Genomic DNA, 138,898 nt, shown 5'->3' with positions numbered 1-138,898 from the left:
ATTCATTAAATGCCTGACTGCAGGGGACACAAGGATACAAAGAGAGGGTCCTGGACCAGAGGATACCGAAGGGTAAACTCACACTTACAGCGAGATAATGGAGGTGTGGCAGAGTACCGGGAAGGCTTACCTAAACAGGTCATATTTCTTCTTAATTATTTTCTTAAGTAAATCTCTACATCCAACACGGGCCTCAAACTCAGGGCGCTGAGATCAAGGGTCACACTCTTCACCAACTGAGCCTGCCTGGCGTCCCGAGGAGGGTTATTTTTAAAGAAGGCTAATCTTAACTTTGATACTTATTCTTTATTATTTTATCTCTCTCTCTCTCTCTCGTTTTTAAGATTTTACTTATTTATTTGAGAGAGAGAGAGCGTGAGCAGAGGGGAGGGGTAGAAGGAGAGAGAGAGAAGCAGTCTTCCCCGTTGAGCAGGGAGCCTGACACAGGGCTCAATCCCAGGACCCTGAGACCCTGAGCTGACCCGAAGGCAGACGCCCAACCGACTAAGCCACCCAGGCGCCCCTCTGTGTCTCTTTTTCTCTCTGAAGTCTCTCAGTCATAAAGTTGGAAAGGGTTGTCTTAGCCCATTTGGGCTGCCAGAGCAAAAAAAAAAAAATCATAATCCAGGTAGCTTCAAACAATAAACATGTACTTTTCACAGTTCTGGAGGCTGGGAAGTCCCAGGTCACATGCTGGCAGAGTTGGTAGCTTTTCCACTATTATCTCACGTGTTAGAAAGGGTGAAGGAGCTCTCTGGTGTCTCTTAAAAGGGCCCTAATCTCATCAGTGAAGGCTCAGCCTCCTGTTCTAATCATGCTGGGGTCCCACATCCTAATACCATCATACAGCCCGAGTAGGTTTCAGCATAAGAATGGGGGGGTACAAATATTCAGCCCAGAGCAGGGTGGGTCCTTCTCTCTCATCTCCTATGAGGTTAGCACATTACTGGAGGCATAACTGGACACTTCGTAAAGACGTCCTCGAATCATGTTTATTCATTAAGATGGCTGAAGGTCAAACTTGAAAAAAATTTAATAGCAAGTGATGGTTGAGCATTGTCAAAGGCAAATACCACGTGATCCTCCTTTAGTGCAATATGGTTGGTTTCCCCTCTCCCCTGCCCTCAACCATCCAGTTCATAAAACTCCCAGATGCCCCCATGCACAAATCCTGGGGGAGAGGGAAAAGCCTTGGGTCCAGGAGTCAGGACAGATGCGCCTGGCTCTGTTTCTGCTACGGACTTGCTGTGTGACTTGGGGCAAGTCGCTTGCCCTCTCTGGATCTGTTTCCAGATCTGTGCACATTGAAAATGTTGGACCCAAATGGCCCCTTTGCTCCTTTCCAGTTCTATGTCCTATTCCATTTTCCTAAACTGAGGTAAGTTTTCTCTGGCAGTTTTAGGGGAATTCTGAGGCTGTGCCTGGGAGGAGAGGACATGTCCTCAGGGTGGGAAGGACCCTGGCCTGAGGAGCTGAGCCCCTAGAGTCATGCTGCCAGCCAGCACTACGAGAGGAGATCAGTGACATACATTCAATATGATTCACTGAGGGCTTTCTACACAGTCTTCCCATTTCCCTGAGACCTCCCACTCAAATGGGTCGCTGTTCTCAGTCTCTGGGGCAAAAACTGAGGTTTGCCTGAGGCCATAGAGCCTGTGGATCGGGGCCTGGGTTCAAATCCAGATCTTTGGAGCCTGACTCGTCCATTTACTAAATTCATCTTTCTGGGCCTCAGTTTACGCATCTGGAAAATGGAGATAATAATAGTTTCCACTTCAGAGGGCATGTATAAAGACTCGATGAGTTAATATACGTAAAGCATTTCAAAGATAGAGCATGGGTGATCCCAGATCTCACACCCCTTCCACCAGGCATCCAGTCTCTGGTGGGAGGCTATTCTTCCCCTACCCTCTGAGCCCGAGCTCAGTCCTACCTCCTCACTCACCCCTCTGATCACCCCCTGTGCACTAGGCACTACGTTTGGTATCTTCACATACGTGTTGCAAGACTTCTCTCCATTATAAGGGGATCATAACCATGGACCACAATCACTGGAAAACGTTATTTCCTTTAATGCTTTAAAATTTCATTTAACTGGGGCGCCTGGGTGGCTCAGTGGGTTAAAGCTTCTGCCTTCGGCTCTGGTCATGATCCCAGGGTCCTGGGATCAAGCCCCGCATCGGGCTCTCTGCTCAGCAGGGAGCCTGCTTCACCTTCTCTCTCTCTGCCTGCCTCTCTTCCTACTTGTGATCTCTGTCTGTCAAATAAATAAATAAAATCTTTTAAAATTTTTCATTTAACTTAGCTTTTTATTTTTATATTTACTCTATTTTAATTTAAATACTAATAAGGTTTAATCCAACGGCTGAATAGTAAGTTCACTTTCATGAGCACATTTTCATTTCATTTCAATCGATATTTCCAATTTAATTTTAATCAATGCACCTAAATTAATACACTTTAATTTAATTTGAGAGTATGATTTGATGTAATTGTAATTAACAGGTTTTCATTTATTAATAGGTTTTTGCTTAATTAATAAGTGTTAATGTAACTTTAGTATGTTTTAATCATTATTCATATATGTTAGTGTAATTAACGCATTTTGGTTTCATTTAGTACATTTTATTTAAAATTTTAAAATTTTGTAGAAAATTGAAATCCTTACTGATTATGCTGACGTCCTCCTCCATCCATCTCCCATCCCAGCCCCCTCCTCAGAAGGAACCACCATCTTTTCTGCGTCCTCTGCCAGCCTTGTACACCTTCGCAAGCACCTAGTGGTGACAGGTGCTGCTGGCTGCCCACCCAGGGCCATCCCCGCCTTGTCTTTGCTTACAAAACCTCAGTTTTGTTTGGGGGCAGTAATCCCAGGACATTGATCCTGATTGGCCCAAGCCAATCAGCTCTGTCCCATTCCTCTTGCTTTCCCAGCCTCCATGCCCCTGTATTTGGATATATGACCCTTCTTCCACCAGCCACCCCTACCCTCTCACTCCCCCACCACCTCCCTGCTCTGTCCAAGACCGCTTGGAGGATTTCCAAAAAACGCAAATCAGTTACCTACGGCCACTGTAATGCTGCGTGAAAAACCACCACCCAACCTCAGTGGAATGTAACATTAAGCATCGATTGCTCATGCCTCTGGAGTCTGCTGGGAATAAGCTAGGTGGTTCTGCTGATCACCGCGGGGCTCGTGCGCATGTCTGGTGGCCAGTGGATGCTGAGCAGTGGACGCCGGATCAGGCGCCTCGAGCAACTTGACTCTGCTCCACGTGCCTCTCCTTCTCATCTTCTAGCAAGCTAGCCTGGGCATGTTCTCTTGGTGATGGCAGACATTCGACAGCGCAATCTCACAGGCCCAGTTCAAACTTCTGTTGGTGTCACATCTGCTAATATCCCATTGGCCAGGGCAAGTTCCATGGCGAAGGGCAGAGTGGGAGGGCACTACAAAGTCCACAGCAAGCCCACAGGGAAAGGAGGAGAATAGGACAGTTGTTGCAATCTGCCCCAGCAAATCTTCCCGGCTAAAAACATTGAGTCTCTTAAGAAGACAACCGTTTGCTCTTGCTCTTTGTCCTTGGGACAATGGAGTGAATATGTGACGTGGAGAGCTACAGCAGCCACCCTGTGACCATGAGGCAACAACGAGGAGGATCAAAACCGCTGGTACTCTGAGGACCGCACACAGCAGAAGGATATACAAATCTGTGAGGATGTGCCCGAGCTGTGGAACCAGGTCACCTACATCCAGTAACTGGTAGTTGAATATTCTTTCTTCTTACAGATGAACTCATCCTAATGGAAATAGTTTGATTCCCGAGCTCTGAGCATGCCCCTTATCAAGAAACACCTACCTCTACCCCCGCCTCTACCTCAACACTTGACATTCATATTTTCCAAATATAACCACAACACCATCTACCATCCTACACTCTTACAATCTCTGACAATGTGACTTTTGCTTGCTTCCTATTAACAGTCAGGTTTGTATGTTCCTTCCCTTTGGATCTGGGAAGGTTTAGTACTATAGAAGAGTGATGTGTTATCCGTTGAATTACATCCCCTCCCAAATTTCTCCACTGAAGTCTCAGTCCCCAGCACCTCAGAACAAAACTTTACTTAGAAATAGAGTTAGGGTGTGGTTATACTGGAGGAGGGGGGTCCTCGAATCCAACATGACTGGTGTCCTCATGAAGAGGAAATATTTGGACACAGGCATGCACAAAGGGAGGCTACTATGTGAAGGTGAAGGCAGAGGTCAAGGTGATGGAGAAGCAGGGGGCACCAGGGATGTCAGCAAACCCCCAGAAGCTGGGAGACAGACAGGGACAGATCATCCCTTCCTCTTCAGGGTTACCCTACCAACACCTTGGTCTACCCTGTCAACATCTTGATCTTGGACTTCAAGCCTCCGGAATTTATAAGTAAGACAATAAGCACATTTTTGTGGCTTAAGCCACACTCTTTGTGGTCCTTCCTTACACCAGCCCTAGAAAACTAATACATGGATCCATGGGACTTTTGGGGAATGGTCATAAAAAGGCAATTAATATTTGTTTAGCTCTCTTGGGATGTGGCCTTTGGAGCCCTGAGCTGCCATGTATGAGGTTCCAGTGTCCTGGGGCCGCCACGTTGGGAAGAAGCCAGACCACATGAAGAGGAAGTGTTGGTGTTCTGAGCCAACAGCCTCGGCGGGTCCTGGTCAATGCCAGCATCAAACACCAGACAGCAGTGATTAAGCCTTGGAGACAACTCCAGCCCACCTACCATCTGACTGGAACTGCATGAGAGGCCCCGAGCCTGAATCCAGCCAACCCCCCCACTCCAAGACTTGTGAACAAAATAAATGATTGTCATTATTTAAGCCACTGGTTTGGGCAGTTTTGTAATTCAGTAATAAATAATCAGAACATTGGCTAACTCCTAGACTTCCTTTAAATGTCACTCAAACATCCCTGGCTAAGAAAACCTTTCTTGACCCTCCAGTCTTGACCAGATTCTCAAGGCACACCCTCTCCCTCTCATGGGCGCTCAGTTTCTCCTTTGTAGCACTTGTCACCATCGTGATCAGCTGCGTGATTATTTGTTTAATGTCTGTCTCCTCTGGGGGCTGTGTGGGCAGAGTCTGACAGACCCAGTTATTTACAACTCCAGGACCTAGCTCATTGGGTCCAAACATGTCCAAAACTGAGCTCATGGCTGTCCCCCCACTCTGCCATCTGTTCCCCACCTCCCGCTAGCACTCCCCTCTCTGTGGCTGGCACTACTCCTCATTCACCCAATTGCTTGGCTTGAAAATTCTGGAATCAGCATTGACTCATTCTCATTCTCTGTCCTCAGCAAATCCTCTACCTTCGAAACCAGCTCTCCCCTAGAAGTTAGAAGCAGAACTTCCATGGGACCTGCAGTTCCACTCCTGGGTGTATGCCCAAGAGAATGAGGACAGGTGTTCAAACAAACACTTGAACGTGAATGTTCATAGCATTGCTCTTTCTAGTCAAAAAGGCAGAACCAACCCGTTGTTTTGAAGGCTCATCCATGTCGTAGCGCGTATCAAGCCTTCGTTCCTTCCTATTACCAAGTAATACCCCACTGTATGGTTCCACTGTGTTTGTTATCCACTTATCAGCTGATGGCCATTGGGTTGTTTCCACCATTTGGCTTGGTTGAAAAACGCTGCCATAAACATCTGTGTACAGATATCTCTATGGACATTACTAAGGGTTCTTAAATAGGCAAGAGTGACAACATCAGGCCATGTTCTTAGATGAGAGGAGATGATGGATCTCGAAAGAACTTTCAGTGGCGGGAGCCATAGCTACTCAACTTTGAAATTCCAGGTCCCAGCACCGCGGTGACTGGGGGTACTCGGTATATGATGGCGGAGGGCACTGAAGTCCAGAGAGGGGTGTACAAGCCTGTAAATGACTTCAGAACCATAGAATATTCGCATATCAGAACTCCTTCTGGGAGCTGAGCATCTCGCAGGCTGCCCCTCCCCCCCGGTGGAGGGGGTGGGGGGGCTCTGAGCTAATCTGACGTCACCATAGGTGTCGAGACTGGTGAACAAGGAAAGGATGTTTGTGTTGTTGCTGTGGGTTCAAATTGTACTTTGGACCTATTCACACAGGCACGGGGCTGGAGAGGAAGGAGCCTGGGTTAGAAGACCGGAAAATGGGCTCCAAACCTTTCTTTGTTCTTGTATGACATAGACTTAACTCGGTAGCCTGGGATGTCGCCCACTGTACAGGGCAAAGGGGGATTTAGCCCTTGTTCCTGGCTGCTAGAAGGTAAAACCTTTAAGCCCTTGGTCTGTCTGGCCTCAACCAGAGATTTTGTTTACCCACGGTCTTAGCTCACCTGGAGGTAGCTTGACCTCTGGCGGAGCTGGAGACTGAGGTCAGGCATCCAGGAATGCTGCACGCTGAGGCTCAGGGGAGCTTTCCTGGTTGGCAACAGCTCATGCCTGTTGTCCCACATCGTGCTTGGGAGAAGTAAGCGCTGTCTGCTCCATTGCGAGGGACAGCTGGGAACTCGTGCCTGGTGTCGCTTGGACCCGTGCTCCTTTTACTTTTTGCCTCTCCCTTCTACTGTCCCATAGTAACCATGGGTACAACAGGCTTGCTGGGTTCTGCCATCCTTCCAACCAATCGTTAAGCCTGAGGGTAGCCTTGGGGACCCCTGGAGTTCAGTCCAGTCCTTAACATGCTGTGTCATCCCTTCCCATTCACGCCTGCCCATCCCACCACCTCCCCATCCCCAAGCCCTGTGAGAAAGCTCAGAGTGATCTTTCCCCCCCCTCGGAGGACACTTGGCAAGGTCTGGAGGCAATATGCTCGTCACACTGTGGGGAGAAGGTGCTCCTGGCCTCTAGCAGGGAAAGGCCAGAGATGCGGCCAAACATTCTACCATACACAGGACAGCCCCCAAAATGAAGAAGGACCTGACCCCCCTCCCCCCAAATGACAGCAGCACTGAGGTTAAACGCTCTGCTCAGGGAACTCCCCATGGCCTACGGAACACAGTCTGCCACTCCTCCACCTGTCGCTTTCCATGCAAAGTCTCCCCTTCCATGAAACAAGGTGAGTCATGGTACTCTTTATTATTATTATTATGACTATTATTACTCTTTATTATTATTATTATTATTAATTGTTATCGTTATTGTTATTATTATACCTTCAGTCTGGGAGCATCAGTTTGCTGCTACCAGATGTAAGTCTGGCCAGTCTTTGAATTTCCCAGCCTCATTTTCCCTTTCTTACCCTTTGTCCGGGGAGATTCTCCCTTTCCTCCAAACACACATCCTCCGCGGACATGTTTCAGCCAAGTGTCTGGTACATGAGAAGCAACTGATAGTTACTGGGCCCACTGATTCCACAATCCACTGGTCCTTTAAGATGCAGATTAGGTCTGGGACTTTTTTCTGCATTGGCTTCAGTCCTCATAACATTGCCTTTCCTCCTACAGCCCGTGGAAGCTCAGCAACTCTGTTAGCAGTTAAGCAAATGCCGCTGGTGTTGTTCTTTGAACGTTCCAAGCTGCGCGATGTCACATCGGTTTACGACGGGCGGGTGTGCCCAGCCCTGCACGGTCCCAGAGATACAAAGACGAATAAGAGTGTCTTCACTGTTCAACTAGATTTTATGGTCAAGTATGAAGGTACTAAGGATCCTCGATTTATTCTCTCAGTTGACAAATACTAAATGCCTGTGGTGGTAAAAAGGCTGGGTTTATTCCTGCGTCTGCCTCTTTCTAGCTGTGAAAACTCGAGCAAATTACTTAACCTCTCTGAGCCCATTTCCTCATCTGGAAAATAGGGATGATACTAATATTCCCACGTTGTGAGGGTTGAGTTAACACAAGCAGAGCTTGATAAATGCTTTCTATTTATATTATTCATTATAATTCGGGGGACCAATGGTCAAGCAAATTCCAGTTTGCTTGGAATTGAGGAGCTTCGGGAGGACATGGAGTTTTCAGGACTAAAATCAGGAAAGTTCTGGGCACCTGGGGTTGAGTTGGTCATCCTGATAAAATCCTGTATTTTTAATCATAGTATTTACTATTATAGATGCTAGTATCTAAAGTAGCTTATATTTATTTATTATTATAGATGATAATGTCTGCTGGGTGATGCCAGACCACATTTTCAAAGAGCATATAGTCTGGGAGGAGATGCAAAAGAATGACAAAAATAACACAAAATATTTAGTAACACATAAAAAGCTAGAAAGGTTACTCAAATAAAAATACCTACGCTAGGAGGTGCCCCAAAGAGTGTTTCGCTGGAGCAGAGAGTCGAAAGGTATTTGTTGAATGACTTGCAAGGTGGTCGAGCACAAATGGAGGGCTCCGTATTTGTCGGGTCAAAGAAGCTGTTCTAGTCCCCTTGCCCCCCCCGCTTTTTTTTTTTAAAGCCAGCGGAATGGTGTTCTATTCCCATGGACTTGAATTTCCATGGCTAAATATTAAGAAGCATGGATGTTCGCTTGCTTGTTTTTTTCTTCCCCCTCTTGGCATTAGAGTTGTTCAAGTCCTCATTTCAATGAGAAACATCTTGCCAGTATCCCCAGGTACTGTGTTTCAGGGTAGGGGAAAGCCAGTCATTTCGATCCTGCAACAGTCCTCCCGCTGATTCATTCGCTCCCCAAAGGTGAATGTGCACTGCGTTCAGAGCGCGGCCACCCTTCCCTTGAAAGTGTCTAACGGAGCACGCCCCAGTGTTAGTAGATTCTTGGTACGAAAATAGTGATTCTCCAAGTGTGGCCTCCCACCCAGTAGCAGCCACATCACTGGAGAACTCATTAGAAATTCACATTCTCCAGTCCCACATCAGACCTCCTGAGTCAGTCCTCCAGGCTCACTTCTGAGAAACACTGCGCCGGACAGAGGAAGCCAAAGGAAGTCGTCTGTGAAAGAGATGTAGGGGTGCTTTTTTACTCTCTAAAGCTTAAAAATACTGAGAGGTTCAGTTTTTATTTAATGACTTTTTAAAAAAAGATTTTATTTGTTGATTTATTTGACAGAGACAGAGACAGGGAGAGAGGGAACACAAAAGCGGGGGGAGTGGGAAAGGGAGAAGCAGGCTCCCGGTGGAACAGGGAGCCCGATGTGGGGCTTGATCCCAAGATCCCAGGATCATGACCTGAGGCGAAGGCAGAGGCTTAACCTACTCAGTCACCCAGGTGCCCCAGTGTGTTCACCTATTTTAATGTTGAACCTATTTCTGATGAACGAGTTAAGTCATGGTGTTATAGGGTTAAGCACTTCACTCCTCGTATGGCAGGATCTTATTCCATTACCTGGATCTACCATGTTTAGCTTATCCATTCATTGGTCGTTGGACATTTGGTTGTTTCCACCTTTTGGCTATCCTGATGAGTGCCCACAGGGGCTTTTTAAGGCATCTTTATCTGAGAGGGTCATCTTGACGGGAAATGCCCTTCCACACACAAACCATAAACATAAGTCTCCACTAGAAAATGGGGACAAAAGGCCATCCGCCCAGATGCCAGCCTCTCCCCCAGAGAGAAGACAGCCATTCTGAGACTGGCTCTAAAGACCTTCCTCCCTTTAAAAAAAAAAAAAAAGATTTTATTTATTTGATAGAGACACAGTGAGAGAGGGAACACAAGCAGAATGAGTGGAAGAGGGGGCAGCAGGCTCCCCGCCGAGCAGGGAGCCTGATGCAGGGCTGGATCCCAAGACCCTGAGATCATGACCTGAGCTGAAGGCAGAGGCCACTGAGCCACCCAGGCACCTCACTTTAACTGTTTGTTAAAAAAATGAAACATCTGTCCTAAATTGAAAGCAGGTGTTTAATTCCTGTCTTTGCAAATGGATCCACATCTTTCTGTCTCAGGGCCTTTGCACTTGCTCTTCCCCCAAATATTTTTATAGATTCCCTTCCTCATTTCCTTCAAGTCTTTGCTCAGTGTAACTTCACAAGAGAGACCTTCACAGACCTGTATCAAATAGTATCCTCTGACAATCTCCATCCTCTTTCCTTATTTCTTATTTCCACACTGCATTCTAAATGTATTTGCCTGTTCCCCATTAGAGGTATGCTGTTTAGTACCAGAGCCACTAGCTACCTGTGGCTAACCTTGAAATGAGACGGGTCTGGATTGAAATGTCCAGGGTTTCGGGGGAAAAAAAAAAAAAGCAATTTACTAAAAATTTTGTATTGGTTACATACTGAAATAACCTTTTGGGTTAAATTGTATTATTAAAGTTAATTTCACGTTTTTGTATTGTTTCATTAGGACAGCGCTACTCCAGAACATAAGCTAGAGCAGGGATGTCGGTCTGACTCAGACGCAGCTCTAGTTCGGCAAGAAGCTCAATAAATATTTGCTGAACAAAGGAATCCAAAAGTAGAATGCCGGTCTTTTTCTTCTCCTCTCTGTTCTGTCTACCCCAGGGATCCATTTTCGAAATCAACTAAACTTTACTGAGGTATCATTTATGCAAACGTCACCCGTTTTAAGTGTACAATCCAAGGATTTCTAGTACATCCACCCCGTTGCACAACCATCACCGTAACTCACTTTTAGAATCTTCCCATCACCCCAATTCGATCCCCTCTTGCTCAGGTACGGCGGATCCCCAGTCCCAAAACCCAGGCAACCGCAAAGCTACTTTGTGTCCTAGGATGTTCAGCGTTCACTTTCTAGGGTATGAATTCCCGTCTCCGCTGTGCCAGGGTTCAAACTCCTGGACCCGTCAGCGCCCTCCGGACACTGCTCACCCCGTTTCCACCCCACCCTCAACACGGCCCAGCACCGAGCCGGACCCCCAGACGGTCGGGAGCCGGCACGTCGAAGCGGGGCAGCCCCGCATCGTCCCAAACCCACTGAAGGGCCGGTCTCCGTGGCTCCAGCTCGCGCCGCGGCTGCCTCGGGAACACGCGGGGCTGCCTCGCTGGGCTCCACGGCCCGGCCAGGGCGGCCCCCGCCTCGGAGCCCCCACCGACGCCCACCGCAGCTCGGAGCAGCCGCAGGGAGCCCGAGTGCCCCGCCGCTGCGTTCTAAAGCCTCCCTCCAGGAACAATGGCCAGGGCCGCCGGCCTCCCGGCCTCCGTGTGGGTGCGGGTGTTGGGGGGCCGGCCCCTCCCCCCGCCGCCCCTTCCCGGGCTCCGCCTTGACACTCTCCCGCCTTCAACGGCCCTCCTCGCAAAATGGCGACCAACCGCCTCCTTTCCCGCCCGCCGCTGGTCACCTGACCGCACCAAAGCCCCGCCCCTCGCGTGGCCCCGCCCCTCGGCGGAGGCCCAATAGCTGCGGAGACTTTGCCTCTGGGCGGCACGCGCCGGGAGCCCGGGCGGCGCGAGGGGCTCGTGAGGCCGCCCTGGGCGTCGTGAGACGACCCGCAGCCATGCACGCGCGCCCGCGCCACGGGTGAGCCGGCCGCTCCGGGGGCCGGCCGGGGTGCGCGTGCGCGCCCGGCCGGCGGGCAGCGCGAGGGAGGCAGGGGGCCGCTGGGAGGCCCGCCGGGCGCGAGGCTCGAGGCCGGCTCGCGAGCCCCCGGGGGCGGGTAAAACCCGGTTGCTGCTGCCCTTGCCCCTTCCCTTTCCTCCCTACCCCCCCTTCCCGCCCCTCCTCACTTTTCAACCCCTCCCCCCCTTTTAAAATCTAATTCGTTTATATATATGTTTTTTAGGGGGTCCATCTCCTTTTCGAGGAGCGCAGCAGGCGCCGCGGGCGCCCCTCACCCCGCGTCACGCACGCACCTTCTGCACCCCAACAGCTCCGGGCCCCGCTGCACCCCCGCAGCCCCTTCCCCCTTGGAGAAGACTCTCCTCCGGGGTCTCTGGTCCGCTGCATTCCCTTTCTTTCCTCCCCCGCCCCGCAGGCCCCAACTGCCCCCTCACAGCTCCCCAGCTCGCGCCTCGGGGCCCTACCGACCTCCGCACTTTCTGCACCGAGGCCTTGCATTCACCCTAGCTTCCAGGCCTTCTGCTAAAAATCCCCTTTCTTCTGAATAGGGGACCGAGATTTGTTTATTTTTAGGATCTTCCAGCAAAAACAAAAATCTCTCTTCTTTGATTATACCCCTCGCCCTCCTTTTAGGAACTTCCTCTAGCAAAAAAAAAAAAAAAAATAGAGAGAGAGAGAGAGAGAGAGATACATGTATTTTTCATTTCCAGATTCTTCCTCCATTAAGGATCACTTTTCAACAAAAATTGTTTCGTCCCACCAAGAGTCCCCCTTTTTGTAGTCTCTTTCCGCTGGTAACAGACCAACTCGTTTCTTCCAATATCTCATGTGATATTTTTTTTTTCCAACCCTTTTCAGCAAAAATCCTTTTTCATAACCAGTTCTACCCCAATTAGGCTTTTCCCAGCAAAACCCTCCAGGTCCCTTACCAAGGAAGGACAATAAGGAAAGGAAGAAAAAAATAGATTTCCCTTAACAACAAAACCCCTGTTCCGTCTAGATTGCCCCAATATAGTATTGCTTTCTTCCTTCTTCCAAATATTGCCCATCTTTCCCAATTTCACACCTGTGTGCTTGCTTCTTTGGGGACCCAGTTTCTGAATGCCTCTTCCTTTCCACCACCTGCTTTCAGGGCAAAAGAAGTTGGATGAGTATCCTGAATTTACTACCCAGAATTCCAGGAGGAAATAGCCAATGGTCTGCCGATCACCTGAATCCCCTCTCCGAGGCGCCTAACCTGGGCCCTCCCGTTCCTGGAGATTCACTTGTTTGCTCTTCTCCTGGTGAGTTTTCTTCCTTTGTCCTTGTCCAAAGATTGTCAGATGGATTCCTTTCTTTCTCAGAAGGGTTTCTAATCGATCCAAGAGTCTCTGTAGGGATGGTGAAACAATTACAAGTTGCTGCTTTGGGAAGTCAGATAAGGAAAAGGTTATTTGTAGTGCATGCTGACTTCTCTGGAGGAATGTAGACATTTATTAAACTGATGTATGTTTCATTGTTGATTGCAAAAATGCTTCCCCCCACCCCCCTGCCATGGCTCAGGGTAGCAAGTTAGATACCTCCGGGGACAGGCAGGTGAAGGCCTGCAGTGTGGTAAGCCAAAGACTGGGTGCCCCATCTAAGTGATACCTACTAGTTGGTGGAAATGCCAGGACACTGTTGCCAGAACTTAATTTTGGTTTGTTTTTTTGTTTTTTGTTTTTTTGATTTTTTGGTGTTTGGGGTTTTTTTTGAGACAAGACCAGAACATTTTCTTTATTTGAAGCCTTCAAGGGTGATCATGAATTTCAAAGACATTCAAAGACAGTGTGAAGCCCTTACAAAACATGCCGGCTGGCCAGCAGTATGGAATATTTGCTTCAGGGTTTCTTTCTGTGTTAGCCACGTGTGCACATGAAGGACTTTTCCTTTTTAGAGCTGCAGTTCTCAAACCTTTTGGTCTTAGGAGCCTCTTATACTTAAAAATCATTAAAGACTCCAGGGGCGCCTGGGTGGCTCAGTGGGTTAAAGCCTCTGCCTTCGGCTCAGGTCATGATCCCAGGGTCCTGGGATGGAGCCCCGCATCGGGCTCTCTGATCAGCAGGGAGCCTGCTTGCCTTCCTCTCTCTGCCTGCCTCTCTGCCTACTTGTGATCTTTATCTGTCAAATGAATAAATAAAATCTTTAAAAGAAAAAATCATTGAAGACTCCAGAGAGGTTGTGCATACAAACTATATATGCTGATATTTGGTGTATTGGAAGTTTAGTAAGTTTTAAAAATATTTATTCATTTAAAAATAACGCTAATAAACTCATTGTATATTAACAAAGTTGATTATTTTAAAAATTTTGGGGGGGAGACTATATTTCAGAACAAAAAATTTGGTGAGAGCAGTGGCATTGTTTTATGCTTTTAGAATCATCTGGAATCTCATATCTGCTTCTGCATTCACCCTTTTGAGGTATTCCCTGTAGCCTCTGGGAAGTTTCACTGAGAATGAAAAAGGCAGATAATGTCTGAATATTATTATGAAATAGTTGTGACCTTGAATTCTCGTTGGAAGGCTCTTGAGGACCCCAGGGCTCCCCACCCCCACTTACCTCCCTTTTAAAACTGCTGTTCTGGGATGCCTGGGTGGCTCAGTTGGTTAAGTGGCTGCCTTCGGCTCAGGTCATGATCCCAGCGTCCTGGGATCGAGTCCTACATCGGGCTCCTTGCTCGGCAGGGAGCCTGCTTCTCCCTCTGCCTCTGCCTACCACTCTGTCTGCCTGTGCTCCCTCTCTCTCTCTCTCTAACAAATAAATAAATTTTAAAAAACTTAAAAAAAATAAAAACTGCTGCTCTACATGTTAATGCTTTTTTGCATTTTATGCTAGGATCAGCTTTTGGAATGAGAAGCTCTGAGGTCTCTTTTCCTCCCTTAGTTAATTCTCTGTAAAAAATTTTCCTGGAAAGCATAGTCCCTGCCTTCTGATTCTTCCATATCTTCTTTCTCTCTCCTGATGTAAGGTGTAAATCTGCTCTTTTATTTTTTTTTCTAAGATTTTATTTATTTATTTGACAGAGATCACAACTAGGCAGAGAGACAGGCAGAGAGAGAGGAGGAAGCAGGCTTCCTGCTGAGCAGAGAGCCCGATGCGGGGCTTGATCCCAGGACTCTGGGATCATGACCTGAGCTGGAGGCAGAGGCCTTAACCCACTGAGCCACCCAGGCACCCCTAAATCTGCTCTTTTAATGAGCGATCAGAGGAGAAGAGTTAACCCTCTTGTTAGAATATTTTGTTTCCATGGCCAGGGGTAGGGAGTGTCCTTTGGTTGTTCAGCTTAAGAAACTAGCTACAGAATGTAGGGCAGAAGTCCCAGGCTCGGGGACAGAATCCTCGCGTACAGAGTGGTTACCTGGCAGAGCTTTGACGTCAGATTCCCCTGGGTAGTCAAAAACCTTGGTTTTGAAAACAAAACAAAACAAAAAACAAAAACAAAACCCAAGACCTTGATTTTGGGCAAGTTACTTTATTTCTCTGGACTTTATTTCCCTCATCTGTAAAATAGGGTTAAAAAGAGGATGTGCCCGAAAGGGGCGTTGTGGGGATCCGATGATCCATAAGGGATTCAAGGAGGTCCTGGCACATGGCAAAGCCTGGAGAAGTGTCTGCTGCTATTGCTGGAATTTATAGTGATGGTGATGATAGGGGCCATGCAGGAAGAAAGTGAGGACTGTGGCAACATCTGTTAGAAGGAGGCAGTTTTCCCTCACTTCTCTCCTACTGAGAACTCTCAGGAAATGCAAAATCTAACAATTTTCAAGAGAAGCCAGAAATTAATATATTTAGTTGAAATCTCCCCGTTAAGAAAAATGTCGGTGACAAAGCCAATTGCAAAGAAGAAAACACCACATAGGCTGAACAGAACAGGCCTATAGTGACGATAATGTTTGGGGTGGGAAAACAGGGAAAGAATTTGCACACCCGGGATAAAAGCTGCAAGTCGCTCTTATTTCCCAGCTTCGGGCGTGATCACTCTCTTCGTGGTAACACTGATGCAGAGAGGGAAAGGAGAAAATGGTGCTTGGGGGAAAAAAAAAAAAAAGGAAGGAAGAAAGGAAGAAAAGCAGGCAGAATAGCAGGTTGGGGCTTTTCAAAAAGGAACGGGATCTTGTCGCTCATCTGCGAAAGGAAAGCAGAAAGCTTTCTTTAACCAGAGTTAGTTCCCTGCCGGGCAAGATGCTGTTGAAGGGTTTCATTCGGTAAAGCTACTCAGAGAGAGGTTGGTCCTAAGGAAATCAGGGTCCTAAGGAAGGAGCTCTCCAGGGGCCTGGCAGGGCATAGAAATGAGTGAGGTGGGAGAGGGTGAGAGATTAGGTGTTGGTGGGGACCCTGGCGCACTGGACAGTGTCTGCTCTGTCCAGAGCAGCTGCCCTTCTCAGCTCCAGCTGTGGGTCCCTTGCAATGGCAAAACTTCTCTTGAAAGTTGTTATTGCAGGGCGCCTGGGTGGCTCAGTGGGTTAGGGCCTCTGCCTTCGGCTCAGGTCATGATCCCAGGGTCCTGGGATCGAGCCCCGCATCGGGCTCTCTGTTCAGCGGGGAGCCTGCTTCCCTTTCTCTCTCTCTGCCTACTTGTGATCTCTGTCTGTCAAGTAAATAAATAAAATCTTTTAAAAAAAATTAAAAAAAAAAAAAGAAAGTTGTTATTGCAGTGGACAGAGCCTCAGGTTTTTGGTTTTGGTTTGGTTTGGTTTGGTTTTTTTGCATTCACACTTATTTATTTATTTATAGTAAGCTCTATGCCCAACATGGGGCTTAAAACGCGCAGCCAGGAGATCAAGAGTCACAGTCCCCAAACTGAGCCAGCCAGGCGCCCCTTTTCCAAGATTTTGAAATAGAAGTCGGAAAGCATGCCTCCAATAAGAAATCTGCAGAGCAGCGAGTGTCCAGTGAGGTAGCTGCCAGGCACTTGCAGCTGTGTACACTGACATCTAATGACACTTCAATAAAATACATAATTTAGCTGCTCGGTTGCAGCTCCTGCATTTCTAGGCACCCATCAGCGGCTTGTGGCTGGCGGCTGTCATCACACAGCGCCGATGTCGACGGCTTCCATCAGCACACAGAATTCTTTCGGACAGCGAGGCTCTCTGTCCAAAAGAAGTCTGACAGATTTTTCGACTTGACAACAAATGGAAAAATATTCAGATTAATTGTGGGCGAAATAAAACCCCTTCATACAGGCGGTAAGTGTTTAGATTGTTCCCTCCTTTCCATCCAAACGATGCCTCAGTAAATGTTCTTTACTGGAGTGTGTACCTGTTGCTGCAGGCTAGACCGTATGGCAGACTAATTTCCCAAGAGGCTGTAGCTTTTCACAGGAGAATCCCTGTCTCCTCCCGCTCCCACCAGTCATAGAATGACAGGCCTTTTTTAAAAGAAAAACATTAAAATTGCTTCGTATCCCTAGCGCTGGCTCAAGTTGTTTTTTTAAACTATTAAACAAGGCATAAATGATGATAAAACAAGGCATATGTTCCTAAAGCTTACAGTTCTTGTGGCACCATAAAGCCAGAATCAATTTGCAAATTAAATGTAAAACAAAACAACCAAACCAATGTAATTCAAATTACAAACATCAGTTTAGTGGGAGGGGTGCTATTTTGCTAAAACCGAACAGCTTTCTTGAAAGAAACATCTTGTGGAAGGCTGCACTGGGCCGCTGTGGGTTTAGCAGACCCTGTGATGCCTCAGGTCTCCTGTCCTTTTCCTCAGTTCAAACTGCAGCAAGACCTCCATTTGTACCCTGATGTCTGTTGGCTTTTAGGTGACCCCGAAGGCCTTGTTATGAGCTAAATCCACCTCTGCCCCCTTCTCATTAGCCTGTGGCAATTAAAAGCATCCCTTTTGGCATTCATGCAATTGTAAACATACCCCGGGTGTGGAAATCACATGGTAGTACTGGGTTATAAGGTAGTAAACCAGTAATTCTCATAGACTGATTTTCTTCTCTTAGGTTGTTCTCTGAATGAAAGCACTAAATTATAAGATTCTTGGAAAGAATTGGGAATGTCTGCAAGGTTCTAGGGGACCACAGACCCTGCCCCACAGGGATTAGCAGGGAGCCCTGTATCTAGAAGGTGCTAAAACTTGTTGAATTGAATTTATCTGTTGACAGAACAAGAACAAGTTCAATATTGGCTGAGCGGGGGGGGGGGGGGGGGGTTGCTTTACAACCTGGAAAAGGATGTAAATATCAAAACATGGCCTTTGGACTTTGGGCATGCCTGCCCCAAGTGGTAATGAAACCAGTTTGTTCTGTGGACTATGGGAGTATGTTGGAAAGCACATGACTTGGCCTGTGGGGAATTCTGCCCCTATCCAGAACCTTTTGTGCTTTCTAGATTAATTGGTGTAGTGCAGTGTCAATTTATTTATGGTGAATTAGTATTGTGTAGTGGGTAGGAACACAAGCTATAAAGTCAGAATATCTGGGTTTAAGGTCCGGCTCAACACCTCGTTAGACATGTGACTTTGGACAAATTACTCAGCGTCTCAGAGTCCGTCAGGTCCTTTCCTTCTTTGTAAAATGGAAGTGATACAGCTCCAACCTCCAGGTTGTAGAGAGAAGAGAGTGAACTCATGCATGGAAATCTCTGAGAAGGAGAAAAATGCCTCATATTTTATTTTATTAAACATGGCTTCATGTTTATTTTAAACAACGTTTTCTCTTTTCTTTTATTAGCTTGTTTTTATTACTGGAATCTGAAAAAAAGAGATGGCTTCTTTCCTCTTTGCAGTGCTGAAGAAATTCGTTTTGCCTCAGAATATAAATTTCTATGGCCCACACTCCCTTCTCTGCAATTTAGAAATCAGAAAAATTCTGACAATGCCACAGGGTCACAGACCTATTGGGTGGGCAAACCTGAACTCACAGGTTACCTTTTATAGTATTTATTCCGTTCACTCGGAGTCATCACAGGTGTTGATGCAGAAATAGTGATTTGGTTACCAGGCACTACCCCAGGCCCACTGAAGGTTACTTAACATACAGTGTTTTTCATTGATTTACCCATATTCTGAATTCTAGAACTCACTTGGGTCTCAGAGTTGTACTCTTGTGGGCCTGTGTTCCCCTTTTGAACTCCCCCAGTAGGCTCCACACCCAGACGTGCAGGTTGCTGCCTGACATGAAATGCAGATGTTCTGGGCACAGCTGTTCGACTCCATTTCAGCCTGGAAAGTTTAAAAACAGTAGAAACCAATAGCCTAGGAATCTAGACTCGAACTCCTTACTCTAGGATCCACCAGATTTGTTACCAGTGAGTCATCAAGGATTTACTAAATGTTTAGGCAAGGATGGAATTATTCATAATAGCCCAAAATGGAAACAGCCCAAATACACATCAACAGATGAATGGATGAAGAAAATGTGCTATATGCAGACGATGGAAAATCGTCTGTCCATAAAGTCATGAAGTAATGGTGCATGCTGCAGTGTGATTTACCTTCAGAATGCTATTCTTCCCGAAAGCAGCCAGATGTAAAAGGCCGATACTGTTTGATTCCATCATTTGTCTGAAACAGTTGGCCCTCTCATTGAGCCATACTTTGTTTGCCCACCTTGTAATTATTTTTGTTGAGAAAGTGGACGTTTTTAACATTGTAATGTGGTGACTCTTGGAATCAGATTCTCCTCCCCCTACCCCAAGGTTTGTTCCTGGCCACCGCTTATGAGTTATAACGTTTGGCTAGTGACTTTTGTAGACGCACGTTGTAGACTGTATTCTTTGTCGTGCATGGTCAGCAAAGTCTCTGTTCTGTTAGTTTGCCGTCAGCTACGATTTGGCATAGATTTCCTTAAGTTCCTGGAGTCAAAACACATCTCCTGGTCGTTGCAGTGGGGCTCTGTGTTGAGTGTTGGGACACAACTTCTGCGCTCAGCAGGAGTTCACAGACCCAAGGTCAGCCAGAAGTGAGAGCTTAGGGCCTTCACAAGTGTTTTCTGAGCATGTGCCTGCCCTGGACACATAGCCTTCTTGATTCCTTGAAACATGCGGATGGTTTTTTTGTTGTTGTTGTTTGTGGTTTTTTTGTTGTTTTTTTAAAGATTTTATTTATTTATTTGACAGACGGAGATCACAAGTAGGCAGAGAGGCAGGCAGAGAGAGGGGTGGAAGCAGGCTTCCTGCTGAGCAGAGAGCCTGATGTGGGGCTCGATCCCAGGACCCCGAGATCATGACATGAGCCAAAGGCAGAGGCTTTAACCCACTGAGCCACCCAGGCACCCCAATGTGGTTGGTTTTTATTTTTAAAATTTATTTTATTCTTAGTTAACTAGAGTCCGTAGTTTACATGAGGATTCACTCTTTGTGTTGTGCAGTTCTGTGGGTTTTGGCTAATGTATAATGTCTTGTACCTACTATTACGTGAATCACACAGAGTAATTTCACTTCCCTCAAAGTCCCGCCTGTGCTTTACCTATTCATCCCTCCACCCTCCCCTCAAACCCTGGCAACCACCAGTCTCTGAGTGTCTCTATAGTTTTGCCTTTTTCAAAATGCCATATGGTTGGAATCATATAATATGTAGTCTTTTCAGACCAGCTTTTTTCACTTAGCAACATGCATTTAAGTTTCCTCCATGTGTTTTTGTGGCTTGATAGCTCCTTGGCTTTTTTTTTTTTTTTTAAGATTTTATTTCTTGAGAGAGAGAGTGTGAGCAAGCACAAGCTGGGGGGAGGGGGAGAAGGGCAGAGGGAGAAGGAGAAGTAGGTTCCCCACCAAGCAGGGAGCCCAGTACAGGGCTCAATCCCAGGACCTGAGCTGAAGACAGATGCTTAACCGACTGAGCCACCCAGGTGCCCCTAGCTCCTTGGTTTTTATTGCCGAATAACATTCCATTGTACACAGGTGCCAGAGTTTGGTTATCCGTTCTCCTATTGGGAGACATCTTGGTTGCTTCTAGTTGTTTGCAGTTACAGATGAAGTTCCTATGAACATTTGAGTGCAGGTTTTGTGTTGACATAAGTTTCCAGCTCACAGGTAGATACTGAGGAGTGTGATGACTGGATTGTACAGTGAAACCATGTTTAGTTTTGTAAGAAACTGCAAGCATGGGAGCTTTTCAGAGCCCTGACTCTTCAAAGCCTCTCACTGTCCAGCTCTTCCTCCCTGGCTTTCAGTGGCAAATCTGTTGTTGGCCCCGATTAATATCCTTTGCCCTGGGCTGCCGCACCTGCCGCATTGCTTTTATTTTTTATTTTCTGAGCTTTTTTTGTTGAAGTATAATTAATATACACTTACATTAATTTTGGGTGTGCAATGTGGCCTTTAATGTTTTCAACAAATGCCATCCTCATGGCTGTTCTCTGCCAAGAAATTCCAGGTTAGGCAAAATCAAGGCAAGACCTCCGTGTTAGTTTTACAGGAGCCATCTGACAGGTCAAGACAGACAAGCTCAGGTGTGAGAACAAGATCTTCTCTGCTGCCTTCTGCACTAGGAGCCCCCACCAGAATGTGGCTTCTGCCTTCAAAACCTTCAAAATAGCTAGTGGGGGGAAGAAGGGGGATGAGACAGGAGTAAGTTAAAATGCCACAGGACCGTGTTTCATTCACCTTTGTCTTGCTAAGGGTTGGTTGGTTTGCAGCAAACCATTGGCTATTTTCCAGAGTTCCAATAAAGCTGACTTTTTTCATTGTTTCTGCAGTGGCATGGGTAGGAAGTTTTTAAAGTTACTAACTTAATCTTTTTCCTTCTCACAGGGCTATGCAGATAGTCTGTTTCCTCTTGGGTCAGTTTGGTAATTCGTGTCTTTTTAGAATCTGTCCATTTTTCTCCAAGTTACCTTCTTTGTTGGCATGCAGTTGTTCATAGTAATCTTTTATAGTCTTTTCTGGTTTTGTTTCTGCTTTATTTGCGAATTTTAGTCATTTGAGTCTTTTTTCTCTTTTGGGGGGTGGGTTAAATTCTACTAGTTCAGATGTTACATAGTTTATTCCTTTTCTTTTGGTAGTTACACTTGGATTTTTTTAGCATAGGTAAAGTACAAAATTAATCATTGTCTTTTCTTTCCCAAATGGTTCAAAACCGTATTAGCCTTTGAGCCAAGGTCTATGTGCAACCTCTTATGCCTTGTCTGAAAATGTCTTTGTTGCACACTCTTAATACTAGTTTCCTTGCATGTTGAGTTCTGAGCTGGCTCTCACCCTGCCTTCATCTGCTGGCAGTGCTATTCCTGGTCTCCTAGCCTCTGCTCTTTTGAGATGTTTGCCAGCAGGCTAGCCATCATCCCTTTGTAGACTGTCTGCCTCTCCTTTCTGGTCCTTTGTAGGGTTTTCTCTCTGTCTTTAGTGGTGGGCAGTTCTACTGTTGTGGGTTGAGGAGTGAATTCACTTTTACTTATCCTGCTTGGCTTTGCCCCACTTGGTATTAACCAATTATCTTCAGGAATTATGAGCTTAGTTCCGGTGTCCCTGCAATTCTGGAAACTTCTCCACCAATATCTCTTTAAGATGTCATTTCTTATGGGGCACCTGGCTGGCTCAGTCAGTGGAGCCTGTCACTCTTCATCCTGGAGTTGTGAGTTCGGGCCCCACACTGGGTATAGAGATCACTTAAATATAAAATCTTAAAAAATATATATATGTCATGTGTTCTGTGTTCTCTCCTCTTTGTGGGGAGGACGCCTATCAGACACTGTTAGTCTTTTGCATTTGCTTCTCTGTTTGTACTCTTTCAGCTTCCCATTCGTGTTTTCCATTTCTTTCTCTCTCTCTGCTGGATCCTAGGGGTACTTCCTCAGATTGCTCTGTTGATTCATTATTTCTCTCTTCAGCCCTGTTTCTTCTGCTGCTTAACCCTTCTCAGTGAGCTTTTGATTTAAATGTCTTCATGACTGTTTCACTTGTTTCTTTTTTAAAATGTTTGGTCTTGCCCTGTACTGACTTACTCTTTTCTCATGCTGGGTTTTATTGTCTCCCATTGCCCGTTTTCTTGGGGACTCTTGGGGGTACTCTCTGGCTTGTGTGCACAGTTTTTCTTCTTTTATTTTATTTTTTTAAGATTTTATTTATTTATTTGAGAGGGAGAAGCACGCTGAGCAGAATGCCTGACACGGGACTCGATCCCAGGACCCTGGGATCATGGCCTAAGCCAAAAGCAGATGGTTAACCAACTGAGCTACCCAGGTGCCCCATGTGCAGTGTTTTTCTTTTTGATTGTGTAGTTTTCCCATGCATGGCTGGGCTCTTCCAAGATCCCAGATCTCTACTTCCTGTAAACTCAGGGCCCTGTTTCCTTTTCTCCTGTGTCAGTAATGACCCTGGGTTCCAGCCTCCTGGATAATGCTCTTTAATAGGAATATAATATGAACCATATATATAATTTAAAGTTTTTTTTAGGAGCCACATTGAAAAACTAAACAGAGGCAGATGAAATCCATCTTAATAACATATCTCACCCACTGTATCCAAGATATTATCATTTTAACATGTAGTAATATGAAAACATACTAAACTTATTCTTTTTTTAAATACTAAGTCTTCTAAAGCCAGTGTGTGGGTTAGACTCATGGCATGTCTCAGTTTGGGCCAGTCCCATGTCACGTGCTTCACAGCCCTGTAGGACTAGTTGCCGCCATATTGGCCAAGAGGCTCAGTATCAGAGTCTGACTTTGCCCTCTGGCTGACTTGAGCCCACACCTCTGAGTTTCCTTTGCATTTTCTCCTTGTTGCTGGCACATGGGGTTTTGCCTCTTTCTTGAGCTTGGCTACGTATTAAAAATTTTCTTGTCATATTTCTCTGTGTTTATAGCCGGAGAAAGAGGTCAGTTCTGTCCGCCATGTTGCCGGAAATCCTTCCATTGATTCCTTACAACAACCTTATGATGGAGTTTCTCTTATGCCCAGTTTACAGATGAGGAAACTGGGGCTCGTGGAACTTAAGTGAATTGCCCAAGTCCACATGGCTGTTAAGTGGCAGAGAACAGACCCAAACACAGGTCTGTTTGAACTCCAAGTCCACGCTCCATCCGCCATGCTGCATGGCCATCTCATAATTTTGATTCCTCCTCATTCATTTTCAGGAATTAGACAGCACCAAGAGCTTTTCCTCCCTGACTCCTTACACGGCCTTGCTTGTCTGGAGAGTAGCTCTTGGCCAAGACCTGGCAGTGGAGAGCCATGGACCAGTACAGCCTCGGGGACGAGGGTGCCCTCCCTCCAGAGTTGCATCTCCCTTCGTTTTCTGAGAGCCTCAATTGCAGCGACACCCTCAACCGGGATCTGGGTCCCAGCACACGAGACCTGCTCTATGCTGGCCTGAGTGGTTTGGACCTGGACCCCAGCCTCCCAACGCCCGACATGGCCAGTGAGGTGCTGGAAGACAACTTAGACACCCTGTCCCTGTACTCAGGGAAGGACAGTGACTCTGTGAAGCTGCTGGAGGAGTTCGCAGACCCGGAATCTCAGGCTTCCTTACAAGGTGAGGCTGTCCACCTGGGTCCGAGGGCCCCGAGGGCTGTGTGAAAGCTCCTGTGGCCAGCTCGGGGTTGCTTCTGCACAGGCTGGAAAGGAAAATTTGTATCCTCCACAGGCGACTAGGAAACAGGGGACGGTCACTTTCTTTTTTAACTTGGGAATTGTTTCCAACTTCCTAGTCAAGGAAACTAAACACTGATCCAGAGGAATAATGTTGAGAAACTGGGCCATTCGTGGATGTCCTGATCTTGTGTGTTGTGTGGGCAGTTGTTTAAGTTCATGGGAGATTTTCCTACTGATTTACATCTCAGAGGCCCTTTCCATGTGTACAGAGTGACCTGGGATCCCGTCTGTCTGTCACTTGGTTGGCTAAGCTTCCCCAGCCTCAGTGTCTCATCTGTGAAGTGAGGGGATGATAGTGTCCACTCTGCTTCCCTGCAGAGTATCAGCAGTCAGAAGCAAGAGAAGAAAGGACTGGAAAAGCACTGCACAGATAGTAGAGCATGAGACAGATAGCTGTCATTTCCATCAGTGTCGGTAGAGCTCATCTCAGACTCAGACAAGTCTCTCTCTCCAACAGTAGAGGAGCACAAGGAGAACGGATGCAGTAGTTAAATGGCTTGGTGCGATTTCTGTCGGGTTTTTTGGTTTGCTTTCAGTCTTCCCCAACAAGATAAATCCAATTTTTAAAAATTTTTTAGAAGATGTATTTATTTCTTTGAAAGAGGGCATGTGTGGGGAGGGGCAGGAGAGAGAGAATCTCAGGCGACTCCCCGCTGAGCACAAAGCCCACCTCGGAGGTTCGACCTCATGACCCCGAGTTCAAGACCCGAGCCCAGACCAGGAGTCGGGTGCTCAAGTGACTGAGCCACCCAGGTGCCCCAAATTCAGTTTCTGCTAACTCTTATCACGGGTTCGTGGGTCAGTTGCTCAGACGGGTTGACTGAGCTAGAGCCCTTTGATGGTTCCATTCACACCACGTGCATGGAAGGCCACGTCCATGATGGCTCTGCCGAGCAGGGGTTCAGAGAACGTCTGCTCCAGGAGCAGCTCTGGGAAGGTCCTGAAGACTTGCCAAAATGAGAAAGTCCCAAAGCCCCTCTCCACACAAGACGCAGTAGACAAGGGCTCAGCTTTGTCCCCGTGTTGGAACGATGGCCAAGGTGAACTCCTAGAATCATGGGACAGGTGCAGTGTTGTAGGCACGGGGCCAGGCCTGGGGGTGCTGCAGGAATTAGGGTTCTCAACTCTGGCCACAGAAACCACCTAAAGGATGCTTGTAGTGTGAATATGAGTGCATTTTGCTGGGCAGAGAACTGGCAGCCTTCGCCAGGTTTTCACGGGGGGGTCCACGTCCCTCCCTGCAAAGTGTGTTACCAATCATTAACCTAGTTCAGTTTTTCCTAATGTGTTTAAAGAGGAGCCCACTGCCCATCATTACGTTCTATCTCCTTATACTTCTCCAGCCTACATTCAGGCCGATATAAATGCATACTTGCATTCTTCTTCTTAATCAGGAAAGTAACACACAGTTATTAAAGAAAACCTAGGAAACAGAGAAAAGTCCCATCAGGAAAACTCCCTAGCCAGGCCCCCGCATGTAGATTTCAGGAAACACAAGTGAAAGTGCTCAGAAAAAGCCTAGCTTTGCACGGGGGCATCAAGGGTGTGATGCGATTAGAGGTTTTTTCAAACCGAGCATATTTGCTTTCTAACGTGAGGTATTCCCTTGTTATCACACGTTACTCCATCGTGCGGTCTGACCGCACTCCTGCTCGTTAGACCACTTGTGTTTCTGTGAACAACTTTTCACAAGTTGAGCTTCCTCTGGGATGAGTTCTCTGAGCTTCCTCCTCCAAGTAGGTCTGCCCATCAGAGAACGACCGTCCGCCGTTTTCTAATACTCTCCTAACACCGCCTTCTGTGAAGATCCGGCAGTTTCCCAGGCCAGTGACCCTGCCTGATTGTCAGCATCCTTGCCAACGTTTTGAAACAACGTTCTGTTTTCCAGCTTTGTAGTTGCTTTAATGAGCATTTTTACAGTAGCTTGGCAGGGCTGAGGACGTCTCTGACAGGAGTCCTTTTCTTCCGCATTTAACCTGCTGGGATCAGTCAAACACTTGCCGCACTAATTTCTTACTCAAAGAGGAGGAGAGCAGGCGTGTTGCGGGACAAAAGGCCCACGGCCCGGACAGAGCTGGGGGACTGCCATCCAGGCTCCTTCCTACCGTGTCTCTCAGGTTGCACCTGCTGTGCTCACTCCTGCCCCCAGCAGTGCTCAGGAGAAGTGGCAGTTTCTAAACTTGCCATCTCATGAGGCAGTCCGATCTGTCTTGAAGACCAGTCGAAAGAGCAGGGATTTCTCCCACGGTTGGTCCGTCCACCAGATGACTGTGGAAGTGCCCGTGAGTGTGTCAGGAGGGAATTCCAGGCACTGGAGACGGCAGGAGCCCACAGCGCCCTTGCATCCATCACCCCTGTATTTCCGGTGATTTGAAATCTGCTTCTCTTCAGTCGGACACAACCCAACCTAATCTCTGTCCCTTGGAGCAGGACAGAAGCAGGCTCTTTCCTCCCCTCATGCTGACCCTTGAGATGCTGTCCCACCCCTCTCTCACCTGATCACTCCCCGTCCCTTCCCGGGTCCTCAGGTGAATGGTTTGTAAACATTTTACCCAAAGGGATACAGAAAACACAGCAATGTAGTCAGATACACAAGAAAAGGAAAACAGAAGTGGCCCAGAGTCCTCCCAGTCTACGCCATTCTCTCAGCTTATTTTCTATTCAAATTGTTTTGTCTCTTTCTGTTCTGTAACGGGTTGCTATTCTCTCACTGAGTAGCATGGTGTGAATATCCATTCATGACGTCAGATGTTTCCCCCAGTTTTATCTTAAATGCTGTGTCCTAGACTATTGAGAGTGTCTTGCGGTCCCCGGCGTACCCTTTCATCAGATGCTAGGTGATTTCTAACAGGAAAGGCAGTGCTGCTGTTAACTGCTTTGCCAGCTACCTTTTCGTACAAATCTGTGTTTGTTCCTTTAACATCCCAGAAGTGGAATTAGCTGCCAGGAAGGATCTGTGCTTTGCTGAGGTCTTGGACTCTCTTTTTCTGGCTTGGCCTTCTGAGAGCACCACGGATGGTCTAGCCATAAATCCCAGCCCACAGTGGTCACTTTGTCCCAGAAGTGCTTCAGATCACCGCCGCCATCCCTCCGAGTGCCATCCCTGGGGTCCCTTCTCCCCTCCCCCTTCTCTCTGTGTGCAAAGCTGCTAGAGTTGGAGGACACAGACGTGGTCCCTCTGCCCCGGCGGGCTGCAGCCCCGAGACTCACTGAGTGCCTTAGCTGTGCCCTCTGACTTCCCCACACGTCTGTAACCTGTGCTCTCTCCCTCTGTTTAGACCTCGGACTTGGCGCCCTCAAGGTGCCTAAGGAGACTGATGAAGGAGGCAGGGCCACCTGTGGGAGTGCCAGGAAAGGCAAGCGGCAGCACGCTTCCCCCCAGAACCCACTCCTGGACTGCAGCCTCTGCGGGAAGGTGTTCAGCAGCGCCAGCTCCCTGAGCAAGCACTACCTGACGCACAGCCAGGAGAGGAAGCATGTCTGCAAGATCTGTGGCAAGGCCTTCAAGCGCCAGGACCACCTGTATGTCGGAGTGTGGTCAGGGGGCTAGCGGGGAATGGGCGAGCTGCTCCTGGGTCTCCCTCACCCCATCCCAGGCACCCCCGGCCAGCCGTCCAGCTCCCCAAATGGCTGGAAGCTGTGCGCGGACGCCCCTCCCGTTCTTCTCACACTGCCCGCTGTGGAGCACGGGGCTCACACGGCCCAGGACAGGTCCCTCTGCCCAGCCCACATGTTCCCACTGGGACGGAAACCATTGCCTCGATTGCAGGCGGGACCCTTGTGGGTTTCAAGACACATACGGGTTCGCTCCAAGGCAATTTTGTCATGCAGGGAATTGGGCTAACTATGTAGAGAAATGCACGGAGTCCCCAGCAGGTGTCCAAGGAGGACAGATCTGCATCTCATAAGGCCTGTGGGAATAATTCAGGGATATGAGAGATTCCGAAATGCCTGTTTCTAGAATATGGCAATGGGGCATTGTTTTTTCTTACTCCTTTAAAAAAAAAAAAAAAAAACCCTCTCGATTTAAAAAACTAAAGCCCATTGTAAGAGTTAGGAGCCAGAATTCCCTTCGTTCTCAGAATCTTGGAAATGATGAGCCTTTCTTGCTAGCGAGACAGGAAAGACAGACTTTTTTCAAACCCAGAGACTTGCCAGTGGGAGATGGCAAGCCCTTGCATTTTTAGGAGGCTCCTAAACTCCTCCTCTTCAGCTTCCCTCAGAAGGGTTTCGGGGGGGAGGGCTGCTCTAGATAACCCCATGTGCCATGCGGATTAGACTGTCCAGGGTAGGGCTGTTGGGAACCTAGGGCGGGACTGACTGACTGACTTGTTTATGCTTGCGATATGCTAACGTAGCCAGAAGTAGGATGTAAATGTAGTACATATTCATATTCATTCATAATTGCAGAAATTACAGGAGGCACATTTGGCTGTTTGGTAGAAAGTTTTTACCGATGGGGCATCTGTAATTTTTTTTCCCCGGGGGGTAGACGCCAGGTAGCGGAGCGGTCTCCTTGGAGGAGTGCTAGGAGAAAGCAAAGACTGTTGGGCTAAGGGAAAGGTTGTGCAGAAGTAAGCATCTCCTTGAGCGTATCCTGCAGAACCTTAGTCCTCAGGGACGCTCCGAGGGGCTCTTTGAATAAATGCTTCTGTGGACAAGTAAGTCCGAGAGACGTGGGAGCTGAAAGAGGGGTTTGTCTACCTACTGCGCGGCTTTTAAATTTGCTGCTCTGATCCTCCAAGGAGCAAATAGTGTTTGTTCAAAACTTGCTTGCCAGCTGAGCCCACGTCCTCAGGGAGCCACTCTGGAGGACTGGTATTCCTCGGGAACTCACTTTGGGGAACGCCAGTCTGCCTTTCATTGATTTTTTTTTTCCCCCTCCGATGAGGGGTTTGCTTAAAGGTGAGGGGCAGGAGCGCCCCTTGCATTTGGCCATCAGCGGCCGCTTGGGTCTCTCCTCATGGGGGGGCGGGGAGCACGTATAGCTTCTGATATGGCCGCACCACTGCCCCTTGGGGACACCCTTGGGGCCCCCGGGGAGCGGCAGCGGAGGCATCCGCTGACTCGCTCCCCCCATGTGGCTGCAGGACCGGGCACATGCTCACGCACCAGAAGACCAAGCCGTTCGTGTGCATGGAGCAGGGCTGCAGCAAGAGCTACTGCGACTACCGCTCCCTGCGCCGCCACTACGAGGTGCAGCACGGCCTGTGCATCCTGAAGGAGGCCCCCCCGGAAGAGGAGGCCTGCGGGGACTCCCCGCACGCCCACGAGGCGGCCAGCCAGCTCGCCCCCGCCGGCCCTCGCGCCCCGGCACCCCCGGAAGCCCGGTCCCCCGGCTCCCTCTTGCCCAACCGAGACCTCCTGCGCTGCATCGTCAGCAGCATCGTCCACCAGAAGATTCCCTCGCCAGTCCCGGCCGCCGCGGGGCCCGCAGACGGTGGAGAGGGCAGGACTGTGGCCTGTCCCTGCGCACCCTCTTCCGGGCCCTCCTCCTGCACCTCAGCAGGCATCCCGGCGGCCCCTGGGAACGCAGGCACGGACGTTCCCGAGGAGCCTCGCCCCCCGAGGAAGGAGCCTGCCGCTGCCATGTTCACGGCTGTGCACTCGAGAGGCATGGAGAACGGCGGCTCCGACTCGGCGGAGTCCGAACCGGTGCTCCCGCTGCCGCCCAGCCTGGAGGGCTGGCCTGAGGGCGGCCCCCTGCCTGCCTGCCTGCCTCTGTTCCGAGGCCAGACTGTCCCTGCCAGTTCCCAGCCAGCTGGCCACAACTTCCAGTGGCTCCGGAACCTGCCTGGCTGCGCCAAGAGCAAAGGGAACAACGTGTTCATGGTCCACAAGACCCCATCGATGCCGTCCCGGGAGGGCAGCGAGTCGGGCCCGGGGCCCAGCAGCATCTCCCCTGCAGGGGAGCCCTCGCCCAGCCCAGGGACCGTCAATCTGGAGGACACGTTGCCCTTCCCTGCCACACTCTTGAAGGCGCCTGGGGAGGCCTCCGGTGACCCCAGATACGCTGGCGGGGAAGACGACGCCTGGGTTTCCAAGAAGAGCAAGTTTGACTGTGACTCCTTCTCGTGGCAAAACCCCGGGGAGCTGGGCCTTCAGGATGCCCAGAAGCCGAGCGCGCTCCCGTCGGACAGCACGCCGCTCTTCCGGCAGCTGTTCCTGAAGTCCCAGGAGTCTCTGGTGAGCCACGAGCAGATGCAGGTGTTCCAGATGATTGCCAAGTCCCAGCGGATCTTCTCCCAGCTCCCCGGGCCCGAGGGCAAGCAGGCCGCCCTGAAGCCCCTGCCGGGGCCCTGGCCGCAGCAGCCAACGCCGCCAGCACCCCCCGTCGACTCTCTCCATGCTGGCCCCGGAAACCCGGAGCCAGAGGGGTCCCCAGCCCGCAGGAGGAAAATCACGCCTGTGTTCCCCAGGGAGGCCTCCCCAGCCAGCACCAGACGGGACTCGAAGGGAGGACCCAAAGGGGTCACCGCTCCACCGTCCCTCATGGCCTCATCGTTGGACACCCCCGGCAATCCAGACATCTCCTCTCTGGCCAAGCAGCTGAGATCCACAAAAGGGACCTTGGACCTGGGGAACATATTCTCCCCCGGGGGCACACGGCAGACCCAGTTAGGTGGGGAGGAGCCCCTCGGAGCCCCGCTCCCAGGGAAGCAGGCCCAGGCGGAGAACGGCACGGCATTGGGGGCCACAAAAGGGGAAAAGAGCCAGGCCTGCGCCCGGGGCGGAGGCTACAGGCTCTTCTCCAGCAACCCCAGGTCCCAGCGCTTCTCGGGCTTCCGGAAGGAGAAGGTGAAAATGGATATGTGCTGCACAGCCTCCCCGAGCCAGGTAGCCATGGCCTCCTTCTCGTCGGCCGGGCCCCCAGCAGAGCCACCCCAAGACTCCAAGTCCAAGATGACCATATTCAACAGAATCCAGGTACCTGGGCTCTCCCTCACGAGACCCAACACCTGCCCCTGCTCCAGGCCGGAGTCTCCTTCCTGACTTGCTCCCGCATTTATTGGTTGGTCAGGCGTTGTGTGTCATCTCGGGGGTTCCTCCAGGGCAGGTTTAGAGAGGCAGAAAGGAACGTTCGTGGAGACTCTGGTCCCTCCTGTCCCGCCCCCCCCCCACCCCGCCGCCCAAAGAGCTGGGAACGAGGTCTTTCGAGTTGTCAGACGCTTTCTCCCCAAAGCTTTTCCTGCGCTCTTGCTGTCTGCTTTTCACTTCCTTCGGTTCTTCAGAGGATATAAAGCTAGAGATCCTGCCCCCGGAAATATTTCTGCATGCGATACCATCTCTCTCCTGGTGGGAGTCACGGTCACGACCCCGGCCGGCCCTGCCGAGCAGTAGTAGCCCGGTCCTTGCCAGTCCTTGCAGATGGCACGGGGTCTGGGCACGGAGAGGGGGGCCACTCTGTCTCACCCCGGCCCGAGGTCCAGCACCCTTCCCGCCACCCCACAGCTGCCTTTTTTTTTTCTTAACAGCCTGTATCATTTAACTCACCATTTTAAAGTGTACCCTCCAGTGACGTTCAGTATATTCACAAGGTTGGGCGTCTGTTACCGCTCTTTGCCAGAACGTTTTCATCACCCCCAAAAGAGGCCCAGACCCTTCGTTGTCACGCCCAATCTCTCCATCCCTCCCGGCCCCTGGCAGCCAGGAACCTACCTTCTGTGTCTGCGGATTTGCCCCTTCTTGGCATTTCGTGTAGTTGGAGTAGTTGAAATCACACACTGCGTGGCCTTCTGTGCCTGCTTCTCACGCTTAGGGTGGTGTTTTCAAGGCTCGTCACGCTGTGGCACCCCTCGGTGCTTTGCTCCTTTTCACGGCTGAGGGACGCTCCCCGTGCGGCTGGGTCACGTTTTGTGAACGTGTCCATCAGCTGTCGGGCGTCGTTCCCGCAGCTCAGCCCGTGTGGACTGCTGTGAACGTTCGAGTACAAGGTCCGCGTGCACGTAGGTTCCCCTCTCTCGGGAAATACCGAAGCCGGGCATTGCTGGGTCATATGGCGACTCAGTCTGAGGGACTGTGGGACTTTTCCAGAGGGGCCACACCACTCAGTGTCCCCACCCACAGTACAAGAGGGCACCAGCCTCACAGCCTCACCGCCTCACCAGCCCCGCTTGCACTCTAGGCTTGTTCGCCCAGCCGTGCTCGCGGCTGTGACTCGGCACCTCGGTGCCGTTTGCCCCGGCGATTGAAACTGCCCAGCACCTTTTCATGTGCTTAGTGGCCATTTGGAAAGCCTCTTGGGTTACGTGTCTTCTAGATCCTTTGCTCATTTTTAAGTTGGGATGTCGGGCTTTTCATCGCTGAGCTGTGTAGGAGTTCTTTATGTGTTATGAATACAAGTCCCTCGTCAGGTCGTGACTTGCAGTGATTTTCTCTCATTCTGGGGCCGTCTTCTCCCTCTCTGGATGGGTCCTTTGACACATGGCAGTTCGGACTTTTGATGAAGTTGAATTGTCAGTTCTGTCTTTCCGGTTCAGTACCCCACTACCGCCCGGGGCACCGGGTCCTCCTCCGAGGTCACGGAGAATTACACCTGGGCTTTCATCTCAGAGTCTGACCATTGGAGGTCTTGTCGGCCTCCTCTCCAACATGGTGGCTCAGATGTGTTTTCATCTTCAGGGTGGAAATATCTACCGGCTCCCCCATCCGCTGAAGGAGGAGAACGTGGCAGGTGGATGGTAAGTTCAGAGGACACACCCCGCCCGGCCTGGGGGAGCTCAGACCCTCCGATTCCTCTGGTGGCTCTTGTGTGCTGGGCCTGAGTCACCAAGTTCTGGATGCTTCAGTCCTGAAGAGGTATGCATCCAGCCTTGAAGATCGGGGCGTCCTCTCTCCACTTCCCAGGGTTCATCAAGCGTTAGCAGGGGATCAGACTTCAATAAACAAAGAGAAATTAGTGATGGGGACCGAGTCCCTTTCTCCCGTTCTTCCCTCCTGCCGTGTTTCCCCACAGTAACCAGCAAAATGGGGGCCCTGCAGACTGGGCAGAGCCAAGGAGCACTTATGTCTGCAGGAATTGCAGCCAGATGTTTTATACAGACAAAGGGCTGAGCAGCCACATGTGTTTTCACAGCGACCAGTGGCCGTCACCTCGAGGGAAGCAGGAGCAGCAGGTGAAGGGGCGCGCAGTCAGCTCTGTGCTGCTGGGGCTTCCGGGAGGTTTTCGGGGGGGCAGGTGACGGGACATCACTTATCTCAGGATGGAGGTGTGCCCCTGGGGGGAGCCTGGACGGGGCCAGGAGTCAGGGCTGGGCTGCTCCGGAGCGGCCTGGCCGGAGCCGCTCTTCCTGTCCTGCCCACCGGTGAATCTTACAGAGCCGTCAATTCTCTGCATTCAGGTGTTTGGCACGGAGTTTTGCAAGCCACTGCGACATGTGCCAAGGCCAGAGGGGGACGGGCAGAGTCCTCCAGGAGCTAAGAAGTCCTTGGACAACACGGCTGCGGCCTCTCCGGGGATCCCTGTGCCCATAGCTCCAGGGAACCGACCCGCCGGGAACACCGCCAAGGTGGGTGCCGGTCAGGCTGCCCTCTTCCTGCTGCTTCCCCCGCCTGCTGGCCGAAGTGGCCGAGGTGAAAGCCCGGCCAAACGGCCAAAACCCATCTGAGTCTCAGAGCGAGCTCGTTCAGTCACTAACATCCTCTGCTCCGCGGTGTCCGCCTATGGGAGCAGCGCTGCGGACTCTGGTGACTGCGCCCTCCCCGGGCCTGTCGGTCCAGTAGTCAGTAGACCTGTCCCCAGACAGGGGTGCCCCAGCATGGGCCGGGCTGTGAGGGGGATGGGAGGGAGCAGAGAGCATCCTGAGGGGGCACCAGGGACTCAACCTAAGGAGGTCGGGGGGGTCTTCCCAGACGAGGTGTGGGAGCAGAGACCTGGAGGAGAGGAGGAGTGGGACTGGCAGAGAGGAGCGGAGATCGCAGGGAGGTGACAGAGAGCACTGCAAGTTCACGTACCCAGTCTCTTCAGCCCATACTGGAGGATCCCGTCGGACAAGCCCAGGGGGCGCCGGGACGGGTCGCGTGGATGTCTTTGCTCGTCTGGCAGGACCTGTTGCTGTTTTTCATTTGCTCGAGCTGTGGCCCTTTCTGCCCCCCACTCTCTAAGGGCCAAGCATTTTGACAACTGATACTGGCCTCACCTCTTTTCAGATTCCCCTGAGTCAAGGGCTCTCCTTGAGGGCACGGGTGCGTGGAGGGCTCCAGCGGCTTAGTTAGGGTCTGGGGTCCGGCTCAGGCACGGAGGCCCTGCTCTGCTCCCTCTTCTGAGGGCCCCAGGCATGGACATGCTGGGTTGCAGGTCGTGTGTCGCTCTGTCTCGGGAGTCCGTCCTCTTTTCCCTCTCGCCTGCTATCCTGAAGACAGCTGTGTGGCAGGGGGGGCCTCAGGAGATCCCCTGAGTTCTGAACTCTCTTCTTCCGCAGGGACCGGAGAAAGATGGGGAAGAGAGAGACAGCAAGGATGGCAGCCAACACCGGAAGCGGAAGAAGCACCCCCAGTCCAAGGCATTGTTCATCCCTCCTCCACCCTCGTCCTTTGGGGAGCCGGGCCTGGGGGGATGCCACCAGAGCTGCCTGCGGTCTCCCGTGTTCCTGGTGGACCGCCTCCTCAAGGGACTGTTCCAGTGCTCCCCTTACACGCCGCCCCCCATGCTCAGCCCCATCCGGGAGGGCTCAGGGCTGTACTTCAACACCCTCTGTTCCACCTCTGCTCACGCCGGTCCCGACAAACTCATCAGCAACATGCGTGGTGAGTGACGCCGGGCACGACTGTGGTCTCTACTCCGGGTGGGCTGGGCCTGTGGAGGGCCGGGTCCCCTCCCTCCCACCACGCCGGGCCTGCTATGTGAGCCCCACGGCTGTTCGGGAGAAGCCCAGCACCCTCTGGGACCGGCAACCTTCTAGGTGTGAGAATTTTACAGCCAGAAAGAAAACGCAGGGACTGTTGACCCTGACCACCGTCCTGCCCGCCCTTTGAGTAATTTTACCAGTTTGGGCCAGAACAGAATTCATACGCCATACGAATCACCCACTGGACATAGTGTTTCTTTAGTAGTCTCACAGCCATCTAATTCTAGGGCAGTTTTGTCTCTCCCAGAAGAAGCACCAGATCCATGCAGTCACTCGCACCCTGGGGCCCCCCTCTCCCCTGCCCTGAGCAACCACTCCTCTACTCTTTCTCTCTACAGAGCTGCCCATTCTGGACATTGTGTATAACTGGGCTCATACCGTGGGGGACGTTTTGTCTAGCTTCCTCCCTCAGCCTCCACGGGTGTCCATGTGACAGTGCGTGCCGCGGTCACACACCTCTTTAGGGCCCAATGACATCCCGTGGTCTGGACATGGCACGTTCTGCGTACCCGTCCCTCACTCATGGGCATTTGGGGCATTTCTGTCCTCTGGCTGCTGTGAGTTATGTGCTCCTAAACACCATGTGCAGGTGTTTGTGGGACATGTTTCCTTTTCTCCCGTGTATGTTCCCAGGAGGGCAGTTGCTGGGTCATAGCGTAGCTCTGAGTTTAACCACTTCCATCGTTACAAGACCATTTTCCAAAATGACGGACATTTTGGAAATGTTATATGAAAGTTCCAGCTTCTCCACATCCTTGTCAGCCGTCGTGATCTTTCTTCTCGTGTGACCGTCCTGCTATGTGTAAGGTAGTTTCGAGCTGTATTTCCCTGATGGTTCCTGAGACTGAGGGTCATTCTGCGTACTTACCGTCCATCTGTTATCTTTTCAGATCCTCTGCCTGGATTTTGAATTGCATTGTTATCTTTTTATTATTCAGTTTTAAAAGCAGCTTCTCTATTCTGGAATGAAGGCCTTTTTCAGGTACATGGGTTTGCAGACTCTCTCCCATTTGGGGCATTGTCTTTTCATTTTATTCGTGGTCTTGTTTGCAGGACTAAAGTTTTTAATTTTGATGAAGTCCAGTTTATTTTTTGTCACTTGTGCTTTCCTCGTTGTATCTAAAGTTTTGCCTGAGCAAAGATCGCAAAGATTTGCCTCTCCGTCTTCTTGTAAGAGTTGTATCATTTTAAGTCTTAAATGTATGTCTGATCCATTTTGACTTCTATGTATTGTTTAAGGTGGGAGTCCCAACTCGTTCTTTTGCACATGGCTGTCCTTGTTTCAGCGCCACTTACTGACAGTGCTGCTCCCGGGACGCCTGGGGGGCTCAGTGGGTTAAGTCTCTGCCTTCCGCTCAGTCATGATCTCAGGGTCCTGGGATCGAGGCCCGCATCGGGCTCTGTGCTTGGCGGGGAGCCTGCTTCCCCCCCACCTCTGCCTGCCTCTCTGCCTACTTGTGATCTCTGCCCATCAAATAAATAACTAAAATCTTTAAAAAAAAAAAAAAGAAAGAAAGAAAAGAGAATGCTGTTCGTTTCCTCTCGAATTGGCGCCTTGTGGAAAGCCGATTGACCATAAATGACTTGTGATTCTTTTTCTGTTTTAATGCAGACACTTACAGCTATGAATTTCTCTCACAGCACTGCTTTAGCTGCATTTCACAAGTTTCAGCATGTTGTATTCTTCTTTTCATGTATCTCAAAGCATGTTCTGATTTCCTTTCTTATGTCTTTTTTAAAAATTTTATTTATTTGAGAGAGAGCACAAGTGGGGCTGGGGAGTGGCAGAACAAGAGAGAGAAGCAGACTCCTGCCAAGCAGGGAGCCCGATGGGGGTGGTCGATCCCAGGACCTGAGCCAACTGAGCCACCCAGGAGCCCCTGGTTTCTTTTTTGATACAGTGATTATTAAGGAGTGTGTCGTTTAATTTCTGCCTCTTTGTGAATTTTCCAAGTTGCCTTTTTTAAATTGATTTTTAATTCTGCTGTGGTCAGAGAATATACTTTGTATTAGTTCAGTGCTTTTACTTTCTTTGAGGCATTTTTATGGGCTAGAATACATTCTGTCATGGAGAATGTTCCATGTGTACCGGAGAAGAATGTATTCTCCCAATGATGGGCGGAAAACACTGTGGATGTCTGTTATGTGCGGTTAGTTCCGGTATTCTACTTCCTGTTGGCTTTCTGCCTGGTTGTCCTGTGCATTACTGAAAGTATTTAAGTATTTAAGCTATTTTTTTAAAGACTAATTTATTTGAAAGAGAGAGAAAGCGCATGTGCACGCATGGCGGGAAGGGGCAGAAGGAGTGGGACAGAGAGTCCCAAGCACACTCCGCATCAAGCACGGAGGCCGACATAGGGCTTGATTCCACAGCCCCGAGATCACTCCCCAAGCCAGAACCAAGAGTCATTCAGTCAAGCGACTGCACCACCCCAGCGCCCCTCCAACCATTATCTTTTAATTGTTCATTTTATTCTTCAGGTCTATCAATTGTTGCTTTATGTATTTATGGATTCTGTTTTAGGTGTATTATTTTTATACAATTGCCATATTTTCCTGATGGCTTGACCTTTTATCATTATGATAGGATATCATTTATCATTATGACAAGAATTTTGTCATTTTCTCGAGTAATATTTTTTGTTTTAAAGTCCCAGTTGGAAAAAATAAATAAATAAATAAATAAAGTCCCAGTTTGCAGGGGCACCTGGGTGGCACAGTCAGTTAAACATCCGACTTTGGATTTTGGCTCAGGTTGTGATCTCTGGCTGATGAGGTCGCCCTGCGTTGGCTCCACACTCAGCAAGGAATCTGCTGGAGACCCTCCCCCTCCCCCGCCTTGCTCCCTCCCTCTTTCTCTCTCTCTCAAATAAATAAATTTTTAAAAATAATAAAAGTCTCATTTTCCTGACATTAGTATAGCCATTCCAGGGCTTTTATGGTTGTTTTTCACTTAGTCTGTTCTTTCCTGTTCTTGTATCTTCACCCTGTTTGTGTCTTTGAAAATAAAGCGTGTCTCCCACAGACGGCATCAGTTGGATCATATTTTTATATCCAGTCTGAGAAACTGCCTTTTGATTGGTTTGTTTAAGCATTCTCTTTTATGGGCCAGTGATGCAGTTAGATTTATATCTGCCATTTTGCTTTTTATTTTCTATAGGTCTCATGTCATTTTCTCCTTCTGTTCCCCCCTTTCTGCTTTCTTTTGTTTGTATTAAGTGAATATTTTCTTGTATAACACATCGTTTCCTTTAATTTTTCACTTTTTCTTAGTCATTTCTTAGGAGTTGCTGTAGAACTTAAAACATACATTTTAATTTATCAGAGTATGCTCAGTCGTGTATTAATTTAATAAAATATAGAAACATTGCTAGCTAATACCATTTCTTCTAACCCTTCTGCTATTAATGTTGTGTGTGTGTGTGTGTGTGTATATATATATATATATATAACATTATGTTATATACGTGTATACACACATATATTAGAAACCCAGAAATATATTGTTGTAATTATTTATATGATTTTGTGTTATAATAAAGAAGACAATAAAGGAAAACAGGGATTATTTATAGGGGCACCTGGGTGGCTCAGGTGGTTGGGCATCTGCCTTTGGCTCAGCCCATGATCCTGGGTCCTGGGATTGAGCCCTGATTCGGGCTCCCTACTCAGCAGGGAGTTTGCGTCTCCCTCTCTCTCCCCACTGTCCCCCCTGCTTGTGCTCTCTTGCTCTCTCTGTCAAATAAATAAATGAAGTCTTTAAAGAGGAAAAAAAAAAGGAAAACAGGCATTATTTATAGAATTTGTTTTATTACCCTCCTCATTTACCGTTACTGATAACTTTATTTATTCCTGTGGATTCAAGTCACTGGGGTATTCTTTCTTTACTGCAGTGCAACTCCTTTTTATTGCCACACATAGTGTATTTCTATATTTTATAGGCCCCTAATACATACTGTTTTATGCAATGGCCTTTCAAGTCAATTAAGAAATATGTAATTATAATCTTAGAATTATCCATGTAATTACCTTTACCAGCACCCTTTGTTTTTTTGTTTTGATTCACTTACTATCTCGTGTCATTTGCTTTCAAGTCTCAGGAACTTTCTTAGGTGTCTATTATCAGTATGGAGATACAATTTACATAAAATTTATCCCTTTAAAGCATGCAATACGGTGGGTTTTATTACATTCACAGACCCGTGCAACCATTGCTACCGTCAAGTTTCAGAGATTGTCAGCACTCCCAAAAGAACCCCCACACTCCTTAGCAGCCACTCCTGTCCCTGCCCCCCACCCCCAGCCATAGGTAACCTCTAGTTTACTCTCTGTCTCTGTAGATTTGGCTAATCTGGACATTCCATGTACTTGGAATCCTGCAGTATGTGGTGTTCTGTGACTGTTTCCTAGCATAATGTTTTCAGGCTCCACCTGTGTTGCCGTGTGTGTGTCAGTATTCCATTCCTTTTTATGACTGAATGATATTCCACCTTTTTTTTTTTTTTTAAGATTTATAGAGGGTGGGGTCAGGGCAAAGGGAGAGGGAGAGAGAGAATCTCAAGCAGACTCCCCATTGATCATGGAGCCCAACTGCGGGTATCAATCCCATGACCCTGAGATCATGACCTGAGCTGAAACCAAGAGTCAGACACTGAACCGACTGAGCCCCCCTTTACTATTTCTTTTAAGGCAGATCTGATAGCAACAACTCTCAGTTTTTATTTATCTGAGAATGACTTTATTTCACAGTCATTTTTGAAAAGTAATTTGCTGGATATGATTCCTGATCGACAGTTTTTTATTTTCAACGACTTGAATATGTTATCCTTCTGCCTTTGGACCTCCATTGCCTCTGACAAGAAGTCAGCTGTTAACCTTACTGGGGTGCTCTTGCGTGAAACAAGTTGTTTTTCTCCTTTCACTTTCAAGATCTCTATCTTTGGCTTTCAGCACTTAGCCTGTGATGGATGTGTCTAGACGTAGAGCCCTTTGTGTTTATTCTCCTTGGTGTTTATAGTTTCCTGGATGTATACATTGGGTTTTTGTTTTTGTTGTTTACCAAATTTGGGAAAATTTCAGCTGTTGTATCGATGCCATGATACTTCACACGTTTTGTCATCCTTTCCTTGTCTTTCTCCGGTACTCTTGATTACACGTATTTTGTGGCACTTCATGATGACCCACATTTCTCTGAGGCTCGCTCCATTTTTCTCCATTCTTTTTTCCCTTCTTCAGATTACATAATCTCCAGTGATCTATCTTCAAATTTGCTGATCATTTCTCCTGCCAGCCGAAATCTGCCGTTGAGCCTAACCTTGGTTATTGTGCTTTTTTTTCCCTGAAGATTTATTTCTTTTTGAGAGTTGGGGGAAGGGCAGAGAAGGCATCTCAAGCAGACTCCCCACTGAGCACAGAGCCCCATGCGGGGCTCGATCTCATGACCTTGAGATCACAACCTGAGCCAAAATCAAGAGTCAGACACTTAAGTGACTGAGCCACTCAAGCACCCTGGTTATTGTACTTTTTTAATCCCCAAATTTCCACTTGGTTCTTTTAAAAATCTTCTGTCTCTTTACAGTATTCTCTCTTTGATAAGAAATCATCATACCTCCCTTTAATTTTTTTTAAAAGATTTTATTTATTTATTTGAGAGAGATCACAAGTAGGCAGAGAGGCAGGCAGAGAGAGAGGAGAAAGCAGGCTCCCTGCTGAGCAGAGAGCCCAATGCGGGGCTCGATCCCAGGACCCTGGGATCATGACCTGAGCCGAAAGCAGAGGCTTTAACCCACTGAGCCACCCAGGAGTCCCTCCCTTTAATTTTTTAAGTATGGATGCTGCTGGGAGAAGAAGTCCCCCTCCTTGGGTGCCCCTGCCTAGGGTGAGGCACTCCAGGTAGAGCTTCTGTTAATGGAGCTTGGCCTCCAGAGGGGAAGTAATGGGCAGATGCCACAGACTCTCACTGTTCTTACCAATATTTGGTCATTTTCTTAAATGAGTATTTCCTAAAATGCTGTATGCCTTTAGGACAGCTTCCAGAGAGCTTAGCTTCCTGTTCTATAAAATAATTTTTAATCAGTTAATTTGTCGTCTTGCTGAATTCCTCTGCCTCTTCCATGCAGTGTTTTTTTTTAAGTTGTGTATTATCAGGGCACCTGGGTGGCATGGTCAGTTGAGTCACCACCTCTTGGTTTCAGCTCAGGTCATGATCTCAGGGTTGTGAGATCAGGCCCCGTGTCAGGCTCTGTGCTCAACCCCAAGTCTGCTTAGGTTACTCTCTCCCTCTCCCATCTGCCTCTCTCCCCTGCCTCTCTCTCTCAAGTAAATAAATCTTTTCTTTAAAAATTGTGTTTTATGATGGTAAGAAGTTAACATGAGTCTCCCTTAAGTGAGTAAGTGCTCAGAACATCATTGTTGATTACAGGGACCACGTTGCACTGTGGCCCTCTAGAGCTTACTCATCTGGCATACCCAACACTTTACACTCATTGATCAGTAAATACCCACTTCCCACTCCCCCAGCCCCTGCCAACCACCATCCCACTTTTGATTATATGAACTGGACTATTTTTTAAAGTTTTTTTTATTTATTTAGAAAGAGCATGATCATGCATGCAGATGGGGGGAGGGGCAGAGAGAGGAGGAGAGGGAGAGAATCTCCAGCAGGCTCCCTGCCGAGGGCAGAGCCTGATGTGGGGCTCGACCCCAGGACCCCAAGATCATGCCCCAGGCCAAACCCCAGAGTCGGACACTCAGCCAACTGAGCCACCGAGGCGTCCCTGCATTGGACTGTTCTGGATACTTACATAAGCAAAGTCATGCAGTATTTCCTTCTCTGTGCCTGGCATGATGTTCTCAAGGTTTATTCGTGTTGTTGCATATTGAAGGTTCCTCTCAAAAAAAAAAAAAAAAGTTGACTAGTATTCCATCGTATGTAAATACCACATTCTCTTTACCGGCTCCTCCGTTGAAGGACATCAGACTGTTTCCACTTGGCTGTTGTGAATGGTGCTGCATAAACATGGAAGTGCAATTATTGCTGAGATACCGGTTCGAGGTCTTTTGGATAAATACCCGTGGTGGGGGGGTGCCACCTGGGTGGCTCAGTCAGCTAAGCGTCTGCTTCTGGCTCAGGTCATGATCCCGCGGTCCTGGGATCGAGCCCCACATCAGTGCCCTGCTCAGTGGGGAGTCAGCCTCTCCCTCTCCCTCTGCCATTCCCCCTGCTTGTGCTCTCTGGCTCCCTCTCTCTGTCAAATAAATAAATAAAATCTTGGAAAGAATACCCAGAAGTGGGATTGCTGGATCTTACAGTAGTTCTCCTTTTAATTTTTTGAAGACTCTCCCTACCGCGCAGCTGTAAAGAGCCGGCTTTTAGCTGCGCCACGAAGGCAGGCAGAAGGGCCTTCTGGTCGGTCTTCCTGAAGCTTTTGTTCTTGTTGCGTGTTTTCTAGATCAAGTGGACGGCTCTTTCGGCATTTGCATGGTGAAGGATGACACCAAGATCAGCATTGAACCGTAAGTTGGAACAGACTTAGCACCTGAGGGCGCGTCCTTCCAAAGTGGGGGTGCTTCTACCTGCCCTGCGGGCCTGTGTCAGTTTTCCCGGGGCTCCTTCATCACAGGAGATCAGGTCTCGCTACGGAGCCTCCCTAAAAGAGAAGTGGTGCAGTTCTGTGGGTGTATGTGGGAAGCTCCCCTAGTATTCTTTCTGTCCAGACATACCATAGCTGGGGCCCCAGGGACAGAATGCCCAGGACCCTGGGGTTCTAGGTAGAATTGGTGGTGGTATGGTCCAGACTTTTGAGCGTCCGTGGAGTGTGGCTGGATAGTATGGCCGTGGGTGTAGAAGCACGAGAGCTAGCAGCATGTACTCGCCTGTCTTGGACCCGCAGCGACACCTGAGGCCAGAGATACGGCAATAAGGGAAGTGAGAGGAGGGAAGGAAGTACCCCTTTGAGGGGTTTCTGGAATGCCTGCACGTATCTGTCAGGGATGATGGACACTGGACACGTCTGGCAGATGGCACAGGGTTTACATCGGGCAAGGCTGTGGCCCGAGAGAAGGGAACACTGCCTATATCTGTTTCATTGCCCGTCTTAGTCACGGGTGTCTTTCCCGCGTGTCTGTGTGTGCGGCCTCGTTTCAGACACATCAACATAGGAAGCCGGTTTCAGGCTGAGATCCCAGAGCTCCAGGAGAGAGCGCTGGCTGCTGCTGATGAGCACGTTGCTTCTCTGGTCTGGAAGCCGTGGGGAGATGTGACGACCAACCCAGAAACGCAGGACAGAGGTGGCTGAGGCTTTGGGGCCAAATTCCAGCGGGCCCTGCCCCTAGCTGCCCCCCCCACCCCATGTCTGAGGACATTTTCTCCCAGTTCACTCCTCGGCCCAGAAGCAGTACCCGGGGTGAGGAGGCAGGAGGGCTCCCCTAGGTGCTGCGTGGCTTCTCCGCAGCTGCAGTCTCCTGCCCACAACCCCCCCCTTGCCCACCCCCCCGCAGTCTGGCTGTTCGGGGCAGGGTTTGTGCCTGTTTTTCTTGTCCCTCCCTTCCCTCATCCCGCTTTCAGCTGAGACGTGAGGGACCCCGCCCCCTGTGCAGTCGGGGAAGTCTCCCTGGTACTTGCTGACTCCCTCTCCTCTCTCACACTCTGCTGGGATCGCTGGCTGCTGGACACAGTCACTGAGCTCTGCAACGTGGCCTGCTCCAGCGTGATGCCGGGAGGGGGCACCAACCTGGAGCTCGCTCTGCACTGCCTGCACGAGGCCCGGGGCAGTGTTCAGGTGAAGTGGAGGCAGAGCCAGGGGTGGGGGGGTGGGGGGGTGCCTGGGGGAGCCGGAGTGGCAGGCGCAAGCCGTATGCAGTCTGCTTGGGCAGGCCACCATCCTTCTTCCCGGTGGCTTTGGGATTGGTGTGGTCCTCATGCGCTGCAGGGGTGGGCTCTGTCTGGTGTGACAGCAGTGCTGGGCTCCACCCCATCTGCTGGGGAGCCGGTGCCCAGCAGACCCAACTCGGGTCCTGTGCTCATCGGGTTTCTTACTGGGCTTTCTCTCTTCAATTAAAAACCCATGTATGAAAACGTCTGGTGCATTAGAATTGCCTGTGTCTCCTCCGAGGACCCTCAGTTTGCTGAGTGGTGGGAGAGGAAAAGGCCCATCACCGAGCCGGTGCCGGTCCTGCTCTTTCTTGAGCTGAGAGGCAGCAGCTGGCACATAGTAGGTGCTCAACAGAGCGGGCAACCCACCTTTCTGGGGTTCCGCTGAGGGCTTGGTAATGTTGTGACGTGGGGGCCGGGGCCAGCTTGGGGACCCCAGTATTGGTTTCGTGCTCATGTTGTCATCTTGAAATCCTTAGTAAGTTTTGAACAAGGGTTTTCATTTTGCACTGGGTCCCACAGATGCCACAGCGGGCCTGATGGGTTACTCTGGGGAGCAGGACAAAGCCCCTCTCTTTCTGGGCTTACATTTGAGAAGAGCCAAAACAGCAAATACATTCTGGAAGGTGGCTGGATAGCGGTTAGTGCCGTGAAGGAAACAAAGGGGGCGATGGGCAAGGGCAGGGCGGTTCCAAATGCTGGTCCTCGACGGCAAGGAACGCGCACCGGAGCAAACACACACAGTCACCGTCTCCTGGTTGGGAGCACCTGGCGGGAGAGTCCCAGCAGCCGCGCTCAGCGGTCACAGGTTGGGGCTGGTACGAGGACCCACCACACTGAGTACAGGGCTGGAGAGGGCCTTCGGGAGAGCAAGCGGTGGCTTTGGAAGGAAGGAAGGAACAGAGGTGAGACTCTTCCTCCCCTCCCTGCGTAAAGTAGCCTGCGGCCCCTCTCGTTCCAGGTCGCCCTGGAGACCCTCTTACTGCGCGGGCCGCAGAAGCCGCACACTCACCCGCTGGCCGACTACCGCTACGCAGGTGACTGGGCGGGGCTGTGGGCGTGGCTTCTGCCGGCTGAGACCTGGTGAAAACAGTCCGGTCAGCAAGCTTCCCCAGTGCCTTTGGAAGTTCTCTTGGGGCCTTCACCTGCCTTTCCTGAAAGGCCTTCCCTCTCCCAGGGGTGGTGGTGGAGGGGGACGGGACTCTGTTGGTTCCTTGGGGGGCCATGCCCAGCGAGGAAGGGGATGCCCCCGGGCCAGGGAGGGGAGGAGGCAGGCTGAGCTCCAGCGGTGGGAGCCGGTGCGCCAGCCCTGCAGTCAGGCAGTCTGGACCCTCACCCAGTGCAGGCCTCCGTGGCTGCCTCGGTAAAGCACAGATGGTGAGGGCCCAACCTGCTGAGGTTTTATGAGGGCTGTAGCAGATGAAGCAAGTAAGGGGCTTAGCAGAATGTTTCACACACGATCGTGTTTGGTGATGGCAGCTTTGCAAAGGAGGGTGGTCTGCACGCCAACCCCGTCCTGTCCCCCCGTTTGGCTCTTTCTCTGATAGGTTCTGACATCTGGACCCCCATGGAGAAGAGGCTTTTTAAGAAGGCATTCTGTGCCCACAAGAAGGACTTCTACTTGATACATAAGACGGTAAGTGGAATGCGGGTGCGCCGGCGTAGACAGGGCCTCGCCTTGGGCAGCTGAGCCCAGCTAGAGTGGAAGGCCCTGCCAGGGCCACACTCTGCTGGTCTCGGGCACAGTTCATCATTTGAAAAAGGACATTGTTGTGAACACCTCCAAACAGTACAGAAATGCGTCAGTGCTCAAATAAACAAACACTCCCATTCTCAGTGAAGGAATGCTCCGGTAAAGGCCTCCGTGTCCTCCGCAGAGCCCTCCTCCCGGCGGCTAACCTCGGCCTGTCTGCTCCTGCGCCTCGGGCTTGGCTCTGTCCGTGGGCCTCTCATGCTCACCCGCGCGCGCGCTTATGAAGGCTGAGATCCTTCTGCACCGGATGTCCTGCTGGGTTGTTTGTTCCTTCATTAACCTGATGACCTGATGACATTAACCTGATGACCACAGACCTGCCCGTGATCCAAGTGTAACCTTGGATGTTTTCATGTACTTATGCCCACACAAGACCATCACCATGGTCAAGATCACAAACATGTCCGTCCCCCCCTCCCCGTGTTTCCCCCAAGCCCCTTGGTCCTCTTTCATGCCACCCCTGTCCCTAGTCAACTCCTTGTCTCCTTTCTGTCCCTGTAAATCAGTTCGCGTCTTCCAGAGTTTTCTTTGAGCGGAATCGTTGTACAACATGTGCTCTGCTTTGGCTCCTCACGCTCAGCATCCCCAAGCTCCATCTGGGTGGCCGAGTCGCGGTCGCTCACCCCCGTTCATTGCCGGGGACCGTGTCGCTGTGTGGGTGTCCCACCGTCTATTCAGTCTGTCGCCTGTGGATGTCTGGGTGGTTTCTAGACACCGGCGCTTAGAGATGAAGCCGCCGTGAGCCCTGAGGCGCGTGGCAAACTCTGGCAGCACTGTTTCCCTGCGGGGTGAACGCCTAGCAGGGGGAGGAGAGCACCATAGGGTGAGGGTCACGTTTCACTTTGAAGAAGCTGCCAAACGGTCATCCAAAGCCATCGTGGCACTTCACATGCCCACGGGCAGCTCAGGAGACTTCTAGAGGCCCCACGCCCTCCCCAGCGCGCGCCAGGGCCAGGCCTCCTCTTGTCGCCATTCTGAGCACACAGCCTTCTCTCCCTACGCTTCCGAGGGACTGATGATGCTGGGCATCTTTCCGCCGGCCTGTGTGCCGTCCCCGCGCCTCACCTGCTGAGCCGTCTGCTCCCAGTCTTTTGCTTATGTTTTTTTTTGGGGGGGGGCTGTGTTTTTTTAAAAAAGTTCTTTGTTCCGAGCCCAAACTCTTCTAGACACCTGCCCTGCGCGTATTTGCTCCCGGTCTCTGACTTCTCAGTGTTGGTTCAACAGTGTCTTTTCAGAAGAAGTTTCAGACATTGAGTAAGCTCAGTTTATTAATTTTTCTCTTAGGGACCATGGTTCTGGTGGCGTCTCTAAGAAAGTCACCAAGATTTTCCCCTATGTTTTCTTTATAAGCTTTATGGTTTTCAGTTTTACGTTTAGATTTATGACCTGTTCTGGGTTGACCTGCCGTGCAAGGTACCGATTGGGGTTCATTTTCCGCACACGCACGTTTAATCCTTCTGGTACCTTTTGTTGAAAAGACCGCATTTTCTGCAGCCAACGGCCTTGGTACCTTGGTCAAACATCAGTTGGCCGTATACATACGTGTTTGTTTCTGGGCTGACCATTTTGTTCAGTTGGTCTATTTGTGAACTGTTAAGCAGTTACCATGCTCTTTATTGCTGTTGATTTATAATAAGTCATGAAATCAGAAAACGTTTGTGCTTTAACCCTGTTATTCTTTTTCAAAGTGTTTTCTATCCTGGGTCCTTTGCATTTCCATGTGAATTTTAGAATTAGCTTGTCAATTTCTTTAAGAAAGTTTTGATAGGCTCTTGTCTGGTACGGCGTTGACTCTCCAGGTCGATTGCAGACAATGGATATCTTAACAGTATTTAGTCTTCCAACCAATGAACAAAGTGTATTTGTTTATTTAAGTCTTCAATCTCTCTCCATGGTGTTTTGAACGTTTGGGTGTATGGGTGTTATATCCTATTTATTCCTAAGTATTTCTATTTTGTATGCTGTTATGGAAGGCTCTTTTTAATTCTGATTTCCAATGGTTTCTTGCTAGTATACATAGAAATAAAATTGAAATGATATTGATCTTGTGTTCTGCAGTCTTGCTGAACTCATGTATTCGTTTTTGTAGCTTTTTTTGCAGATTCTGTTGGATTTTCTACATAGACAATCATATCATCTGCAAATAAAAACACTTTTATTTCTTCCTTGCCTTTAATTTTATCTTGCCTCACTGCACTGTGGAACCTCCGGTAACTCGTTGATTGGAAATGGTGAGAGTGGACCTTCTGGACTTGTTCATGATCTTAGCGGGAAACCAGCCCCTCTTTTCCCTCCTAAGTATGACATTGGCTGTGGGGTCTTTCCAGATGTTGCTTATCAGGTTGAAGAAGTTCCTTTTATTCCCAGCTTGCCGAGAGTTTGTTTCGGTGAAGGATATGAGGTTGTATCGATAGTGCTTCCTCAGCATCTGTCGAGATGCTCATATGGTTATTCTTTTTCATTTTAGCATGACCAGCTACATCAATTTTAGATTGTTAAATCAGCCTCATGTTTCCGGGATGAGCTCCACTTGGTCCCGATGTCTTGTCCTTTGTATATATATTGTTGGATTCTATTTATTAAAACTTTGTTTAGGGGTGCCTGGGTGGCTCAGTGGGTTAAAGCCTCTGCCTTCGGCTCAGGTCATGATCCCAGGGTGCTGGGATCGAGCCCCACGTCAGGCTCTCTGCTCGGCAGGGAACCTGCTTCCCCTTCTCTCTCTGCCTGCCTCTCTGCCTACTTGTGATCTCTGTCTGCCAAATAAATAAATAAAATCTTTAAAAAAAAAGATTTGTTTAGAAGTTTAGAAGTTTTCATCTGTGTTCAGGAGGGATATTGGTCTGTAGCCTTTTTTACTTGTGGCATCTTTGGCTTTCGTATCAGGGCAACTCGGACCTTACTGAACGAGTTGGGAAGTATTCCCTCCTCTTCAATTTTTTGGAAGAGCTTGTTTAGAATCAGCTTTATTTATTCCTTAAATATTTGGTGGTGATGTCACCTCGGCCTGGAATTTTCTTTGTGGGAAGGTTCTGAAATGCAGATTCAGGTGTTTCATACACGTAAGGTGATCCGCGTTGTCACATCTTCTTCAGTGAACTTTCGTAGTTTTTCTTTTGAGAAATTTGTTCATTTCTTCTAAGTTGTCTTATATATTAGCAAAAATTGCTCGTAATAGTCTCATATTGTCCTTTTTATATTCATTGACTATAGGGATGTCACCTCTCTCATTCCTGATACTGGTAATTTGTCTTTTTTTTTTCCCCCTGACCAGTCTGGCTAGAGATCTATCAATTTTATTGATTTTACTGATTTTTCTCAAAAAGCAGCTTTAGCTTGTTGATTTTTTTTCCCTGTTTAATTGATTTCTGCTCTGCTGTTTATTATTTCATTTCTTCTGCCTGCTTTGAGTTTAATTTGTTCTGCTTTTTCTAGTTTCTGAAGGTGGAAAATGAGATCATTGCTATGAAACCTTTCTTCTTCCCTAATATAGATGTTTGGTGCTATAAATTTTCCTCAGAGTACTGCTTTGATACATCTTGGTAGGTTGGGTTTTCATTTTTACTCAGTTCAAAGCTTTCACCTCCCTTTTGATTTCTTTTTTGACCTATGAGTGAGTGAGTGAGTTATTTATTTATTTTAGATTTTATTTATTTATTTATTTGACAGAGAGAGAGAGAGAGAGAGATATCACAAGTAGGCAGAGAGGCAGACAGAAAGAGAGAGGGGGAAGCAGGCTCCCCGCTGAGTAGAGAACCCGACACAGGGCTTGATCCCAGGACCCTGAGATCATGACCTGGGCCGAAGGCAGAGTCTTAACCCACTGAGCAATCCAGGTTCCCCTGACCTATGAGTTATTTAGAAGTGTGTTATTGAGTCTCCAGATATTTTAGGATTTTCCAGAGTTCTTCTGTTAAACTGACTTTTAATTTAATGTTACTGTGGTCAGAGAAATACTTCATATGGCTCGAATCCTTTTAAAATTTTTTAAACATTTTTTAAGGCTTTATTTATTTATTTGACAGATCACAAGTAGGCAGAGAAGCAGGCAGAGAGAGAGAGAGGGAAGCAGGCTCCCCGCTGAGCAGAAAGCCCGATGCGGGGCTCGATCCCAGGACCCTGGGATCTTGACCTGAGCCGAAGGCAGAGGCTTTAACCCACTGAGTCACCCAAGCGCCCCCCTTTTAAATTTTTTGATCCTTGTTTATTGCCCAGAATATGGTCTACATCTTGGTACGTGTCCCGAGTACTCTTGAAGAAGGTGCATTCTGCTGCTGTTGGCTGGAGCTCTAGAAATACCAGTTCAAGGTGGTCGATAATGTGATTTGGATCTTTACCATTTTCTTGTTCTAGCCATTACTGGGAAGGGGTTGTTAAAATATTTGGCTGTAACTGTGGATCTATTTTTCCCTGTAGTTCTCTCAGGTTTTGCTTCGTGTATTTGAGGCTCTGACTTAGGTGCATAAACATTTAGGATTCTTATGTCCTCTTGATCAGTTGTCCTTTTTATCATTATGAAATGATTTCCTCTATGCCTGGTATTATTCATTGCTCTGAAGCCTATTTTTCTGGTATTACATTATTATATATATTCTATTATATAAGAAAGCCAACTATTCCAGCTTTCTTATAATGGGTGTTTGCCTGGTATATCTTTTTTCATCTTCTTACACTTAACCTATTTGTGTTTTTATACGGAAAGTGTGTTCTTATAAGTAGCATGTGTTGGATGGTGCTTTTTAAAATTTGTTTTATTTGAAGTATAATTAATATAGAGTGTTACATTGATTTCAGGTGCACAATATAGTAATTCAGCACTTCTGTACATTGCTCAGAGCTCATCAAAATAAGTGTGCTCTTATCCCTGTCACCTATTTCCCCCGTCCCCCCACTCACCCTCCATCTGAGAACCACCAGTTTGTTCTCTGTGTTTAAGAATCTGTCTTTGGGGCACCTGGGTGGCTCATTGGGTTAAAGCCTCTGCCTTCGGCTCAGTTCATGATCCCTTGGTCCTTGGATCGAGCCCCGAATCGGGCTCTCTGCTTGGCAGGGAGCCTGCTTCCCTTCCTCTCTCTCTGCCCACTTGTGATCTCTGTTTGTCAAATAAATAAAATGTTAAAAATCTTAAAAAAAAAAAAAAGAATCTGTCTTAACTGTCTTTTTTCTTTTTTTGTTTGTTTTGGTTTTTTAAATTCCACACATGAGTGAACTCATATGGTGTTTGTCTTTCTCTGACTTACTTCGCTTGGCATCATACTCTCCAGATCCATCCATGTTGTCATAAATGGCAAGATTTCATTCCTTTTTAGAGTTGAGTAATATTCTGTCACACACTTAAAAAAAATCCAGCCTTGGGGTGCCTGAGTGGCTCAGTCGGTTAACCTTCTGCCTTCCACTCAGGTCATGATCCCAGGGTTCTGGGATCGAGTCCCACATCGGGCTCCCTGCTCCATGGGGATCCTGCTTCTCCCTCTCCCTCTGTGATCTCTCTCACTTTCACACTCTCTCAAATAAATACATCAAGTCTTTTTTTAAAAAATCCATTCTTTTAATTAGGGCGTTTAGACCATTCATGTCTAACGTGATTACTGGGATGGTGAGCTTTAAGTCCGTCACCTTGCTGTGTGTTTGCTGTTTGACTCATCTGTTCTTCGTTTCTCCTTTCTGCAATTTTTCTTCCGCCTTTTGGATTAATGTAGTAAATTTTAGGATTCCATTTTATCTCCTTTGCTGGCTTATTGACTACAACTATTAGTTTGGTGGTTGCTTTAGGGTTTATACTGTGCATCGTTAACTTATCAGGGTCGAACCTGCAAGCGATATGATAGAACTCCATGTGCAGCATGAGAACCACAGAGTAGCGGCTTCCTCTCTCCTGCTGGCCTTTATACTCTTACTGCTATGCCTTTTCTATATGTTACTAACCACGCAATACCTTGTTACTGTTTTTGTTTGAACAGCCAACTATGTTTAGAGAGATTTAAGATACAAAGCCTTATATTTTTACCCACATAGTTACCATTTTTATTGCCTTACATCACTGTGTGTAGACTGGTGAGAACAACTTGATCCTTTTGGATATTGCTTTTAGGTTTTTAATGGCGGCAGCAGAACAGCTTTTTTTTTTTTAAAGATTTTTTATTTAACTATTTGATAGAGAGAGAGAGATCGCAAGTAGGCAGAGCAGCAGGCGGGGGGGGGGGAAGCAGGCTCCCCGCTGAGCAGAGAGCCCAATGCGGGTCTCGATCCCAGGACCCCGAGGTCATGACCTGAGCCGAAGGTAGAGGCCCAACCCACCGAGCCTCCCAGGCACCCAGAACAGCTTTTTGTCTAGGGCTAATTATTTCTCATTTCTGAGACAAAATCCTTCTCATTCCTCTACCAATGCCACACTAATTAGGAGGTTTTCCACCCCCCAGCTGGTGGGGACAGGCACTGTTTCTGGCCCCTGAGAGCCACAGGCGGCTTTCCCTCTGATCCTTTATGACGGGTCTTTACCTAGCATTGGGTTCTCTTCACACGCACGTCCCTGAATCCCTGAGGGGAACACTGTCCAGATCTCTGGCGTTTTTCTCCGTGCTGCTGTCTCCTCTGCTGTCCTTTGTCCTGTGGACTCTTGCCACCTCGGTCTCCCCAGGCACTCAGCTCACTCTCAGCTCAGGAGTCTGCTGGGCTCTGCCTGGGACCCTCCCCCTTGGCCGTGGCCTGGAAACTCTCCCAAGGTAGTGGCGTATTTTCTGCCTCTCAGAAAGCTGTTTTCAGACCGATGCCTAGTGTCTTGCCAACCACTGTTTCCTGCGTCTTCTCGTTGTTTCGGCTGGGAGGGAGACCCAGCTCCTCTGTTACCCCGTCTTGTTTGGAAGCACAAGTTCAGCTTCTTGGCTTTTTTTTTTTTTTTTAAACTTAGTACCATTTCCTAGAAGGACAGGGAATGTGCTGTTTTAACTCTTAGTTTGTGAAGACCCACACAGCTCAGAAAAGTCACACGGAGAAGGTATGTTCTGAAGTGAGCTCCCGATAATAAATGGCCAGTTGCATTTACCTGAGAAACGTTCTCTCTGGGGCAATGAAACTTTTCCATCCTGTTTTGTTTTCACAGAAGTTATTGTTAACGGGATCACTTCTTAGCGGAGGGAGGAGCACCTGGTGGGGGTCTGCACGGCCAGGATCCAGCCGTGCCTTCAGAGCCCCTTCCTTCTCTCATGGGCCACTTCCTCTGGACTCCAGGGCCCTGCGTCACTGTCCCAAAGGCTGTGTGGCCCCCACTGCCTCAGGGCATTCTGCTGTCATTGGTCCCAGCTGGCAAATGCGAGGCTCCTAGGCGTGACTTCGCTGTGAACACCCTAGTAGTACGCCCTCCGATGCACCTTCCCACAGGGGAGGATCCCTGGGATGCTGACCGGTGTTGGCAGCGGTGGCTGCAGTCTGAGCCGCTCGCCACCTGCGAGGACTTGTGATTCTCTGCTCCTTGCACCGAAGGGGCACGCCAGGCCACGCAGAGAGGCATTTCAGGAAGGCTTTCCAAAAGTGGCCCCATGGGGAAGGGATTCGGGGCGTCATGGCAACACTCGAGGCTGCTCATGGGGTGTTGTCCATAGCCGCCTTCTGTTTTCCCTCGCTAGATCCAGACAAAGACTGTAGCCCAGTGTGTTGAGTATTATTACATCTGGAAAAAAATGATCAAGTTTGATTGTGGTCGAGCCCCAGGACTGGAAAAGAGGGTCAAGAGAGAGCCAGATGAGGCAGACAGGACAGAAGCAAAGGTAGAAGGTCCAGGGGGAGGTGGGGCTGGAGTTCGGCCCAGATTGGGATGCCGCTGCCCGTCCCACGTCAGGGAAGGGGGAAGAACGCCCGCTGGGAAGGGCTTCCCTGCCAGGCCGAGCGGCTCCCTGAGAAGGGTAGAGGGTTGGCACCCTTCCGTCGTCGTTTCTGCCCCTCTGCAGGTCACTTGCAGCCCTCGGGAGAGACCCAGCCACCGTCCTACTCCTGAGTTCAAGATAAAGACCAAGAGTTACAGGAGGGAGTCCATTCTCAACTCCAGCCCCAATGCCGGCCCCAAGCGGACCCCTGAGCCACCGGGGAGCGTGGAGGGCCAGGGTGTCTTTCCCTGCAGAGAATGTGAGAGGTGCCAGCCCTGTCCCTGGATGCGCCCACACCACCTCCTTTTTCCCCCCCTCGCCCCCCTCTCCTGGCAGCTGCCCTTGGGCCACCCGCCCCCCACCCCCCATCCCCCACCCCACTCTGACCTGTGTCGTTCTGGTGACTCCTCAGGGTGTTCGACAAAATCAAGAGTCGAAATGCCCACATGAAGCGCCACCGGCTTCAGGACCATGTGGAGCCCATCGTCAGGGTGAAGTGGCCCGTGAAGCCCTTCCAGCTGAAGGAGGAAGAGGAGGAGGAGGAGGAGATAGGGGCTGACATCGGCCCCCTGCAGTGGTGACTGGGGCGGGGGCGGGGGCTAGGACGAGGCCGCAAGTCTGGATGGGGGCCTCCAGCTTCGTCACCTATGCCCTCGGCCTCTCCAGGGGATTGGGGGCACCCCTCTGCCTTCCCCCCATCCTTACTGTCCCTCCCTGGCCAGCCCGGCACGGAAACACGGTGGCGATTTGGCTAGAAGTCGGCAGGAGGAGCTCCCAGTCGTCAGACCGCTGTCGGCTGGTGCCAGAGGCTCCGTTCTCTTTAGGTTTTAATTAGTCTCTCCCCTTCTTTCAGTTCCACTCCTTGGAGAGCAGGGAGCCTTGGGGAGGGAACGAGGTAGATCTGGGTAGCTCTTAAATCTTCGCCTCAGGTTTGGGGTTTGGTTACATTTGTTCGATAAGGCCAAGACGTAGCGAATCAGTGGGAAGATACCTTCAGATCTCCAACACGTGGGGCCCCTCTCCAGGGAGTCTCTCTGCGGTCCAGATTCAGTCCCTAGTCTTGCAATGACTTGTACATTGTTAGGTTTTTTTTGTACGTGTCGACTTGTAAATCTTATTAAATTGGGTTCTTGAGCAGCTGTCTTCTGGCTTCCCTGGCCTGTTGATCTGACAAAGGCTTTTGAGCTCCTGCTACTCACTGGAGCCGCGGAGATGAGTCCGCGGAACCCCCGTCCCAGAGGAGAGAAGCCAGGGGCTCCATGGGCTCAGCCAGCATTTAGCAAGCGCCTGCCATAGAGTGTAAGCCCCATGGAGCCCAGTCTGTGCAGTGGGGCTACAGGGACGCAGGAGGAACAGAGCCCCTCTCCTCGCAGAGCTTCCTTTGTCAGAGTGGGAGAGTCGCGGTGATAAAGGAATGGAAAGGGGATTTGAGATACGCAGGGACACGCAGGCTCTGGTGCCGGGATGTGTGGCGGCCCGCCTGGGGCTCAGCTGTGAGGTTACGAGCACCTGTGGGGGGCTGCTGCAGCCGCAATAATCACCTCTTTCTGCCCCGACACCCAGACCTCCAGAGGCTGTGGGGTAAGAGAGCCGGCGTGGCAGCTCTGGGGTTTGGCGCCTGAGTGGATGTCAGTAAGTCAGACAGGGAAGAGCAGGGATTCCTCAGAGGACTGATTGCCTCGAGGTGCGATTGTGTCTGTCAGAGCGGGTGCTGCATTCTGAGGGATGGGGCCGGGGTGGGGGGGTCAGGGCAGAGGGCGGTGTCAGGAGCCATCCCAGGGGCCCATGTTGTGGCTAAATAAATCTTAAAGCCAGGACAGGAGTGGGAGCAGAGGAGCAAGTTGAGTTTAAAGCACTAAGGACCCTTGTGGTTAAGGGACAGGGCTCAGGCTCGGGCGTCCTCGGAGCCAGAATTTACAGCCCGACTCTTCTTTCTTTGTGACCTTGGACAAGTCACTTTCCCTGTTTCAGCCTCCATGTTCTCAGTCTGTACAGTGGGGACATGGCCCAGGACTTGCCCCCCACCCCCCTTCCCCCACGTCCTGGTTCAATGAGAAAAGATAAATGATGCTTTCTGCAGGGTGCGCCACAGGAATTGGGCAGCGACTGTTTAAAGTGCCCTCCTGCTCTCACTGTTTACTTCCTGTCCAGGAGGACAAGCTCAGCTGCTGGAAATGAAAGACCCTGACCTAACGGGTGGGTGACGGTCTGTTAGTTCTCTGGTGCTGCATAACAAATCACCCTGAAATTAACAGTGTTAAACAAACTGGAGCTTTTATAATAGCCCCGCTCAGACCGACAAGGAACCGAAAATGCCTGTGGTGATCCAGACCCCACCACCAGCACCACCCCCTCCTGATCTGCGGTCAGAATACAGCAGCCACCGCAAGAAGGTGTTCCAAGAGAGTCTCTGAATGTCAGAGCCAAGGTTTCTTGTGAACTACTCCCCCTCAGCTAAACCCCACCCTCACCCCCCAAATAACAGCGTTGTCTGAGTCATCTGGGAGCCCTGTAAGAAAATGCGTATTCCTGGATCCTGCCACCGACTTTCACAATTGGAATTGCTCTGGATAGGGGGTAGGGCTCTGGAACTTGAATTTTTTTAAAGAAGATTTCATAGTAGAATCATTTTTAGATTCTTCAGAAAGATTGTGAAAATGGTACTAAGAATTCTCATATACCCCACACCCAGGTCCCCCCCCTTTTTTTTTTAAATTTATGACAGAAAGAACGAGAGAGGAAACACAAACACAGGGGAGCTGGAGAGGGAAAAGCAGGCTCCCCATCCAGCAGGAAGCCCAAAATGGGGCTCCATCCCAGGACACAAGGATCATGACCTGAGCCGAGGCAGCTTAGCTTAACGAAGACTCGGCTTAACGACTGAGCTACCCAGGCGTCCCACCCCCCAATTATTTTTTTAAAGATTTATTTATGTGTGAGAGAGTGAACTTGAGCAGGGGGAGGGGCAGACAGAGAGGGAGAGAACTCTTCATGAAGACTCCTTGCTGAGTGCAGAGCCCAACTGGGCCTGGATCACAGGACCCTGAGATCATGACCTGAGCTGAAACCAAGAGTCAGACGCTTAACTGAGCCACCCAGACGTCACCTATTAATATCTTAGATGAGTATGGTACCTCTGTTACAATTACCGAACCAATATTGACATGTTATTACTAACTAAAGCCCATACTTTATTCACATTTCCTTAGTCTTTACCTAACATTCATCTTCGGTTTCAGGATCCCACCCAGGACACCAGATTACATACAGTGGGCACGTCTCCATAGACTCCTCTTAGCAGCGACAGTATCTCTGACTTTCCTTGTTTTTAAATGATTTATCAGTGTTGAGACGTCCTGGTGAAGTGTTTCAAAGAATGTGCCTCAGCTGGGATTTGTCTGATGTTTGTGATTCGATGGGGAGAGGGTAGTGTCAGGAGCCATCCTTCACCGAAGTGATGTGCCACTCATGTCACAGTATTGAGAGCACATTCTATCAGTATGATTCACCACTGTCGATGGTAACCCCAGCCACCTGGCTGACCGGGTTTCTCAGGTTTGTGCACTGGAAACAGTCCCACCATCCCCGTCTCTTACCACACTCTGGAGGGAGGTCCTGGGGGCCTCCACGTGCAGGAGTGAGGAGCCAAGCTCCATGTTCTGGAGGGAGGAGTCTACACGAACTAGGCAGAGCTCTTCTGCATGAAATGTTTGTCGATTCTCCCTGTCTATTCGTTCGTTCATTCATTTATACTGCGTGGGATCAGGGACGTTTTATACAGTGGACGATAATCCTGGACTAGTTTAATGTGTTGCTCAAATTGTTCCAGCTTTGGCCATTGGGAGCTCTTCCAGTTGGCTCCTGTGTCTCTGACATATCCTACCACTTGTGTGTGTCTCTCTCACACACACAGACACTTCCTTTTTGGCACTACAAGATGCTCCAGGCTCATCCTGTGTAATTTCCTGCCCAAGACTCAAAGCAGCCACTTATCAAGGAGTCCTGGTTCCTTTTATTGGGGAATGGTATTAAAGATCTGGGCTCTGAGTGTCTGAATTTTTGACACGCTCTGTCCAGCCCTTTTTTTTTTTTTTTTTTTTAATAAATGCAGAGAGCCCTCGCTCAGTTTTGTTCCCCCGTCTGGGTACTTTACTGGCCTTCCCAAACCAGTTCCAGTATCCGTCAGCAGAGGGCGCAAGAAAAGGCAGAGCGCTTTCCTGACCGCTGACGCCTCTCCTAGTGAAGAGCCGCGCGAGAAAAGGGGCGGAGGCGGGGCTGAGCTGCGCGCTGGACACCTGTCAAACCCGGAGGAAGGCGGGGCGTATCTTCCGGCCGGGGCCGGGAGCTGTCACGTGAGGGTCAGTGGTCAGCTGACGGGGGCGCATGTTCCGCGGGGAGGGACGGACCGACCCGGGGGGATGCTGGTGATTGGTGGAGCAGCAGCTAGAAAAAAGCACCTCGGACAGGGTCTTGGACGGTGGGGACTACGATTGGCTTGGACAAGTCACGTGGGATTTCGTGGAGCGCACCAGGAAGAGTGGAGAGTCTTACGCGGAAGTACGCGCAAGCGTTGAAGTATCGCGTTGCTCATTGGCGGCCTTGAGTCACGGGGCGGTGTGCGGCGACGGGCGAGGGCGTGGCCGGCGTGGCTCGCGCTTCCCTAGCGGACCGCTGGTTGGCCGGCACACGTCACATGGTGCCGAGCTGCGGGCGGCGCGCACCGGTGCGACGTCAACGCAGCCGTCTAAGCTTCCCCGACCTGTCTATCGCGGCGGGGCCTCGGCTGAGTCCCCCGTGGGCCCGGGTCGGGCCGTTTGCTGAGTACCTTTGGGGCCGCCATGGACAACTCCGGGAAAGAAGCGGAGGCGATGGCGCTGCTGGCCGAGGCGGAGCGCAAAGTGAAGAACTCGCAGTCCTTCTTCTCGGGCCTCTTTGGGTGAGAACCGCGCGGAGGGTCGGCTGGGACCTACGCTGAGAGGACGAAGGAGTCAGGGCGTGAAGCGGCGGGGTAGGGTCGCACGGCTCGAGCCTAGAGAGCGGAGGGCATTCCGGGAGGAGGTAGTAACAGAGGCTAAGGACAGCGGACCCCAGCAGTGGCAACACTGTTGGAGGAGAGACATTCTGCGGTGTTGGGAGGGCTCCGGGCTGAGGGCACCCAAACCGAGGCCACACCGTCTGGAGGCGGTAAGGGAACCCGGGCTGAAGATGGGCCAAGGGGCGGGAGGAGAACCTGCGCGGAGCCAACACGGTCTGAGGCCCTCAAGGGGACCGGCCTGGGAGAGCAGCCAGGTCAAGGAGTCTTTTGGAGTTCTAGGAGAACCTGTCTGAAGGCACCCTGATGGGCACGGTGGGGCCCGGGACTGACACCTGGCCGGCGGATTGACCTTCTTCCCAAGGCGCATCGCAGTGGGTTTCAGTGAACTTTGGACGATGGGGGTCAGGGGGGTCAGGGCTAAGGTGATCTTGGGAGCGATGAGCCCAAGTCTGAGGTGTGTGAAGGCGCTTGAGAGAAAGCTGCATGAACTGGAGAAAGGGCTTGGACTCGAGGTGCTGGAGAACATTGAGGATTTTAATGGGAGCCGTCTTACTCTGTCTGGGCCTCTATGACAAAGTACTGTAGAACGGGTAATTTATCTCTGACAGTTTGGAGGCTGGAAGTCCAAGATCGGGGTGCTGGCAGATTTCGTGTCTGATGAGAGTCTGCTTTCTCATAGACAGAGTGTTTGTCACTGTGTTCTGTCATTGTGGAAGGTGTGATGGAAGGGATGAACTAGCGCTCTGGAGTCTCTCTCGTAAAGACGTTCATCCCAGTCAGGAGGGCTTTGCCTCATGACCTAATCACTTCCCAAGGGCGCCCATCTCCTAATACCATCATCTTGGAGGTTGGGTTCTTGACACGACACATGAGTCTTGAGAGGACACATTCAGTCCAGAACAGGGCCACTCTGGGAGGGCTCTCATTGGCCTTTTGGAAAGGACTGCAGCAGCTGGTGTGGGGGAGAGCGAAAGCAGTGACGGTCATAATACTGGCTTAGATTTATTAAGTTCTCTGATTCTGAGTCAGACCTGGGCCAGGCACTTCCCCTGCGTCCTTGCATTGCATCCTCACAACATCCCTGTGGAGGTGGACACGTTTACTTGCCTTGGTCCCGAGTAAGTGGGAGACCTGGGCCTGTCTGACCCCAGAGCTATCTTGCTGCCACACGCATTTCTCCCCGAGGCTCGTGCCCATTTCTGGACCCTACACTTAGAGAGGATGTTGACAGACTTTTCAGTGTCTGAGGGGGCTCTCACCCCATAACTCTCCCTCCTTCCCTGCCTCACATGGCAGTTTTCTCCAAACGTTCGAGAGAGCGAGCCGGTGTATTCCTCCCAGACCCTTCCAGCTCCAAAAGCGGTTGAGATGGTGCTGAGAGGGGAGTGGGCAAGGCGGGAGCAGAGAGCAGAGGGGCTGACCAGAGCCTCTCTGAGAGCGACAGGTCAGCCCAGACACTCCTCTCGGCCAGCAACCACTCTTGGCACCTCCTCCCCTCTGGAGCTGGGGTTTCGTGTATTCAGCATTTCACAGCTGCCTTTTCTTGTGGCTTCGGGGACCGCGGGAGGGAGTGTTGGGGCTCAGCTCGTCCCTCGTGCTTTTCCCTCCCCTTTCAGAAACCTCGGCGGTACCATTCCAGACTGAGAGGCCTCTGGTCACGTCAGAGGGCCAAGTGGGATAGCCAGCCCCGTACCCTTGGATGTCAGGGCCTTCTTTGTTCTTCCTGTTTCTGGGCTCCTGGACACTAGAGGGCTTTGGGGCACCAGCAGCCCGCGAGGGAGGAGGGAGGCGGTACCAGCCAGTAGCAGATCCAGTTAGCAGATCAGAGCTCCTTGTGTCCCTTCCCTCTGGCTCCCTCCTCCCTCAGGCCCCCACCCAGAGCACGGGCACCTGGGGCGCACCTGGGACGGGGAGCTGTGGGGAATGAGGAGGGGGCAACCCAGACGGCTCTCTGGAAGCAAAAAGATGGAGAGTTCCTGAGTAAAGCACAGTGAAACCGCTGGAAAGGGGAGGGGAGGCACGCTTTCTCCTTCCCGCTCGGAGGCTTCAGATGGGTCCAGAAACTTCCCCACTGTGCCCCCTCAGGAATGGTACAAGCTCTAAATGGTGGTTGTGTTCCCTGGGGCTTGTCCTCATCCCTGACTCCTCCACCTTCGTCCCCCATCTCCCACGGACTGAAATCCAAGACAGAAACTTCTTTTCCGCTGGGATGCCAATGTTGATAGGAAGTTTCTCTGTCTGTGAATGGAAAATCATAGTAATACCTACTTCACGGGATGGTCCTAAACAGTAACTGGGAACGTGCTCGTGATATGGTGAGGACACAGCGCCTGGCCCTGGTGAGTGTTTAAGTACTCACTGTTATTATTAATACTGTTACTGCAAGTTGGGCGGGAGGCACCGGGGAAATAGGGATGGTAGCAGGTTGTGTAGACCGAGAGCAGGTTCCTAAAGATAGAGTGTGGACCAATCAGTTCCTGTTTAAACTGCCTGTAGGCACCAGCACGCCTCAGGAGCCTTGGAGCCTGGCTTGTGTAGGGGAGGAATGGGTGCCCAGGTCGGGTGGGTGGGCCCTTAGCCCAGCTCGGTGTGGGAACCTCAGCTTCTGGCCACGCCTTGGACTGCCTTTCTGCCTGTAGAGCCTGCCCACGGCCGGGCCTGCCTGTGTCCAGCAGGCACTGTGGTGACAGAGCTCCCTGCCAGCTGCTGGGCTCCATGGCCGAAAACTTGGGGGGCCTTTGCCCAGTCTCAGAGTGGAGTCCTTCCCGAGGGGATGCAGAGTCTGGGGTACCCCGGCTGTCATTTTGTGGTGGTCCCAGGGTTCTGCCTGTCAAGACGGAGGGGATCTTGCCACCTGGCTGTACAGAACTGCAGTGCTCCTGTTTGGGACGGGACAGCTGAGAGGCCGCGGTCTTTCGGAAATGTCTGTTAAGGCAAGGAAATACGTTCAGTTCCTGGGCCACGGTGAAGTCATCTTGTCGGGGTGCAGAGGCATCCGTAGGAGCGCTAGAGGAGTAGCCATCCCGCTGTGCGCAGGCTTGACCCCCGCCACCGAGCTTACGGTCGGGAAGGTGGTGGCCCAGAAACAAGCCTCGTCAGCAGGATGTAGGAAGGAGGGTTGGAGAGGTTGGAAGCCCCGGGGCTCTGTGGAAATCAGAGGCGGGTGCCCCCTTGCCAACCTGGGGGCAGAGGAGGTAAAGCTCACGCTGAGATTGGAAATAGGTAAACATTTCTAGAACGTGCCCTCTCTGCCAGCCCCGATAAGAGCCAGGCTGAGCACCTGCCATGTGGCGGGCACTCTCCCAGGTACTGCCCGCGAGATTGCAAGAGCCTCCGGCAGCCCCGTCAGGTACAGTGTCTCCCACCCCCCACCCCCCGAACAGGGTTACAGAAGGTCCTGCGTTTGAGTCCAGGCCTTGTTGCAGTCCCCGATTTTTTCCACCACCCCACGTGACTCTAGAATTCCCCTTGCCAGGTGGCTGGCAGCCCTCAGAGCGTGTTTCTCCTCCTTCACTGAATAGCAGCCATTTGAGCACCTGCCCTAGCTCTGCCCTTTGTGCCAGGCTGGGCGCTTCTGTTCTCTCTGATCCCCACAGGGCCGCTTCTCAGATCGGGTTCCTTGCCTCCGTCCTACAGATAAAGCAACTGAGGCTCCGCTGTGGCTAACCCAAGGTCACGCCGTTATCACAGTGCCTGAAACTGGGCTCAGCCCAGGTCTCTCGGCCCCCAAGTCCATTCTGTTTCTGCTTCTTGCCCATTACAGACATGTCACAAGAGCGACCTGAGGTGGTTGCAGAATGCAGCGGTTAGCACGTAACAACTTTATCCTTTCATTGTTGCCGCGGCCTGTGTGTGCACTCTGGGGGCCCAGGCCCTGCCCCACAGGAGCTCATACCCATGGGGTAGGCGAGGGGTACACACTGCAGAGCCCGGCAGGGGGGTGGGAGCGGTGGTGGTGAAGGGCTTAGCCTCGCAAAGGGGGGCGGGAGGACATGCCCGGGGATCCCTCAGCTCTGCTCTGACAGCGCAGTGTCGTCATCAGAGGAGCAGGGCTGGTGGCTGCCCGCTCCCTGTGCCAGGTGGCCCTTCGTGTTCTCTGCTGTTCCTTCCGCTTGCAGCCCTGATGGGGGCCCCTGTGGGGGGGCTGGTTACCGCCGCCCTCCCTTGCCTAGAGGCAGCTCCGTGCGGCTCCAGCAGAGAGCAGCGTCTGCCCGTTGGGTGAGGGAGATCGGCCCAGTGTTGGCTGTTTACTCTGGAGCAGGTGGGGACCGTGGCCCCCTTCTCATTTTCCAGAAGACCCTTGGACGTGGGGAAGGACGCCTCCAGATCACTGAGTGAGAAGCAAGGCAGGACTTGATCTCCAGGCCTGGGTCCTAGTTCTGGGCCTTGCCACTTTCCGGCAGTGTGAGCATGGGCTGGCCCCCTAACTCCTCCAAGACCCACCTTCCTCCTCGGTGGAGCAGGGGTGACAGCCAGGGCTTCGCTGTCAGGAACTCGGCACTCCTATCAAACAGTTCTAGTCACGTGATGGGGGTGTGTAAACCAGGAGACACAGTAAGGGCGGGATAGGCCCTAGGGTCCCTTCTTCCCCACCCAGGACACTGCCCGGAGAAGCAGAGCCAACCGAGGACAAGGACGGGACCGAGGGGCGGTGACTGTGGCTCTCTGGACGCACAGGAGGCCCAGGGAGGCCCGAGGACCTGCAGTGGGAGTTACTCCATCCGGCCTGCCCTTTGCAGCCCTTAGGAGAGTGCCGGAGGGCCGGGTGGCATGTTTCTGGGAGCCAGGAAGTGCCCAGGGGGTGGAGGAAGGAGCTAGGGAGGCTACGGCTCTGCCCTGCAGACCCCCCTCCACCAGGCCTGGGGCCCACCGGACCGTCTGTGCATCGCTGGCACCGCACGCGCCTCTCCATATGGCAGTCGCCGGAGGTTGGTGGCTGTGCCTGGGAGCCCTGAGGCTGCTTCCTCCGCCCGGGGAGGGGGCAGAAAGCAGAGCTGAGTGGGTAATTATAGACAGCCCTGCAGCAGGCCGGCCCAAACCAGTTCCCTTTATTCCCGGCGTGACTCGGAGCCCGGGCTGCGGGGTGGGGAGAGCCAAGCAGAGGCAGCTCGGGGGAGGTCTGTGGGGGAGGGACTGTCAGCTGTCACTGGTGCGGCCACTGGGCTCTTCAGGAGGGGCAGGCCCAACTAGCTTTTCTGGATCTCCTGCAGGAGGCACTGGAGGAGGCTAGTTTCTTCCCAGAAGGGAGTTTGCCACGCTTCATGGGTGCTCCGGGAGCTAGCCTGACCTGGGGGAAAAGTCCTGTGGTCAGCTGTAGCTTTATCCTGCAGGGCGGCCCCTTGGTAGAGTGCTTGCGCTCGGACTTCTTCCTTCTGGTCACTCTCCCTGCCAGAAACCTCCCTGTCATGTTATATAATAGGGCCTCACCCCTTCCCCTGGCCTCCTGTATGGGGTTCCCCACCTGCCTCTCCGGCCTCGTTTCCTACCCTTCCCTGCGCCGTGGCCAGCCTGGCCCGCTGCTGTTCCTGGAACTGGCTGCGCCTGTTGCTGTCCTGGGGCCTTTGCACATGCTGTGACCGCTCTCTGGAATGGTCTTCCCTCCTTCTGTCGGTTGCTCCTTAGTCATCTTTGGGGACTGATCTTGAACTTCCGTCCTCACAGCAGTGGCCATGATCTGCCCGTGCATAGAGGCTGCCTCCTCCCCCAGTCCCTCCAGGGCTTACTCAGTCTGAAATCGTCTTGTTGATTTCCTGTTTACGGAGGACCAGGTCCTTCTCCTCGGTTTACTGCTAATACGTGCGAGTGTCTGGCACATAGTTAATGCTCAGATTTGTTCCCCAGGTGAGTCAGTGGCTGTGGGCTTCTGTTTCAGGATCTGCCAGTGACCCGAGGCAAGTCATTTGTGCCCTCTGGGAATTCCACTTCCATCTCTTAAAGAAGATGATGGAATCCCAGAGATTCCCCTGTCATTGCCTGGCATGGAAATGGCCAGGACCCAAGTCCCGAGAGGAGGGAGGAGGCAGGCCTGAGCAGACATTAATCTCTCTGGTTTTCCCACTCCGCAGTTAGAATTATTGACCTGGTGCAGGGCTGGCCCGGGATCACAGAAATTTCAGCCTGGCAGCTGCCGGCCTTTGTGTGCTGTGTTCTCTCCGTCCCACTGAGCTGAAACACACCAGCTGGGGCTGACCCTGTCCATTGTTGGTCACCCCTCTTTGGGCCCCTCGGTGGGTCGAGCCATTTCTGCTCATGGAGCCTGAGTTTTTTCAGAGACTGGCTGAATCTGGATAGGGCTTCATTGTTCTCACAAAGAAGGGAAGGAGGAGCTCGGCACGGGGAGACGCGATGTCGGTCTGTGAGCACATCCATCTATTTTAAGTCAGAGAACGTTCTAGAGAAGGTCCCCAGAGGATTTTGTAGCCAGGCCCCAAAGGCCCCGTACCGCCAGTGCAAGTTCCTTGTCTCTCCAAGGCCAGTAGTGGGTTCTACAGAAGTCACTCCAAGCAGCAACCCCAAGTGCAAGGTGTGTTGGCCCAGCTTGGGTGAAGCGGGCCGGGGAAGACCGCGGGACCCAGCAGAGTGAGCATAGGCGTGCGCTCCCCCGGGGGACCGCTTCCTGTGGAACAGCAGAGGCTAGGGGAGACGGCATCAGCATAGCCCCAGAAGGTAGAGACTTTTCATCCAAAGAAGAACTTTACCTTCTGGGATGTGGATCCTGGAGGCCGGGATTCCAGTCCTCACCGGCCAGCTAGCCTGCCCTGGGGGGCATATTACCAACGGAAACAGCCTGACTCCCAAAAAGAGAAAGAAGAGTGAGCCATGGGTGTAGATCAGCTTTTTCCTCCTGAACTCACCGGAGCTCTCTGAATCCCCGGAGCCCATTGTGTAAAAAAGCCTGACTCCAGGCCCCACCCAGACCAACTGAGTGAAATCTTCCCGGCAGGTGGCTAGGGGGTCTGGTGTGATCTTGGTAACCAGCCGCAAAGGAACGGACGGACGGAAGGAGCCCTGTGAACACAACTTCCAGAATTACCCCGGAGGCCCTCCATAACCACAGCGGGGGCTGGCTGGCTGGTTTCCAGGGCCAGTGAACACGGGTTGGGGGGGGGGGGCGGGAGGACAGGAAACCTGATTTGTGTGGCGTTCTGTTATAAAATACCTCTCTTTTCTCTTCATTTAACACAAAACGTTGATGTCAGCGAAGAGAGAATCTGAAATCCATTTAGTGGAACTCAGCGTGTGGGGTTGTTTTCTACTGGTGGATGTGGGCATGGGAATTTGGACAGTTGCAGAGACCACAGACCTCATGAGCCGAGGCGGGGTTGCATTCTTGGAGGTGGACAGAAACATGGCGGGGACTCACAAGGTACACATGAAGGGCGCCCCGAATTCCGGACAAACTTCCGACGCACGGCTTGGAGATCGGGAGGGCGGACGGAGTAAAGCTGCCCCAGCGGAGTGCTCTTTATTTGATTTTTTTTTCAAACGTACTTCTATGTATCTCTCAGACCCCTGCTCTGGCACAAGAAGGTCTTCGAAGGTGGTTTTGTCATTTTAAATAATTCTGCACTGAACATTCTTACACCTTCTCTGATTAGTTTTTTGGGGTAGAGTGCTAGAAATGTAACTCATTGCTGGACCACAGAACCAAATGTAAATCCTGATATTTAAAACGATTTATATATATCTTTTCTATGTTCTGTATAAATACATTTTAGCAGATAAAATAGGCAGAAGATAAGAAAATTCAAGCAGTACAAAGGAGGAGCATGTGAAATCTTGTCTCTCGCACCTGGCCCCCCCAGTTCTGTAGATCCCACCTTAGAGAAGAAAGGCAGTGACTGGTTTTCTGTGTGTTATCTGCTCTGTCCTGAAATAGTAACGGCACACGCGTAGGGTTGGGAGGTCTTCCCAGAACGCCTGCAGTGTGCAAGGCATGGGCTTCAGGCATTGGGGGATGGACAAGGTGTACAGAGCTGGGCTTCTCCCCCAGAATGCTTTGCGACGTGTTGGTGGGGTGGGGGGGAGTTTGCATAGAGCCTGGGAACCAGCGTTCACTGAACAGAAGTGGAAGAGGCCATCAGAGGCTGGGCTCACAGGAAGGCTGGGAAGTCTTCCCCCTCCCCCGCCCGCCCCCACCGTGTGGGGATGACCCCAGCCTCCCCCGGCTGCCCAGACACCTGCAGTGAGCGTGCCTTTGTGCAGCGGGAGTGGGGGCCACCGGCTCGGTCTCCCCTAAGCCTTCAGCAGAGGCCTGGGCTGCAGAGGACTTCACAGGGGCCTTATGGGGGTCAGGGGCCCAGATACCCACCGTCCCCAGGACAGAATGCGGGCTGCTGCTCACTGCCAGACTCCTGCGTCTCATCTCCTTTTCCCTTCTTTCCCCAGAGGCTCATCCAAAATAGAGGAAGCATGCGAGATCTACACCAGAGCCGCGAACATGTTCAAAATGGCCAAAAACTGGAGTGGTATGTGACCTCTGCAGAACCCTTCAATGCTCCTTTCTCCTCCTTTCCCTCGGCTTCCAGTCCTGAGGGCCTGGCTCCGGGGCTCGACCCTCACTGCCCCCCCATCTCTCTCTGCCATCTGTGGCACCAGAAACCCACCGGCCTACCTTCGGCTCGCTTCGAGCCCCCGGGTTCTTGGGCCACGGGGCCTTGGCAAGAGGACTGTAGGGATAAATAGATTATTGAATCGGGGTAGCTCTTGGAGGGCTTTCTCCTTAAACCCAGAATGTCCAGTTTACCCTGGAACCTCCTCCCTAGTGCTTTCATCAGGTCTGAATTCTAGGCCTGAGGGAACGTTCCAGTGGTTCCAGTAGTCACCTTAACCATCGGCCGTTTATCGAGGGCACCCCAAGTGCCGAGCATGCGTGTTGAATGGAACTGGCAGGGCAGCTCTGTGAGGGGCGCTGCCGCTAACATCCCTGTGGTGGGAAACCGAGGCTTGACTCAGCCCCGGGGCCTCAGGCGCCACCCCTAGTGAGGGACCAAGAGCCAGAATTCGGAAGGCAAGAGCTCGGACTCTGGAGCGCGGTGCTCGGCCGGCCGCTGTGAGGCTTCAGGCCCTCCGCAGCCGGAGGGACTGAGGTTTGTGGCACGGCTCGAGCAGGCCGTGTGTCCCCGGGCAGCATCTGTCGTGGCTGTGAGCAGTGCCCCCCCCCCCCCCCCGCCTTGGGGTGGAAGCTGGCCAGGACCCTGGTCCGCAGAGGAGCAAACTTCCGGAGCGGCCGTGAGGTGCCCGCCGCAGCCTCCCGTGTGTTCTCGCTCCAACTGGGGGAGGACACACGGTGACAGTGTCGCACATTGCTGCAAGGGCCTCCATCCTTGGGGAGAGGGTTTCCCAGCTCCCGCGCCTCCAGAGATGCTCACGACCTGTGTTGGCAGGCAGAGCGAGCCCAGAGTTACGACTCCTCTGACTTGGCTGCGGGGCTGTGGTCCGGCTCCAGCAGGGCTGGCTCTTGGCCGAGGTGGGGCGGCCAGGCAGGCAGGGGCTCCTAGAGGTGGGAGAGACCGGAAGAGGTGGCCAGGAGCCGCCTGAGGGCCTTGGAGAGTCTAGCGTGGCATGGAGCTCATCGGGCCGATTCCGGGATGCAGCCTCCAGCCCCAGCAAGACTGAATCCGGGAAATCGGGCAAAGACAGGTTTGGGACCCTGGGAGGAACTTTCTGACCGGAAGGAGACACAGCCTGGCACGGGACCCTGGAGGCAGAGTGTGGAGGCCTGGGGTGAGATGGAGTCACCTCATTTCCTGAGCACACCTTTGGTTTCCTGGAAACTACAAGGGTTTTTCCTGAGCTTTCACCAGATATATTGTGCACAGAGCCACATGCCCTGTATAGTTTCACGCTCCCAAGCTGACGAGGTGCCCTCAGAGAAGGAATATTTACTTCTTGATCGCATGGGTGTCGCTCTGCCCCTACAATGTGTTGCTTCCTCCCCACCCCCAACTAGTCAAACAAAAATCCTGGGCTCTGTTTCATTTTTCTCCCCATGGCACCGCTTTTCTGGAAATTCTGCACTCACGTTTGAGCCTTTAAAGATGATACATTCTACGTGATGGGAACTGGGCTGCTTTTGTCTTTCCTGCTGCTCTGATGTCCCAGGATGGGTCAGGCCCTCCCGTCCCCTTCCCACTCTGGAAGTCTATGATTCCGATGTGGCCAGAGGAGGACAGCGGTGGGCATTGGAGCTTCCGGTCAGGACACTTCCACCCCCAACCCCTGCTCTCCAGCCCCGTAGGCGAAGCGATGCCATTGTTTCCGGCAAACCGCCAGGCAGCTTAGGAGACACGGGTGACTGCAGTGGCTTGGGAGCAGCGCAGGAAGACCACATGCAGCCAAGGACAAGACAGACTGGGCCTCCCGTGGCGTCTGCACCGCCCTCTTCCCTGGGAGCACTTGTCCCCTGCACCTGATTTCCCGCTGTCCCCCGGGGCCACTGCTGGGGTCAGCTGGGGATAGTTTCTGTATCCTGCGTAGCTCTCAGCCCCATTGGCCTTCTCCTCAGATCTTTAGAACCAGGTGGCCCTGGAAATACTGCCAGAGGCTGGGATTCAGGCCGTGGGATCATAGCGGGCCCCCACCTGGCTCTCTCTCTGTATACTCAGGGCTCAGGGGCTTCCCCCCGGGGCCGCTTCCTCCTCCCTCCCTGTCCACATCAGGGCCTTCAGGAGCCTCAGCCCCAGCCAGAGTCAAGAGGCTGAGGTCAAGGCCTTCACCTCCGCTCCCCCGGGGCCAATCTGAGAGCCCCCCTCCTCGCAGGGGGACAGGGTTGTGGGGGGCAACGTCAGGGCAGCTTCTGACAGGCAGAGCCTCACTCAGGCTGCGCTCGCTCTTTCTCGTTCCAGCTGCCGGAAATGCTTTCTGCCAGGCAGCCCAGCTGCACCTGCAGCTCCAGAGCAAACACGACGCGGCCACCTGCTTCGTGGATGCCGGCAACGCGTTCAAGAAGGCCGACCCCCAAGGTGAGCCTCCGCGGGTCCTTGGGGCCCAGCGAAGCCCTCTCCCAAGAATCCTCAGGTGTCCGGCCCAGCCCACAGGGAGACACTTGCGCTTGAACTTCACGATTGGCTCCCTTCCGGCTGGCATTTGCATCCCGCTCCAAGCCTCCGCCTCCCCCTGCTGCTTTGTGCACGCAGCTGATGCTTCCCTCCCGGAGCCTGGAGCATTTGGGAGTGGGAGTTACACCGCAGACCCACCGCATGCCAAGGAGAGAGGAAAATCTGTTCTGGTGTCAGAATTAACATGCAGAAGGGGGGTGGGAGGGGGTTCTGAGACCAGCCAGGTAGGAGTTGCTGCCGAAAAAGGAGCGGAAATTATCCTAACCTGGCTTCCCTACCCCGTGGGGGGGAAATCAGAGCAGAGCCCAAGATGGGAGTTGCCAGAGAACAAGTTACTTAAAACGAGGGCGTGCTGGGGAGAGAAGCCCGCTTTGGGACTGACTCATGGCAAGAAAACCATTTGTCCCACTGGGCTCGTCCCGACGCAGGAGCACAGCCCAGTGGGGACCAGAATTTTGGGTCTTGGGGAGCTGGAATTTTAATTTCTGTTTTTCATCTCAGTGCCAGACACAGGTTGCTAACTTTTTAATTTTAGCGAGCCAAGATGCTTTTTTTGGGTGACCATCTATTGCTACTGTTCTCTCAGAAGAGAATAGGGAATACGTGAATGTTTTAAGGGGAAAAAAAAAAAAGATGCCTCATCTTGGAACAAAGACCTGCCCTTCCCAGGAGAGAACAGTTTGCAGCCGGGCATCAAGGTGCCTGCGGGGCTCAGTGAGCACCAGTTCCTGCCCCGGTGCGGGGGACTTGCTGGCCGATCCCCTAGTGCCACCAGGGACCTGTTGTTTCCAGGCAGGGATTGAGTGTCTCGGTAGACCAAGTAGTGTCTCTGTGTCCCCAGACTTGACCAGTCCCTGCTGTGTAGCTAGGGGTCTCCCAGAGGTTGGCCTGAGGGGTCACACGGTGGGCCCAGGCTCAGCAAGGACCAGAGGGGAGGCCTTGTGGCGAGGTTGAGCCACGGCAGGCTGTGTGGGTGATGTGAGGAGGACCCAGGCCAACCTTGAATCACCCAGGGACGTCTGTCCCATTCCCTGCCCCGCCCCTCGCCATCACTGTCAGCCTTCCTTCTGCTCCCTGGGGAACTGGTCCTCCTGGAGTTGCCACTCTAGCCTCTGTGATGTTCAGCTGCTGCTCTAGAGTGACCGGAAGGACGGGTCTCTGGGGCAGGAGTCAAGTGCAAACAAACACAGCGCTTCCCTGGGACGGGCCCCCACCCGGCTACACGATGTTGCGTCTGTGATGTTGCGTCCTTGGGCCTCGGGTGGCTTTTGATCTGAGCTTTTCCAGCCAGAGGCAGGGCTCTGCAAAGGGTGGGCTCGGTGCTAGGGCCTGGGTCAGGGTTGGCGCCCTGCCTCAGGAGCTGTGCCACAAGAGTGGGAGGGCAGCAGTCATTGCGTGTACCGACGTGGCCATCCTGGGGCCCAGAGGCCAACTTGGTTTCTCCGGGATCAGCAAGTGCAGTTTGCTGCCTGGGAGCTGAGAGCGGTGGTGGGGCAGAGGTGGGTTTGGGGTGGGAAGGACCTTTCAGGCAGCAAGAGGAGCAGTGACGAGGAGGGGAGCCTCATCTGGGCACGGCCCGGAGCGGGTGCCTTGGCCAGAGCGCCGGGTTCTTGGTGCTGAGCAGGGAGGGGCCCCAGAGTAGTGACCTGCACCGCCGCCTCGCTGACTCCCTGCCCAAGTAATGGCTCATGCAACGCGGGGCTCGGCGTGCTCCCCGAGTCTGGACCCAGCCCCTTTCTCTGTGACCTCAGGCAAGCAGTCGCCTCATCTTTTGGGCCTCCGTTTCCTTGTCTGGCAAGGCAGAGGCCACGTGTGAGAAGCACAGGCTCAGCCAGCCCAGCACCTGGCGTGTGACAGATGTCTGGTGAGGGGTGGCCCTTGGCTCCCATCAGAGGCCCGGCCTCCCCTGGCCTCCTCCCCGTGGCCATGTGGCTTGTAAAACAGAGCCAGAGGGCCCGCTCAGATCCCCACCGGGCTGCCCAGGCAGGCGGCCAGCTCCCTGGGGCCTTGCTGGTCCCCTTGGCCACCCTGAAGGCCTCTGTTCTGTGTCAGCACCTCCTCCAGGAGTCCTGGAGGCCCCCTCCCACTGCCCCTGCAAGAGGCCGCTGGTGCCCGGCCCGCACAGAAGGCCTGCCAGAGCTGGCCGGGATGGAGGGAGAGGACTTGGTGGCTGTCGGCGTGCCCTGTCTCTGCCAGTCTGCCTGGAATGGTGGACCGGGGCTGCCTGCTGCCCCCTGGGTGGCCAGCGGTGGGGCCGCAATGCCCCTGGCTGTGGGTGCTTCCCGGGGGTCCCAGTCTCTGCCCGCTACACTGGAGCGATTCAGGCCAGGGAGGTCTCTAACCCCAGCCACCTGAGAGCTAGGCCTAGGGCGGTGTGCGCACGCTACTGGGTGCCTCTGCGAACCAGACACGGCCGGGGCTTGCTTTAACCCAGGCCACTTCCTTGGCGGCCTTTGTCATCTGCCCCTATTGTTCCTGGGAGGGCTGAGTCCCAGGCTTGATGTGGGAACCAGCAGCTGGACCCAGAGGCCGCTGGAGCCCAGCGGGTAGGGCAAGGGCCCTGGGTTGCACGACTCCCGGTGAGCCTAAGCGAGCACCTTCCCCGCTCTGGACTGCAGCACCCCCCACCCTGGGCTGGATCTCATCCAGGGGTGCTCTAGCTGCTCCTCCTCGGGGGCCTGGTACCTGGAGGTTGTGTCCCGGGTACCAGCGCTCCCCGGGGTGTTCGCTGGCAGCTTGCCGCTTGTCCCCGAGCCGGGAGCAGGAATGAGAGGGCCTTAACCCCGTGAATCCATGTTGCTGCTGGGGGTGGGGGGTTTGATCTTCTGCACCCCCCGCTGCTGCTCCAGGGGCCGTGCCTTGCTGACAGCCCTGCAGCACCAGAACAGCCACTGAGAGAGCCTGTCTTCCGAGGAACTCGCAGCCTCTCCCTGTCCCCGCGCTCCTTGTAGTGGGAGCAGGCACAGGTGTGGGGTGGGCCTCCCCACCACCACGCTGTTCCAGAAGGGGGCGCCGGTGAGAGGCGCTCCCCTGTAGCCCAACCGGCCAGCTCCTCCCCGGCCTCAGCACTGGGTCGCAAGCAGCCCCTTGCCGGTCACCTGGTTCAGAAATGCTGTTGCACAATGTGTGCGTGTGTTCAAGCGAGACCGTTTCTGGCTGTAACTTGGGTTCTGTGTTCTCTCTCTCTCTGCCTTCTCTTTATCTCATTTTTTTTTTCTCTGGAGCCCCGGGCTTCCAGCGGTCAGCCTCAGAACCCCAACCGAATGCTGTACGTTCTCTGAATGTTTCTGGCATCTCGGGGGGTCTCTGGCATCCAATTTCAGAATTGGACCAAACCTTCAGGCCCTCCCTCCCCCATAGCAGTGCTCACGGACACCCACCTTTTGCATGTAAATTTGGAGGGGGGGCTTGTGGACTCCCTGAAGGCCCAGTCTGAGGCTGAGAGCCTCTCTTCACATATCCCCTCCCCCGCCCCGCCCAGGTAGTGAGACCTTGGGACTTGTAAGAACAGGCACCAGCTTCGGCCCTTCTCCATGGCCTCTCCGCCCAGCCGGCCTAGCAGACTTGGGGTGGGGGGGTAGGATAGCCCTGGAGGCAGACCAGGAGCCTGCAGGGTGCCCGGGACGTCAGGATGAACTTCCAGCCCCAGCCCAGCTTAGAGCCTGTGTCCTGGGTCTGTCCAGGCTCTCTGTCCTTCCCCCCCCCCCGCACCTCCCCCAACACCTTTTCCTTGGAGATGAGTTTTAAAAAAAAGCCACCCTGAGAGCTCATCTCTGTCTGCTAGAAAATGCCTCCCACTCATGCTGCTCGCTCTCCTCCAAATAACGTGTCAAAAAAAAAAAACAAAAAAAACCCATACCCGAATTTCAGGTCTTGGAAGAGGTAGTACCACAAAGGTAGCCGAATTTCTCTCCTCGTGGGCCTTCCTGGTGTTTGCTGCGTGGTTTGAGGAGTGGGCGGGTGGCAGAGGGAGGGACGAGAGCGGAGGGCTCTGCTGAATGCCGACACATGTGGATAAGACGGTGACGAAGGTCACAGCCCCAGGGGCCTGGGTGTCCTGACGTCCAGCTCCCCTCATGTTGTTGACAGAGGCTGGACAAGTGCAGGGGGTGTGGGGCAGTGTCAAGGTTCCAGAGCCCTGGTGGAACCTGGGGGTCCCTCACATGTCAGGCCTGGCTGCCTCTCGTCCCCCTTGCCAGCCCCTCTTGTCATGGTGGGTGGGGCCCTCGCTGGCCTGGCTCTAAACCCCCGTGGGAGGCTGGCTGTCGGCCTGTGTTCCGTGCCTGGGGTTGCCGAGATGACAGGTCACGGTCTGTACCGTCCATGGCTCTGAGCACGTTCCCTGGGGCTCGGGGATCCCTTCAGCCCCCCGGCCCAGCCACAGGAACGCAGCCCTGGTAGCCGCGTGAGCCCGATGTTCTCCACAGGCCGCCGAGCGTCCTCCCTGCCTCCCACTCGTCTCCTGGCTTCTGCCTAGATGACTTCTTTTTCTCGCTTCTGCCCCTCACTTCCTTTCTTCTCTCCTCAGAGGCCATTAACTGTTTGATGAGAGCCATCGAGATCTACACAGACATGGTAAGGGTCGCTGCCCGTCCTGGCTCCTTCCTGTCTCACCATATTGCTCCAGTCTGCTGTCCCCCAACCCCAGCACCAAGAGCAGGTGCAAGGGACAGTGGGAGTGGGGGGAGTGTGGTCCCCTGGGCCAGCCCCCACCCCTGCCCCAGGGAGCCACCCCCATGGTAGGTGAGGCCCAGAGGCGGCTCCGCCAGGGACCCAGGACCTAGACATGCCATGCGTGTCTTTGGGGGAAGATGGCCCAGGGAGGCCAAGAAGGGCTGTCCCGTCTGCAGCGGGGATGGGCAGACCATCAGCCTGGTTTCTCCAGAGCTCTCACCAGGCAATTCTAGGCTGGTCCTTCCACCACCGTGGGCCATCTGTCAAATGCTCCCGCAGGCCAGGCCCTCCGCTGGGTACCCATGCCACCATTACCTCTGGTGTCGCCTTGTCTGCCCATGTCCCTGTGGACAGGATGGACATGGAGGCTAAATGTGGAGGGACATGGACAGGGCACCCCCGTTGGGGCAGCGCCCAGACCCACGCCTCGGCGGAGCCTCCTGTTGAAGGCCTGTGCCCTTCTGGCTCAGTGGTGTGGCTGAGGGGCAGCGACCCACCAGCTTTAGGGACCTGGAAGGGTGAGGAGGGGCTGAGGTGAGGTGCTGGGACCATCACTCATCACAGAGAGCTCCGTCCTATGTCCTGCCCAGGGTCGATTCACGATCGCGGCCAAGCACCACATCTCCATTGCCGAGATCTACGAGACGGAGCTGGTGGACATTGAGAAGGTGAGGGGCGGTCAGCGGCCATGCCTGGCCAGTGGTCGGGGAGGACTGTGGCGGCCGGTCCCCTTGGACTGGGGCTCGTCTCACTGCTGTGTGCACTTGGGGAGTCCCCTAGTGTCTGAGTACTGGAAGGGGGCGTGGGACTTGGGCCGCGCTAGTGTAACGGGCCCAGGGCCCGGCCTGTGATGTACAAGGCCTGCACTGCTACCCCCTTTCCCTCTGCACCTGCCCCGTGTCTCCCCAGGCCATCGCCCACTATGAGCAGTCTGCAGACTACTACAAAGGGGAGGAATCCAACAGGTATGGGGCAGTGGGCTCTCCTCCCCAGCCCCCAGTAAGCCCCTAGGCCACTGCTGACCTCTGTCTTCCCCGCCCACCCCACACAGCTCAGCCAACAAGTGTCTGCTGAAGGTGGCTGGTTACGCGGCACAGCTAGAGCAGTATCAGAAGGCCATTGACATCTACGAGCAGGTGGGGGCTGGTGGGGCTCCGAGCCCTGCTCTCTGGGAGGGCCCCGCGCCCGTGCCTTCCTCTCCGCCTCCTTGCATCACCTCCCTGACGCTCTGTCCTGGCCTCAGTGGCTAAACCTTTCTCCACCCACAACCCACACAGTGTCACCGCCCTCTCTCTGTATGCTTCTCGCAGGGAGCTTTCTGGGAGGCCTAGGGTCCCGGAGGGAGTGGTCCTAAGGGGGCCAGAGGTGGCCAAGGGGCCTCCAGGAAGGCAGCCGGGTGGGAGGGATGGGGTGGGTACGTCCCTTGGGTGCGCAGGCTCCCCTAGGGTGTGTGGGGCGGGCTGGGCGGGCCAGGCTGTCCTGGTGGGTTCGGTTTGGCCAAAAGAAAGGCAGGCAGCTGGCCTCGGAGAAGGGGGGCGGGCACCACCTCTCATGTTCCCTCAGCCTGCCGCCCCTCTGCCCACCGTGAGCCAGCCTCCCGTGGAGCCTGACAGCGGAGCCGCCTCTTCCCCAGCGTCTTGGGCGCCTCAGGGGGCCCACGGACACCTGGCTTCAGCCCTGTGGCAGCACCCACCCCCTGTCAAACCCTGGGCCTTGGCTGCCTGTGCACCACTGGCTGACTTCCCTGGGGCTGGTCCTTGGCCTCCCTGCCCTTGGGGTCCCGGGTTAGAAGGGCCTCACCTAGGATACAGATGCTGCCCCCCCACTGGCCCCCGGGTGCCTGGCCATGACCCTGACCCTCTGGCTGCCTGCTGCAAGTTCATGGCACCGCCTCCACATGCCCACAGGTGGGAACCAACGCCATGGACAGCCCCCTCCTCAAGTACAGCGCCAAGGACTACTTCTTCAAGGCAGCCCTCTGCCACTTCTGTATCGACATGCTCAATGCCAAGGTGAGCCGGGGCCCCGTGGGTCTGCCCAGGGCTTCCCCCGCCTCCCCGTGACCACCTCAGAGCATCAGGGCTGTCACTGAGCTAGGTCGCTGCCTGACCCCTTAGTGGGGGGGCGAGCCCCGCCCTCACGTCCGGCCCCCCGACAGTCAGCTGAGTGTTGTCGCTGCTGTGTGGCCATCCCTGGCATCCCCCGCCCAGTCTCTGCCACTTTTGAATTTATCCAGCTCCTGGCTCACGCAGTGCCTGGTCTTCAGCGAGGGCACATTTTGAGTCCTTCCTGCTTCCCTTGAGGTCAGCGTCACTGTCTCTTGTCCTACAGATGAGGATGCTGAGGCTGAGACCAGAGACCCTTATTCAGGGCCTCATGGCCGGAGTCCAGATCTTTCTGGCTCCCAGTATCATGATCTGAACCACAGCATGCGCGCCCATGTCATCCATTTGCAGGGCTTCTCGACGGTAGAGGGGTCAGTGCTGGGCGAGGGGGCAGGGAACAGCGGGGGGAGGAGCTGGAGTCTCGCAGGGCCTCCAGCCACCCTGCCCGCCGCCCTGCCCTTCGCCACACGGGGTGTCTAAGCGCCACTGCCTCCCTGCTCCCGCTGGGGTAAGAGCCCGGGCTCTGGTGTCGGGCCCGCTCACGTCCCCGCCCCCACGCACTCTGTGCCCTGAGCAGGTCATCGTGCGTTTCCCCACTTTCAGAATGGGGGTCACTATCATTCGACCCTCCCCGGGTCCACATGATGGTTAAATGTGAGACAGACCCAGCACTAGCCCTGGCACGTAGGAAGGACTCACACGAGGCAGCGGTCATTTGCGTCCTACCCTGCGCACCGGCCTGGCATTTGCCCCCTACCCTGCACGCCGGCCTGGGAGACCTCCCTCCCCGCCGCAGCTTTGTTCCCCACAAGCTGTCTCTGCGGCCAGGCTTGGCCAGGCACAGTCCGACGGAAGTGCCTGCTGGGCATAGGGCCAGGTGACACTGGAGACTGGGGTAAGGGCGCGGAGTGCTGACTCGGGGCCAGGTGGCTCAGATCCCCTTGGCTGCCAGGCCGGTGGCTCCCATGTCCCATCTTCATTAGCTTGTCCCCTTCCTTCCTTCCTTCTTTCCACCCTGGCGATGTCCAGCTCGCTGTCCAGAAGTACGAGGAGCTGTTCCCCGCCTTCTCTGGTTCCCGGGAGTGCACGCTGATGAAAGTGAGTGCCCGGCGCCCCGCCGCCCTCTCCCTGCCTCTGGGCCTGGAGGGCTCAGCCAGGACCCCGGTTGGGGGGCGGGATCCAGAGGCTGGGACTCTGGGTATTACTGTCACTATCACCGTCACCGTCAGTGTCACCGTCACCGAGGTTTGTACGGCGGTTCTTCAGGGTCTTTTGTTTGTGTGTTGTTTTTCCTCTTCTCCTGTCTGGGCCTCCATTTTCTCGATGCGAGAAGTAAGGCTCAGGTGGTGGTGGAGGCGGGAGCAGAGCCAGGAGGCCGCGTGATCTCTTGCACAAACACATACACACATGCACACGTACACACGTGCACATACATGCACGTGCACACACACACCAGGCAGAGGTGGAACTAGCTCCTTCCTCCCTCCCAGCACGGGACCTCCCCCCCCCCCCAGCCCAACCTACAACCCCCAGATGGAGTAGGTGTGTGTCTTATCAGGCCTCAGTGATAGGGCTCTGGTGTCAGGCCTCAGGCCAGCCTTGGCCCCTGACTCCTGCCTGTCTGCTGTCTTCTTACAGAAACTATTAGATGCCCACGAAGAGCAGAACATTGACAGCTACACTGAGGCGGTGAGTGGCTGGGGCAGGGGTGGGAAGCGCCCTTCTCAGACACGCTGTCCTGTGAATCCCACCCTTTGTCCGGGCCCAGCCCTGGCTGTGAATTCCTTTCTCCAGTCACCCCTGAATTCTCACGGGGAGCCCCAGAGGTACAGGAGGTGTTCCCCCATACCAGAGATGATGACACGGGGGTGAGGTGAGGAGACTCGTCCTCGGCCTCTTGGGGGCAGAGTGGGGAGGCAGACCCACGTCTGTCTCTCTGTTCCCCAGGCCAAGGTCTTTGCACCAATGAGTGCTTCCCGTGAGCAGTGGGGACAGGGAGGGAGGGAGACGAGTCATGAAAGGGCCTCCCCTTCCAGCACCACCTTCCCTGGTAGAAGCACCCCACAGAGGTGTTTCTCCCTTTTCTTACTCTCTGGAACAATCTGGAACTCGATTGGGCCCAGTTCCAGTCCTAATGCAGTCGTGTAGACTGCGTCTGTCCAGTGGTGTCTCCTGGGTGCCCGTCAGGATGACAGATACTGAGGTCCCTCCAGTCCCTCCTGCCTGGGACGATGGATGGGACGTCAGGAAGCTCCAGCGAGGAGAAGGGAGGAGTGGGGCTGCGGCCGGGCAACAGGGCACTGGTTCTCCCTCTGGCCCCCGTCCCTGTGAACAGGCCTTCACATCTCCAGGCCTGTTTCCCACCCATAAAACAAGGAAGCTAGAGCATTTTTATGCTGCGACATCTTTTCTTCTTTCCAAGGCAGCCTTAGAGGGAACCCCCTCCCTTTGCTCCTCTCTGGGAGGCAGGCTGGGACACACATAGAGAATTTGGGGACCAGAGACTCTAGAACTGGGGACAAGGAGGGAATCAGGGCCAGGGCCAGCTGTGGGACCGGCCCCTCAGACACCCCTCCGGCCCCCGTGTGTCCCAGGTGAAGGAGTACGATGCCATCTCCCGACTGGACCAGTGGCTCACCACCATGCTGCTCCGCATCAAGAAGACGATCCAGGGGGACGAGGAGGACCTGCGCTAAGCCCCGCCCAGCCCCCTGGCACCTGTCTTCCTGCCCCGTCTTCTCTCCCCCGCGCCCCTCCAGCGCGTGAGCCCAGAGAGAAAGGTGGGGCCGAGACCTTGGCTGTGAGACCTTCCCTCCCTTCCCGCAGAGGAGTCTCACCAAGCCAGAGTGTGGGTTCAGCCCTGCTTCGGAGCCCCCAAGGCGGGGCCTGCTGGCCGGACAGTCCCCCTCTGTTCTCGCTGCACCCCTCGCCTCCTGCCCATTTATTTAAGCCCCCCAAAGGTCCCCTTCTCTGCCCCAAAACACAGACTCTTTGACACAGACCTATTTGCTGTGGGTGCTGCCAGGGATGGGGGCCAGTTATCTGGTCCCCCATCTCCTGACCAGCTGAGGCGCGAGGCTGGTTTCTGCCATTCCCACTTGTCCTCCAGCCGAGCTCTGAGCACATGTAGCTGCTGAGATTTGCTCTCACCTCGGGGGTAGGCCCCTCCCCCTCCAGTGCCGGGAACCACCCCCCCACTAAGCCTCCTGCAGCCCTGACCTCTCAGGATAGACCGCAGGCCCTGGAGCTCAGGGTCGTCCCTGCGTTCACCCCTACGTCTGCTCCTTCCCTAGTGCTTTGAGGTTTTGGGGTCAGAAGCTGCAGCTGGCCTAAGAAAATAAAAAAGAATACTTTGCACGAGTCTCCCTCCTTCTCACCTCTGCTGCCCCCTTCTCCCTTCAGGGCTGGTGTCCTGTCTCCCTGCCCCTCCTGGTCCCCGGCTTGGGCTCTGGGCACACTGGTTGTTGGGAAAGAGGGCAGGCGTGACCAGGAGACGGGGCTGGGGTCAGAGGCCCCGGGGGAGGCCTAGGGATGGGTGGGCTCGGGAGTCTAGGAATACCCAGCTTAATGCTATGGCCTCTGAGTTCTGCGGGCCTCAGTTTCCTCGGCTGGGATGGCGGGTGGCAGTCCCAGGCCTCAGCTGGCTGGAGAATGGAGGGTAAAGACCGTAGTGGTAAGGAGGCCGGAAGAGAGGCCCCTTGTGCCCAAGTCTCCCTGGAAGGAGGGTTGAAAGCCCCACTGCCATTTGTTCCAGGCATCCCAGGACAAGGGGGGAAACAGCTTAGGTGGGCAGTGCATGAAGACCAAGCAGGCATGGCAGTGGAAGAGGGGATGACAGGAGCCCTCTGCCCAGGGAAGGTGGGCAAGAACCACCAGCCTCCGCCAAACGCCACAGTGGAGGCCTGTGTGGAGATGAGCAGTCTGATGTGCATGGGCTGTGCCTGGCCCTGGGCTGTGGGGGGACTGAGCTGGAGGAGGCTCAGTGCCGAAAAGGTGTAGTTGCTATGGGTTGGGGTGTCAGGAAGTGAACTGGAGGGGGGGGTGGATGCAGACGAGGGGCTGCCTGGGAGACCAGGTCAGGCTCCCCAAAGAGGTGCTCCAGACCAGAACCCTGAAGAAGTCCAAGAGAGGTTCAGGTTCAGTGTCAAGTCCATTCTCTATGGACTACAGCACCAGGCCCTGCTCCTGTCCCCTTCAGCTCCTCCCACAGCTCAGATGGATTGATTGATGATGGCTGCCCAGGGCTCAATTAAGACTCCTGAGACCTGAGATCGATTACCAATGTCTGCCACCGGCACAGGCTGAAGGCTATGTATCCTCAGAATCTGTTTATGCCACCCTGACCTCGGTAGTGAGTCTTGACCTTGGCTGTGTTTAAAATCATTTAAAGTACACAAGCTTGGGTCACAACGTAATAAATTGTGATTTGGGTGAAGCTCCCCACCCTTTTGGGGGGTTTTGTTTTTTTCCTGGAAATTCCACATCTGAGTCATATGTGCCACAAGAGGTGGAAATCACTGAGCAGGACAGTTCTTTCCTTCCCAACATATAACTTCATTTATTCACTTAACAGATGTTAAGTGAACATAGTTCAGAGGTTACCACATGAGGGAGAAGCAGCCTGAAGAAAACATTCTTGAGAAGCAGAATTAGACCCCACATTCAACAGACACAGTGAGTATCTACTAAGCACCTACTGTATGCTATGCCTAGTCTAGGCCCTGGGAATACAGCATGAAACCACACAGCCAGACCCTGCCCTCCAGGATTTGGTCACCAAATCCCAAAGTCGAGAAGGGACACAAATTCCCCTTCACCACCCTCCAGATCCCATGTGCCTTCGAGAAATTTCCCCTTATGTCTCTTACGTAACGTCCCTGGTGCTTGGCAAAGCGGTTGGCACAGAGTCTTTGGATTTCCAACACGTATTTACTGAATGCTTACTTTGTGTCCGGCCTTGTGGTCCAGGACTGGGGATCTGACTGTGACCAAGGGACATCTAGTCACTACCTTCATGGATCCGGCTGTCCTTGTTTACTGTGTGCATGCACGCGAGCTTTCTACCTTGTGTGTGTGTGTGTGTGTGTGTGTGTGTGTGACAGATCACTCAAGGTGGCCGAACAGTTGGCCAACTCATGTCTTCTGGAAATGATGTACAGATGTATACAGAGTCCTCAAACTCCTGATGCCCTTCTAGGTCCAAAAAAAAAAAAGCACATATATGAATCCCTGAAGACCCGAGAGTCAGAAACACCGGGTTAACACCCCAGTCTCCACCACTTTCGAGTCCTATCAGAGCCACAATTTCATCCTCTGTAAATTGGCATAATGAAGTCCTTTGCAAAGTTGGAAGGGTTCGTTGAGACTGATGCATAAAGGATGACCAGGCACACAGGAAGTGGTCAATAAATGCTGATTAAAATAATGCAGAGTAACCACAGCCGGGTGGCTGTCAGCATTCCGTGACAATCGAGGCCAACGTGCCGGCACCAAGTAGGTATTCAGTGAAGGAGGAGGTTATTTGCCGGGACAGCCAGCCAGATCCTTATTCGTTGAGTAGGAACCCATTTAACCACTTTAAATGGAACGTGATGAAGACAACAGACTGTGAACTATCTTGTTGGGATTCCACTACTGCTGCTTACCAGCTGTGCGATCGGACGCAGATTACCTCCGGAGCCTCGATTAACTTCGTAAAACGTAGTAACTGCCTTAGCCTGCTTCTGAGTTTGAAATAAATCAATAGATGGAAAGCGCTTAGAACACCCCCTGGTACGTACGGACGATACGGAGTTTTAGGATTACTACTCTACCTTCCACACTGCACAACGAGACCGCCCCCCAGTTCAGGCCACAATCTGCCAGCGGCAGCCCTCCTCCTCGAGTCTGAAAAGGAGCGGAGAGGAGCGCGCACGCGCGGTGGGGCAGTTTTATGAGAAGGAAGCCCGGGCGGCCCGGCGGGTGGCCATCTTGGTAAAGGGCAGCGACGGCAGCTTCTTGACGTCATCAGTCTGCGCGACGTGCGGGCACCGGGCGGTTCAGGTCGCTTTGGCAGCGGTGGGTAGGTGGGGAGGGTGGGCGGCGGCGCCGGGCGCTGTCGGGGGTGAGTGGTTGAGGGGCGTGATGGGGGAGGCGGCCGTGGCCGCAGGGCCGTGCCCGCTGCGCGAGGATAGCTTCACGCGCTTCTCGTCGCAGAGCAATGTGTACGGGCTGGCGGGCGGCGCGGGCGGGCGCGGGGAGCTGCTGGCCGCCACCCTTAAAGGCAAGGTACTGGGCTTCCGCTACCAAGACCTCCGACAGAAAATCCGGCCCGTGGCCAAGGAGCTGCAGTTCAACTACATTCCCGGTGCGTGGCGCCATGGGGTTGGGGGGGCCTCGAACTTGGTGTTGAGAAGGCTTCTGAGGCTCTGAGCTGGGTCACCGCGGTGAGAAAATGGGATCAGTGTGACTGAAAGGGATCAAGGCTGATAATCGGGAGGCATCTTGTCAATGGTTAGGGTTCAGGATTCAGGATACCACGGCTGTGATCAGGATTCACAGACACCGGGACATGATGGTAATTGCCATGGTCAGAGATTAGTGAGTCCTAGAGATCAGGGGTCACCATGATTGCGGATATAGGGTTCTGCCTGACGTGCACTTTGTCCCCTCCCAGTGGATGCAGAGATTGTCTCCATCGACACCTTCAACAAGTCACCCCCAAAGCGGGGCCTGGTGGTGGGGATCACGTTCATCAAGGTATCCAGGCCCCCTCCATCTACCCATTCCCTCCTTACAGTCCCTGTACCTCTGACCCAAATCCCTCTCACTGCCCCTGCTCTCCCCTGAGGCCAGTTTCCTACCCCAGGATTCAGGGGACAAGGGCAGCCCCTTCCTTAACATTTACTGCGACTACGAGCCTGGCTCTGAGTACAACCTTGACTCCATTGCACGTAAGTGTGGCTTCGAGGGAAGGAGGGATGGGGTAGATGGGAGGGGGGCACCTGTCGGGTGCCCGGTGCCCATCTGTGTGTGCTCCCCTTACAGAGAGCTGCCTGAACCTGGAGCTCCAGTTCACTCCTTTCCAGCTGTGCCATGCAGAGTATGTAAGCTGCAGGTGTTGTACAACAGAGAGAGAGAGAGTGTGTGTGTGTGTGTGTGTGCGCGTGCGCACACGCGTGTGCACACAGCAGAGGCTCCTGCCAACAATGCAACAAACCTGCCCATAGACAATCAGACTCCGGTTTTGCTTTTTAGAACATTGTGCTTTTAAAGTGGCTGTGGACCAGCCTCGGCCCCGAGCTAGCTAATCTGAGAGCTGATTGAGCACCTGTGTTCTGGACATCTAGAATCTTGGGTTCCGGTGTGCTAGATTTGGATCCTGCAAGATCCAGAGATACTGAGATTTCTAGAGTCACAAGCTCTGAGATCCCAAGATTTAAAAATTCTGCAGTTTGGTAATTCTGAGATTCTTAGTGATAAAGTCATTCTCCTATTTTGTATTCTCATATTTCAAGGAGACGGAATACAGACCACCTAGAATGTGAGGTTTCTAGAATCCCAAAGTGTGAAAATTCCACTTGAGCTCTGAGTTCCATTTTAGAACACCAGTGGTCTAGCACAGTGAGTAGCCAAGTTTTTCTGTTAAGGGCTAGATCCTGTCTGTTATAACTGCTCAAGTGTGCCACTACAGCAAGAAATTGATGTAGCTGTGTTTCAATAAAACTTTATTTACAGCAATAGGGGGTAAGTTGGATTTGGTCTGTAGGTCATAGTTTGCCAGCCTCTGGTCTAGCAGGTGAGAATTCTAGAAGCTGATGTTCTGGATTCTAGGATTTGGATGTTCTGCTCTTTTATGGTGGCAGTTTCTAGAAGTTCGAGTATTTCAAAGGAGGCGGAAAACAGAACTTCTGGAACACCGGAGTTCTAGATTAAAGAGGTTCTGGTATTCTAGAACACGAGAGCCCCATGTTCCGTGCCTGAATCCACAGCCAGAATGAGGGTTCTAGCAGGTGAGGGCTCTAGAAACAGAAGGTTTCTGCGATTCTGAGACCAGAAAGTTCTACCACACTGGGGCTCTAGATTTCTCTGCTTTCAGGGTCCAGGTCGGGAATCAGCTGGAGACAGTGTTTCTCTTGAGTGGGAATGACCCAGCCATTCATCTGTACAAGGAGGTGAGGCAGAGGGAGGCATGGTGGGCAGGGCCCTGCCCGGGTTGCCACGGGCCGGTGCTGGGTGTGAGGCTTGCCACTGACTCCCAGGTCGGGGGTTGGGGGGGTTGGTCTTGGTTCCCCCAGAACGAGGGGCTGCATCAGTTTGAAGAACAGCCCGTGGAAAACCTCTTCCCAGAGCTCACGAACCTGACCAGTAGGTAAGAGAGCCCCTGGAAAGCGAGGCCCATGGGGATGGGGGCAGGGAGCCTCCGAGAAATCAGGGACAGCAGGGACAGAGATGACCTCAGAGAAATTGGGCAGGGGAGGGAACTTCAGCAAACTCAGGCCACTTGGGAGAAGCTGATCAACGGTGGTGATCACAGAGAAAACACAAAACAGACTCAGGGAGGTCTGAGAAAGCGGGTGGTAGGGGTAACCGCACAGAAATCAGACTCCCCAGCGGGGTCCCAGGGCTACAGGAAGGGGGTGGATGCTCCTTGGGAGGCAGAACATGGGGCCAGGACCCAGTGATGCCCTCCGGCCATACTGTCCGCCCACCCGCCCACCAGCGTCCTCTGGCTTGACGTCCACAACCTCCCCGGCACATCCCGGCGACTCTCTGCCCTTGGCTGTCAGAGCGGTTATGTCCGAGTTGCCCACGTGGACCAGCGAAGCCAAGGTGATGGCTGGGATGGGGGCCGGGCAGGGGGCTAGGGGCTGGGGACAGGGCCCTGAGTCCCCCCCCTTCCCCCACAGAGGTCCTGCAGACATGGACGGTCCTGCAGGATGGCCCCATCTCCCGGGTGATCGTGTTCAGCCTCTCGGCCCCCGAGGGTGAGCTTCGGGCCTGCGGTGGGGGGCAACTCCACAGGCTCGGCCCCCCACACCCAGATTCATGCCCTTTTCCCAAAGTGTCCGACCCCTCGGCACCTCCCCCATCCCTCCCGAGCCCCCTCCCTCCCCTTCGTGCTCCGATTGTACTTCAGTGACTACCCCCCCCATCCCGCCCCACCGTGGTCTAATCGAGACCTAACCTGGTGTTGAACTTCTGCCTTTCCCTTGGTGGTCTAACCCACAACCTGCGGACTTCCTCTGTTCCTACACACCCCCCCCACCCCCCGGCCTCTTCACCTGTCTCTTGCTGCAGTCTAAGCCTGAGCTCTTCTCCCACCCCCATCCCCAACCCCGGGGACTCCGCGCTGCCCTCCTCCTCCTCCCCGGGCTCCCCTTTACCCACACCTGTTGCTCCGTTCCTCGTGCGGGGCCCTTCCTCCCTGGCAGCTCCCTTCACCTGACATTTGCAGGCCGCCTTCTACCCTCTGGGTTGGTCTTCACTCCTCTCCCTCCTGCTCTGGCCTCACACCTGCTCCTCTTCCTGGCGTCTCCCCTCCTTCGACCTCTCGTGATCTGACCTCAATGCATCCTTCCCTAGCACAGCTTCGGGTCTCCGCCCTCACACAGAGTGGGGGGGTGTAAGGAGCCTGGAGCCTGTCCCCTCAGTGCCCCCCATCCATGTCCCTTCTCCAGAGACTAAGGACCCCACACGGCAGGAAGAGTACAGCGTGCTTGTGGCCAGCATGTTGGAGCCGGCGGTGGTGTATAGGTGAGAGCTTGTTCCAGGTGGGGCGAGTCAAGGAGGTTGGGCCCTGGGGAGGGGAGCGTCAGCGTTTGGGTCTAGAACTGGTCGAGGCTATGTTGAGGCCTTGGGATGAGAACCAAAAAGCCCACTACCCCCAGACAAGTGTGTGGGCAAGAGCTTATGAGCCTACTCGGTGCATAAGAAAGCCTTGATTCAGAGGGTTGGCCAGTTTCTGGGGCGTACCTCTTCCCACCGTGGTGGGTTTCAAGTCAGCTGGCAAAATTTCTGAAAATGTCGCAGTCTGCTCTCAGGAGCCAGAGCCAGCCAGCTGTGGCTCGCCTGGTGGGCAGCACAGGTGTCCAAGTGGGGTCCGAGCCCCCGACGCCAGCCTCCCAGAGGCCTTGTGCATGTCCAGACTGGAGGCAAGGGTGTTGCCAGAAAGGGCAACAGGGTCCTCTGTGCAGGGGTGAGACGGCCCCGCCTCCAGGGGGCAGTGTGGGTGGGTGTCCCTTCTGGGCAACAGTGAACAGTCTGAGGGAACAATTTGGGTTCCCCTTGGTGGATGTGCAGACGTCCAGGTTGGAGACGAGGGGGTCTGGGTGTCGGGAGGAACAGCGTGGCCCAGACCCAGGAAGGGGAAGCACTGTGGGCCCCCAGCCCCGGCCTGCCGCCTAGAGGGGACGGGCACTGTGGTGTGACTTTGGTCTCCCTGCCTCATCCGGGGACCCTCAGGGACCTGCTGAGCCGGGGCCTCGAGGACCAGCTTCTTCTGCCCGGCAGTGACCAGTTTGACAGCGTCCTCTGTGGCTTGGTCACCGACGTGGATCTGGACGGGAGGCCTGAAGTCCTGGTGGCCACCTACGGGCAGGTGGGGCTGAGGGATGGGACCACCGCCGCATGTCCCCTCCCACTGCCCCGCATCCCCGTGTGACACTCGCACCCCCTCCCCAACCCCCTGCAGGAGCTGCTCTGTTACAAGTACTTCGGCCCGGAGTGCGGGCTGCCCCAGGCCGAGCACGGATTTCGCCTGCTGTGGCAACGGGGCTTCTCCAGCCCGCTGCTGGCCATGGCGCACGTGGACCTGACCGGGGATGGGCTGCAGGAGCTCGCCGTGGTCTCCCTGAAGGGCGTGCACATCCTGCAGGTAGCCGGGCTCCCCACCTTGGGTTCCCCTCGCTGAGCCCGACCTTGGGGTGGGGGTGGGGTGAGGGGTGGGGTGGGTCGGTGCCCCTGCTGTGTCAAGGGCGAGCTCTCTCCGGGAAACAGTGAAGGGGACGGGGAGACACCCCACTTGAGGAGGTGCATTCAGGGGCCCGACCCCTCGGGAGCTTGGCAAGCCTGAGCCCACCTTCAGCGAGGGGACCGTGGGCCGCCGCCCCCCCCCCCAGAGGAAGGAGTAACTGTTTCCAGGAGGTAGTTCCTGTTGGCCAAGGACAAGTCCCGAGAGACAGGGCAGATGGGGCAGCCAATCGGGAGGGGACCGTCCTGCCAAAGGGAATCGCCCGGGCAGCTGTCAGCCCCCAGCCACCCTCAGCCTCCCCACCTTCAGTCCTCGGCTCCTCGCCCTTTGTCTCTCTCCCTTTGCCCTCCCTGCAACCCCGACCCCCTTCCCTGTGACCTAACCTCGTCCTTCCTCTGCGGTCTAAGCTCTGCCCTCCACGGCAGGCGGGACTTACCCTGCCTGTAGTCCAGCCTCCAGCCCTCCCGCAACCAGTCTCCGGCTTTCCCCTGGCATCTAACTAACCTTGAACCTTCCCGCTTTGGTCTAACCCCTGAACCTCCTGTAGTGAGCCAGCCCTTGAGCCGCGGGGTCTGTCGTCCGGCAGGCCGTACTTAGACCCCCTCACTCCCACCGCATAGCAGCCCAACTGCCGTAACCCCCGCTGGGGTCTAGGACCCAACCGCTCCAGTGGTGCAGGGTCTAACCCTGACCCCCGCTGCAGCTCATCCAGTCTGACCTCTGACCTTTCCCGTGGCCGGCCGCCACCTCTCAGGCTGTGCTCTACCTTTGTTTCCTGGCGCGCTGATTGCCTTCTCCTTGCCTCTGGTCTACCTCTAAGGCCCTGTCTCTGGGGTCTAGCCTGGGTGCTTTCTCTCAGAGGTCGAGGGTACTGGCTCCTCTTCAGGCTTTGCCTGGGTCTTTTTCTACATTCTGTACCTCGATGGAATGGTCGAGGTTAGACCTCAGCAGAAAGGAGAAAGGCTGGACCCTAGTGGAGAGGTCTGAGGTTAGAGCCTAAACGGAAAGGACATAGGTTAGATCCCAGTGGAAGAGACTGGGGTCCAGCTGTGGGACAGAGGACTTCCCTTTACTGTGGCCGAACCATCCCCTCGACCCTCTGCCCTCATCCAAGCCACGTCACTGTAATCTCTTCTGGGCCTTCTATTAGGGTCTAGCCTGAGACCCTCCAACCAGGGTCTCACTCTGTCCCTCATGTGGTGTCACATTCTTCCCTTTTTCACTTTGCTGGTTTCCTCCTGTCCCTCATTAGCCTCCCCTTTGTCATCAAGGTCTCACCTTTGTCTCCCCCACTATGGTCTAAGCTCAGCCTCACTGCCGTACAAGGTGTGTCTCTCCCGTGTTTCGGTCGTTCCCTGTCCCTTCTGAGTTCAAACCTCACACCCGTACATTTTGGCCGAGGCTCTGTCCCTCCCACTGGAAATTCACCGAAGGCTGTCCTCCTGGGTCTAACCTTCACCCCCTCACAGAGACCCGTTCCCACCCCGCACGCTGGTCCACTCTCTGACCTCCCGCCGCCGAGCTCCCGTGTGGTCTGACCTGCGCCCCTCCTGCTCTTTCTCAGCACCGGCCCCCTCTTCTTCCCCACAGCACAGCCTGGTCCAGGCATCAGAGCTGGTCCTGACCCGGCTTCGGCATGAAGTGCAGCAGAGGAGACATCAGTCGCAGAGGCCTGGGGACAGGGCGGGTCCGGGGCCCACTGAGACCCCGGCCTCCTGAGCTCCCACCCGCTACCCTTCCCAGGCCCAGGGGCAGTCACTGGAGTAATCGCCTCTAGCCGTTCACAGTGGGGAAACCTCCTGAAGGAAGGGAGGGTCTCCCCAGGCCCCCCCAGGATGGTGGAACTGGGAGTCCGTGCTCTGACTCTGCGCCCTTGTGCCCTGCAGGCCCGGCTGGCGCACTCCTGTCTCTGTACCTCAGTGTTCCCGTTTGAAAAATGGGACAATCTCAGCCCCCCCCCCCGGCCCCGTTACCCCCATGGAGACTTGGTCAGCCTGTGATTATTTATATGTGCAGAGGAAGCAGACTTGAGTTGTCTTCATTCTTTTGTTCTGGCAAGTGTTTGACACCTGCCATGGGCCAGGCTCGGTGTTGGGTGCTGGATTCGCCCAGAAGAAATAGGAGAGAGGGGCACATGGGGAGAGAAAAATCCGAGGTTCAACCTAGAAGCGGGACTGAGGTGAGATCCTAGTGTAGACCTCAGAGGACAGAAATGAGGACCTGCCATAAAGACTGAAATGAAACCAACGTGGAAGAGATTACGGAAGCCAAAGAAAAGGACTGAGGTTAGACCCCCACGGGGGAATACAGAAATTAAGCCTCAGAGGAAGGATATAGGTGGGAAGGACTGTTGTGGGAAACTGTGGTTGAATTGCAGCAAAGGGTTTGAGGCTAGACCCCCCCCCCACTACCACCATGAATAATGCTGAGGTTGGACCCCCAACGAATTACTGTGGTTAGACTTTGTGCCAAGGGCCCAGGTCAGACCCCAGCAGAAAGCAACTGAGTTTAGATCCCAGTTGAGGCATGCTGAGGTGGAACCCAGGAGGGAAAGACCCCCCGGTGTGCCATGCGGAAAGGCCCAGGATTAGACCTGATTGGACTGGAAAAGACTGGAAAGCCCGGGGGATCCAGGGACCAGGGAGTCTGAGACAGGGCTGATTTCCCTGGCCCAAGGCTGGGAGGGCTTTAGAAATTGCTCCCTCCTGTGGCCCTGTCTAAGGCAAGGGAGAAGGAAGCAGAGGCCTGTATTTGCAGGACCAGTGGAGGGCAGGAATCAGAACTCTCACCCTCCCCCACAGGCCAGGAATAGCTTCTGGGGAAGGGGGGGGGGGTTGTTGGGGAAGAAATTCCTGAGCAGGATCCAGGCTGGTGGGGAGGGTGGGCTTTTTCATCTGTGGGACAGGGTTTGGGTGGGACTCCTCCTTCCCGGGGCAGAGGGGGCAGATCCCCCAGTCATCCTGGCCATCTGTCTACCTCCTACCAAGGAAGTCCACCCCATGGTCTGACCACCCACACTGACCATGAAGACCAAGCCACCAGGTGGGTTTTTAGGGAGGCAGGAGCCCACCAATCCTTGGCCACCCTTGTCAGCTCCCAGAACCCTGGGTCCAAGCGTGGGAAATTGCAGGGAGCTGAACCGCCTCCCTCTTGCTGGCAGCCTGCCCAAGGCTGTCCAGCCTGGACCGGCATTGGACACAGTGGCGGGGGGGTGGGGGCGCGGGGTCTCCTCCCTCCTGCCGTTGGCCTCAGCTGTGTCCCCTCCCATCCTGGGTGAGAGTGGGACTCCAGCGTGGGATTTCGGTGAGTTTAGTCAGTGATGGTGCGAGTCTGAAGCGTGTGTCCCCTTCAGGGCTCAGGATTGTGTGTTTTCAGGACTCGGCCCCTCGCCCGGCTGTTGGCAGTTCGATGCACCACTCGTCACTTGCTCCCTCATGTGGGACCATGCATGCCGTGGAGTGGTTAAGGGTGTGGAGCCCAAAGTTCCGCTTGGCCACTCTGTGCCTCGATTTCCCCATCTGTAAAATGAGGCTAATGACGTTATCTCACAGGGTTGTTTGGAGGGCTAGTTGTGTCAACACCTGTCAGTCACTTACCAAAAAAAAAAAAAATGTTTAACACCGCCTGGCACGTGGTAAGGGGGGTATGAATGGCAACTGTTGTTACTATTATTAATGGGTACCTTTGTGGTTGTTTCGGCCCCGCTGGGCGAGGTTCTGTCTGGAGGCACAGCATGTGAATTTGGATCTGACTCTGGTTAAACATTCTTGCCCTCCCCCTGGTTCTGTGCGCCTGTAACTATTTGTAGCTGTTCGTGCCTCTCTGGCCCTTGTATGGATCAGAGTCTGTGTGTGTTGGGGAGGAGGAGGGATGCCTCTGAATGACCCCCAACCCCTCCCAACACGCACACACCGAGCACCCTCCGTCGCTGTCCCCTGTCTGTGGTGCTGAACCTGAAGGGTGGGTGGGAAGCTCCGGCTCCCCCCAGCCTCCTCTCTCCAGGCCCCTCCCCAAGCCTCCCCCGCCCCGCGGCAGCCTCCCCTCTCCCCGCCCCCTCCTCCTCCCCTCGGTCTATGGCTCCTCCTCCTCCTCCCTCCCAGCACTCTTCCCCCGTCCCTCCTCCTCCCTCTCTCCCGACTCCCCCTCCCCCGTGTCTCTCCCCCCTCTTCCTCTCCTCCCTCTATCCCCTCTCCCTCCCCTCCTCCCTGGCTCTCCCTCTCAGTCTCCAGCTTCTCTCTCTCTCAATCTCTCTCTCTCTCTCTCTCTCTCTCTCTGTCGGGCGGAGTCGCCCACCACTGCCAGCCCAGTGCTAGGGGGACCTGCTCCGGGCGGCAGCTGCAGGTAAGAGACCCTCGTTGGGGAGGAGGGGCGGTGTGGGAGAAGGATGGTGTTGCCTGGGCGGGCTGGTGGAGGGGGACATTTCAGGAGCCAGGAGCGGCTTTTCCCTGAGCTCGTTTATGGAGGTTGGGGGGGGGCTGCATATCCCGGGTGGGGATACCAGGTCCCTTCCGTGGGTTGGGGGCGCCACCAGCAGCCAACATCCTCAGCTCCTCCTGTGTTCTAGGGAGCATGGCCGGCTGGGAAGAGGGTGCCTCCTGGGCACTGAGAGGGCACTGAGGCACCGTCTGGGGCAGTCCCCCTTTGCCTTCTCTCCCTCTACCCCCGCCTTCCTACGTCTGGGTCTCGTCTTTCTGTCTTTCCACATCTCTTGGGGGTCCTGTCCTGCAGAGTCTGGCTGCCTCTCTGAGTCCCTTTGCCTGTGTCCCTGTCTCTCAGTCCCTCACTCTCTCGTCTGTCCCTCTGGTTCCCTCTGTGCCTGGGTCTGTTCTGTGTCTTTTCGGGGTTCTGTCTGTGAGTCCCTGGTTTCTTTCTGCCTTCCTCTTTCGCCATCTGTGTGTGTTGTGTCCCTGTGTCTCTCTCCCGTCTCTCCTCTCCTGTGTCTATCTCTTCTGTCTCTGTGGGTGTCTCCCTCTCTCTTCCCTGGCCCTCTCCCTCCTTCTCTCCATCTCCGTCTGTAGGTATGAGGTCTCTGTTTCTCTGTCTCTGTCTTCCCTGGTAGCTGGTTAACTCTCCTCCCACACACCTTTGTCCCCGCCTCTGGCAAGGGGGAGACCTGGAGGAAGAAGACTCCCCCTCCCGCAGAGTGGGCTCCCCCAGAAGGTGCGGAGTCCCCCGAAGTCCTCTCCCTTCTTCAGCCGAGCTCCCGCCCATCCTCCTGGCTGGTTTGTGCCCCATCCCCTCCCTGAGGACAGAGCTCCTCTCCTCTCCCCTGCCTTGTATCTGGCATCCGGAGGCCAGTCCTTCTTGCAATCTACCCTCTACCCTTTGTGGTGGAGACTGCACCAGTCCTCCCATCTTGCCTTCCCATTCCTCCTTGTAGAGACTAGACCGGTCCTTCCTACAGTCTGACTGCTACGCCTCTCACCCTTTGTCCATTGCTTGCTTCACTCATCTGTTCCTTGGACGATTACTGAGCACCTTGCCTACTCCAGGCACAGCACTAGGCACCGGGGTGGGTCAGGCCAATCCTTTCTGCAGCCTTACTTCCATCCCTCTCGTGGCGTGCCAGCCTCAGACCTCTCAGTGGGGGTGGCTCTCCAAAGCTACTCAACCATCCCCTGGGGGCTCCAAGAGGGCCCCTCTGAGTCTGGAGGTCCCTGGCCAGTACATCTTCTTTCCTGGAGGAAGGGGACCCCAGAGAAGCTGGGTGAGAGTTAGTGACCAGGGGAAAGGGGAGAGAGCCTACCCTGTAGCCCTGGCTGGGATGGGGTGAGGTCCTCAAGTATCCTTGTGGGACCCAGCTGGGTTCGGAAGATCACCAGCCTAGGAGTCCTATGCCTTGCGTTTCCATCCTCTCCTGCCTCTGCCCCTGATTTGAAGCTGCTTCACCTGGCCAAGCTTTTTCCCGCTCTGGACCTCAGTTTACCCATCAGGGTGTCATGGCCCTGAGCACTGAGACTATGTGTGACACCCCCACCCCCACCCCAGGCCGGGACGTGGTGTGGTGCTGGGAGAGCCTGGCTCACCACCGGAGCAATAAGTGGGTGTGTTTAGAAGCCTGCGTCCCCACCTCGAAATCCCTCCAAGGGGTGGCGGGCAACACTTGCTCCCACCAGAGCACAACCAGGAACCGCCACCTCCCTTGCCAAGGTGAAGGAGAGGAGGGAGAGAGGAGGTCCCACCTGCCATGCCAGACTAGCCCCCCCCCACTTACGCCTACAGTCCCACTCTAGGCAGAAGGTCTCCAAGACCCCCGAGAGACATGTGAGGCAGACCTGGGGTGCTCGCCAATGACCCAGCTGGCTGCCTGCCCACAAGGGTGGGGAGAAAGGGAGAGATACCACCATCGGCCCTCCTACCCTGGCCTCAACCTGATCCTTTTGCCCCTGGGTTCTAAACTCAGATTAGGTTTCAGGGCTGCTGGCGGACGGACGGAGAGAGGCAGAGGCGGGTGCGTCTGGCAGAGGAAGCCCAGCTGTCCCCCGGCAACAGGACTCAGAGCTCTTGGTTCTTCATTTCACAAATATTTATCTCGCGCTTTCTCTGTCTGACCCCTCCTCCCCTAAGGCCTCAGTGAGAGAAAACCAGGTTTTGCAGGAAAAGGGACTGAGACAGGCTTCTTTGCCCAGCCCCTGAGCAAGGAGGGCAGGTGTGAGGACACCCTTTGCCAGACTCTGGTCTCCCTGGAGGACCTCACCGGGAGGGGACGGGTGGTTGGACTTGAGGGGGCACTTTCCCGGCCAGGGCCCTCCCGTGATAGAGGGAGTTCGAGGCTCGAGATGAATCCTTGACTCCCAGGTGGCCCTCCTCACTCCTGAAAGCCAGGGAGAAGGGAGGGAGAAGAGAGTGAGTCTTTGCTTTGGATCCTGGTGGGTTTGTAATTATGCCTAAGTTGTTGCTAATTAGGGGGCTGCTAATTGGATGTATCATTAGGGGCCTTGCTGAGGGGGCTAATTGTGTGGTGGCCCTTTAAGAATCCCCCTCGCCCCGCCCACACACACACACACACACACACACACACACACACTCCTCAGGGAAGTTCTGCCAACATTCTGCCTCCCTCCCCCAGGAGCCAGCTCCCTGCCCGTGAGTACGTGGGCGTGTTTTGGGGGCAGGCTGTGGGTTAGACTCAGAGAAGAACTTTCAGACAGAAATGCAAGGTACCCGGAGGCACTGGCCAAGACAGGATCAGGGAGTTGCGGGCTCAGAGGACCCGTCTTTCCTTTCTCAGTCATCCCCCCCACCACTTTTTTTTTAATAGGCTACTGGGTTACCAAGGCAGTGCAAGAGTGGGGCAGAGGAACTGGGAGTTCGGGCCACTCTTGGAGAGAGAAATGGAACCAGAGTTGGTGCTGGGGGCTTTGAATGAGCTTTTGACCTCTGAGCCTTGGCCCTCTCCACTGAGGAACCAGCTAGGGACACCCCAAAGTGGGGTGGTGTCATTTTTTTTTTAAGATTTTATTTATTTATTTGACAGACAGAGATCACAAGTAGACAGAGAGGCAGGCAGAGAGAGAGAGGAAGGGAAGCAGGCTCCCTGCTGAGCAGAGAGCCCGATGCGGGGCTCGATCCCAGGACCCTGGGATCATGACCTGAGCTGAAGGCAGAGGCTTTAACCCACTGAGCCACCCAGGCGCCCGGGTGGTGTCATTTTTAATCGAGAGCTCAGGAAGGTGATGTCTGAGTGGAGAACCGGAGAGGAGAGGGTGAATATGTGGGGAAGAGCGTCCCAGGAAGGGGAAATAGCAGGTGCAAAGGCCCGGAGGCGAGAACTTGTCTAGTATGTGAGGAGCCTTGAGGTGGCAGGGGCCAAGCAAGCAAGGAGACAGGGGGAGATGAAGCCGGAGAGGGAATAAGGGGGGGCAGATCCTTCGAGACCTCATGAGCCAGGGCGAGGACTGTGGTACTCTAGCTGAGACTGAGTTGGGAGCCATGGAGGGTTCTGAGCAGAGGGAGGAGGTGAACTGACTTGCGTTTTTTTGTTTTTTTTTTTAAGATTTCATTTATTTATTTGAGAGAGGGAGAGCATGAACTGGGGAGAAGGGCAGAGGGAGAGGGAGAAGCAGACTCTACTGAGCTCAGAGCCCCACATGGGGCTCGAACCCAGGACCCTAAGATCGTGACCTGAGCCAAAGGCAGATGCCCAACAAACTGAGCCACCCCAGGCACCCTCTAGTTTGCATTTTTAAAGGGAACTGAGGCAAGACACAGAGATAGCCACTCAGAGCCAGGATCGGAGGCTGGAGGAGAAGTATTGAAACCGTAGAGACCCCACAACCCACCAATGAGACCAAAAGCCCAACACAGGGCCTCATGTCACAGCTGCTGGAGACCCGGGCCCCTCACAGAGACCTGGGGGCTCCTGGAGAGAGACACCTGTCACCGTTGCAGGGAACGATGTGAGTGCGAGACCCTCCAGCAGCCCCTCCCCAGCCCCTCTCAGACAGACAGACAGACAGACATCCCACTCTGGGCAGGAGCCCTCTGGGGGCCAAGTCGGAAACCATGAGACTTACCTCATGAATTGAGGGCCTCCAGCCCCTCGCCTCACCCACTAAATTATTCACTCTGTGTTCCCTGGGGCCTGGCTTCATTCCTCCCTTGTCTGTGGGATTCATCTGTGTGGCTGGGCAGGCCAGAAGCCTGTTCCCTTTCCAGGGCCCTATAACATTCCTCGGTGTGAGTGCTCCGTGCTGGGCTTCTCCATTTACTGCTGAGAGGCATCTGGGTTGTTTCAAGACGGGAGCTGTTAAGACATTCTCGGATGTGTCTTTTGGCAGACACATGACCTAGGGCTCCCGGGTGCGTATGTACCTGGGAGTGGGAACGGCTGAGTCCTAGGACACGGCATATTCAGCTGTAGTTCCCCAAAGTGGAGAGACCAGCGTACACTCCACCAGCAGCGTGTGACGCTCCTCTGTCTTTATCTTTCTCCCCTGGTCTCTCTCTGGCCCTCTCTGTCTCTCTGCATCTCCCTCTGTCCCCATCCTCCCTCTGTCAGCCCTCTGCTTGTCCCCTATGCCCGACTCCAACAAGGCTCCCATGCAAATGGGAGGGGTCCATGCCCCTCACCCACATTCTTCCTCCCCCCCCCCACAGGACCCAACACCCTCCATGGCTCCCCTGGCCTTGGTGGGGTTTGCACTCCTCCTGGGGACAACCCCCTGCTCGGCAGCAGCCACCCCAACCCCCTCACTGCCGCCTCCCCCGGCCAATGACAGTGACGCCAGCACAGGGGGCTGCCAGGGCTCCAACCGCTGCCAGCCAGGGGTCCTGCTGCCTGTTTGGGAGCCTGATGACCCGTCCCTGGGGGACAAGGCAGCACGAGCTGTGGTCTACTTCGTGGCCATGGTTTACATGTTCCTGGGCGTGTCCATCATCGCCGACCGCTTCATGGCATCCATCGAGGTCATCACGTCAAAGGAGAAGGAGATCACCATCACCAAGGCCAATGGTGAGACCAGCGTGGGCACCGTCCGCATCTGGAACGAGACGGTGTCCAACCTCACACTCATGGCCCTGGGCTCCTCAGCCCCTGAGATCCTGCTGTCCGTCATTGAGGTCTGCGGCCACAACTTCCAGGCGGGCGAGCTGGGCCCGGGCACCATTGTGGGCAGTGCTGCCTTCAACATGTTTGTGGTCATTGCCGTGTGCATCTATGTCATCCCAGCCGGTGAAAGCCGCAAGATCAAGCACTTGAGAGTCTTCTTTGTCACTGCCTCTTGGAGTATTTTCGCCTACGTCTGGCTTTATCTCATCCTGGCTGTCTTTTCCCCGGGTGTGGTCCAGGTGAGCAAGGACCCATGGACACCTCCTTGGTGCATGTAGGTCTACAAAATCCAGAGGGGTGGCCCCCTGGGCTTGGAGACCTGATTCATGTATTTGCAGAAATGCGTGCTCTTATCTGGGAGAGCCTCCCGGTATGGTTGTGCAGGTTGTACACTGCATGAGGGCATTGGGGTATTGAAGGCAAGTTGGGGCTGGAGTCCATCAAGTATGCCCAAGCCATGTCTGGATGACTCTGCAGGCCCTGGAAAGGGCTCATCCACCCAGAGGGGGGTGACATTTTACACTATACCCATTTGGAAGGGACCCCTTTAGCTCTCACTTTGGTGCCATATGTGTTAACAGAGTCCTTGTGATCTGTGTAATGCATACCGCACCCACTTCATGGTCTAGCCAGGTATTTGCCAGGTAGGTTCACATGTTTTCTTACCCTCCCTGTCTTTTGCATAATTTATTCCTGTCTTTATAATAAAACCACCTTCATTTGCATAATTCATGCCACAGTTGCATAATCCAGCCTTGTATTTTCTGACAGTGCTAATCAACTTGGGTAACTTGGTACAATTTGCATAATGTATACATGGGCCTGCATAGACGTAGGCCCACATCTGTGTAATCTAGCTCTGTATTGGCCAGATATGCAATTGTGATTTGCATAATTCATTCATTATTCATAATTGATTGCTGATGGTAGGATAATTTATGCCACATCACTGTAATTTATATGCAATCCAATCCAACGTAGGTATAAACCCAGTTCACTGCAAAGGCCACTTTCCATAATTTATTCCAACAAAATTTAGCCCCACTGCTCCATAATTTACACCCACATTCCCATAATCATTTGCCTCTCGTTTGTCCAGTGTCTTAACCACATTCTGCTTAGTCTTCCTTTAAAACATGTGCCTAATTCATTTCCCACAACCCCAGGACTGCCATCTACGTTTGCATAATTTATTTATGGGCCTGGCCTAATTCATTCACACACATGCATAATTTATTTGAGGCTACCCAGAATTCCTTCACACATGTGTATAATCTCTCTGCGCAAATCTATCCGGTTCTGCCGATTCTAGTCTCTTTCCAGGAAGCAGCTGAAGTTAGAAGTATAAAAATTCTTTGCAGGTGATGTAAAAGCAGAGGGAGGGACCAGAAACCACAGGTGAGCTAAGGGGGAGATGGTAGCACCAGGAGACAGGGATGAGAGAGGGAGAGAGACGTTTACTGCAGCTGACTAATGACTAGAATGCCGAGTCTCCTGGCAGCCGCGGTGAAAAGTACAGAAGGTTGCATCACATGGTTTTTGTGCACTTATAGAAAGGATGGCATACTGGCTTGGGTTTTCAAAATGGTCTTTGATGACAAGTGGACAGGGATGGGGTGGAGGAGAGAGCTTCCCCCTGAGGAGGAGCCAGGCTCCGACTCAGAAAACAGGCTTGAAAATGTCACAGCTCTGGGTGGAGAAGTCACCATGGGGGACCCCTTTGGGAGTAACGTGGAGGCCAGGCTTATGGGACATTTTCATGAAATAATGGAAGGAACTGGCATGAGATCAAGATGGTGCCACTTCCTCCTCAACATAGAGAACTGGAGCAGCAAGATGGGTCTGGCTCTGAGTTTTCTCCCCAAGTGCTGTGTGACCTCAGGCAAAGCCCATACCCTCTCTGGGCCTCAGTTTTCATATCTGAACCGTGGAAGGGGTTAGACCGGATCCTTGGTTCTTGACCCTTCATACCCAGTGCTCCCTTTTTCTAGCAAATGCTTTGTTACCCTTTAATTGGACATGAAATTCTTAGATGAGAGAAGACAGGCCTTCTCCCCCAGTAGCCAAGTGCGTGGACCCTGGACCCAGACACGCTGGGTTCAAACTCCACTTCTGCTTCTCCCCAGCTGTTCCTTGGGCAAGTTCCTCACCTTGTCTGTGCCTCAGTTTCCTCAGCTGTCACCTGGGCATCAGCATAGCCCTGACTCCAGAGGGTGGTGTGGGGATCAAACAAATTACACATGGAAGGGCTCAGAACAGCAAGCCTAGGACAGAGTAAATGTGAGTGATTCCGCCCATTAATGAACTTGCCTGTGCTGCTGGCTTTCCGAAAGTCTGTATAATGGCCAAACTGATATAAAGGAAAGCGATGTCTGATGGAGCCATGTGCATTTCCACATGGAAATGCTTCAGCACAGCTACGTTAAAAGTCATGGTGTGGGTACCAGATGCCAGCACCTACTTTTACCGAATAAGTTTGGGTTTAAGAGAAAGAAAAAGATCAGGAAACGTTCCATGCAAGGAGCTGAGCAGAGGAGTGGGTAGCCACAAGATTAAAAATAAGCGCATTCAGCATATATTAGAGCATCGGGGAAATACTTCATATACGTGTAACAGAGCTGCGTTCTAGACTCCAATTATTAGAAGCAGGTTTTTTCGCCACTGCGCATGTCCAGCGGGAGGTTCTGAGGTCAGGCAGGACGTAGGACAGGTGTGTATTGTGTGGGCCTGCCCCATGAGTCGCTGGGCCAGATCTCCCGCCCCAATCATGGTGGCAGTCCACAAAGGACCCCACATTGGAGATGCCCCCTCTTGGGGGTGTTCCTGTCCACTGAAGTTGTCTCACTTCCCTCCCAGGGTGGGCAAGTCCATATGCCCATTCGCAGTAGGTGCCCTGGAAGGAAGATATGAGTCTCCTAGATTCGCCTTTTATTTACCTGCGGGGGGTGGGGGTGGGGGTTGGGGCGCAGGGAAGCAAATCTTAGGGGTTGGAAGCTGTCTGGGAGAATCCTGTTGCGATATACACAGTGACCAGTGCAATGAACACAAGGCCAGAGTTCATTTTACAGCTTGTGTAGAAAATTCAGCTTCTTTTCACAGACCTGCCTGGTGGCCTTGTGAGGCTCTGTTTCCAAGTCCTGCCCTTCTCTCTGAGCAATCAGTAAACACAGCGACAAGGTGTGTGGGCATTGGATCAGAAATGATATTTTCCCTTTTAAGGCCATTTTAAAGACACCTCTGGGGGCCCTCTGATGGTAGATAACCTTTAATGGTTTCTTCCTTATCTTTAATGAGAAATGTAACTACTTGCAGACTGAGTCCCGGACCTCAGTGAGTGCTAGTATAATAATGGTAATGTTAATTTCACATTTTGAGTCTTTTCTACGTGTCAGGAGCTGACAGTGCTAAGTGTTAGGGGTACATAAGCTCATTCAGTCTTGGGGACGCCCCCACCTTACAGGCAAGAGGCTGAGCCAGACCTCCCTCTTCTAGAACCAGGATCTGGACTCAGCCTTGCCTTGTTTCTCTGGGGAGGTAGCATATAAACATGGAAACTCGCTGTATGAGGCTGTAAGGGGAGCCAACTTTTGCTTCTTTTAGAGTCAAAGTCCCGTCCCTAAGGGCCAGATTCTAAGGAGAGTCTGGCAAAGGCTGTAGTCACTGGTCCAGCGAGGAGGGCGGGAAAGGAGAGGGGAGAGGGAATCAGGGAGCTTTAGTAGGAGGTGGAGTGGAGAGCAGGCCCTGGGTGATGGGTGGGGTTTGGACACGTCAGGGGCATCCCAGGTGAGGAGGGGTGGAGGGAAAGTGGAGCAGGGAGAAAAAGATGGAAGGAAAGAGAGGCAGGAAGGGACACAGGCTCTGCCCCTTGAGGGGAGCTGAGTTCCCAGCACTGGGGCAGGTGGGCGTGGTTCTCAACGTGATAAAAGGCGGATGGATGGATGGATGGGTGGATGGATGGATGGATGGATGGATGGATGGATGGATGGATGGATGGGTGGATGGATGGATGGATGGGTGGGTGGATGGATGGATGGATGGGTGGGTGGGTGAGTGGGTGGGTGGGTAGATGGACGGATGGACGGGTGGATGGGTGAGTGGATGGAAGCATGCATGCATCAGGCGACCAGGAAGGAGGCAGAGACCAGGAAGGGGAGAGACACTGCGAAGCATCTCACAAGGGAGAGAGATGGGTATCTACAAAAGATACAAAAGGCGGACAAGGAGACAGAGGCAACAAGACAGGAAAAAAGATTCAAAAACCGACCGGCGCAGAATGGGACGGAGGCAGGGAGAGAAAGAGGGAAGCAGAGAGGGGACGAAGCGGGGCAGGGACCGAGGTGCGGGGAGATGCGGAGCGGAGGTGCTGATGGGGGGCGCCAGGCGACCACCGGGAGGGAGACGCTGGGGGTGGGGGGCGGGGGGGGGCCGGCCGGGCGGCGGGGCGGCGAGGTGGCGAGCGCGCCCCCTGGCGGCGCGGCGGTCCTGACCCACGCGGCCACCCGCAGGTGTGGGAGGCGCTGCTGACCCTCGTCTTCTTCCCGGTGTGCGTGGTGTTCGCCTGGATGGCCGACAAGCGGCTGCTCTTCTACAAGTACGTGTACAAGCGCTACCGCACCGACCCGCGCAGCGGCATCATCATCGGCGCCGAGGGCGACCCCCCCAAGAGCATCGAGCTGGACGGCACGTTCGTGGGCGCCGAGGTGCCGGGCGAGGTGGGCGGCCTGGGCCCGAGCCCCGCCGAGGCCCGCGAGCTGGACGCCAGCCGCCGCGAGGTCATCCAGATCCTCAAGGACCTCAAGCAGAAGCACCCGGACAAGGACCTGGAGCAGCTGGTGGGCATCGCCAACTACTACGCGCTGCTGCACCAGCAGAAGAGCCGCGCCTTCTACCGCATCCAGGCCACGCGGCTGATGACGGGCGCGGGCAACGTGCTGCGGCGACACGCGGTGGACGCGTCGCGCAGGGCCTCCCCGGCCGAGGGCCCCGGCGAGGACGAGGACGACGGCGCCAGCCGCATCTTCTTCGAGCCCAGCCTCTACCACTGCCTGGAGAACTGTGGCTCGGTGCTGCTGTCCGTCACCTGCCAAGGCGGGGAGGGCAACAGCACCTTCTACGTGGACTATCGCACCGAGGACGGCTCCGCCAAGGCCGGCTCCGACTACGAGTACAGGTGGGTTGGCGGCTCGCAGGGCGGAGGTCCCGCCCCCCCGCGGCCTCCGCGATCGCCCGGCTCAGGGCTGCCTCCAGCGCCCATCCACCAGCGGCTTTCATTCATGGTTCGTTCATTCGTTCCCGCTGAGAGTCTTCTTGGCACCGCACGCTCTTCTAGCGTTTGCCAGAGAGCGGGGCTGTCCCGTCTCCCCAGCGTACCGGCTACCTGCCCGGTCTTCGCTTGACGCCACCCCGCGTTCATCACTACAGCTCATTCTATGTGGTGTTACCGGGTAGGACAAGTCCCCTCCCTCCGCCCCCCCCCCACCATGACTAAAGTAAAAATCTTTATTGAGCAGCTACTGTATACCTGGGGGTGTACCGTGGTGAACAAGACAGCTAAGGCCCCTATCCTCAAGTAGCAATAAAGCAATGAACTATTAAATAGATTAAGAATATCGAGGGATTTTAAGTGCTAGGTGGGAAAATTAAATGGGATAAGAGGGAAGAGGCGGGACCCAAATTATCCTCAGGTTTTCGGTGGCACCTTAAAGAAGCCCCCCCTTTGTACCCTCCTGTATCTCTCTGCACCCCCGTCCCTCTCCTCACCCCTCTTTGAGGAGATCTGTGATCTTCCCTCCTTCAGCAGCTCCTACTGAATACCTACCATGTGTCGGGTACTACCTTTAGACACAGAACAGTTAGGGCGCCTGGGTGGCTCAGTGGGTTTAAGCCTGGGACTCTTGATTTTGGCTCAGGTCATGATCTCAGGGTGGTGAGACAGAGCCCTGTCTGGCTGGGCACTGGGCGTGGAGCCTGCTTAAGATTCTCCCTCTTGCTCTGCCCCTCCCCACCTTAAAAAAAACAACAACAACAAAACACAGAACAGTAAACAAGATGACTTCTCTATCCTTGTGTGACCCACAGAAGTCTTTAACTGTTTGTAGTTCTTCTGTCCATACCACACTCTTTCAAGAACGATAGTTTTACAGTGTAGTTTGTTGACTGATGTGCAGTCTGCCATAGTTCCCTATAATAATACCAACGTTTATCATGGGTCTACTATGTGCCAGAAACAGATCTGGGCCTTGAAGATCGGCAGTGAATGAAATACGTCAAGTGTCTGCACAAAAGCAGCTGACATTCTCGTGGGAAAGACGGGCCATCAGGGAGTAGACACTGAAGACAGAAAAATGTCAGCTGTGAAGAAATTAAGGCAGAGGACGGGAGAGAGTGTTGATGACTGAGCTTCTCCCCGGTTCCACCTGCCAAGTAGTCTGCCATACCCCCCTTTCATCCTCTTCCCTGGGTAAAGCTAAGGCGGACCTAATTGTAGATCTTCAGTTCTGCTCGCCCTCGTCCCTTTAACTCTTCTCTCGCTGGGGCCGAGTTTCTGGGCTTCATGAATCTTCAGCTCCGCCACTCTGCCCCAGCCTCCCCCTGCCTCTGCCGATCACATCTTCCAGTATTTGAGCAGCTCCAGGCATTTGTAGATCATCCCCTCCACCTCGGGTCAGTCCAAGGTCCTTGGGTCTGCCCATCCCCATTCATTTCTCCCACCCTCCCGCCTCCCCCTCCATTCTGCTTCCCCTGAGTGGAGCTCAGGATCTTTGTCCTGTCATCCTGTAACGTGGGATCCCTTTGGTCACCTGTGACCGAACGCCCCCTCCCCCCTCCCCCTACCATCCTCCATCTCCCAACCTCCTTAGACTAAAGAAGAAGCATTCACCATACTGGGGCCTGCTGTCACTCAAGCTCTTCACCCTTCCACTCCTACCCACCCCCCTAGTCTGCTGCTGCTCCCACCAAAGGTTTTGCAGGAGGAAGTGAGGACGGGTGTCACCTGCTGGGATCAGAGGCGCCTCTCTCGCCTGCAAATGACCTCAGTACTGAGATGTCTGAAGTGTAGGAGTAAATGCTGCTCAGTGGTGGAACCAAAGAGCTAGGCAAAGTTGACACCTTCCTCCTGTCCCTGCTCTCCTATCCCAGGTGACGGTCACAGGCCTGGCATCACTTATCAGTGCAGCTTAGGTCCAGAACTGGGAGGCAGGACAACTGAGTTCCAGTCCAAGTGTAGCCCTGGAACCTGTTTCTTGAGCAAGTTCCTGCTTCAGTGTGGGCAATCAGGGATGTCATGTACGGTTATAAAGGTTGTGCACTGCCTAAGAGTACCACATCTAAGAAAGCTCTATTCACATAGTGGACATTGTAGATTCGTATGTCTATTATGACAATGTCCTGATTCATGGAAATAAAGGGTCTTGAGGGAGGGAAGCCATTTTCTGATTTGCCCACAGGGACCATATGGATTAGGATCCATGGGCCTCAGTTTCTCCAAATTTAATATGATCTCTGAGGCACCAGAAGAGCACACCTGTTCCAAGATTCTGAGATTTAAGCCCCTATAATCCTAACATGCTAAGGGTCTAAAGTTTTAAGATTCCAGGATTCCCACATTTGGGTATTCTACTCCACACCTAACTAGTCTCCCATGTGCTGGTTCTCACATTTTCATCTTCTCAGAATTTTTGCATCCAGTGTTGAAACACAAGTACGTCTTCTATATTCCTATCATACCTGGTTTCTGAAATCCCCATGTTCTTTGTCTTTCTGACCTTTGATTTTGGAAAAAATTCACGCCCACAGAAGGGCTGCAGAAATGGTTTGGTGAACCCTCATATCACCTGCGCCCAGAGTCACCAACTGTTCATTTGCTGTCCTCTTTGCTTTCACTCACCCTCCCTAATATATACTATTATTAATCATTGTGGCGCTCGATGGGAACGGCTTGCAGACAGCATGACCACTCACCCGTAAATACTTGAGTGTGCCCCTGCTAAGATTTATGACAGCCACTCCCCCCCCCCAGTCACAATCTGACTGCCACACTCAGGAAATGTAATACTGAATCAATATTATTACCCAGGCTGCGGTCCCTGTTTGTACCGCCCCCCCACCCCGCCCATCGTCCCCGTAACATCTCGTGGCTGTGTTTTCCCTCCCTTCCTCTCTTCCAGTCCGATCCAGACCCAAATGTTGCATTTCATTGTCATGTCTCTTTAGAGTTCTTTGGTCTGGATCCATCCTCCCGCTTCTCTAGGACTTTCGTGCCCCTGACACTTTTGAAGACAGGCTAGTTAGCAGAACAACCCTCAGTTTGGGTTTGTCTGATGTGTCCTTGTGATTGGATTCAGGTGATGCACTTTGGGCCAGAATTCATGCAAGCAATGCAATGTTCTCCTCAGTCCATTATACCAGGAGGCCCATGACTGCCGCTGTCCCACTACCAGTGATGTCCCTTTAACCATGTGGTAAAGTTGGTGCTAAAATCCCCACCTAAGCTAACATTTCTAACATCCCATAACTGTAGGATTCTAAGATTCTAATCTATTTTTTTTAAGATTTTATTTATTTATTTGAGAAAGAGAGAGAGCACGCAGCAGGAAGAACAGAGGGAGAGGGACGAGCAGACTCCACACTGAGCGAGGACCCCGACCTGGGGCTCGATCTCACAGCCCTGAGATCATGACATGAGCCGAAACCAAAAGTGAGACACTTAACCCACTGAGCCACCCAGGCGCCCCTAAGATTCTAATCTGAATATGCAAATATCACTAGCTAACTTGTGCTGAGTGCTTTCCTTGTCTTATAAATCAATCCTTGTAACACCGCCACGAGGTAGACACTGTTACTAGCTCCACTTTACAGAAGAGGAACCTGAGGTTCAGAGAGCCACAGATCCTAACCGCCCGAGATCACACAAGCCAAGAGAGCGGCGAGACCCTGCTCGGAGCAGGTGGGCTCACGGGGCTGGGTGCCTCAGCTACCATGGACAGCAGCTCTGGGGAGGAAGGCTACAGCCACAGGGAGCCCCTTACCTGTCTCCTCCCAGTCTTGTCATCTGGTTCCACCTCTTTGCCAGAACCTTGCGGTCTCTCTGACCCCCCCCCCCACACACACACACACAGCTGAAGTTTTTTGGGAGAACTGGAGCTCAGGACCTGTTTCTTATGAAATTGATCACAGTAATGATAGAGAACACTCATGAATCATATAACACCTTTCAGAAATGGGGCCACTGGTGCATGCTGGGATGGATTGGGAGGAGAAATTGTAGATTTTCAAGGTACATTTACATCCCAGAGTCACTTTGATGCCTACAGTCCTGCCAGGAGCCCACTCATTCCCTGCCCCCCACCAAAGTTTCACTCTGACTACTCTGCCGTCATTATCTCATTTCTTCCCCTGCCCCATTATAGAGCATCTCACATATGTTCAGAGACTTGCACAACTGATGCTCATTTAGGCCTAAGCCAGCTCATATCCTTCCCCTCCTCAGAGGCCCCCCATGCTTCCCACCCTACTTGGAGTAAGCATCAGATTCCCAGCTGGGGACCCTGACATCTGTCCTGTTTCCTCTGTGATGTCATCTGCCTCATCTCCTTCCCCCCACCCTTGCTCCCTCCACTGGAGCCACACTTGCCTCCTCAAATACTCCAAGCTGCTCCTGCCTCAGGACATTAGCACTGGCTCTTCCCTTTGCCAGGGATACTTTTCCCCAGATATCCTCCACGTGGCTCCCTTCCTTACCTCCCTCAAGTCTCTGCTCAAACGTCACCCCTCAGAAAAGCTTTCTCTGACATTCTAACACAATACCTCACTCCCTACCCTCTTTCCTCTGTTTTCCTCTATTTTTCTCCATAACACCATCACTACCTGACATTTTATTACATTTGTTGTTTATCCATCTCTCTCTCTTTTTTAAATCTATTTATTTGAGAGAGAGAGAGAGAGAGTGTGGAAGAGAGAGCATGAGAGGGCGAGTGGGAGAGCAAGAAGCAGGCTTCCCACTGAGCAGGGAGCCCATTCGGGGCTCTATCCCAGGACCCTGGGATCATGACCTGAGCCGAAGGCAGACGCTCAACCAACTGAGCCACCCAGGCGCCCCTCTGATCTGTTTTTGCTGCTGTTTCCCCAACACTAAGAATAGTGCCTAGCACACAACAGCTGTTCAGTAAATATTTGTTGAATGAATGGACCGTAATTAAATTATTAAATGTGTAATTGTCACCACGATATGGCTCTCCCACGGGCCTGTGAATGCGGTGAGCACTGTGAAGACTGGGCCTCGTCACCCTCTGTCCCCAGCACCACCCAGAACAGGGCACAGAGAAGATGCTCAGGGAGTCTTTGTTGAATGAATGAATGACACCAAGTTAAGGAGTGTGGGCGTTCTCTTGTGGGTACCCAGGAGGACTCAAAGGTTTTCATCAGAAGTGTGAATAAGGTCAGCTCTGGGCCCCACATCCCTGCTACTCCCAAGTGTGGCCCCTGTATCCTTAATGGAAGAGTCCACGTCTGTGGGAGCGACTTAGAAATGCAGTCTTGAAACCCAGAGCCACTGAACCAGATCTGCATTTTAGCAAGATCTCCCAGGGGATCTGTGTGCCCATTAAGGTTGGAGAAGTGTGTTTATGGAACACTGCAGGCTCTCTCCACTCTGGGATTTTGCATGTGCTGTTCCCTCTGCCTGGAGCATTGCTGTCCACTAGAAACTCGCCCAGGAAGCCGGCACTGATCTCATCTTCAACATTATTTAATGCTGTCGTTCCTAATCGTCATGGGTTCCATGAGGGAGGGACCGACTCTGTCTTATTCCCCTTTTGCAGCCCCTTCCCTCCCACCCTCGGAAGCCCACCCTGATTCATCCTCAGTATTATTTATGTAATGCCTGTCCATCCTCATACTTGGGAGTTTTCGGTGGCGCCTTTCCCTTCTCCAGGAAGCATACCCTGACTCCCCTCCTTCCCATAGAGGGGACCCACCGACACCCCTTTCTTTCTCCCCCTCCCACCCCTCCCGCTGCAGTGAGGGCACGCTGGTGTTCAAGCCGGGCGAGACACAGAAGGAGCTGCGCATCGGCATCATCGACGACGACATCTTTGAGGAGGACGAACACTTCTTCGTGCGGCTGCTGAACCTGCGCGTGGGCGACGCGCAGGGCATGTTCGAGCCGGACGGCGGTGGGCGGCCCAAGGGACGGCTGGTGGCGCCACTGCTGGCCACCGTCACCATCCTGGACGACGACCACGCGGGCATCTTCTCCTTCCAGGACCGCCTGCTGCACGTGAGCGAGTGCATGGGCACCGTGGACGTGCGCGTCGTGCGCAGCTCGGGGGCGCGGGGAACCGTGCGCCTCCCGTACCGCACGGTGGACGGCACGGCGCGCGGCGGCGGCGTGCACTACGAGGACGCGTGCGGCGAGCTCGAGTTCGGCGACGACGAGACCATGTGAGCGCGCGGGGAAGGGGAGAGAATGGGGCTCGGAGGGAGATGGGGCGGGGCCGGAGACGTGGGCGCGGCCGACCAGTGGGAGTGGGCGGGGTCGCGGGACGAGGGCCGGGCCTTGGCGGAGTTGGGGGGCGTGTCTTGTGGCGGGCGGGGCCTGAGTGGGGAGGCGGGGCACGGCTCAGAGAGGGGGCGGGACAGGGGCGAGGAGGGAGGAGACAGGAGTGATGGGGCGGAGCTAAGAGGAAGGGACGGGGCGTGGGAAGGGCGGGGGAGAAAGAGGCTGGTTTGAGGAGAGGAAAGTGGACCCGGGGAAATAGGGCCAGGAGAGGAGAGAGAGGAGGAGAAGAAGGACAGAGGTCTGGGGAGAGGAGTGTAGAGGATTTAACTGTGGCTCGTGGGGATGGAATGTGGCCCCTAGGAGAGCGGCCTCGTGGACAAGAGGGGAGGTTCCAATCGAGGTGGGGCGGTGCCTATGGAAATACAGAAGCAGCAAGGCCTAAGCCGATGGATGGGGTCTGGGAAGGGACCCAAGGAGTTGGATGAGGAAGGCGGAAGAAAGCGGGACCTAGGGGAGAGGGCGGAGCTTGGGGCGGGACTAGAGAAAGGGTGGAGCTTGTGGGTAGGCGGACACTTGAACCTGGGGAAATGGCCGGACGCTTAAGGGGAATGTGGGCTAGGCTTTGGGAAGAGACCGAGTAGGACTGTGGGGGCCTGGGAAGGTAAGGGCAGGGCCTGAGGAGACACGGAAGACACTGGAAGACACTGGATTTGCGGAAGGTGGCGTGGGGTCTGGGGAAGTGCGCTGGATACAGACACACCCAACACACACGGTGGCACATGCGGAATCACTAAGCCACAGACACGCTCGCTAAAACACGGCGTCAGGGCTGGTCTCACGCCCAGACACCCGGCCACCCCCTTACACAGATGCCCGAGTCTCCCCACTGTGTGCCTGCAGCCTCCCGTCCCCCGCCGCCTGCCTGGGAGGCAGACGGCGCCTCCCCCCTTTGCCTGAGCCCTTCCGCCCCCGCACGCCCGTCTGTCTCCCTCCTCCTGCCGCCCACGCTCCTCCCACCGAGCACAGCCCCCACCGCGCTCCCTTCCCCCTCCTCCTCCTTGCCTCTGTGCCTTGGCCTCCGCTCAGTTTCTCACTGCTCTCCCCGCCTCTCCATCCCTGCCTTCGCGTCTCGCTCCTGGCAGTCTATCTCTGGGTCTCTGTTAATCTCTAGATCTAGGTCCTCAGTGTCTAGCTCTCTGACTCGGGTTATGTGTCAGTTACGGACTCTCCGTACCTTTCCATCTCTTCTGTGTCTGGCTTGAGCTGAGAACTTGGGCTGAGGGCTGAGGGCACCGTCCCAGACCCCATCTATCACATTCAAGAGGCAGGGCCAATGGGGAAAGTTGTCTTTCTGCTCATTCCGGTCCTTCCTGTAGTCTAACCCGTCTCCCTCCTGCTGCGACCCCGCAGGCCCTCTCCTCCCCCACACGGCTTCCCCAGGCTGGGACGCCCTCTGCTCCCGCCCCCACCCTCGCCCCCGCCCAAGTTTCCAGCTGTGGCTTCAGATGACAGAGAACAGGAGGCTAATTAGCGTTTAGGGAAACACATCCTTCCTCTCACGGACAGGCGCTAATTAGAGGTGCTTGGAAGCAGCCCGGCTGGAGGGGCGGCCCCAGGCAGGATCAACACCGAGGTGGAGGAGAGCCGCCCAGAGATGGGGTGGTGGGGAGAGAATGGGAGAGAGAGACAGAGACAGAGAAGATGAGAGATAGAGATGGAGAGACAGAGACAGAGTTAGAGAGAGAAAGACAGCAACTTTGATACAAAGGGAGAAGGAAACTGAGACATTTTGGGAGAGAGGGCGCCAGGGAGATTGAAAGGCTACAATCCAGGAAGCCTGAAGGGAAGTGAGATGTGGGGAAGAAAGAGAGACCTTCTTCCTGAGAGAAACTCAGTGGGACTCAGGGAAGGAGAGGTCCTCTTGATGCGACAGAGAGAAAAGAGTTTGGGTCAGAGAGAAGCACAAGAGACAGGATACAAAGGAGACTGGTTCGAGATCAGTGGCTGCAGAGGGTGGGAGAGCGGGGTTTCCAGGAAACGGGAGGCAGGCATGAGGGTGACAGAGTGTCAGACTGGGGAGAAAGGCTGCTTCCTTTGATCTCAGGAAGTCCTGCCTTTGTTTAGCTCGAGTCCCTCTTGCTGTCCCCTGCCAGCTGGGTTTCTCCTCCCTGGGTCCCCTGAGGGCACGCCTGTCAGGGCGCCCGTTGGCACACGTGTCACTGCGTGTCAGTCACCGCATGTCAGCGGATCACGGCGTGTCTGCGAGAGTGTGAGCGTCGGAGGTGTGTGTGTGTATCACCCTGTCTGTCAGCGTGCCACCGGGTCGGCAGCTGTCTGCATGTCACAGTGTGTGAGGAGAATGTCTCCAGAGACCCTGCTTCTTGCCACGGCGTTCCAGCACCTTGGACAGCTCCCAGCCCGCTCCTGAGGTTGGGGGCGGCCATTTCTTTTCACCCACAGAAAATTTAAAATATCCTGAGACCAGGAGGGGATGAGGGTGGAGGTGGGCATACGTCCCCACATGACTGTCTTGTGTGCATCTGTCTCGGCATGGGTGTCGCTGTGTCCTGTGCCTCCGTTTGTTGAGATGGGTCCACTGAGAGACTGTATGATTGAGAGCCCCTTGCTTGAGTTGTGTGGACTTTAGCAATTCCATCCTATGGACACGGAGAGACAGAGATGGGGAGAAAAGAACACAGAGAAAGAAAGGCAGAGAGCTGGGGGAGAGCCTGAGACAGAGAGGGTCAGAGATAGAGAAAGAGAGAGACTGAGGGGAATAAAAATAAACAGACACCAAGAGGCAGAATGAGGGAGATATAAGGAAGGAGAGTCTACATGGTACCACAGTGGGGCTCTGCAGGTTGGCGAAGTCGCGAGGCTGTGGTGGGGGTGTTGTGCTAACAGGCATCTGGTCTGTGCGATTTTGCCACTGCATAGGGAATGGCTGCGGGGTGCGATGGTGTGTGGGTGTGGGCGGTGTGATTGGCTGAGCTTCCTCTGCCGGGTGACTGTGTGGGCTGGGTGTTTGTGTTTCTGGGTTCTGGGGCCGAGCCTCGAGGTTCCTGCAGCTGAAGGAGCTGTTAGTGGCTGGGCTGTGGGCCTTCTGGGGTTAGAGGGGCTTTGTGAGGGAGGGGGGTGGCTTATGGGCCTGGAGGGCACGAATAACTTCTGGCTCTTTCTCCTTAGTCACCCCCTGGGTTACCATAGCAGCGGGGATGCTGAGAAAATCAATTAGCACTCAGTTAACCCTCAGAAGTGGTCAGGATAGAGGGCAGGAAGCAGAGTGTCTCCTGAGCCGAGGATTAGAGTTAACAAATGTTTCTGGAAGGCACACTATGTGCCAGGCACTGTTCTAGGTATTGGAGCTACAGAAAAGAATGTAAAGGAACAAGGGTCACTGCCCCGGTGGAACTTACATCTTAATGTGAAGAAGCAAATGGCAAACCATAAACAAACAAACAAACAAACAAACAAAACACATTATGTGGTTTGTTAGAAGGTGATACAGGACAAAGAAGACATAGAGCAGAGTAAGGGGGCCAGTGTGCTGGGGTTCGGGCAGGCCTGGATTTCAAAATTAAAGAAGGTGGTGGGAGGGAGCTTCAATGAGAAATTAATTTGAACAGAGATCCAGAGAAACTGAGGGAATAAGCCCGGGGAAGAGTGTTCTGGGTGGCCAGAACAGTCAGTGCAAAGGCCCTGAGGCACAAGCAGGCCTGGCATATTCAAAGAACAGTGAGGAGGCCGGTGTAGCTGGAGTGGGTGAGCAAGGGGGCGTGGGGCAGGGGGAGCCACATTGCATGGGGCCTTGTGGGCCACTGTAAGGACTTTGGTTTTTATTTTGGCTGAGACAGGAGCCATATGAACATTTTGAGCAGAGGAAGGACCTACTCTAACTTCGGTTTTATCAGGATCCTTCAGGTTGCTCTTTAATAAACCTCAGCTTCCTTAGTTGTTTCCAGGCTTGTTTCTGTCAAGCAGGAATAATAGAGAGCCTTCCTGTGGGGGCAGTTGCGAGGATTAACTGAGATTAAGGACCCTGGGATGGAGGGCTGCTCAAAAAATGGGCCAGTGGGTGAGTTATCTGGGAACTTGGGGAGGGGGCTTATGCTGGGTGCTCTTCCTCCCCCCCCCCCAGGAAAACTCTTCAGGTAAAGATAGTTGATGACGAGGAATATGAGAAAAAGGATAATTTCTTCATCGAGCTGGGCCAGCCGCAGTGGCTTAAGCGAGGGATTTCAGGTGAGGGGTGATGGGTGGGCTGTGGGAGAGGTAAGGGGTTCAGGGTGGGAGGACCCTTGGAGACTCCATTAGTGGGTACTCCTTCAGGCTCATGGATCTGAGCTTCCCAGGGAAGCAATCTCACCTTCTCTCTGTCCTCTCTCTCTCCCCAGCTCTGCTGCTCAATCAAGGTGAGTGGTTACCTCTGAGCTTTGACTGGAGGGGGGACACAGGAGGGAGGTCTCAGGGGAGGGTTCCAGTAGCTGGAGGCTACTCCTCCAGGTCGCATTTGAGTCAAGTTAGAAGTGAGATAAGGGCAGATTCAGGGCTGGGTGAGAGTTGGAACTGACCTCAGAGTTGGTAAGACCTTTTGAATCTGGAGTTACAATGGGGGGTTTGGAGGCCAAGATCATGGTTTTGTTTTGTTTTTGAGAGAGAGAAAGTATATGTTGGTAGGGAGGGTCAGAGGGAAAGGGTGAGAGAGAATCTTGGGCAGGCTCCATGCCCAGTGCAGAGCTCAGTGTGGGGCTTGATCTCATGACCCTGAGATCATGACCTGAGCTGAAATCAAGAGTCAGACACTCAACCGACTGAGCCACCAGGTGCCCCAAGATCGTGTTTTGTTTGTAGTTAAGGTTGGGAGAATGCTAAGGCAGGATCCCATCTGGGTTTACGGTGGGCTCAGATTAGAATTGGGGTCAGATTTAGGTGAAAGCCTAGGTGGGGGTTTAAGGTGACTTTGGGGGACTTACGGTTCACACTGGGGCCAGAGTCAGAGATTGGGGTGGGGGTAGAGGCAGTGGGTTGAAGATGAGGGACAGAGTAGTTTTGGAGCTGAGATCAGAATTAGGGTTTGGGGTTAGGATTCAGGTCAGACTAAAGATCATATTAGGGTAAGTAGTAGGAGCTTCCATAACGAGTAGGCCCCAAATCCCAGCAGCTTAACACAGTAAAAGTCATTGCTGGCAGAGTTTTCTGAGAGTGTTCCTGGTGGAGGTGACTTTCCACTGAGAATTAGGGTTAAGTTGGTACTGGGCTTGGACCAAAGGACCAACATGCTTTGGGGAGATGAGCTGTGGCTGGGTCTGGGTCCAAGATCTGTACCAAAATTGGGAATCCCTTCTTTCCTCACCACCTCAGACACACTCAAGGATGTTTTTCAGAGCTTGGGTGGTGATGATAATGATCACAGTGGTGATTTTAACAAAGGAAATACCCTTTGGGATTATTTATTGTGTAGCAGGCACTGTGTTAAGCACCGCACATGAAAAAACGTCTTTAACCCTCACAAGCACCCATGAGGTAGCCACTGTCTTTGTGCCTGTTTTACAGATACGAACACTGAGGCACAGAGAGTCCAAGGCATTGCCCAAGGTCACACAGCTTCTTCCATATGAAGCTCAGAGCCCACCAGCTGAACTTCATGGACCAACTGGGTCTTAGGCTGGGGAAGATGGTGGTCAGATGGGACACTGGGGCAGGCTGGGGGCATACCACCAGGGAGGCTTCCCAGAGGACAGCAGACAGAGTTTTCTTTCTCAGTGGGAACAGGTAGCAAGGGCATTATGGGACCAGTGAGGTGGGCCTCCCTGGAGTCTAACTCCCATCCTTCATGCTGCAGGAGATGGAGACAGGAAGTTGACAGCCGAGGAAGAAGAGGCTCGAAGGATAGCGGAGATGGGCAAGCCAGTTCTTGGGGAAAACTGCCGGCTGGAGGTCATCATTGAGGAGTCATATGACTTTAAGGTGACTTTCTGGGGCCCCAGCTTCCTCGAGTCATTTCCTTGGGGAGGGTCCAGGAGGAATCAACTGTTGGGGTCACAAGGGAGGGGCGGCCAGGGGTCCAAGACCATCCTCCCATCCCTCTGCTAGCACCATGGACAGCAACACTCCCTTTCCCCTTCTTGCTGTGAACCCGGCTGTGGGGGTTGGGGACCCCTGAGCATGGGCTGTGAGCCTCAACCCCAGTGTTCCGCAGGAAGCCTCGGGGTGCCCTGAGGTGGCCATGGGCAATGATCTCTTCCCCATCCTTTCACCCTCAGAACACGGTGGATAAACTCATCAAGAAAACCAACTTGGCTTTGGTGATTGGGACCCATTCCTGGAGGGAACAGTTTTTAGAGGCCGTTACGGTGAGCGCAGGTAAGTGGGGAAGGAGGAAAAAGGAGAGGGAGAGAGGGATGGAGAGACAGGGGGACAGGGAGGGAAACAGAAAGAGGGATGAGAAGGACAACACGATAGAGTAGAGTAAAAACAAGAAAGAAAGAGATAGGGAAAGACAGAGGGAAAGATAAGGAATGGATACAAACAGGAGAGACGGACACACAAAGAGAGATGCACAGAGAACCACGGAGAAAGACAGAGACGTGGAGAGAGCACGAGAGATGTAGAGCGAAGTGCCTAAACTGCAGAAGGCCAGAGACAGAGAGACGGAGAGACATGCAGAGAAAGACCTCAGGAGGGGTGGAGGGGGAGAGCTTCGGGCAGGAGCCGTCTGGCAGGGCTTTCTCATCAGACAGCCCCAGGGTGGGACCAGGTTACAAGTCTTGGCCTCCCCGGACAGCCTGGATTCCTCCGTTGCCATGGAGATGGTCACCAGGGTGCCCAGCTCTCTCCCACCTGCGCTGGTGTCCCTCCTTAGGTCTCGGGTGGGACCACACTGCCCCCCTGTGGCCAGAGACACCATGACACTTGGATTCACAAACTCAATCCCGGAGACCAACATGGGCCCTTTGTGATACGAATTGGGGAAACTGAGGCCCAGAGGCAGAGGAGGGACTGGCCTGAAGTCCTACAAGGAATTCAGAAAGAGCTGAGGTGGAGCTCAAGGCTTCTGTCCCTTATACAACATCAGATTTCCTTCAGGGAGGCCTAACTGGTAGGAATTGAAAATACACCAGGAATTGTGGTTGTTCGGTGGGATCAAAAGAAACCAGGCTTCGGGGATGGAAAGGTACCAGGTAGCAGAGCTGCAGACACCAGCTCAGAGGCCTAATAGAATCAAAGTGGTGTCTCTCTCTGAAGCCACATTCTTTCAGTATCTGTTTCAGAGGGATCTTCAGCCCTGTGTAGGACAGTGCTGGGGACAAAGAGATAACCATGACAGTGTGGGCCTTGTTCTCACAGAGCTCACCGTCCAGCAGGGGAGACAGTGACAACCCAGAGTGGGCAGGGCTGGGACAGGGGACCCGATGTGGCTGTGGGAGCCCAGATAGGGTGTTGACCCAGCCTGAAGGTCAGGGAGGGCTCCCTGCAGGAGGAGGCTTCTGAGCTGAGTCTTTGAATTGGAATAGGAGTCAGCCAGGAGGAGGGAGGAGACAGGGAGGTGTTCTAGGCGGAGGGAAACCAAGAGTCTGGAAGTCAGCCGGATCATGGCACAGTTTGCGGGGGAAAGTGGGGTGACTAGTTTCAGGCACAAAGAAGCAGCAAGAGATGAGGCTGGCGGTGGGCAGAGTCCAGACTGTGCAGGTCCTCATGGGCCACAGTAGGGAGCTTGGGTGTCATTTCAGTCTCAGTGGGGGAAGCTCCGGGAGTCTGTGGAAGGAAGAAGGAGAGGCTGGGGTGGGGCGTGATGATGTGATGAGAAATTGAACCTCCCATCCAAGAAAGCTGGGAGTCGCAGCCCTCCCTCCAGGCTTAGTGAAGAGGAGAAGGCGTGAGATGGTGGTCACGGAGAGCCAACATGAGTCACCCAGTGGGTCTGTAGAAAGCAACAGATGAGATCGGAGGGGGAAGGGGAAACCAGACCAGTAATAAGTAATCATCCTGATGGTGACAGCGATGACGGGGACCGTGGAGTGCCAGGAGGCAGCTGGGAAGTCCATTTCCTGTATGACCTCATTTAACCGATGTTTCCCAAGTATCTGGCTCGGTGTTTGATCATTTTACACTTTGTTCAACAAATGCCTTTCGATCCTTGAGCTCTGCAGAGAAGGGCGGTTCTCACCTCCTTGGAGGATGAATCGTGTTCCGTCTGGCACATAGAGGTGCTTCTGTCTTACATCCTTTCCGTCCCAGCCTGAACTGTAAACTCTTTGCAGGGCAGCCTTGGTTTGCAGCATCAGTGACTGTCCCCAGGCACTAGAAGGGGCTTCCAACGTTAACCATCACACTGGAGGCGGGCCAGGCTGCACACAGAGTTCTTTCTGGGGCTCTCCTCCAGAGGCTCAGAGAGGTTAGGACCCTGATTCAAGATCACACAGCAGCTTCAGGGTTTGACACCAGAGAGGTAGCCCCAGAGCCAAGGACATAACCACGAGGCTCCCTCCACGAGAAAGGCTGAAGAAGATGGGAAAGGCCAGAGAAGTAAGCAGAGGCCAGAGCCTGCACGTTCTCAGATGCCAAGCGCAGGAGTGTGGTCCTTGGTATAAGGGCAGTAGGAAACCAAGGCAGGATCTGAAGCAGGGCAGTTAAAACCCCCAAGAGATGCAATGATAGCAGCCCCTTCCCTCCCAAGAGTGTGTTCTCCCCACTCTGACTGTGGCCACTTCTCACTGTAGCCAATTAGAAATGCATTCAGCAGCAAACACCAGAAAACTCAACCACGGTGGCTTGTGCACGCTAGAGTTTCTTTTTCTCACAGAACAAAGAAATCTGGAGGAGGCGATAAAGAGTTGGCAGCTCAGTAACATCCTTAAATGCCCAGGCTCCTCTTTATTTCTCTCTCCCACTTTCAGGGGTTTGCCCTCATGGTTGCAAGATGGCTGCCACACCTCCAGGTGTCAAGTTCACATTCCAGGCAGGCAGAAAGAGGAGGCAGGGAAGCAAGGAGGGTTACGCTGTTCCTTATCGGCATCCTTCCATCTGTAGTGCTTGGCCACTCGAGTCACTCACTACTGCTCATTCATCGCTTTATGCTTCTCAGTTTAGGGCAAAGTAGACAAAACATAGCATCTGTGCTTTCCTGTTACAAATCGAAAGCAGGTGAAATTCCATCACAGTGCGTGACACACACAACTGTAACAGTGAGTGAGGCATCCTGGACGAGGTTCAGCCAAACAGATCCGTAACACTGTGCCCGTGTCAGGAAAGCTGGAGCCTTCCAGAAACCCTCTGTTTAGGTCTCATTGCCAGACTGGGTCATATGGCCCCTGCTGCCAGGGATTGTGGGAAAGCAAGTATTCAGCTGAGGACAGGACTGCCACTAGCAGCAAGGAGTTCTGGGAAAGTGAGTATTTTATCTGAGGACCCAGCTGTTGCTAGTGTGAGGGGATTTTAGGAACGTGAATAATGTTAGCTGGGTGTCTGGTGTGCTCTAGCTGCAAAGGATTCTGGGACAGCAAGCACCATTAGCTGAGTATGCGGCTACCGTTAGCTGCAGTGAATCAGAGGAAGTCATTATTTGTAGCTACAGAAATGCCTGTCTGTAGATGGTAGCTGAAAAGGCTTCTGAGAAAAAGGCTCTTTTTTAAGCTAGGGATGTGGCCACCTCTAGCAGTAAGGGATCCTAGCAAGCCTGATATTTTTAGCCTGGCGTACAGCCTCTAGCTTCGAGGGATTCTGGAAAAGTGAGTATTTTTTTTTCTGGGCCCGTATATTCTCCTAGCTGCAAGGGATTCTGGGAAAGCGGTTAGTTTCACGGAATTCACTGCCTGGAAATAGCCCCGAATGGGAGGGGTCTGCAGGCGGGAAAGGAGGAGGCATGGGTGTGTGCCCCAGCTGGGTCGTGTGCCCACAGGGGACGAGGAGGAGGAGGAGGACGGGTCCCGGGAGGAGCGGCTGCCTTCCTGCTTTGACTACGTCATGCACTTCCTGACGGTGTTCTGGAAGGTGCTATTCGCCTGTGTGCCCCCCACTGAGTACTGCCACGGCTGGGCCTGCTTCGGCGTCTGCATCCTGGTCATTGGCCTGCTCACCGCGCTCATCGGGGACCTGGCCTCCCACTTTGGCTGCACCGTTGGCCTCAAGGACTCTGTCAACGCTGTAGTCTTCGTGGCCCTGGGCACCTCCATCCCCGGTAACCCCCTGGGAAACTGCGTGTCCGGGGAGAGTCTCAGAGACGTCAGACAGTAGAACCTAAAAGAAAGGTTCTGCAGATATCAAGGGGTGGGATGGAACCCATCATACGGAACCCATATGGTGAGCCCCACAGAGATATGATGGTGGGTTCCATAGAAAGGAGGAGGCGGGGCACTGAAGGGAAAGGTAGGAGAGGGGTCCCACAGAAATAAGGTGCGGACTTCGTAGGTACCATTCAGTGGGTACCATAGAAACAAAATGCTAATTACCTTCCCCTGGAGAAACCACGTGGGAGACTCCATCCAACCATATTGGTGGGCATGACAGGCACGAGGCCAATAAGTCTCAAAGCTTTAACTAAGATGAGAGGGCAGAGTCGCAACCAGACGTTGGAGGCGGGGGTGCCGTGGAAATGGGACAGTGGAGTCTCAGACTGTAGTGTATGTCCCATGGAAACACAATGGCCATGATCCCCTCTTCCCAAATAAACCTGAGGGGGGGTTGTCCCTTAGAAACCAGGTGGTCCAGACAGAAATTCTTACAGGAGTGGGAAGACCAGATGTGGGGAGGCGGGCACCTTTATTTTTTTTCCCCACGTGGATATGTTCACCCGTCAGGTGGTGGCGCTGTAGGCCTAGAAAGCAGGTGGCGGGTCCCCGCAAACTACAGTGAATGGTTCTCCGATGCCCCGGGGTGGGGGTGGGGGGTTGACAGCAACAGCATCGCGTGCGGATGGAACCTGACACTTATTTTGTCCAGCCTGGTGGCGGTGGGATGATTGGGCCAACAGAAAGTAGGCGGTGGATTCATGCGATGCAGACAGTGGTTCCTATGGAAAGCGGCGAGTCCCATCCAAAGTACGCAGCAGGCCCCATAGAGTGCAGAGACGGGGCCCCCTCCCCCCAAATCAGACAGTGAGCCCATAGAAAGCAGGCAGCGGATGGCATGGAATGTAGGTAGCGGATACCACTGAATGCAGACAAGCCCCCTCTAAAGCAGGCAGCTGGTTCCGGGAGAGCAAGCGTAGGGAAGGTGACCCACTTGGCCTCCTGGGTGGGGGGGTCAAGTCGCAGGGGCCGAGCTGCAGCCGTGGGAGGCGGGTACGGCCCACCGCGCCGTCTGGCTCCTCGGGGCACAGGGATGGCGTCGGGTCTTCGGGGAAGCAGGCGGCGGGGACCGGCCGAGCCCCACTGACCGCCGTGTCTCTGCCCCCGCAGACACGTTCGCCAGCAAGGTGGCGGCGCTGCAGGACCAGTGCGCAGACGCGTCCATCGGCAACGTGACCGGCTCCAACGCCGTGAACGTGTTCCTGGGCCTGGGGGTGGCCTGGTCGGTGGCCGCCGTGTACTGGGCGGTGCAGGGCCGCCCGTTCGAGGTGCGCACCGGCACGCTGGCCTTCTCCGTCACGCTCTTCACCGTCTTCGCCTTCGTGGGCATCGCCGTGCTGCTGTACCGCCGCCGGCCGCACATCGGGGGCGAGCTGGGCGGCCCGCGCGGCCCCAAGCTCGCCACCACCGCGCTCTTCCTGGGCCTCTGGTTCCTCTACATCCTCTTCGCCAGCCTCGAGGCTTACTGCCACATCCGGGGCTTCTAGGGTCCCCCCCCCGCCCCGCCCTAGAGACTCGGCTGCCCCCTCCCGCTCCGGACCCGCGTCTCCTTCGCCCTCCAGAGACTCAGCCTCCTCTCCTGGGACTCAGCCTCCCTTCCTCCTGGGAACTGATATCCCCTTCCTCTGTCCCCACTAACATCCTTCTTCTCCCTTCCCCTTCAGGAGTCACCCCGAGGGAGCCGCAAGTGCGGCGCATCCCTGTTAGTCACTGTCCACACCCCTGGGCACAGTGCCACCTCGAGGCCCTGCCCCAGAGACCCGGTCCCCACCCAATGACCTTCTGGAGAATCTACCATCGGCCTCCCTAGATACCGAGGCTTTCCCTATCCCTGACGATCCCCCCCCCCCCCCCCCCGCAACCACTACCACCAGGGGACCTGTGCCCCAGGGCCTCAGAACCCAGCCCCCCCAGGGGGACCTTTGAAGGAGGCTGAGCCATCCCAGGATGTCCCCGATCTCAGCCCTTCTCCCCAACCCTCAGGGAGCTCTGTTCAGCCCCTCGGGGATGGGGCGGAGGAACAGGTAGGTGCGTGCATAAGGGGGCCACACCTTCCCTGATTTCTCCACTCAGGCCCTTGGGAGGACACTAATTCTCGAGGCTTGGAGAAGGGAGGGGAGAAGTTTGGGGTTTCAGAGCTGGAGGAGGCACATTTGAACCTGCAACTTCTCACATTCCAGCGCCCCCACTCGCCTCCACTACCTCTGAGAGCCCAGCCACACCTTGGAAGGAGGGGAGGGGGCCTGTGTGTATATATAGTGTGTTTGGGGGAGGGGGGACGTGGGAGGGTGCATGTCTTGGGGAAAGGGGGTGACAGACTTTCCTTTTGTGAGGGCAGCAGACTCCCCCAGCCATGAGAATTGGCTTTGGGGAAGAGACCAGGAATCAAAGGGAGTCCAGCCATCTCCCCTGACAATCTAGAAGGCTCATTTTGCCCTCAGTGCCAGCCAATCCCGGCAGGACCCTCGAAGAGGAGACCGAGGGTCCCAGAGGACCAATGCTACAAGCCAGCAAATGCTGCCACATCTCTGCCTGATGGGGAGCAGGGGTGTGTGGGAGGGTGGGACTGGGGCCAGGGGGTCTGGGTGGGCATTTTTAACTTTGGAGGCCACCCATCTGTTGGTAGGCCATCTGTATTTTCTTACTATTGTTTCCTGCCCAAAGGACACACTTGGGGTGTGCGATGTGCTGCCCACTGCTTGGGACCCTGAGGATCACCCTGCAACTCCTGTAACACCCTGCTTCCCACAGGTTTTTAGCGTTCTGTCGTCCTGTTGCGCATCACCCCAACATCCCAGACCTGTTACCCACTCCCTTTTCTCTACTCCTAGCTCATCAGCACCAGTCGCTGTCTCTTCTCTGTGATTTCTGTAAAAGTTGCCATAAAAATTTGAAATTCTGCCTGAAAAACAGCCTGCCCGTGAGAAGTTGGGATTCTAGAGGAGGGAGCTAATGAGGTCTCTGGCTGAGACTTGGGCAACTGTGGAACAGACCAGGTACTCTGGGTTTTTCCATGCCCCCCCGTCCTCTGAAAGGACACCCACATGCACCAGCCATACTGAAAGTCCACACTTGCTTCCCGTAGCCACGCCCCCTTCACCACCCAGTTTTCCCTAGCCACGCCCCTACGCCGCGCCCGGGAGCTTTCCCTAGCCACGCCCCCACGCCTCACCCGGGAGCTTTCCTAGCCACGCCCCCACCCCACCAGCCACAAACTATTCCTTTTCACTGGCCATCCTGGGAGCACAAAAGAGGATCCAGATTTGTCTGATCAGAGGAGCTGGGGTTGATGGGCGTTTCCTGAATAAAGCAAGTGATTTTTCTCAGAATCCTGGAATAGGAGGAGGGGTGTGGGTGTGCGTGTGTGCGCACGTGCGGGAAAGGGCACGGCCTATGTGAAGGTGTACAGACTTGTGAGTTACTGGCTTTTTCATACTCCTGCCAGCGGCTAGCATGAATGGGGAATGGGGTGCATGGGGGCGGGGAGTGGAGAGAGATCTCAGGAGACCTTATCAGCCACTCTAAGGAGCTTAGAATTTATCCCAAAGGCAAAGGGGAGCTGTGGAAAGATGTTAAAGAGGGGGCAGGCAGTTGATGTCTGATTTATATTTTCAAACTTTCCTTCTGGCTGCCTGTGAGCCTGGAGGCTGCGATATCAGGGAAGAGGCTGGGGCAGCAGAGGAGGGGTCCTGGAGGAGGGAGATCGAGGTGTGAAGGGGACGGTTTAGAAGAGAATGGATCAGGCTGGATGAGGGGGTTCGGGGAGAGCCTGCAGGCAGGGCCCTAGCAGGAAAGAAGTTGTGGGCGCAAATGAGGTAGCCAGGGAAAGTTTAAGGAAAAGCTATTAAGGGATTAAGGGGCGGGCAAGGTCAAGGGAAACAAGCCTGGGGGGAAGGCGCAACACCCCGGGGAGCCAGCAGTAGAGGGAGCAGTTACCACCCCGGGCTTGAAGGTGGCAGTTACCTGAAGCTGTTGAGCCTTGAAGCTGTAGGTTTAGTGAAGGCCCCCACGTCCCACACTGAAGAGAGAAGGGGTCTGGAGAGTGAACACCACCAGGCTCTCCTCCCACCCACCAGGCTCCTGCTGGCGCCTCCCATTGGCTGAACTCCACCGGAAGCCAGGGGTTACTATTTGGTGCATATAGATCAGCCTCCCGGGGGAGATGGGTGGAGGGCGGAGACAGGGAGGGAGTCAGTGTGGAGACTACCTTGCAGAAGCCGTGAGGTCTCTCCGGGGTTTGGGAAATGAAGGTGGGGATAACTAGGGGGTGCCAGGTTTGGAGAACATGCCGGATTCAGGTGCGTACACGCTAAGGGTGATGCCTCCGGGACATCCAGAGAGATGTCAGGGAGGGGGGACATCCAGGGGACATCTGGGACAGAGATCTGGGGATCTGCTGGCAATGCCTTATCACCAAGCCACGGAGGGTGTGGGGCACAAGGAACATGGGAGACCTGCGGATGGAGAAGGACATGCCAGAAATGTAGGTGAGAAACCAGGAGACTATGACACCTAAGGCCAGAGAAGTTTCCAGAAGGAGGGTGCGGTTGACGGGGCTGAAAGGTGGAGGAAGGTGAGCAGCAGGAATGGGCCTCGGGAATTAGGACTTGACAAGAGCAATTTGGAGAAGGATGTGGGGGAGGGGTCAGGCTGGTCTAGAGAGAGGAGGGAGGGGAAGGCAGCCAAATGGGAGAACATGTGGTCCCCTCCTGGGGATCACCCCCCTTCTACAGGTGTGGAAACGGGCTCAGAGAGGGGAAGCAACTCGCCCAAAGTCTCATAGCTTGGAAGGCGGGGATGGAAGAGGATGAGGTCCGGAGCACCAGATGGGACAAGGACACCTCTGTCTTACCAGATGGGACAAAGACAGTGGGGTAGAGGCAAGGAAATGGGTGAGCCTGGGCTGGAGACAATGAGTAGGATCTCAGCTTTCCAGGGAGCATATCCAGAGCTTGGGACGGGGATGAGACGAGGTCTGTCCCAACCCAAAGTCACGATTCTTCCCCCATGCTAGGAGTTCCAAGGGAGTCAGCTGGGGAGTGATTTCAATTACTTGTCATGGCGGGAAGCAACAGCACAGTGATTTCCTTTCTTCGTGCCTCAGTTCCCTCATCTGGAAAATGGGAACAAGAACAATAACGATGGGGACGAAGGGTGCAGCGCTCTACTGAATTAGATATATTTTTTAGGCTAACACCAAGCACATAGAGCGCAACAGATGGAAAGGTTATACTTCCTAGATATTTCCAGCTTGCCCACTTTTATAATTTATATTCTCTCTCTCTCCACCTCCTCTCTCCCTCCCCTCCCCAGTGGCACGCACGCACGCACGCACTCACATGCAAGGACACACACACACACACACCAGGATGGCCATCCTAGAACAGCCCCAGAAGGACAGAGAAATGCAGACCCCCATATCCACCTGCTTTGTCACCTGAGATTTGGTTCCTAAAAACCCAGACCCCGGGGAGACAAAATAGGGACTATCCCTTCCTCTCCCTCTAGCCCCCAGATTCTTTAATTCCATTTATCCAGTACATGCCCGCTCTGTGCCTGGCCCTCTGCTGGGGCTACTGCGGTGACCACAATATCCCTGGGACGTGCTCTCGCCCAGCTCGCAGGACAGTGGGGGACACATGCCAAACGGCGTGCAGGAGGGGGCGGTCAGGTGGGGACCTGTGAGTGGAAGGACTCTAGCAGGACACAGGTGGCAGGGAACTGGGAGACTGGGGACGCTCTAAGACAGCAGGGTGTAGGGAGAGGGACAAAGGTAGATGCAGGCCTCTGGGGCTGGCAGAGCTGAGAGCGTAATGCCCCAAGCCTGAGGGACAAGGTGTGGGGACAGAAGCTGGAAAGGATGGCCACATGGAGAGGGCTACCCCCACAAGAGCTGTGGCTCTGGTATGGGCATGCAAGCGGACCCACACCCATGGGGCGGGGCCGGGCAGGTGGGAGGTGCGAGGGGCAGTGCCCTGACCTCACTCCAGGGCTCTAGGAGTCCCTAGGACAGAACCCTTGGATGCATTCCATGAAGCCACGTGGTGGTAGGCTGAATAAGAGCCCCCCAGCAGGTCCTCTCGCTAACCCTCAGAACCTGTGGATAGGTTCCTTTCCGCAGCCAGAGGGACGTCACCAATGTGATCAAGGCCGACATCCTATGAGGCGGACATGACACTGGCTTATCTGCGTGGGCCCTAAGTGCAACCACAAGGGTCTTCCGAAAGGGGGAGGGGGTGGCCACAGCAGGACCTGTGACGGGGGAGCAGAGGTTGGAGTTCCTGGGGAAGGGCTCAGGCACCTCTGGAAACTGAGGAAGACAAGGGACCAGCTTCTCCCCTGGAGCCTCTGGAACGAGCGTCCATCACCTTGATAGTGGACCTCTGGCCTCCAGAACTGTAAGGAGAAGAAGTGTGTGTCATTCGAGGCCCCCAAGCTGGAGGTAATGGGTTACAAGAGCCACAGGAAATGAGTACAGAGGCTTGCCGAAGCCTCCCAGTGCCAACTCCCATCTCTCTCTGGACCTCAGTAACGTGAGCACACAGTGGAAACTTCTCGTATTTCTGGTTCCTAAATGCACTCGCTATGTGTGGGGACGTTTCCAGCCTGGGAGGTTGGTATCTACCAGAAAGGAGCCATGGAACTCACCTTCCCAGCCTCCTTCACAGCTAGGACTCAGAGCTTGACTTTTCGGTGCCCCCAAACACACTTGCCAGCAGGAGTCCTCAACTCCAGAGGTGCGCCTGGCAAAAGGAGACTCCGTTAGGGGATCCATGTAGCTGGTGAGGCTGGTGTGGCAGCAGCCCCCTCTGGCTTGCTAGTTGCAAGAAGGGGCACAGACACAGAGGCAGCATCTGTGCTGGGGGGGGGGGGCAGGCGCGGTTATGTCCCGGACCCCGCAGCAGGGCAAACTGGGATGATGTCCAAGACCCAGATCTGCCAGGGGCCATAGAGCTGGTTTCCCTCTTGGGTCTGTCCTGGGCATGGTTTGGGGCTCTTTTCTGGAGCCTTAGCCTCAGGACCAGCTCTCGAGGCCACTCAGTGCTTCTGGATCCCCTCATACCTTTTTTCTTAAGTTCCGTATAGTCCATTGTATTAGCATTCGCTAAACTCTGTTCGCCGTCCCTGTGGGAAGACTGTGCATTCCCAGGCCTTTGAACTCAGTAGGGACCAGGTGACTTGCCGCAGCTAAAGAAAGAAGGCAGGAGTGACAGGAGGCCCTTCTGGGTGGAAGTTTCCAATGCCAGTACGTGCTCTACCGTGTCTCTTTTTCTTGAGCCATGATGAGCTATAATGTATGTAGCGACCGCTCTAACAGCCTGGGGTCCTAGAGTGAAGGTGTTGTGTACCCTCCTTGCTGTGGGCTTGTAGCTGGATCAAGAAATAAGTCTGGGAGGCCTGGCCGGCTCCATCAGTAGAGCACGCCAACTCTTGATCTTGGAGTTGTGATTCGAGCTCCATGTTGGACATAGAGATCAGGAAGGAAGGAAAGAAAGAAAGTAAAAGAAAGAAAGAGGGAGGAAGGAAGGGAAGGGAAAGGTCTTCATTTCGTTCAACTGAGATCTGGGGGATGTTTGTTACTGCATCACCCAACCTAAGCTGACACATACACTTGGCTTCTGTGGAATCAGTCAGTCACCTTCCGCTGTGTGCACCCAAGACCACAGACAGGTGCTGAGGGAATAGACTGCACGAGGATTCTCAAGCTGGAGTCCACATGTACTTAGACCGGTGGACAGCTTTCGGGAACTTTCTGAGCTCATGTGCAAACTGCACATGCGGGAGCATCTTCCCAGGAGAGGACCTGTAACATTCACTGGACTTTCAGATCCGTTAAAGACTTAAAAGACCCAAATACGTTGGTCCTCGAGTAAGAGGACCTGGGTTCCAATCCCAACTCTACCGCTCACTGTCTGTACCCTCTTGACCAAGTCACTTAACCTCTCTGGGCTTGTTTCTTCACCTGAAAAGTGAAAAGAGATTGGAATAGCGCCTGACATGTATTAAGCCCTTGTAAAGGCCAACCGGTAATATTTTCACTGATAGTAGGGTTTAGATGTGAATAATGGGGATCCAAAAAAATAATGGGTTAAATAAGGTAAGAGCTTATCTCACTCTCATGTGACAGTCGCATCTGGAATAGCAAAACTATTTCACTGGGGCAATAAAATCTCAGGTTTCTTCTGTCTCGTTGCTCTGACATAGCCAGAGTGTGGCCCTCATTGGTTTAGCTCAGGATGGGCTCATGTCCGTGGTATCAGTCCAACCAGAAGGCTGGGGCAGGAAGGAGCGGTCTGGGATCCACTGCTCCCCATAAGGCTATGACCCAAGAATGCCACCTATCACTTCCTTCCGCATCTCGGTGGCCAGACCTGACTCACGTGGCCACGTCTTGCTGTGAGAGGAGCTAAAAAAAAAAAAAAAAAATGTAGTTTTTGTCCTGAATCATCATGCTTAAAATCTCCAAAGCTGTTTCAGGAAAAGTGGGAGAATGGATGTTGAGGGAAAATGAACAATGTCTTCTGCAGAAACGTTTGAGGGAGCGTGCGGCGTGGATGCTGAGAAACTCGAAGCCGTCAGAGTAGGGGTGTGGGATGAAACTGACGTCAACACCAGAGGGTCCAGGACCCTTTGCGTCACCTGTTCCGAGATCAAGGTCCCCAGCCAGACCCAGTCCAGACCCTCCAAACGGCCCCAAACTCGAAATCCCTATTTCCCCAGCCTCATTTTCCCAAACCGTTCCCCAAGTCCTTAGCCTGTTTCTCCCAAATAAATCTTCCACCTAAGACCCCACCCCCAATTCCCCCGTGTCCCACTCCTCACCCACACCTGTCCCTGACCCTCCAAGCTCCCTGTCCTGGATGTTTGTGGCCACAGAGCAAACCACCCCAAGACTTAGTGGCTGAAAATGACGAGTCCGTATCTTCTCCCACGGTTCCATGGGTTGACCTGGGGCATTTTTGCTTGGGGTCTGTCCCATGACCACAGTCAGAAATCAGCGGAGGCTCCAGCGATCTGAAGGCTCAGCCCGGCTGGGCTGGTGTCTCAGGTAACGCACTCATGGGGCTGACGGCTGGTGCTGGCTGGGGGGGGGCTGAAAGCCTGGCTGGGGCGTCGAGCCCCGGACTCTCCTGATGACTTCTCTGCCTCTTGTCTCCCCACTGTTGTCTCTCCCCCGCTTTCTGTTTCCAAAGTTCTCTTTTAGCCTTGCCTTCTCCACCTCTCTCTTGTCTCTGTCTCTCTGCTTTGCTTTCTTGATCTGTATCTTCCCTCCCTCTCTGTTTATCTGTTTCCAAATGTTGGCCTCCAACCCAAGTGTGTGTGTGTGTGTGTTTGTGTGTGTGTGTTTCATCAGTCACCTATTGCAGAGTAAGAAGCCACCTGGAATTTGGTGGCTTGAAACAACGCTGCATTATTTCTCACATTTCTGTGCGTTGACATTGGCTCCTCTGGTCCACGTCGCGTTGGCCAAGGTCATCACATGGCTATATTCATCGGGAGCTCGGCTGCGGCTGGAATGTGCGAGATGCCCTCCCTCGTGGCTGGCAGTGGGCGCTGCCTGTGGGCTGGGCCACTTTACTTCTCCACGCGGCCCCCCTCCTCCCCTAGTTGGTTGGACCAACTTCTCCACCAGGTTGCAAGGGAGCCTCTAGAGAAACTGCAGGGCCTTGGGTCATGTCTACCACAAGCCATTTGCAGGATTTCAGCGGGCAGGGAAGTCCAAGCCGCCTCTTTGATGGGTGGAGCATGGGCCTAGAGGGCGGGGAAGAATTGTTGGCAGCCGTTCACGGCAGGCTGAATACTAGCGCCGCCGAAGATACCCATGCCCTCATCCACAGGACCTATTGAATGTTACCTTGTAGGACATTCAGGTGGGATTTTTGCAGGTGGGATTAAACAAAGGGTCTTGAGATGGGCCGGTCACACTGGATGATCCTGGTCAGCCCTAAATGCGGTCATAGGCATCTTTAAAAGAAGGAGGCAGAGGGAGAGGATACTAGACACAGAATGGGGGGGGGGGCGGGTGTGTGAGTACGGGGCACAGAGATGTGAGGATGCTGGCCCTTCGAGACAAGCGTCACAAGGCCACAAGTCCCCAGAAGCTGGAAGCGACAAGGAACGGATTCTCCCCTGGAGCCTCCAGCGGGAGCATAGCCCTTGCTGACACCTTGATGTGGGCTCAGTGACTGGTTTCGGAACGCTGGCTTCCGCAACTGTGAGAGGATGAACCTGAGTTGGTGGTAACTTGTAACGGCAGCTGCGGGAAGTTAAAGGTAATAAATATGCTGCCTTTAGAGCTAACTCACCATTGCCTCTTGTCTCCTATCTTCTGGGTGTCTTTAGATCTTGAACCCCTTTCTTCCTTTTTTTTAATGAGGGGGGCAGAGGGAGAGAGAGAGCGCGCGGGGAGCGGCAGGTCGAGGGAGAAGCAGGCTCCCTGCTGAGCAGGGAGTGCAGGGATGGATCCCAGGACCCTGGGATCATGACCCGAGACGAAGACAGATATTTAAGGACTGAGCCACCCAGGGGCCCCTAGATAGATTTATTTTAAAGAATTAGCTCATGCAACTGTGAGAGCTGGAGAGTTCAAAGTGTGCAGGGCAGGCCAGCTGGCTGGAGACCCAGAGAGGCGGTGATGTTGCAGCTCAAGCTGGAAGGCAGTCTGGAAGTAGATTTCCAGCCTTCTCAGGGGACATCTGTCTTTTTCTCTAAAGGCCTTCAACTGATTGGGTGAGGCCCACCCACTTTACATAGGATTATCAACTTTACTTAGAGTCAGCTGATTTAAATATTCATCTCATCTAAAAAAACACCTTCACAAGCAACATCTAAGCTGGGCACCACCACAGCCTAGCCACAACGACAGATCTGATTCTCAGGGTATCTCTCCACCCCTTACCCACTTTCACTGCCTATCTACCTCGCCCCTTGCCTGGCCACCGTCTGAGGCTGGGCTCTGCAGAAGCTGGCCCAAAGCAAGGATGGGAGGCAAGTGGCTTATGTGGGAAGTGATTCCAGGAGACCCCGGGGGTTGGGGGTGGGGGAAGGAAAGCATTAAGGATGTGTTGATTGGCAAGTCACCCCCTTCGGGCAACAGGGTCTCAACCCTGCTGGGACCGCTCAGGGATGGTTGCAGAATCCTCTTTAGGGTGCCCGACCTCAGGGTGAGGAAATTGGGGTGTTTATCCACTAAGTCCGGACTGCTGATGAGCAGACTTTCCAGGGCTTGGCTCCCAGCACTTCCGGGGGGTGCAGGTGCCAGTGTGCGAGCTGGTGGTGGGTCACAGGGGCATGAGTGGGGCATCTTTGCCCCGCACGGCCCTACCCTCTCCTTCGTCCAATGGGAAAGTGCATGGGCGCTGAGAAGGGAGGCCCGGCTGTCCCTCCAGGGGACAAGGAAGGGCTGGCTCCTGGCTGTCCCCCTGAGGATCGAAGTCGGGGAGACCTTCCTGGCACTGAAGACTGGCGGAGAGAAGGGGTGGGCTTCCCAGGTCTCAGTGTCTCCTCAGGCCCTGGCTCTCTTGCCCTCCCCGCCCCCTATAGTTGGCCTCCCTGCCCCCCTGCCCTCTGCCTGCAATTTTCTCCCCAGGAGATGGAGAGAAGGAAATGTCAAGGATGATGGATTGAAAGGGGCAGTCGGGGTCAGTAGAGGAGGGGGCCACAGAACAAAGCAGAGACAAAGACCAAGGAGAGACGGGAAAATTAGACGGGGAGAGGGGAGCGCAGAGACTTTAAAATGCGGTGTGGAAGCAGATGGGCGAGAGAGAGAGAGAGATGGGGCGGAGATGGTCCAAATGGGGCAGAGATAGTACTAGAGGGTCAGAGCCCCTTAAAGGCACGGGGTGCCAGAGAGCGGTGGACCAGGGAGCAGACAGAGGGGGACCAGAGCAGGGCCAGGTGGGGGTGAGGAAGATGCGGGGGAGACACAGAGACGGGGAGAGGGAGGGTGAGAGACAGAGAGATCATCCAAACAAAGAGAGACTGAGACAGAAAGGAAAAGATAGGGAGAGAGAGAGACAAGAGACAGACAAATGGACGAACAGACACACTCAAGACAGGGAGGCGTATGGGGCGTTTGGTGTTTGAGAGGAGAGAGGGAGAGAGGGACCAGAAGAACTGAGCGGGAGAGGAGGAGGGGGAAGAAGGCGAGGAGGGAGGGGGAGGGGAAGAGGGCGAGGAGGGGGAGGGGGAGGGGAGAGGAGAGCCGAGATGAGACCCAGAAAGCAGACACGAAGGCGGAGAGCGAGGCTGGCAGAAGAAAGCCGATTGGAAGAAAAAGGAGGGAAGGGACAGGAAGACAGGAGTGGGGTCGGGGTGGTGGGGGGGAGTCCTGGCCAGCGCCCCTCCCCCGCCCGGGTCAGGCCAGTCCTGGTGGCCTCTGCTGAGCCATGGCTAATGGTATGATTGCTTGGTGGGGCAGCAGGCGGCAGTGACAAATGAGCCGCCTGAGCCGCGGGCTCCGGTGATGGATGGGCCCAGGAGGCGGACGGATGGGTGGGGGCGGGGGGCTCCTCCCCCCCCACAAGATAAATGTTTCCCTCTCCTGAAGCCAGACAGGGGAGGCACTGGGGATTGGGGCGAGGCATCTGTGAAGGGCCTGGGCAGAGGGTGGGGGGCGAGGGAGAGACACCAGAAGGCAGAAACCCAGGGCCACGGGCCCGGGGAGGGGGGGAGGGCGGGGGACAAAGAAGGAGAGGAAAAGAGGGGGGACACAAAGGCGGAGAGACAGCAGTCCCCAGAGACAGAGATGAGCTAGGGGGAGGGGGAGACAGAGAGACCATCCAGAGAAAAGGAGACACAGAGACAGATGACAAGATGGAGGGAGACAGGTGAGACAGACAGGTGGACACATACCCAAGACAGAAAGAGACACAGAGGACCCTCTTTTAGGATCCCTTCATCCCTACCCCTGAGCAAAGATACAGATCCTTGCAGAGAGGCTGGGACGAGGAAGGAGAGAGAGAGGTGGAAAGACAAACCCCGTGCTGTTGACAGAGGGGAAACCGAGGCAGAGAGCTTGTAGGACCACGACAGAAGACAGGGGACCCCCTGAGCAGCTCCTTGCTCTCTCCATCCATTTAGAGCTGACCGTGGGGGATGCCCCCGGGTCCCTGGGGAATCACAGCCGCCTGGTGGGCAAAGCCCCAGAGAGGACGGAGCTGAGGGAGAAGGTCCTCCGGAGCCGCCACGGAGAGGTTGGCGGCCAGGTGGGGGGAATCTGCATTGCAGGGGCTACTCATAGAGGACTTGATGGCCGGGGCTAGAGGGTGAGACCCCCTCCTGTGCTCAGGGCTCACCTGGGGCGGTCTGTGTCCATGCTGAGCCGCACACATTCCCCATACCTGTACCCAGGGGTCCAAACACCGCCTGCAGAGAAGCGGCCACACCAGGGTCAGTGAGCATGCCCCCCCCCGCCCCCCCCTTGCCTGCCAGGATCCAGGCCTGGACCCCACCTGCTCCCTCCCCTGGCACATAAGGCAGCTCAGTGAGGCAGAGGAGGCCAAAGTCAGAGAGAGAGAGAGGTGGGAGACTGGGGTGCGAGTGTGTCTGTCTGTCTGTCTGTGAGAGAGAGACACAGACAGGCCGGGGGGGGGGGCAGGGCCGTGAGAAAATTGCAGACCTCCTTCCTTCCCCTCCCTCCATCAGTTTTCCAGACACTCCTACTTTCCCCTTGCCAACATCTCGCTCCTCTCTTTAATTAAAAAGATTTATACCCAAGAGTCAGAGGCCCTCCTCCTTGTTTGGGGGGCTGGGGCGTCCTCTGAGCTCAGAGCAATGGCAGAGACGACTCTTGTCTCTGTCTCCCTCTCTGTCCCCCCTCACCCCCCACCCCGTCTGTAACTCAATCTGCCCCCAGCCCTTCCCTGGCTCTCTCCAGCGCTGCTTTTGCCTGGTTCTCATTCACAACCCCCCACTGGCCTCCCTGGGACGCCCCACCCCAGCGAAAACGCGGTTGCCTCTCTCCCTCTGTCCACGCACTCCCCACCGGGACTGTCACATCAGGCCACACTTCTTGTTTTCAGAGTCAGCTTGGGGAGCGGACCTCAGCATACCCCCCAAGATGTAAGGCGAGCCTGGGCGTCCACATCCCAGGCTCTCCCACCCTGAACCTCAGCTGAAGGCAGTTGTGGGGGGGGCAGACAGAAGAGCTTTGCATCTTTAATTAAAAAGTGATTTAAATTAATTTTCTGCTCCAAAACCCCTATCTGGGGGGCGGGGTGTGTGGCAGTGATGAAAGGCTCTCCCGGCCCCCTTACCCTCCCTTCCGCCTTCCTTAAAGGGCCAGCGTCACCCCAGGGACAGTTGCTCCCGAGAGCCTCAGGGGCAGTGCCCACTGGCACACGGGGCCCCAGAGTCAGCCAAGGCTCTCCGGGTCCTGGCACTCTCTGCTTTAACCGTGTCCCCTCCTCCCCGCCAACCCAGGCCCCTTGCCCATCCTGCCCATGGGGAGACAGGCTGAGAGGAGGGGCCAAGGTGGGTCTGGACCCCGGGTTCCTGGAGGACACCCAGAGATGGCCAGGCTGGAGGGCTGGTGGTGGAGTCAGGCACAGAGAGACAGGGTCCGAGGTCCCCGTGTGAGACAGAGTGAGGGAGTGGGAGATGGTGACCCAGTGAGAGAGAGAGAGGGGGGAGGGTTCTGGGATGACACTGGCTGAGCCGGGGGTGGGAGAGGAGGGGACCTTCCCAGGAGTGAGGGGGACCGGGACCGGGGCCATGTCCTGTCCTTGCCCTCCTCACAGCCCTCTGCTCCCTAACCCTCTCCCACTGGGAAGTGCTGCTGCTCTCCTAACCGCAGTCCCTCCTGCTTTAGCTGCCGTGGTCTCACCCCTGCCCTGGGTGGTTTTGTTTCGCTTCCACATGATGGGAGGATGGGGAAGCAGATCACCGCAGAGCAGAGTTGTTTATGAGGGTCATAAAAATATCCTTAGCGAGCCCAGCAGGGGTGGGCACACTGCCTCCGCCCCTCTCTCACTGCCACCCCCGCCCCGCCCCTTTCTTTCTGGAACTCTGTCCCCTCTCCTTCTGGATCTCTGTCCCCCTCTTTCTGGATATCTGTTGCTGTCCCCCTTCCGTCTGGATCTGTCTCACGTCTCTCTGGCAGAATCTCTCAGGAGTGACGGTTGGGTAACTTTTGGGGGTCCAGTGTCCCTTTATGACAATAGGACGAAAACAAGGGGCCATTTCCCTGGGAAAGGAGCACATGGGCACCCAGCCCACCATTTACAATTTCAGAGCGTTCACAGGCCTCCAGGATGTGTATCAGCACATCCTCTCAGGAATTTGAGGGCACTAGAAGATACAGACCCCTAATGTAGAAAAAGCCAGAAAGACAATGAATCCAAGGTGTCTCTCTTCTCCTACCTGCCCTCTGCTGTGGTTACCCTTGCTGACCTCACTGTTTCTCTAACACACCAGACACATTCCTGCCCCAGGGCCTTTGCACTTGCTGTTCCTCTGCTTCTGGGTTCAGAAGTCCACATGGCTCCCTCCCTCACCTTCTTCAGGTCCCTGCTCAGATGTCACCTCCTCTGAGGGCCTTCCACATCCCCTTATGTCATCTCCTCCGTCCTTGTTCTGCTTTGCTTCAGAACACTTGCCAACTCCAGGCATTATTTTTACACTGATGCACTTACTTACTGGTCTACTCTTTCCCCAGCCCTCCCCAAAAGAACTCAAGTGCCAGGGGGCCAAGAAGTTTATCTTTTCTCCCTGCTTCTTCTCCAGGACCCTCCCCCCCAACCCTGCCCTGTACACAGTTGGAGCTCAATATTAATTTTTTAAAAGATTTTATTTATTTGACCCACAGAGAGAGAGGTCATAAGTAGATGGGGCGGGGGGAGGGAGAAGCAGGCTCCCTGCTGAGCAGAGCCTGATGTGGGGCTCATCCCAGGACCCTGAGATCATGACCTGAGCCTGAGTCCAAGGCAGGTCTTAACCCTCTGAGCCCCCCAGGCACTGTCAATATTAATTTTTGTTGCAGAAACCTCCTGTATCTCATTAGGACTCTAGTTGCACAGGCTGTCTGGGTCCCAGATCCTCCAGGAGCCAGATAAAAGCTCCGGACTTGCTCCGGGACAGAGAGGCGAGCAGGCCCACGGTTTACCCTCAACTTTGCACATTCCACAAACTGCCCAAACCCAGGGCGGGGGAGACCCTTGTGAAAGGCCGGGGGGTCAGAACTGGGCAGAGGGACACAGGAACACCTCCAAGCCTGCACACCTGTGCAACCCCCCATGTGCACACACACGCCCCCCCCCCAACTCGGGGGCTGCCACACCACCGTCTGAGGCCTGAGGCTGATCGGAGGCAGACACACCCCCCAATAGGCACCATATTCAGAGACAGCAATAACCCTGCATCATCCCACAACCAGACACACACACACACACACACACACACACAGCCTCAGGCACAGGCCCATGAGCATCCTTGGCTCCCAGAGGAGGGAAGTTAGGAGACCGGAGCAAGAACAGAAACTAAAATATGGGGTTTGGTTACTTCCAGCCTCCGGTTCTCTCCTCTGTCTGCTCATTCGTCCCCTAGAGACAGACAGACGGACAGAGACAAAGAGAGAGAGACAAAGAGACAGAGAGGCCAAAGAGAGGCGCACCGGAGAGAAAGGGAGCCGGGGAGCAGGGGCCGGGCAGGGCGGACAGAGACCTGTGGCGGCCGCGGGGCGGGAGGCCGAGGAGGCCCGGGCCGGGTGCGGCGAGAGGGCGGCGCGGACGGGGGCGGCCCGGGTGGGGACCCGGGGAGACCCCGACACAAAGGCCGCCCCGAGGGCGGCGGCTCGGGAGGAAGAGGGGGAGAGGGGGTGGGTGGGGGAGGAGCCGCCCGCCCCGCCCGCGGCCCAGCCACCGGCGGACAGCGGGTTAAGCATCTCGATGTGGAACTTCCGGATGTGACCACAGAGAGAGGGAGAGACCGGGAGAGACCGGGAGAGACCGGGAGGCGGGGAGACACCGAGCCACCCAGCCGCCCGCAGCCCTCCGGCCCGCTGCCGCCAGGACCCCCCGCCGCCCCCGCCCCCCGCCCTTTGCCCGCCCGCGCCCTCCCAGTCTCCCCCCCCATCACCACCCCGGTCTCCCCAGTCTCCCGGTCCGTCGGCCGCGGGCCGCCCCGATCCTCCCAGGACCCCGGGGGCGGGGGGGGGGAAGGACTGGGGGCCTGCCCCCCGCTCACCCCTGCCCCCGCCGTCATGAGCCCCTCGCCCTGACCCCCGCGGGGGGGAGGGCGCCGGGGGTCCATGCGCGCAGCCTCCGCGCTGCCCGGCGCCGGCCACTGACGGCGGCGGGGGTGGGGGGCCCGGGCTCCCGGTCTCCTGCCCCACCCCCTGGCGTCCGCACCGCGGCCCGTCGGGGGCCGCTGCCCCGGGCTGCGCCCGCCCCGCCGGCCAGGCCCTGGAGGGACCCGGGAGCTGCCGCCGGCATCAGCCCATGGCCCGGAGGGTAGGTCTGAGGGTGGGCACCCCGCGTCCCAGCCCGGCCACGCACCCTGTCCCTCCGTCGCCCCCGCTCGGGCTCTCTGGCCCCCGTCAGCCCGTCCCGCCCTCTCCTCCACCTCTTTCTCTGCCTCCCCTCTCTGTCCCTGGTCTCTCCTGTCTCTGCTCCGGGTCTCCCCCCTCTCTCCACCCCTGAGTCTCCTGCTCCATCTCAGGTCCTTTCTCCTACCCCCTCCTTCCTCTTCTTTCCTCCCCAGTCCTCCTCCCGGGTCTACTTTTGTTCCAAGTCCTCCTGAGGATTAGGGGTGGGGGCAGTACTGGGGAGGGGGTTCTCACCAGGCTGGGCCGAGGGATTCTCTCTTCTGTGGTCCTGGGGATGGGGCAATCGCAGGGGATCAGGCGAGGAGGTGAGTATGCACCTTTGGGGGTGGAGGGGGTGGGAACACGGCAGGCTGTGAGGGTCCCATTGCACATCTTAGGAACAGTTGGATTCAACTTCGGGGCTCAGGAGAAGTTAGGAGAGAAGGAAGAGAAAGAGACGGCGAGAGGGACATACACACACAGAGCCCAGGGGCAGGGGCCAGGGCTACCCAGGGGAGGAATGTCTGCAACCTTCTGTTTGAGTCTCTTTGATTCTTTGAGCCTGTTTCCTCAAGTCCAAGGAGAGGGTTTGGCCCCGTGGATTAAGGCCCCTCTGGCCTCCCCAGGGTGCGTGCTTTTGTGATGACAGTGGTTCGCTTTGGGGCGGATCGCACAAGTGGGTTGTGCGGTTGTGCGGGCTTACACTTCGGTTCAACAAGTGTTTAGGAAATGTGTGCCAGGTGCCGTGCTGTATGCCTCATTCATTCATTCACGCATGCGCTAAATACCTCGCTCGGTCATTCACGCATGCGCTAAATGCCTCATTCATTCATTCACCCACTCATTCCTTCCTTGCTGTGTCTGGTGTTTAGTTGGGGGGGGGGAGGGGGCGGATTCACATGGTGAGTGGGGTGTGACAGGTTGTTAAGGCAGAGTCAGATGTGCCTCTTTGACAACTGTGGGATGAAATTGACAGGGGGGGGGACAGTGTAGACGTACATTTATGCATAAATGACTGGCTGTGCTGCTTTTATGGGAAGTCTCCGTGAGTGAGTATCTCTCTCTCCTGTATTTTCTCTCCTCCATCCCGCTCTTTCCTCCCCTCTGTCTGTCGCTGGTATCTCTGTATCTCGTTCCTAGTCTGTTTCTGAATCTTTCCATGGCTCTCTCCCCTCCTTGCTCTGGGAGGAGCTGGGAGTTACCATCAGCTGATCCCTGACCCTCAGACCTGAGACCTGGGTCAGTCTCTCTCCTCTGGACCCTCCTGCCCACACATCAAGAATCCCTGGTGGAAATTTTCACAGGTCAGGCCATGGCACGGGGCTCTCAGACCCACCCAGACAGCTCCATCCATGGACTTTAGACATCCACGGTCTAAAGGTGGCAGAACTCAGACCCAGGGAGCAAAAGGGCTGGTTCAGGGGTGCCAGGGTAGGGAGGTTTCCTGATGCCTCCCTGGTGCTCTCCCCCTCTCGCCTCCCCCCAGTACGATGAGCTGCCCCACTACCCAGGCATCGTGGACAGCACTGCAGCCCTGGCTGGCTTCTCGGAGGCAGTGCCCTCGGCACCGAGAGCCCCCGGGCCCTATGGCCCCCACCGGCCTCCCCAACCCCAGCCCCTGGGCTTGGACAGTGATGGCCTGAGGAGGGAGAAGGATGAGATCTACGGGTGAGTGGGGGACAGGACTGAAGACTCTGTGGGGTCTTGGGATGCGGGCCCCTTTCTTTGAGTCTCTGACTCTCGTGCTCTGTCTTGGTCTTTCTTTCTCTTCCCCGGGCCTCCTGTTCCTTCCCAGGTGCTTCCATCTTCCGCCCGTCCCCTGCTTTCCCCTCATGATCTTTCTCTCCTGCTTCCCCCAGACACCCGCTCTTCCCACTGCTGGCCCTGGTCTTTGAGAAATGTGAACTGGCCACGTGCTCGCCCCGGGATGGGGCCGGGACTGGGCTGGGCACACCTCCAGGTGGTGACGTATGCTCCTCTGATTCCTTCAACGAGGACATTGCTGCCTTTGCCAAGCAGGTGGGCATCCCCATCTGCTGTGCGCCAGGAGAACCAGTGAGGAGGGGTGGGCAGGAGACAGGACGCACCCTCCCTGGTCTCTCTCTTCCTCCCAGGTCCGCTCTGAGAGGCCCCTCTTCTCCTCCAACCCGGAGCTGGACAATCTGGTGAGATCTCTGCCCTCCTCCCAATGCTCCTTCCTCCGCAGGGGTCTCCTGTCCCACCCTCCATAGCCCTGGGGTTGGTTATGGGAGCAGATAGGAGATCACCTGAGCCACTTTCTCAAACAATGATAATTATTGCCATTTTACAATGAGTATAGCTTAGAGTTTGAGAACTGGGACTGATGGCCTGAGCTCAAATCAGAGCTCTGCCACTCACTAGTTCTGTGAACCAAGACAAGGAGCTGAATCTCCCTGTGCCTCAGTTTCCTCATCTGTAGCTAGTAGCTATTCCTATCTCATAGGGCTGTTGTGAAAATATAATGAGCTAACAAGAGTTGAGCACTTAAAATGGTGCCTGGCACAGAACAGAGACCAAATAGGCAGTACCTCTTCTCTCAGCCAGGACAACAGAGCTCATGCCGAGATAAGTGCAGGGACTCGGCTGCAAAGGGCAAAGGAGAGAAGAGAGGGAGAGAGAAGGAGAAATACCCTGGCTTCTCCCTTTTTTTTGCTTTCCAGCTCCGGCCAGGGCTTCCTATTGGGTGACCCCTTTGGCAAAGGGGTCTGGGAAATGTAGTTTACAGTCAGAGGGTGGGAAATGGAGCAAGGGGCAAGCAGGCAAGAGATGGGGTATTTTTACTACAGCAGACATTCATTCACGTCCCTTGCGATGGATCCTTTCCCGCCTCTTCCCCCTCTTGCTTCTCTTTCTC

General features: G+C 54.1%; 5 protein-coding genes across 10 annotated transcripts; all 5 read left to right on the top strand.

The window, feature by feature from the left end:
• Positions 1–23,590: 23,590 nt before the first annotated feature.
• On the top strand, positions 23,591–53,919 carry ZNF541 (zinc finger protein 541; the record flags this gene model as incomplete). Of its 2 annotated transcripts, XM_080829062.1 has the most annotated exons (15): positions 23,591–23,891; positions 27,289–27,532; positions 29,101–30,937; positions 32,633–32,691; positions 32,967–33,126; positions 33,352–33,519; positions 34,432–34,756; positions 42,309–42,372; positions 43,004–43,146; positions 43,534–43,637; positions 44,691–44,766; positions 45,277–45,365; positions 53,102–53,242; positions 53,423–53,604; positions 53,751–53,919. In XM_080829062.1, 15 exons carry the CDS (start codon positions 23,591–23,593, stop codon positions 53,917–53,919), a joined length of 4,062 nt encoding a protein of 1,353 aa, XP_080685188.1. The 2 variants fall into 2 exon arrangements, with proteins under 2 accessions (XP_080685188.1, XP_080685189.1); XM_080829063.1 differs by lacking the exon at positions 33,352–33,519.
• Positions 53,920–58,022: 4,103 nt separating this feature from the next.
• NAPA (NSF attachment protein alpha) lies at positions 58,023–79,567 on the top strand. Of its 2 annotated transcripts, none has more exons than XM_080828850.1 (11): positions 58,023–58,274; positions 66,762–66,841; positions 69,221–69,337; positions 73,962–74,008; positions 74,698–74,775; positions 75,017–75,072; positions 75,159–75,243; positions 76,015–76,119; positions 77,242–77,310; positions 77,851–77,901; positions 78,807–79,567. In XM_080828850.1, the coding sequence occupies exons 1-11, from the start codon at positions 58,177–58,179 to the stop codon at positions 78,906–78,908; spliced, it is 888 nt and encodes a 295-aa protein (XP_080684976.1). In that variant the 5' UTR covers positions 58,023–58,176; the 3' UTR covers positions 78,909–79,567. The 2 variants fall into 2 exon arrangements, with proteins under 2 accessions (XP_080684976.1, XP_080684977.1); XM_080828851.1 differs by lacking the exon at positions 58,023–58,274 and adding an exon at positions 62,909–63,301.
• Positions 79,568–82,217: 2,650 nt separating this feature from the next.
• On the top strand, positions 82,218–89,188 carry KPTN (kaptin, actin binding protein; the record flags this gene model as incomplete). Of its 2 annotated transcripts, XM_080828503.1 has the most annotated exons (12): positions 82,218–82,558; positions 82,868–82,950; positions 83,060–83,144; positions 83,239–83,293; positions 84,290–84,365; positions 84,489–84,562; positions 84,914–85,023; positions 85,101–85,178; positions 85,872–85,947; positions 86,656–86,791; positions 86,885–87,067; positions 88,754–89,188. In XM_080828503.1, the coding sequence occupies 12 exons, from the start codon at positions 82,336–82,338 to the stop codon at positions 88,880–88,882; spliced, it is 1,308 nt and encodes a 435-aa protein (XP_080684629.1). In that variant the 3' UTR covers positions 88,883–89,188. The 2 variants fall into 2 exon arrangements, with proteins under 2 accessions (XP_080684629.1, XP_080684628.1); XM_080828502.1 differs by having other exon boundaries at positions 82,336–82,558; positions 84,290–84,562.
• A 1,907-nt stretch (positions 89,189–91,095) lies between these two features.
• On the top strand, positions 91,096–119,986 carry SLC8A2 (solute carrier family 8 member A2; the record flags this gene model as incomplete). 3 transcript variants are annotated; one of them, XM_080828101.1, is made up of 10 exons in its annotated part: positions 91,096–91,504; positions 96,263–96,952; positions 101,219–101,883; positions 107,733–108,155; positions 112,352–112,455; positions 112,608–112,625; positions 114,056–114,180; positions 114,477–114,576; positions 118,112–118,390; positions 119,610–119,986. In XM_080828101.1, 9 exons carry the CDS (start codon positions 96,278–96,280, stop codon positions 119,984–119,986), a joined length of 2,766 nt encoding a protein of 921 aa, XP_080684227.1. The 3 variants fall into 3 exon arrangements, with proteins under 3 accessions (XP_080684227.1, XP_080684225.1, XP_080684226.1); XM_080828099.1 differs by lacking the exon at positions 91,096–91,504 and having other exon boundaries at positions 96,278–96,952; positions 101,204–101,883; XM_080828100.1 differs by lacking the exons at positions 91,096–91,504; positions 112,608–112,625 and having other exon boundaries at positions 96,278–96,952.
• Positions 119,987–135,830: 15,844 nt separating this feature from the next.
• LOC308358374 (homeobox protein Meis3-like) lies at positions 135,831–138,731 on the top strand (the record flags this gene model as incomplete). Its single annotated transcript, XM_080828558.1, has 5 exons — positions 135,831–135,949; positions 137,510–137,691; positions 137,883–138,042; positions 138,138–138,188; positions 138,705–138,731. Exons 1-5 carry the CDS (start codon positions 135,938–135,940, stop codon positions 138,729–138,731), a joined length of 432 nt encoding a protein of 143 aa, XP_080684684.1. The 5' UTR covers positions 135,831–135,937.
• Positions 138,732–138,898: the final 167 nt, after the last annotated feature.

Source organism: Martes martes (genome assembly GCF_963455335.1).
Source record: "Martes martes genome assembly, chromosome: 17".
Lineage (NCBI taxonomy): Eukaryota > Metazoa > Chordata > Mammalia > Carnivora > Mustelidae > Martes > Martes martes.
This window is presented reverse-complemented; position numbering and strand designations above follow the sequence as displayed.

Bases quoted from the DNA above. Each gene is read 5' to 3' on its own strand.
- NAPA (XM_080828850.1), top strand. From the start codon at position 58,177: ATGGACAACTCCGGGAAAGAAGCGGAGGCGATGGCGCTGCTGGCCGAG. The intron at 66,842-69,220 runs GTATGTGACCTC...TTCTCGTTCCAG, and splicing joins AATGGCCAAAAACTGGAGTG to CTGCCGGAAATGCTTTCTGC. The intron at 69,338-73,961 runs GTGAGCCTCCGC...TTCTCTCCTCAG, and splicing joins CAAGAAGGCCGACCCCCAAG to AGGCCATTAACTGTTTGATG.